At 48.1% G+C, this 144,179-nt stretch overlaps 1 protein-coding gene across 1 annotated transcript; it reads left to right on the top strand.

Annotated features, from left to right (window-relative positions):
- The first annotated feature begins 24,956 nt into the window (after positions 1 to 24,956).
- On the top strand, positions 24,957 to 84,585 carry LOC142282932 (uncharacterized). Its single transcript, XM_075333066.1, has 12 exons — positions 24,957 to 25,030; positions 30,012 to 30,070; positions 38,166 to 38,318; positions 40,879 to 40,996; positions 41,494 to 41,562; positions 60,317 to 60,394; positions 63,004 to 63,060; positions 65,005 to 65,064; positions 65,144 to 65,208; positions 70,417 to 70,501; positions 83,943 to 84,010; positions 84,293 to 84,585. Exons 2-12 carry the CDS (start codon positions 30,012 to 30,014, stop codon positions 84,510 to 84,512), a joined length of 1,032 nt encoding a protein of 343 aa, XP_075189181.1. The 5' UTR covers positions 24,957 to 25,030; the 3' UTR covers positions 84,513 to 84,585.
- The last annotated feature ends 59,594 nt before the right edge of the window (positions 84,586 to 144,179 follow it).

Below are 144,179 nucleotides of genomic sequence, written 5' to 3'. Positions count from 1 at the left end.
TGGACCTAAGCTTTATTAGGACTGACCCTTTGTCTGGATCTACCTTTTATCTGGACCTACCCTTAATCTGGACCAACCCTTTATCTGGACTGTCCCTTTATCTGAACTGACCCTTTATCTGAATTGACCCTTTATCCGGACCTACCCTTTATCTGGACTAACCTTTATCTGGACTACCCTTTATTTGAACTAACCCTTTTTCTTAACTGACCCTTTATCTGGACCGACCCTTTATCTGGACCGACCCTTTATCTGGACCGATCCTTTATCTGGACCGACCCTTCATCTGAACTAACCCTTTATCTGAACTGACCCTTTATCTGGACCGATCCTTTATCTGGACCGACCCTTTATCTGGACTGACCCTTTATCTGAACTAACCCTTTATCTGAACTGACCCTTTATCTGGACTGACCCTTTATCTGGACCAACCCTTTATCTGAGCCAACCCTTTATCTGGACCACCCTTTATCTGGATCTACCCTTTATCTGGACTACTCCTTACCTGGACATACCGTTTATCTTGACCTACACCGTTATCTGGACCTACCTTTTATCTGGACCTACATTTTATTATACATGAGCACATTCCACTGGCAATTATGCAGCCAATCCACCTGACACTAAATGCAATCCTGCAGATATAACATGCAGATGTTTGCAGAATATTTGCTGTGGTTTTCACCATAGATTTCCCTCATTTGTATTTCACAATCTCCACGTGTATAACTTTGAATAATCATAAGTATTGCTCATTTCTTCTCTTGCTCTTTGTATGTTTGTGCAGTTTTATTCGCCACTGTCTGCTGTGATACATTCATTTCCAGGATGCAGTCTCCGGCTTCAGTTTGTATAAAAATCCAATCTTATGAGCGCACTGAAAACACGGAAAGAAATTACTGCAGCAGAAAGCATTGCTCATCAAGTTTAACCAGAAATCATGGTGACAGTCCGGTGACCATAGAGTTATTGATAGTCTTCTCTGAGGGATTAAAGGTATAGAGAGCTCAGTCTGAAAAACAGTGATACTGACATTTATCTATCCACCGGCGGACACAGACAAAACAGGGCCAGTGTGCAAGATCAGAAAATGGGCCCTATTCAGTCCAATATCTCATAATAAGTCACAATTCCATCTGTTTTGGAGGTAGAAATGGGCCCCCTTACCCCTTGGACCCCTGTACAACTGCTCCAATAATATGTTTGCCCATCTATCTAATGATCTATCTATCATCTATCTATCTATTCAAGACAATTTCCTCTCTCAGATGGTAGATGAACCGACCAGAGGAGATAATTTGTTGATCTGGTCCTGTCAAATAGACCGGATACAATTTCAGATCTACTGATCCGGGAGCACTTGGGCACCAGCGATCATAATATGGTAAGCTTCAAAGTAATATTCAATAGAACATTTAAAAAGGGAAATGCTAAAACCTGGAATTTTAGGAAAGCTGATTTCAACAAATTAAGAGAAGAGCTTAAATGTGTAGATTGGGACAATGTTATGGTAACTGGGGATACCGAACATAAATGGGGTAAGTTTAAGGATATACTACTAAAGTCCTGTAAAAAACTTATACCCTCTGGTAATAAAATGTCCAGAAATAAAAAGAAACCACTATGGATAAATAAGACTGTACAAAGTATAATAAAACAAACAAAGGGTGTTGAAAATCTTGAAGGCTGAGAATACAGAAATAGCATTGCAGGAGTATAAAGATATCAATAGGAAATGCAAAAAAGAAATCAAGCAAGCAAAATTAGTTGCTGAAACGAATATCGCCAATGACATTAAAATAATTCTCAAAATATTTTAGAAATACATTAATGCCAAAAGGAAAACAAAGGATAGTATTGGCCCCTTAAAATACAATAACAAGTTAGTTATAGAGGACAAACAAAAGACTGAGATATTAAACTGGCACTGAAAAATCAAAGTTCCCCACCCAATATAATTAATTTAACGCAAGAAGAAGTACACCTGCGTCTGAGTAAATTAAACATTGACAAATCCCCCGGGCCAAATGGCATTCATACACAAATATTGTGGGAATGGAGCTCAGTAATAGACAAACCACTGTATCTCATCTTCTTATGCGGGCGTCACACGGTATGATATATCTGGCGATATGTCGTCGAGGTCACGTCGTTAGTGACGCACATCCGGCATCGTCAGAGATATCGTACCGTGTGACACCTATGAACGAGCAGAAATACCTTCTCGTTCATCGTTGACACATTGTTCATTTTCATAATCTCGTTCCTCCTTCTGTGCTCCGGTTCTCCGTCGCCCCCGTGACAGCACACATCACTCCGTGTGACACGCCGGGAGAGACTAACACAGCTTACCTGCGTCCCGCCGGCAATGCGGAAAAAGGAGGTGGGCGGGATGTTTACGTCACGCTCATCTCCGCCCCTCCACTTCTATTGGACGGCTACCGTGTGACGTCGCTGTGATGCCAAACGTCCCTCCCCCTTCAGGAAGAGGATGTTCGCCGGCCACAGAGACATCACCCGGGAGGTAAGTACGTGTGATGGGGGGTTAACGACTGTGCGCCACGGGCAACTAATTGCCCGTGACCAAAAAACGCCGGGGGCGGGTGCGATCGCTTATGCGATCGCACGATTTATCATCCCGTGTGACGCCCGCATTAGACCCGCTTGTAACAGGATTGGTACCTCAGGATTGGAGAATTGCTGATGTGGTTCCGATATTTAAGAAAGGTAAGAGGGCAACTACCGTCCAGTAAGCCTGAGATCCGTAGTATGCAAAGTATTTAAGGGGATTTTAAGGGATGACATGCAAAAATATATTGCAGAAAATAATATAATAACTGACAGACAGCATGGATTCATGAAAGATAAGTCATGTCTAACCAACCTGTTGGGGTTCTATGAGGGGTAAGTGCAAACCTGGATATTGGTAATGCAGCTGATGTGATTTATTTGGACTTTGCAACGGCATTTGATACTGTACCACATAATAGCCTTATACTAAAGCTCCAGAAGCAAGGATTAGGGGAAACTATATGCAACTAGGTAAGGAATTGGCTAAAAGATAGGAAACAAAGGGGTACTTTGCATGTTGCGACATCGCTAGCTAATGTTAGCGATGCCGAGCGCGATAGTATCTGCCCCGGTTGCACATGCGATATCTTGTGATAGCTGCCGTAGCGAACATTATCGCTACGGCAGCTTCACACGCACTTACCTGCCCTGCGATGTCGCTCTGGCCGGCGACCTGCCTCTTTCCTAAGGTGGCAGGTCATGCAGCGTCACAGTGACGTCACACGGCAGGCGGCCAATAGAAGCGGAGGGGCGCAGATGAGTGGGACGTAAACATTCCGCCCACCTCCTTCCTTCTGGATAGCCAGTGGAGGCAGGTAAGGAGATGTTCCTCGCTCCTGCGGCTTCACACACAGCGATGTGTGCTGCCGCAGGAACGAGAAGCAACATCGTATCTCCTATTGGTGCGACATTATGAAAATAACCGACGCTACACAGATCACCAATTTTCGGCGCTTTTGCGATCGTTTATCGGTGCATCTAGGCTTTACACGTTGCGATGTCGTTACCGGCGCCGGATGTGCGTCACTTTCGATTTGACCCCGACGATATCGCAGTAGCGATGTCGCAGCGTGCAAAGTACCCCAAAGAGTAGTCATAAATGGTACATTCTCTAAATGGGCTATAGTCAGCAGTGGGGTGACGCAGGGATCTGTGCTAGGACCAATTCATTTTAATCTCTTTATTAATGACCTTGTGGATGGGATTGATAGTAAAGTGTCAGTCTTTGCTGATGACACCAAACTATGTAGGATATTAAAAACTGATCTTGATAGTATAATATTACAAAAAGATCTAGATAAGATGTCAGAATGGGCAGATACTTGGCAAATGAGATTTAATGTTGATAAATGTAAAGTAATGCACCTAGGACGGAGTAATCCTATAGCTGCGTATACATTAAATGGAAGTAAACTCGGGGCTACAGAACAGGAGAAGGACTTGGGTATTCTCATTACAAATAAGCAGAGCAGCAGCACTCAATGTCAAGCAGCAGCTGCTAAAGCAAACAAGATTTTAGGGTGTATAAAAGAGAGATTAGATCCCGAGATCCCAACATATTGTTACCCCTCTATAAATCACTTGTAAGGCCACATCTGGACTATGGGATCCAGTTTTGGGCTCCACATTTTAAAAAGGACATTCAGAAGTAAGAGTCAGTTCAAAGGCGGGCAACTAGACTACTACAAGGAATGGAAGGCCTCCCATATGATGACAGGTTGAAAAAGTTAGATATGTTTAGCTTAGAAAAAAAGACGTCTCAGAGGAGATCTCATCTATATGTATAAATACATGTGTGGTCAATACAAAGGACTGGCACATGACTTATTCCTTCCAAAGACAATACTAAGGACCAGGGGGCATTCACTGCGAGTGGAAGAAAAGCGATTCCGACAGCTAAATAGGAAAGGGTTCTTTACAGTTAGAGCAGTCAGATTGTGGAATGCCCTACCACAAGAGGTAATAATGGCAGATACTATAACAGCTTTTAAAAAAAGGGCTGGATGATTTCCTCAGTACACACAACATTGTTGGTTATAAACAGGCCCGGACTGACAGGCGGGAGGGGCGGGACTTCTCCCGGTGGGCTGGCCGGTGGGGGGGGGCCGCCCACCGCCTCTCCCGCACTCAGGGCCGGCGTCAGCAGTGCACGCGGGATACCTGGGCAAATGCCGGGGCCCTGGAGAGCCGGGAGGGCCCACTCGGCCTCGTCAGTTCTGGTGCCCCTTGGCCGGGGCCCCCTTGCCTTAGTTCTGCTGCCCCTGGGCCGAGTTCCGGGGGTCCGCAGTCCTCGCCAGAAATCTGCAGCGCTGTCCCTTTAAGGCGCGCAGACTTCCTGGTTTGAACTTCATCTGTGGGCGGAGCTACCGACCGGCCTGCTCAGTCCCACAGATGAAGGAGTTGCAGTGCCAGCCAGCGACCCCCAGCACAGCTCTTCTCTCCGGCGCTGTGTGGGCCCCCTCTCCACCGTGACCTGACCGGTATGTGCCCTCCCCCCCCCCCGGTGTTGTATGTGCTGGCCCCTGGAGCTGTGTGTGGGCCCCCCAGAGCCGCGTGTGTGGGCCCCTCAGAGCCACGTGTGCGTCTGTATGTAGCAGAGCTATGTGTGTATGTATGTAGCAGAGCTATGTGTATGTATGTAGCAGATTCATGTGTGTATGTAGCAGAGCTATGTATGTATGTATGTAGCAGAGCTATGCGTGTATGTAGCAGAGCTATGTGTGCATGTATGTAGCAGAGCTATGCGTGTATGTAGCAGAGCTATGTGTGTATGTATGTAGCAGAGCTATGTATGTAACAGAGCTATGTGTGCATGTATGTAGCAGAGCTATGTATGTAACAGCTATGTGTGCATGTATGTAGCAGAGCTATGCGTGTATGTAGCAGAGCTATGTGTGTATGTATGTAGCAGAGCTATGTATGTAACAGAGCTATGTGTGCATGTATGTAGCAGAGCTATGTATGTAACAGCTATGTGTGCATGTATGTAGGAGAGCTATGCGTGTATGTAGCAGAGCTATGTGTGTATGTATGTAGCAGAGCTATGTGTATGTATGTAGCAGATTTATGTATGTATGTAGCAGAGCTATGTATGTAGCAGAGCTATGTGTGTATGTATGTAGCAGAGCTATGTATGTAGCAGAGCTATGTGTGTATGTATGTAGCAGAGCTATGTGTGTATGTATGCAGCAGAGCTATGTGTCTATGTATGTAGCAGAGCTATGTGTGTATGTATGTAGCAGAGCTATGTATGTAGCAGAGCTATGTGTGTATGTATGTAGCAGAGCTATGTGTGTATGTATGCAGCAGAGCTATGTGTGTATGTATGTAGCAGAGCTATGTGTGTATGTATGTAGCAGAGCTATGTGTGTATCTATGCAGCAGAGCTATGTGTGTATGTATGCAGCAGAGCTATGTGTGTATGTATGTAGCAGAGCTATGTGTGTATGTATGCAGCAGAGCTATGTGTGTATGTATACAGCAGAGCTATGTGTGTATGTATGCAGCAGAGCTGTGTGTATGTATGTAGCAGAGCTATGTGTGTATGTATGCAGCAGAGCTATGTGTGTATGTATGCAGCAGAGCTATGTGTGTATGTATGCAGCAGAGCTGTGTGTATGTATGTAGCAGAGCTATGTGTGTATGTATGCAGCAGAGCTATGTGTGTATGTATGTAGCAGAGCTATGTGTGTATGTATGTAGCAGAGCTATGTGTGTATGTATGTAGCAGAGCTATGTGTGTATGTATGTAGCAGAGCTATGTGTGTATGTATGCAGCAGAGCTATGTGTGTATGTATGCAGCAGAGCTATGTGTGTATGTATGCAGCAGAGCTGTGTGTGTCTGTATGTATGTATCTAGCAGAGTTGTGTTGTGTGTGTCTGTGTGCATGTATGATGTGTATCTATGTATGTCAGTGTATATGACTGTATAGATGTGTCAGTTCTATATGTATTTTTGTGAGTTTGTCTTTAAATATGTATATGTATGTGTACGTATGTGTGTGTCTGCGTGTGGATGGGGCCCACTGGGACTCTTCCGCCCGGGGCCCACAAAAACCTGGAGCTGGCCCTGCCCGCACTGCCTGCTGTTTAAAATTATTTTGTGGCTGCCGCCACCCGCCGGCCGCCACTATAGCGGCGGCGTCCGGTGAGCAGCCCCCGCCGCCAATTTTCAATGCTGCTGGCCGCCGCCGGTATTATACCTCCAGTGCGCCACCACATGTGGGCTGCTTTGGTTTGAGTTCCAGGGCTGAATTTCAGTCCCAGTCCGGCCCTGGTTATAAAAGACTTAGGGACAAAATGTAGAACTGGTGGAGGAAGGGTGAACTAGATGGACCGAGGTCTATTTTCAACCTGAGTAACTATATATCTATCTACATATCTACCTATCTACCTATCTATCTATCTATCTTTCTATCCATCCATACACTTATACTTATGGGCTACAGCTTTCAAGACTGTTTGTTGCCCATGGTAACCGATCATCTCAGCTTTCATTTCTTAAAGGAATGTATCATAAGCTTTTACTATTTAATCTGAGAGCAGAATGGGAGTGAAAAAGACCCTGATTCTAGGACACTATCACTTATTAAGCTGTGTTAATACAACCAGTGTTTGATTAGCAGGAGATTATCACTGCAGCACTAGGTGATGCGCGCATGACAGACCAGCTAATCCTACCACTGATCGGCAGCTTGCTAACGATTTACAGTTTACACAGGAAGCTGCCAATCAGGGGTGTTAGAGGGTTATACATTCAGAGCAGGGTGGCCAACTTGACTTTTTATTTTTTCCTGGACAGCTTATGAAAAAAATCACAGACAGACAATATTTTTTTTCCGGACACACTGGAAAATCATAATAAACGACTATGATTGTAAATGATCCATGTCTATAGCACAGAATTCTGATATAAAGACATCAGCTGAATTCATCGTAAACTATAGAATGATGACAATTACAGGGACAATATTCTGTAAAAGTTTCTTCAGCTTCAATTCACAGACACCTTCAATTTTTTTTACAGACAGGGCAAAAAAGTGCCCTATTTTTACAGACAGTCCTGGAATTTCTGAACGGTTGGCAACCCAAATTCTCAGCACTGTTACATCTACATCAGAGAAAACAGGGATTTTATCAAAACTGCACCAAGAAGTCCAGTAAGTGACACATGGCTGGAATCAGGCTCTCTGCCCCGACATCATGCTGTTGTGGCGCCCTGGACAAGCCAGGGGCCACAGAGAACAACACCAACACACCCCACACTCCCGGTCAGGCACACCAAAGTCAGACACAAAACCCTTGTTGCCTTCCTCCAGGGGCTGATGTCCACACCATGGGGGTGGGCCAGGCGGTTGGCCCCGCCCACCGAGAAGTTCACAGTCCTGGAGGCGGGAAAAGCAGGCAGATGAGTTGAGGAGTAGAGAGAGATTAGTTTGGAGAGGACTGGAGAGAGGAAATGAAGTGTCAGTTAAGCAGCCTGAAGTTGGTCCGGGTGTGTGGCCCGGACGGATCAGCAAGGTTGGCAGATGGTGGTGACCGTCTGCAGGAGTGGCCTATTGGAGTTTACCGTAAGGACCGTGGACGGGCGGTAGCCCGGCGGTACCGGACCGGTACACAAAGAGAAGTCAGCACCATCTGGCAGGGGCTTACGGACCTCGGCAAGGCTAGGAGTCGCCGTGAATTTGCCAAATCCGTTAGCGAAGGGAACCTCCTGGGTTTCCCAGCAGCCAAGTCCCGACAGAAGGCAACCGTCCAACTGAGAGAGGGAAACACAGTCACCGCCAAGGCTAAAGTTCCCAGGGCCAGCGCCTGCGGGCAAAAGGGGCTCCTCCAGCCCATATCCAAGCTGGGGAGCGGGTTACCGGTGGGAACCCATTGGAACCGTTTACAGTACATAGGTGCAGGGAAAGGCAGTCACCATCAACCTGCCGGGAGAACAAACACCGCAGCCGTCTGTGGGACCCGTCCATCCAGCCGTGTGTTTTACCGAGAACTGTGTCCTCATCATTGGCTGAGTGAGTACCACCGTGCCGTACGGCACAGCGCTGCCCCGGCGACCCTGCACCTCACCAGACCTCGCAACCCGCCTGCCATCCATCCCTACCCCATCACCGGGCCCCGGGACAACCAACCCCCTACCCACGGAGGGGAGAACTAATATCAAAGCTGCTCCCTGTCACCGCTCCCGGGATCCCCGTCCAGAGCAGCGGTGGTGTCACCAATATCACCACAACCGTGGGTGGCGTCACGGACAATATCAAATCCCCACAATCAATCCCACCCTTTTCACTCACAGTCGAGAAGCGCTGCTCGAGTCCCCGGGATCTGGCCCACCGCCGAGCCACCACCGAGCAGCAGCAGCAACAGCAGCCGGACCCGAGCAGTGGGAGAGCGCAGCGTCCCCTCCTCCGCCCGCAACAACTTGGCGTCACGAACAGGATCTTACCACTCTGCCGTTTGGTAGAGTCGCGCCTTGTTTCCGCTGGAGGTGTCCGGCCGGAAAATTTGAGAAGCCGCCATCTTTGGAGCGAAAGATTCCCGCTCGAGCGTCTCCTCGAGCAGTAAAGGCGCGAAGGCCAAAACCCCGCCCCTATAGAGGAGGAGCCGGAAAGAGACTAAGGGGGACAGAAACAAGATGTCTGTGCCCGACGGAGCCGCTGGAGGAGCGGCGGACGCAGTCGGGGGAGCACCCGTAGATGGGAATGGACCTGCCCAGGTCCCGGCCGCGCTGGCGGGGGGCGCCGCGGCCCCAGCTCTCGCTCAGGTGATGCCGTTCTCTTTGCCCTATGTGCCTGGAGCTGCCTGGCTACCGCAGTACGATGGGAAACCTGCCTTGCATGTTTTCCGGAAAAAATTTAGTCCGCTGGTGGAATTGTACCCCCTGACTGATAAGCAACGTGCAGCGCTAGTGCTGGGGCAGCTAACCGGCGCGGCTGAGCAAGAGGCGGAGACCTGGGCCGAGGGGGACCAGTCCTCTGTAGCCACCATCTTTGAGAAGCTGCAGACTGCATTTGAGACCCGTACCGAGGCGGAGTTGCGGATGCAGTTCTATCAATGCCGGCAACGGCCCACAGATAGCATTTGGGACTATGCCTTGCGCCTGCAAACCACACTCCGCACCCTGAAGCGGGTGGACACCATTAACAGTGCGGACAGTAACAAAATGTTAAGTGAGCAGTTTGTGCAGGGGATGAGGTCCTCAGAGGACCGTAAACAACTTCGGCTCTGGGCCCTAGAACACCACCCTGATGTGGACTTTGCCGTATTAAAGGAACGGGCCATCAAAGCTCTGCAACCCCCCGCATCTGAAACGCCTGAGCCAGCACCGTGGCCGGTTGAGACTGCCCCCGTTGTAGTGGCCCCTACCCCACCAGCACCTCCAGTGCCTGCAGCCCCAAGCGGAACAATGGAAGAACTCGCTGCTCAAGTTCGCCGCATGGATGGGGACCTCGCTAAGATCCTCGCCGCACTCCAGCCTCCGACCAGATCCCAGGCTCCGGCGAAGATGCAGCTCGCCGACAGCCCTGAAGACGTCCCCTGGATGCAGCGGAGAAGGGCCAATGACTCACGGTATGGACCCCCAATTTGTTACAGGTGCAGCAAGCCCGGCCACTACTCCTGACGGTGTCTGTTAAACGAGCAACCCCTGGGGCCACGGGCCAATCCTCAGGAGTAGAACCCCATGGCCCCCCAGACTGGCGGGACCGGTACATCGGGGCCCGGCCCATCATCCCCGTGGCTGTGGACGACATACCGGTGATGGCACTCCTGGACACTGGATCACAGGTAACCACTATACCATACACACTGTATCAACGGTATTGGGGAAAAGATGAACTGGCTCCCCCAGATGCCAGTATGACACTGATTGCTGCTGATGGACTCCCATTGACCCAAGTGGGGTACAAGCAAGTGGCCATGACTGTGGGACGAGCTGAACTGCAACATCAGGGTATGATTGTGATAATGAATGAACCCAGTGATCATAACCCGAAGGTAGTGCTAGGGACTAATGTGATGGAGCACTGTATGAGTGATGTGCTGACCCTACTGCAGCAGCTGACCGCTACGGTGGCGGGGAACCGACAGAGAGCTGTGCAGCGTGAGATCCGAGCCCTGATGTACCGTTAGCATGTGAACTCGACAGGAGGAGAGATTGGTGGGGTGAGTGTGATGGATGTTGCCCCTCTGATTGTGCCTCCCAGGAGCGAGATGATGATTTGGTGTAGGGCAGCGGTAGGGCCCCAGGGGCGTGACTACCCCGCCATGATAGAGCCCACCCCCTCTGAACACTGGCCCACAGTAATGGCCACCCGAGGGGTGGTAGACGTAAAGAAGGGGAGAGTGCCCGTGAGGGTGCTGAACTGCGGGGAGGAAGAAGTCAGGCTTCCCCGGTATGCTACCCTTCCCAAGTTGGTCACTCTGGATCCCCACACCATCCGCGAGGCCGTTCCCCCAACCTCGACACCTACTGCCAGCACTCACCCATCACCAGGGGAGATAGACGAGTGGTGCTGACAGCTACATCTAGGCACTGACGATACCCCTACACATCACAAAGAGGGGGTATGCCGGGTGGTACGGGAGTATGAGCGAGTTTTTAGCAAACATCCCCTAGACTTTGGGCAGATTAAAGGGGTCCAACACCATATCCCCACGGGTGAGCACCCCCCTATCAAAGAGAGGTACAGGCCTATTCCCCCTGCACACTACCAATGTGCCAAGGATATGTTGAGGAACATGAAGGAGGCAGGGGTTATTAGGGACAGCTGTAGTTCCTGGGCCGCCCCGTTGGTACTGGTTAAGAAGAAGGATGGCACCATGCGGATGTGTGTGGATTACCAGAAAATTAACCAGATAACGCACAAGGACGCTTACCCTCTGCCCCGTATTGAAGAATCTTTAGCTGCGCTGAGAACCGCTAACTATTTCTCCACCCTTGACCTCACCAGCGGGTACTGGCAGGTGGCTGTGGCGCCAGAGGACCGAGAGAAGACTGCCTTTGCCACTCCTATGGGACTCTGCGAATTTAACCCCTTCAGCCCCGGGGCACTTTCCGTTTTTGCGTTTTTGTTTTTTGCTCCCTTTCTTCCGAGAGCCGTAACTTTTTTATTTTTCTGTCAATCTTGCCATATGAGGGCTTGTTTTTTGCGGGACAAGTTGTACTTTTAAATGAAACCATAAGTTTTACCATATGGTGTACTGGAAAGCAGCAAAAAAATTCCAAGTTTGGAAAAATTGCAAAAAAAGTGTGATGGCACAATAGTTTTTGGGATGTTTTATTCACGGTGTTCACTATATGGTAAAACTGATGTATAGGTATGATGCCTGAGGTCGGTGCGAGTTTGTAGACACCAAACATGTATAGATTTACTTGTATCTAAGGGGTTAAAAAAAATTCACAAGTTTGTCCAATAAAAGTGGCGCACGTTTTGCGCCATTTTCCAAAACACGTAGCGTTCTTATTTTTTGGGATCTATGGCTCAGTGACGGCTTATTTTTTGCGTCTCGAGCTGATGTTTCTAATGGTAGCATTTTTGTGCAGATGCTACGTTTTGATCGCCTGTTATTGCATTTTGCGTAAAACTTGCGTTTGGAATTTTTTTGCCACTACGCCGTTTACCAATCAGATTAATTGATTTTATATTTTGATAGATCGGGCATTTCTGAACGCGGCGATACCAAATACGTGTATATTTATTTATTTTTTAACCCTTTAATTTTCAATGGGGGAAAGGGGGGTGATTTGAACTTTTAGGTTTTTTGTTTTTTTTTTTAATTTTTTAAAACTTTTTTTTTACTTTTTTTTATTTTATTTTACTAGTCCCCCTAGGGGGCTATAGCGATCAGCAATCCGATTGCTGATCGCTATCTGCTGATCACAGCTATACCGCTGTAAACAGCAGAAATAGTCACTTTCTTTCTTCCTCTGCTCCGTGCCGAGGAAGAATGAAAGTGAAACTTCATAGCAGCAGGCGTCATCACATGACCCTGTACTACGATGGCAACCACCGAATGTCACGTGATCGCTCACGTGACGTCCGGAGGGGGCGGCGGTAAGTAAAAAACATGGCCGCGCGCATATAGATCTCGCTGCCAGACTTTGGCAGCGAGATCTAAGGGGTTAATGTTCCGGGTGGAATGCGATTCCACTCGGAACATGTAGGCACACATGTCAGCTGTTGAAAACAGCTGATATGTGTGCCGATTCACGCCGCCTGCCCGCGGCAGGGGGCGGGGCTTACCGGGACACGATCCATGACGGAAAGATCCGTCCATGGTCATGAAGGGGTTAATAGTATGCCGTTCGGGCTGTGCAATGCCACTGGAACCTTCCAACGGCTGATGGAATGCTGTCTGGGGCATCTAAATTTTGAAACCGTCCTGCTGTACCTGGATGATGTGATTGTATACTCCCAGACATATGAAGCCCACCTGGAGCACCTGGCCGAGGTGTTCACGTCCCTTGCAAAATATGGGATGAAGTTGAAGCCCTCGAAGTGTCATCTGCTGAAACCCAGAGTGCAGTACCTAGGGCATGTGGTCAGTGCAGAGGGTGTCGCCCCTGACCCTGAGAAGATCTCCGCCATCCAGGACTGGCCGAGGCCGACCACGGTGAGAGAGGTGAGGCAGTTCCTAGGCCTAGTGGGGTATTACCGTCGCTTCATCAAGGGGTACACGAAGATGGCTGCCCCCATGCAAGACCTCCTCGTGGGACAGACCAAAGGTGGTAGGCCCCTAGGAGCCCCATTGGTGTGGGAAGAAAGGCATGAGGAATCTTTCCGTCAGCTGAGAGCGGCCCTGACCGGAGAAGAAATCTTAGCATACCCTGATTACAACCACCCCTTCATCCTCTACACCAATGCCAGTAATGTAGGCTTGGGGGCAGTCCTATCCCAGGTCCAAGACGGAAAAGAAAAAGTGATTGCTTATGCTAGCCGAAGGCTTCGACCGACTGAGAGGAACCCTGAGAACTACAGCTCTTTCAAGCTTGAACTCCTGGCACTGGTGTGGGCTATCACCGAGCGGTTCCGTCATTACCTGGCAGCGGCTAACTTTACCGCTTTCACGGATAATAACCCGCTGACCCACCTGGACACAGCCAAGTTGGGCGCGTTGGAACAGCGGTGGGTGGCTAGGCTAGCCAACTACGATTTCACCATCAAGTACAGGGCCGGCCGTGCCAACGTTAATGCCGATGCACTCTCTCGGATGCCTTACATGTTGGAAGAAGGGCCCGAGGATGACGACCTCGAAGAGACTGAGTTGCCCGCATTTCATCAGCCACCGACTAAGAAGGTGCATATCCATCAACAACAGGTAAACCTGGTCCCGCTGCCCAGCCAGGAGTGGCAAGAAGCCCTGGACCAGGCACCCGCTGTCCACCAGGTCAACATCTTGGTGGAGCAGGGCGCTGCTGGGATAGACCCTGCCGCCCCAGCTGAAGCCCAACGCCTGTGGCGGGAACGGACCCGGCTGTATCTGCACCAGGGAAAGTTGTACCGTGAGTTGATTAACCCGAAGACCCACGAGAAGATCCACCAGTTGGTGATTCCCCAAGCTAACGTGCCCACCGTCCTGAAAGCATACCATGATGGTGCTGGACACTTCGGATGGAAGAAACTAGAGATGCTGTTGAGAGAGCGGTTCTATTGGAGTGGAATGCGGGAATCTGTAGAGGCCTGGTGCCGAGAGTGTGGCCCTTGCACGCTGAGAAGGAAGGATGAGGCCAGCCAGAAGGCGCCCCTACACCCGATCGTTACACATCAACCGCTGGAGCTGGTTGCTCTGGACCATATAAAGCTCACCCCCAGCCGAAGTGGGTACACCTACGCTCTAACCATTGTAGACCAATATTCAAGGTTCATGGTGGTTGTCCCAGTCAAAGACCTAACTGGCCGTACCGCCGCTAGAGCGTTCCAGGCCTATTTCTGCCGACCACATGGATACCCTGAGAAGGTGCTTACTGACCAAGGCCCGGCCTTTGAAGCGGAGGTATTCCATGAATTCTGTCAGTTGTACGGCTGCAAGAAAATCCGGACCATGCCTTACCATGCCCAAACCAACGGCATGTGTGAAAAGATGAACCACCTGGTCCTGGGCTTCCTCAAGACGTTGCCGCTAGAAGAGCGGAACCTGTGGCCGGAGAAGCTACCTGACTTGGTCGATATGTAAACAATATCCCTTCCAGTTCAACGAAATGCACCCCAGCATACCTGATGAGGGCACGCCCCGGCCGATTACCGGTGGACCTGGACATGGGATTGGAAGCCCCAGAAGCACTCCCTTCGACAGCTGAATGGGACACTCGGCGGAGGGTGCAGTATCGACAAATTCAGGAGTATGTTGAGAAGAACTTGAGTCGGAGTCGGGAACAACAGGAGCAGCGCTTCAACCAGAAGGCGTCTGCTGGCCCTTTCCAGCCTGGAGATGTAGTGCTGAAGCGAAAGAGGAGGACCCACAAGCTGCATGATCAATGGGAGCAGACCCCATATGTCGTACAGCCCACAGGATGGGAAGATGGGAAGGCCTACCAGATCAGTCGTGACCAAGGGGGCACTTTGGCCACGGTTTCCCGGGACCATCTGAAGAGGTGCCCACCAGCATTGAGGGCAGCGGCTGAAGTTCTGGTTCCTAGACCAGCGGAGAAGGCAAAAGAGGTAATTCACACCATGATGGGTGATTTTCCAGCAGACTGGCCTACGCAGAATGGCACGGTGATCCTTCCAGTGATACTGTTCCCACAACCCGTAGATGAGGAAGTAATGGAAGTGGTCAACCATGAGCCAGTGCCCAGAGATGAACCTGTACCCAGTTCCCCTATTCCTCCGCCTGCCCCACACGATAGCAGGGAAGAGTAACTGATTGTTCCATCTGTCCCACTGCCTGCCCCCACTAATACCGGACCCCGGAGGTCCACTCGTCCTAACCTAGGTAGTCCCCCACTTAGGTACAGGGAAACTACTCTTTAAAAGGGGGGAATTCTGTCTGCATGTGTTAAAAGTAACCGTTTAAAAGTTGTACAAGTTATCAAAGAATGATAAGTGAATGATTAACCGAGATGTCACCTGATTGAAGCCTTGATTGAAACCGGTCGTTGCCGGCACCGTTGTCCCCATGGGGACTGTTTACAAGTTGCATAAGGAACTCCTTATGGACAAGCCTGAGAACTAGCAAGGCAACCACAAACTTAGTGGCTTGTAAATAAAAATGTTGTTTCATGGCTTCCACCGTTACCGCCTCCAGAGAGGCAGATTGGAGGAAGGGCCCGCAGTGGAGCAGGCTGGGGCCCAGCCACCACCGGAACTGGTGGCGATCCTCTGGGGGTTTCAGGGGTTCCCCATGGACGTGGGTCCCCTGAAAAGGACAGAACCCGCTCGGGCAACTTGTGCTGGACTGGGGTCAAGGGGTGCTGCCTGTTTGCTTAGGGGCAGCATCAGGGCCAGGTTGCTTGGGTGGGAGAGAGCGGAAGCAAACACCGTTAGTAACGTTTAAGTAAGAGTAACTCCCGATGTGGGAAGATGTTATTTTAATTGTAATCACTGTTTTACCGTTATCTTTTCCAGTTTGTGAAAATAAAACCGGTGATGGACGGGCAGCACGCGGACGGTCTGCATTTAACTAAGGGGGAATGTGGCGCCCTGGACAAGCCAGGGGCCACAAAGAACAACACCAACACACCCCACACTCCCGGTCAGGCACACCAAAGTCAGACACAAAACCCTTGTTGCCTTCCTCCAGGGGCTGATGTCCAGACCAGGGGGGTGGGCCAGGCGGTTGGCCCTGCCCACCGAGGAGTTCACAGTCCTGGAGGCGGGAAAAGCAGGCAGATGAGTTGAGGAGTAGAGAGAGATTAGTTTGGAGAGGAGTGGAGAGAGGAAGTGAAGTGGCAGTTAAGCAGCCTGAAGTTGGTCCGGGTGTGTGGCCCGGACGGATCAGCAAGGTTGGCAGACGGTGGTGACCGTCTGCAGGAGTGGCCTATCGGAGTTTACCGTAAGGACCGTGGACGGGCGGTGGCCCGGCGGTACCGGACCGGTACACAAAGAGAAGTCAGCACCATCTGGCAGGGGGTTACGGACCCTGGCAAGGCTAGGAGTCGCTGTGAATTTGCCAAATCCGTTAGCGAAGCGAACCTCCTGGGTTTCCCAGCAGCCAAGTCCCGACAGAAGGCAACCATCCAACCGAGAGAGGGAAATACAATCACCGCCAAGGCTAAAGTTCCCAGGGCCAGCGTCTGCAGGCAAAAGGGGCTCCTCCAGCCCATATCCAAGCTGGGGAGTGGGTTACCGGTGGGAACCCATTGGAACCGTTTACAGTACATAGGTGCAGGGAAAGTCAGTCACCATCAACCTGCCGGGAGAACCAACACCGCAGCCGTCTGTAGGACCCGTCCATCCAGCCGTGTGTTTTACCGAGAACTGTGTCCGCATCATTGGCTAAGTGAGTACCACCGTGCCGTACGGCACAGTGCTGCCCCCGCGACCCTGCACCTCACCAGATCCCGCAAGTTCCGCAACCCTCCTGCCATCCATCCCTACCCCATCACCGGGCCCCGGGACAACCAACGCCCTACCCACGGAGGGGAGAACTAACATCAAAGCTGCTCCCTGTCACCGCTCCCGGGATCCCCGTCCAGAGCAGCGGTGGTGTCACCAATATCACCACAACCGTGGGTGGCATCACGGACAATATCAAATCCCCACAATCAATCCCACCCTTTTCACTCACGGGCGAGGAGCGCCGCTCGAGTCCCTGGGATCCGGCCCACCGCTCGAGCCACCACCGAGCAGCAGCAGCAGCCGGACCCGAGCAGTGGGAGAGCGCAGCGTCCCCTCCTCCGCCCGCGACACTGTTCTCAGATTACATAGCCAAAACCTGCTAACAGATTCCTTTAAACGGCTCTGAAGAAGCCAAGCTCTCATTGGTTGCCATGGGCAACAGATAGTCTGGATACATGACATCTGTTGTTCATAGACTGTGATGTTGTTGCTCAGCCCTATTCACTTGCATTCAACTAAGCAGCACGTTGTAACTGAAATGACAAACGTGGGACAATAAAATGCCGATTTATAAAGATTTGTGGATCATTCAGCATGGGGGCTGCTGTAGAGGCCATCATACAATGAGGGTCTATTGTGGGGACCATCATACAGTATAGGAACTACTATGGGTAATTTACATTGTTTACAAGATGTGAGTAGCATCAGATAGTGTATAAGTGAGTTGTGGACCCATCATACTGTGTATAGGGGAGCTGTCAGGGCATTATACTGGGTAAAAGTGAGTTATGGGCCCATCATACTTTGTATAGGGGAGCTGTCAGGGCATTATACTGGGTATAAGTGAGTTATGGGCCCATCATACTGTGTATAGGGGAGCTGTCAGGGCATTATACTGGCTATAAGTGAGTTGTGGGCCCATCATACTGTGTATAGGGGAGCTGTCAGGACATTATACTGAGTATAAGTGAGTTGTGGGCCCATCATACTGTGTATTGAGGAGCTGTTAGGGCATTATACTGGGTATAAGTGAGTTGTGGGCCCATCATACTGTCTACAGGAGAGCTGTTAGGGCGTTATTGTAGAGCCCCGCATTACCTTCTGGTGCAGGACGCCGCAGGGTCTCCACAGGCTTGGTAATCTTCTGGTCACACGTAGGTTGCCTTCAATGGGGGATCGTGATGCCACTCTCGGTATTTGCAGTCAGGGGGGGTGACTGCCACTGCACTTTGGGGGACGCCTGGGGCTGATGTTAGATGCATTCAGATGTTGTAGCCTCCTGAGAGTGAGGCTGGCCCCAGGGCCCAGTGTAAGTGTGTAGTACCACAGGTCGCAGAAGAACTCACACACAGTCAGCAAAGTCTTTCAGGGTTTTTACTCACTTTCAGGTGGCAGGAGTGAGTTAACCCAGGCGATGCTATGGTGGACGCGGTGGAACCAGGTATCCCTTCGGCTGATGTAGGGGTGACCGCTGACTCGCCTTCCTAGCCCTTTTTGTTTTGAGGTGACCCCGACTTGAAGTCTTTCTGGGATCACCCAGGGAAGTCACATGTGCCGTTCTCCCCTTTCTGGCCCGTTTGCAGGCAGCGTGGACCAAGTAATTCTGGCTGCTTGCCTTCTGTCACTTATGGGCCCCCTCGTTGCTGCTGTAGCTGTGGACTCTGTGTAGGTTGGTGAGGCGCATAAAGTGCCCTCACCAGCAGGTTTGGCAGGCCAACTGAATGAGCCCCTGCTCTGGGGACCTGTACCCCGTGCGGGCTGAGTTTACTGACAGTCCCCGTACTCAGCCACCTCTGCACTAGGTGGTTTTCGGGCGGCACTAAACAGTAACCCTTCTCCTCACCAGCAGCCACGAATGGTGCAGTGTCTGTCAGGGCCCTGCTTCACTGCTCTGCCCTCCAGACGTGACTCTACACTTCCTGCTCCTTCGGTTGCCTCTGCACAACTCCCTTGTTCCCAGTGACACCACCCACCACTAGCTGGGAGGCGATGGCCATGCCACTTACCTGGATCTACCCAGGGGTCTCCTCTAGCTGTGCGTGTGTTCCTGGTTATTAGTGTTCCGTGTCCGCACCCTGTGTTGTACTGACCCAGCATGGGTGCAGTACTCAGTGGTGCCTGACTAGGTCAGGGGCGCCACATTATACTAAGTATAAGTAAATTATGGGTCCATCACACTGTGTATAGAGGAGCTATGTATGGGAAGATTTGGGGGACATTATTACTGTTAACGGGGAGGAATCATGGGGCAAAATTATTGTATGTGGGGGAGGAGTCCAGGGAACATTATTACTGCAAATGGGGGACAGAGAACATTATTAAATGTTAGAAGCTGTCAGATGGAAAGTTGGGAAAAATTAACGTCTCCATCAGAAAGAACACCGCCTGTAAGTCCACCACATATATACATACAGTATATATACTGCTCAAAAACATAAAGCGAACATTACAATACCATTTTGTTGTTTAAGTGTTCCCTGTATTATTTTGAGCAATACAGTTAGGTCCAGAAATATTTGGACAGTGACACAAGTTTTGTTATTTTAGCTGTTTACAAAAACATGTTCAGAAATACAATTATATATACAGTTAGGTCCAGAAATATTTGGACAGTGACACAATTTTGGCGAGTTGGGCTCTGCATGCCACCACATTGGATTTGAAATGAAACCTCTACAACAGAATTCAAGTGCAGATTGTAACGTTTAATTTGAAGGTTTGAACAAAAATATCTGATAGAAATTGTAGGAATTGTACACATTTCTTTACAAACACTCCACATTTTAGGAGGTCAAAAGTAATTGGACAAATAAACCAAACCCCAAAAAAAAATTTTTATTTTCAATATTTTGTTAGAATCCTTTGGAGGCAATCACTGCCTTAAGTCTGGAACCCATGGACATCACCAAACGCTGGGTTTCCTCCTTCCTAATGCTTTGGCAGGCCTTTACAGCTGCAGCCTTCAGGTCTTGCTTGTTTGTGGGTCTTTCCGTCTTATGTCTGGATTTGAGCAAGTGAAATGCATGCTCAATTGGGTTAAGATCTGGTGATTGACTTGGCCATTGCAGAATGTTCCACTTTTTTGCACACATGAACTCCTGGGTAGCTTTGGCTGTATGCTTGGGGTCATTGTCGGCACGGTGGCTGAGTGGTTAGCACTGCAGTCTTGCAGCGCTGGGGTCCTGGGTTCAAGTCCCACCAAGGACACCATCTGCAAGGAGTTTGTATGTTCTCCCCGTGTTTGCGTGGGTTTCCTCCGGGTACTCCGGTTTCCTCCCACACTCCAAAGACATAGAGATAGGGACTCTAGATTGTGAGCCCCAATGGGGACAGTATTGCCAATGTATGTAAAGCGCTGTGGAATTAATAGCGCTATATAAATGAATAAAATTATTAATTATTATTATTATTATTAATTATTATTAATTATTAATTATTATTGTCCATCTGTATTATGAAGCGCCGTCCGATCAACTTTGCGGCATTTGGCTGAATCTGGGCTGAAAGTATATCCCAGTACACTGCAGAATTCATCCGGCTACTCTTGTCTGCTGTTATGTCATCAATAAACACAAGTGACCCAGTGCCATTGAAAGCCATGCATGCCCATGCCATCACGTTGCCTCCACCATGTTTTACAGAGGATGTGGTGTGCCTTGGATCATGTGCCGTTCCCTTTCTTCTCCAAACTTTTTTCTTCCCATCATTCTGGTACAGGTTGATCTTGGTCTCATCCGTCCATAGAATACTTTACCAGAACTGAGCTGGCTTCATGAGGTGTTTTTCAGCAAATTTAACTCTGGCCTGTCTATTTTTGGAATTGATGAATGGTTTGCATCTAGATGTGAACCCTTTGTATTTACTTTCATGGAGTCTTCTCTTTACTGTTGACTTAGAGACAGATACACCTACTTCACTGAGAGTGTTCTGGACTTCAATTGATGTTGTGAACGGGTTCTTCTTCACCAAAGAAAGTATGCGGCGATCATCCACCACTGTTGTCATCCGTGGACGCCCAGGCCTTTTTGAGTTGCCAAGCTCACCAGTCAATTCCTTTTTTCTCAGAATGTACCCGACTGTTGATTTTGCTACTCCAAGCATGTCTGCTATCTCTCTGATGGATTTTTTCTTTTTTTTCAGCCTCAGGATGTTCTGCTTCACCTCAATTGAGAGTTCCTTAGACCGCATGTTGTCTGGTCACAGCAACAGCTTCCAAATGCAAAACCACACACCTGTAATCAACCCCAGACCTTTTAACTACTTCATTGATTACAGGTTAACGAGGGAGACGCCTTCAGAGTTAATTGCAGCCGTTAGAGTCCCTTGTCCAATTACTTTTGGTCCCTTGAAAAAGAGGAGGCTATGCATTACAGAACTATGATTCCTAAACCCTTTCTCCGATTTGGATGTGAAACCTCTCATATTGCAGCTGGGAGTGTGCACTTTCAGCCCATATTATATATAGAATTGTATTTCTGAACATGTTTTTGTAAACAGCTAAAATAACAAAACTTGTGTCACTGTCCAAAAATTTCTGGACCTAACTGTATAATATGGGCTGAAAGTGCACACTCCCAGCTGCAATATGAGAGTTTTCACATCCAAATCGGAGAAAGGGTTTAGGAATCATAGCTCTGTAATGCATAGTCTCCTCTTTTTCAAGGGACCAAAAGTAATTGGACAAGGGACTCTAAGGGCTGCAATTAACTCTGAAGGCGTCTCCCTCGTTAACCTGTAATCAATGAAGTAGTTAAAAAGTCTGGGGTTGATTACAGGTGTGTGGTTTTGCATTTGGAAGTTGTTGCTGTGACCAGACAACATGCGGTCTAAGGAACTCTCAATTGAGGTGAAGCAGAACATCCTGAGGCTGAAAAAAAAGAAAAAATCCATCAGAGAGATAGCAGACATGCTTGGAGTAGCAAAATCAACAGTCGGGTACATTCTGAGAAAAAAGGAATTGACTGGTGAGCTTGGGAACTCAAAAAGGCCTGGGCGTCCACGGATGACAACAGTGGTGAATGATCGCCGCATACTTTCTTTGGTGAAGAAGAACCCGTTCACAATATCAACTGAAGTCCAGACCACTCTCAGTGAAGTAGGTGTATCTGTCTCTAAGTCAACAGTAAAGAGAAGACTCCATGAAAGAAAATACAAAGGGTTCACATCTAGATGCAAACCATTCATCAATTCCAAAAATAGACAGGCCAGAGTTAAATTTGCTGAAAAACACCTCATGAAGCCAGCTCAGTTCTGGAAAAGTATTCTATGGACAGGTGAGTCAAAGATCAACCTGTACCAGAATGATGGGAAGAAAAAAGTTTGGAGAAGAAAGGGAACGGCACATGACACAAAGCACACCACATCCTCTGTAAAACATGGTGGAAGCAACGTGATGGCATGGGCATGCATGGCTTTCAATGGCACTTGTGTTTATTGATGACATAACAGCATACAAGAGTAGCCAGATGAATTCTGAAGTGTACCGGGATATACTTTCAGCCCAGATTCAGCCAAATGCCGCAAAGTTGATCGGACGGCGCTTCATAGTACAGATGGACAATGACCCCAAGCATACAGCCAAAGCTACCCAGGAGTTCATGAGTGCAAAAAAGTGGAACATTCTGCAATGGCCAAGTCAATCACCAGATCTTAACCCAATTGAGCATGCATTTCACTTGCTCAAATCCAGACTTAAGACGGAACGACCCACAAACAAGCAAGACCTGAAGGCTGCGGCTGTAAAGGCCTGGCAAAGCATTAAGAAGGAGGAAACCCAGCGTTTGGTGATGTCCATGGGTTCCAGACTTAAGGCAGTGATTGCCTCCAAAGGATTCGCAACAAAATATTGAAAATAAAAATATTTTGTTTGGGTTTGGTTTATTTGTCCAATTACTTTTGACCTCCTAAAATGTGGAGTGTTTGTAAAGAAATGTGTACAATTCCTACAATTTCTATCAGATATTTTTGTTCAAACCTTCAAATTAAACGTTACAATCTGCACTTGAATTCTGTTGTAGAGGTTTCATTTGAAATCCAATGTGGTGGCATGCAGAGCCCAACTCGCGAAAATTGTGTCACTGTCCAAATATTTCTGGACCTAACTGTATATATATATATATTTATATATATATATATATATATATATATATATATATATATATATATATACAGTACAGACCAAAAGTTTGGACACACCTACTCATTCACAGGGTTTTCTTTATTTTCAGGACTCTGAAAACTGTAGATTCACATTGAAGGCATCAAAACTATGAATTAAAACATGTGGAATGAAATACTTAAGTGAAACAACTGAAAATATGTCTTATATTCTAGGTTCTTAAAAGTAGCCAGCTTTTGCTTTGCTTACTGCTTTGCACACTCTTGGCATTCTCTTAATGAGCTTCAAGAGGTAGTCACTGGAAATGGTTTTCCAACAGTCTTGAACGAGTTCCCAGAGATGCTTAGCACTTATTGGCCCTTTTGCCTTCACTCTGCAGTCCAGCTCACCCCAAACCATCTCGATTGGGTTCAGGTCTGGTGACTGTGGAGACCAGGTCATCTGGCGTAGCACCCCATCACTCTCCTTCTTAGTCAAATATCCATTACACAGCCTGGAGGAGTGTTTGGGGTCATTGTCCTGTTGAAAAATAAATGATAGTCCAACTAAACGCAAACCGGATGGAATAGCATGCCGCTGCAAGATGCTGTGGTAGCCATGCTAGTTCAGTATGCCTTCAATTTTGAATAAATCCCCAACAGTGTCACCAGCAAAGCACCCCCACACCATCACACCTCCTCCTCCATGCTTCACGATGGGAACCAGCCATGTAGAGTCCATCCGTTCACCTTTTCTACAAAGACACGGTGGTTGGCTCCAAAGATCTCAAATTTGGACTCATCAGACCAAAGCACAGATTTCCACTGGTCTAATGTCCATTCCTTGTGTTCTTCAGCCCAAACAAGTCTCTTCTGCTTGTTGCCTGTCCTTAGCAGTGGTTTCCTAGCAGCTATTTTACCATGAAGGCCTGCTGCACAAAGTCTCCTCTTAACAGTTGTTCTAGAGATGAGAAGGTGTGTCCAAACTTTTGGTCTGTACTGTATATATATATATATATATATATATATATATATATATATATATATATATATATATACACAGTATATATAACTGTACAGTAAGCTTTATTTGTTTTATAGGACTGGTATCTAGCACTATATGGTCTATGGTCACCATATGGTAGTAATATCCCTGTTGGTCTGTTGTGTACAGATTTATTATCAGTAACAGGATGGTCAGCCATTGCGGTTCCCCTGTGCCCACTATTAGGGCCCACAACCGAAGTTGTACACCTGGTTAGGGGCCCCCTTGGATATTTTACCCACCCTGATCTGAACCCCTAGCTACACCTCTGGTTTGCTTGTGTAAATTGCACCAAATGCATTAGGGGGGGGCATCTTATACCAGAGCTGTGCAAAAGGGCAACAAGCTCCAAAATTTTGGACAAAATCCTTTCTGTGCCTAATTTATTAACTTTTGACAGCAGGCGGCAATACGGGGAACAAGGACATATTTACATCAAGTTTTTTGGACGTCAAAAAATCCAATGGGTTGTTCAGAAGTAATCAACTAAAGGCAACTCTACTTTTTAAGTGTTTTTCTTATGAAGGGGAGCATTTCCCAGAAAAATTGGTAGAGCTGGGGACAATAGCTGGTTGAGACAAGTAGGTGGAAATTGTGGCCAGAGAGCAGAAAACATTTTTTTGGAGACCTGGAGCACACGTCTAATAAGGGATCTATTTGGCTATTGACACAGCGAGGAATTATGGGTATGATCCCCCATGATTATACAGTGTAGGTATGTGGCATTGGCCATACATGTAACAGTCAGGAGCAGGTGCCGATGTCAACTGTCACTACTGGAAACTACAGATACCCCAGGCTGGGACGCTGAAAGATGTGAGAAACTCTACATAGTGTGGAGGGTCTCCTATACAGATTATTATAACTTGACTACCTATTGTAAAATAGTGAATCCTGCGCTCTATAATATATTGGTTGCTATGATTTGGAGCAGAGTAAATCCTGACTGGACTTCTTGGAGAGACAGTGAGGGTCCGTAACCCGCCCACACAGGATGATAGACAACTCTTCTTGTTACATGTGTGTAGGATTATCAGGACTCTCACTGCCTATGCTAGTTGTCCAGATTTATTCTGAATGTTACATAATTGTAGAGAAACAGTTAAATATTTCTTGGGTCACATAATGGGGGAAAATAGTAATTCTTTATTAGGACATTATCTCTTTTATTTTTTTATTTTCATAAATCCCACAATATTTTCTTGTGTATTCATATAATTAGTACTTTACTGTCTAAAAAGAACTGTATGGTATAGAAAGAACATATATTATATATACAGTCATGCTCAAAAATGTTAAGTTTTATTAGGCAAAGTATAACTATTCACACAAAAGGGATTAATACATAGATTATTATGCATTAGAGGTGGCTGGGTATATGCTCAATAGTCTGTGCACCCTTGAAATTGTTCCAAAAAATGAAGCATTTCTCCAAGAAAATTATTGCAATTATCCAGAAGAAAAGTGGTACAAAATCCTAGATGAGAGGTATAAGAAGCTTGTTGCTGGTTATAGGAAGCGATTGATTGCAGTTATTTATTCCAAAGTGTGTGCCAACAATTTTGTCCGGGGGGGGGGGGAGGGGGTGGCATTATGTCCAATTTTCTTTTTTTCTCAGTTTTTTTTGAGTTGCCCCAATACCCATGAATGAAATAAACATGTGTACAACAAAACATGTGTGATTTTCTAGGAGAAATACTTCATTTTCTGGGACAATTTCAAGGGTGCCAACACTTTCAAGCACATAAAATAAAGATAATGAACTGATATTAAATAGCTAAATGCTACCAGTGAGTAAATGTCCCAAAATTAATTTCTTGCAGATGTTTGCCACTCGGTAGGAAGACTTGACTCGGTCCAAATAAATTTCGACTGAATTCAAAGTGACCTGTGTGCACAATGGACCTTTATTCTTATGAGAAGGGAGTGTCAGTGCACATGCTCAACCAATGCTCCATTCATTCTTTGGGAGATGCAGGAAAGTTGACCACCACTCGGCAGAACCATGAACATGAATGAATCATTGGTTGGGCATACGCACTGCCGCTCCATTCTACTGAAGATAAAACTGCCCTTTGGGGATAAAGTGCCTCATTCTGTTGATCTCTGTGGATTTCATTTTTCAGACCCCCACCGATCTAAATTGTATCCAATGGATTGGTGCTAACAGGGTTGTCCTGTGGAGACAAGTTTTCATGTATCCATCAACTTTTTCCAGCATCCCCATAAAGAATGAATGGAGCAGTGGTTGAGCAAGACTCATTGCCACTCCACTTAATTGGGGATAAAAATCCCCCGTTGTAACGCCTGCCTGGATCAACAGACTCAGATGGGATGTAATGGACAGGCTAGAGGGAAGCCACTCACCAAGCAGGACCCCCAGAACCCCGAAACCCTTTAACCCCTATACAGGGATTTGGAATTCCACAGGGTCCTGGAGATCACTACCTCTGGAAGGCTGCAGTCCGATGAGAGTAGTCGTCAGGCAGGGTCAAACCAGGAATAGCAGAACAGGGACAGAATCGGCAGGCAAGGACGTAATCAGGAAACGTAGCAGAGGTCAAATCCAGATCAGGCAGCGAGGTACAAAAATAGCAGGCAGAAGGGTAGTCAGAAAACACGCAGAAGTCAGCACACAGGAATCACAAAACAGAATAGGGCGGACCAGGAGCCAGGAAATCAGAACTATCTCTGGCAGAGGTCAGCAGACAGGAGGGGAACTAAGAAGGGTGTGGTGTCTTCCCATTGGCTGTAGCTGAACGCTGGCAACTTCAGCTGGAAGACACATGCCACCCACAGTCAGCCAGTGGTACTGCAGATCCCAAGATAACCCAGCCCAGTGGATGATCGGAGCCTGCGCCCACCGATGCCGCTGGTATCGACTCCTCTCCCATCACCAGCACCACCCACGGCAGGAACACGGCGTCGCCTGGTGATCAGCGCAGAAGTCGCTGGAGCGAACTCTGGTGGGGACATAACACCCGTGCTGTCTATCGGAGCAGGTCCCAACAATTAGATCCACACCAATATATAAATTATCATCTATCCAATGGACAGGGGATAACATTATTACTAGAAAACCTTTTAAGCCTTTAGATATCTCATCTGGTAGATCCCTAATCCTGATGTTATGGCGGCGCCCCCTATTATCCAAATCCTCCAGGTATTTTTGATATTCACAGAGAGCATCATGTTGTGCTGCTGCAGACGAGCAACATATTTTCTTGTTTCATCATGGTCGTCTTCTAAGGTTTCTACTTTGGGCTATAGACTGAATGTCCTGTCTGACAATGGCAATTTCTGTTCTGCAGACTTCTTTGATTTCTTTCATTAAGGACTGCAAGTTCTCTTTTGTAGATAATTCGGCCATATGGTCCCTGACAAAAGTTCTGTCGCTTATCCATGTTATGTAAATAAAAGCTTATAACCTGACTTTAAATTCATCCATTGGTTTCATAAATTACTCTTTTGAAGGCTGAAACCCTCCCAAATTTGGTTTAGGTTATGAAAATAAAGCTACTGCAAAGCTGATATATTGATAATTTAATGAACAAAGAAAGGTCAGATTTTGGCAAGACAAAAGTTTTGTCTCCTTGTCATATAATGCACCCAATCCTAGTTTACATTCTCACCTGGGCTTACTAAATGATCGCTTAATTAGTGTGTGTGTATAAAAAGAAACCCAGCACCCCAGACCTTCACTTGAACTGCAACTTGACCTCTGACAACATGACAACATGACAAAAATCCACCCTGTGACCAAAGTCTTGATTATCAAGACGCTGAAGACTAGATCAACTGCAGAGGTGGCTGGCACCTTTAATGTGTCTCAGTGTCAAGGACAAAGAATTAAACAAAGATTTGAAGAGACTGGAGATGTTTTTGACAAGCAGCCAGACCCCGCAAGACAATTGCTCAGGAGGAACGTTTGTTGGTTAGAAAATCCAAAGCCAGCCCCTCTTCCACTGCAGCAGAGCTCCAAGAGGCCTGGTCACCTCAAGTCCCTGTGTCAACTAGAACAGTTTGTAGGATTCTGTCTCGAAATGGCCTCCATTGTTGAATCAGTGCCCAGAAGCCAGTACTAAACAAAAGGCAATTAAAAAACATGTAGCATTTGCCAAGTCCCACAGCCTGCTCAACAGATGGATGCTGGAAAAGTGTCAGAAGGTGGATTTCTCTGATGAATCTTCAGTTGAATTGCACCACAGCCACCGCAAATACAGCAGGGGATGTACTGGAGCCCGTATGGATCCAGAAAGCAGTTAAGTTTGGTGGTGGAAAGATCATGGTCTGGGGTTACATTCAGTATGGGGGTGTGCGAAACATTTGCAAGGTGGAAGGCAATATCAATAGCCTGAAATAACAAGAAGTATTAGCTACCTCTTACAATGCCAATCATAAAAGGGGTCAAATTCTGCAGCAGGATGGTGCTCCATCTCTACAACAAAGTTCCTCCTGGCAAAGAAGATCAAGGTGCTCAAGGACTGGTCAGCCCAGTCACCAGACATGAACATCATTGAGCATGTTTGGGGTAGGATGAAAGAGGAAGCTTGGAAGACAAAACCAAAGAATCTAGATGAACTCTGAGAGGCATGTAAGACGGCATTCTTTGCTTTTCCTGATAAATTCATCAATAAATTGCACGAATCTTTGTTGAACCGCATGGATGCAGTCCTTCAAGCTCATGGAAGTCACACAAAATATTAAATATGGCTCTAATAGCACCACAACTTCATTCACCAAAGTTACGCAACATATCTTTGTATTACAAGTTAATTATTTGTTGGACTTTCACATTACTTTCTGTGGGCGACAAAACTTTTGTCTTGCCAAAATCTGACCTTTCTGTGTTCATTAAATGATCAATATTTCAGCTTTGCAGCAACTTTATTTTCATAACATAAATCAAATTTGAGAGGGTTTCAGCTTTCAAAAGAGTAATTTATAAAACCAATGGATGAATTTAAAGTCAGGTTATAAGATTTTATTTACATAACATAGATAAGCGAAAGAACTTTTGTCAGGGACTGTATACAGTCTCCAGTCCTTCACTGATATGCCCTGAGGGTCCTCTTCTGGGAAAGGAGGGGTGTCTGATATGGAGGGGAGCAGTGGTTGTGCATACTGTGTCATGGATGGGGTAGCAGACAGGTGCAGGTCCTCCTCTGTAAGCATCTGAAACTATGATGATTCATCAGTGATTCTCTATGCTTTTGGATACTAGGGAGATGGAGAGTCAGCTCCTGAAGCCATCTGCTGTGTGTCCATGTGCCCTGCTGGGACTTGTAGGCCTTGTCCTTCTCTGCCTGCATTCCCCTTCTTCTGCCTCATCCTTTGTTCCTCCTCCCCTGCACTGCCCGGTGCCCTCGTTCACCCTGAGCAAGCGATGGGGCCATTATGTACTGGGCCTCCCTCCTGGTGTATCTCCACGGCACCATTTTCCACGGCTTCCCGCCGTGCCGCCACCATGTTACCTTCACACTGCAGCTTCACACCGGCATGGAGGAATGCGTCCAGGGGTCCCGGTGTCAGCGCGGGTAGCGTAGAGGGTGTCGTTTTGATCACTGGTCTCTGCGCAGGCCTCCGGACCATCTCCAGCTTGTCAGCAGTGAGTATAGCGGGAGCAGTGACTGCAAATGTAGCTGTAGCCGATGGGAACTCTCGTCCAGGCTTCCTACGCCATGCGCTTCCGGTCCCGCCCCCCAGGGTCTTAGATTCTTTAATATTTTCATGACCTTTCTATATTTTTATAACTTCTAATTGTTAAACATAAATAATTATTTTCTGTTATTACTAGATGGAGACCACGACTTTATTCACTTCTGACCAAGATGTGGAGTCACAAGATACAGCTTTGTAAGTCCGGCCTTGCAGATACCCTGGTGAAATGATGTGCTTAGATACAGAAGCTGAAATACGAACTACGGGTTTATGGAGTGTAAATTAAATGTAATGACCCGAAGAAAACTCAGGAATGAATTCCACCACCTACTGAATTGTTACGGTAGTTGTGCAAACAACAAAAGGAATTAAGAGGTTATGGTGTAGCCTTAGAAAAAAATAAAACAGCAGCAAATGTTATAAAAAAAAACAAACAAAATGACTGTCTTCAGTTTGCACCGGTCCAGTGCTGAAGCCTTGGTGTTTCCCAGGTCTTTGCAAGCCAATGGCTCCATAGTCATGTGCTGCTCTACTGGAAGATGATGCCTGTTACGGGGGAACCGGCAGATTAGGACCAGGGGGTATATATCCCAATCGCCAGTCGGGGCCCACCGTGCTCCAGATAACAATGGAGCTGCTGGAACCTTATGGGTTAGGCGGAGACTATAGAGCTGGACGGCTCTGAGATAACCCAGGGAACTGGTCACGTGTGTAGGGACACGTCAGACCGGACGACAACCCAGTTAGCGTTTCGGTGGAGCGGACGCTACTCCGACCACATGTGTAGGGAACACGTCAGGCCGGATGGTAACCAGTTAGCGTTGACCGAGAAGACCGCTGTGACAGCGCCCTGTCGGCCACGTGTGTAAGACACGTCAGGCCGAGCGGTCCTCCGATTAGCGTTTCTGGCCACCACTCGACTGGCCACCACTCGACTGGCCACGTGTGTAAAGGACACGTCAGACCAGGTAGTCACACCAGTAGCATTTGACTGGGAAGCTGAGGAGGATAATAGGGTTCACACACCCAATCCAGGAACACCCTGTTAACTTCACAGGGGTTCTGGGGTGCGCTGTCCGTGCACGTAGAGGGCACAACCGGACAGGTGGCGCAGCAGGTACACTGTCCGTGTGCGTAGAGGGCACTCTCGGACAGGTGACGCAACAGGTGTTCTGTCCATGTGCGTAGGAGGCACAACTGGACAGGTGACGCAGCAGCCGCAGCCCAGTGAACGCCACTGGACTGCCCTAGCACAACAGGAACGGTAGTAAGGAAGCCTGGCGCCTGACCCTCATGTGTTGAGCCACGAATCTTGGCGCGACAGGCACCGCTCGCCTAGCCCTACCTACCGCTTCCAACAAGGCTTATGCCACCATGAAATCTAAATGAAGACTGCGCACCTCCATGTTGTCTCCAGCCCCTTCTGTAACCTGGGTCCACCCCAAACCTAGGGTGGAACCACCAAGGTCCAATAGCAGAGTGCCATGTCAGCAGCGACGTCACCAGCGGCCTATCCGGAACCGCCACGTCATTGATGACCTCATGGCAGCCACTCCCCAAATACTTCACCAGTCATCGTCTGACGACCAATGGTGAGGTGCCAGATCATAGGGGCGGACCTCTACGAGTCAGTCCGGAGTGGCCACGTCATCAGGACACCTGACACCCTCTGCCCTATCAGGGCCTGCCACCTCACGGACATGCTCAGTAAGGTCCTTACCGGACCTAGCCTCTGATGCACTAAGTGCCTGAGCATGCTCAGTAGCCTGAACAACAGACTCAGAAATAAGACTATCTGCCTGAGCATGCTCAGTAGGAACATCCCAGAACTTAGACACAGCACGAAGTCCAAGTACCTGTGCAAAGAGGCTGTTAGGATTAATTGTGGGAGCATGCTCAGTAGCCTGAACTGAGGACTAAAGCGGGCTTTACACGCTACGACATCGCTAATGCGGAGTCGTTGGGGTCACGGAATTCGTGACGCACATCCGGCCGCATTAGCGATGCCGTTGCGTGTGACATCGATAAGCGATTTTGCATCGTTGCAAAAACGTGCAAAATCGCTAATCGGCGACACGGGGGTCCATTCTCAAATCTCGTTACTGCAGCAGTAACGAGATTGTTCCTCGTTCCTGCGGCAGCACACATCGCTGCGTGTGACACCGCAGGAGCGAGGAAGCTCTCCCTACCTGCCTCCCGGCCGCTATGCGGAAGGAAGGAGGTGGGCGGGATGTTACGTCCCGCTCATCTCCGCCCCTCCGCTGCTATTGGGCGGCGTTTCAGTGACGTTTCAGTGACGTCGCTGTGACGCCGCACGGACCGCCCCCTTAGAAAGGAGGCGGTTCGCCGGTCACAGCGACGTCGCCGGACAGGTAAGTATGTGTGACGGCTGTGGGCGATGTTGTGCGGCACGGGCAGCGATATGCCCGTGTCGCGCAACAGATGGGGGCGGGTACCCACACTAGCGATATCGGGACCGATATCGCAGTGTGTAAAGTAGCCTTTAGTCTCAGAAATTACACAATTAGCTGAGCATGCTCAGTAGGCAAAACACCGGGCTTAGACTCTGGCTGGGGTAAATCGGTGCACGCATGCGCACTAGCCGCCTCTCCACACTTAGACGTGGTGGAAGGAACAGCCAACTGGACGACCCGAGGCACGGCCAAGAACGGCAGCCGGCGCCTGGGCGCAACAGAAACTGCAGCAGGCTCCTTGCGGCTATGGCGGTGCCAGTTCGTAACAAGGCCCTTGTCATATGTAAGACCAGCAATGCTAAAAAAGTAAGATAAAACTCAAATATCTTTGCCTTCCACCAGCAAATAAGCCATTGAACCTTTTTTTTATTATGATACGATGGTGCTAGTTATTTGTAGAATACCGCTCGCTAACTCTCTCCCGAAAAAGGATTAGGTAACTTTTGTGTTTCAACATACACAACTGAGACTCCTAAAAGAGCAGTTTATACCTTCACTGAATAATTTCTGTACATAAGACTTTTCAGCAGTCTCATTATCATAACAGGCAGGATTCCCATAAAAGATGACTAGAGATGTGCAAATAATAAAAGATTCTAGTTTGGGATATTCGTACCGAATACCTAGAACAGTGATGGTGAACCTATGGCACTCAAGCCAGACAGGGCACACAGAGCCCTCACTGTTGGCATGCTCGCTGTCACCTCATTCAGCCTCTAGCAGTTCAAAGTTGTGTTGGAGCAGATGAGACATTTCTCCTCACTCTGATACTCCTCTCTGCAGTATTTTTGATTCTCAGCTCAGATAAAGTAGATGGCTTTTGGATGCCACCCCATCTGCTTGGCTTTACCTTGGCTGGCAATCAAAATACAGGAAGCCCATTTTTTAAAATTATTTAAAAAAAAAAAATGCGTGGGCTCCCACAATATTTTGATTGCCAGGCAGCTGGATGCTGGAATTCTCAGCGTAGTAAGACCCAAGCGTTCTGGGCCCCCACGCTAAAAACCGCAGCCAACCCTGGAAATGGCGCATTGTTTTTTTCAGGTGCTTTACCCTGCTCGTCCAGCAGCCCTGATGGTGGTGGCATGGTGGGTAATAAAGGAGTTTATACCAACTTTGTATTCTCTTGTACTAAGCCCAAAATTCATGGTATCATGCCAAATTAGACATGGCCACCATGCATTTCTAGTAAACAGTAAAAAAAAAAACACATAACATTTTTTTTTATTAGAAATAAAACAAAAAAAATTTAGAGACTACATCTTTATATTAATAAAAATCCTTTGTCTGATGTAATCCACAGGAAGAGCAATGTCAGCTCTGCTTCATCGCTCTCTACAGAGAAAGAAGCAGGCTGACACTGAGGGTATAAATCCACTTGCGTATGACTTGTGTGAGTCTCGCATCAGTATCACCTGCCACAGGCTGACACTCTCCTGTCAGGAATGCCTCAGCTGTTTAGAAATACATGCAGCCGACCCTCCTGTCAGGAGATTGTGCACCATGTCAGGTGATATCAATGCGAGACTCGCACAGTGACAGTCAAAGTTCAATCGAGTCCATGAGCCATGGACTTGGGTGAACCCTGACATCACCACGAACATGGCCGAAAACAGCTGAAGACTGCCGAGTGACGACCAATGCAGTGAATACCCCCGGAAGTTAACAAGACCTTCCATGACGTCATAGCCATGTGACTAGTCTGTAACCTAATGTTCGTACAACGTTCACACCATATTGATCACATGGCTATGATGTCATCGAAGGTCCTGTAGTCAGTGGTGGTTACCCGGGGGCACAGCAATGATCGGACGCGGAAGAAGAACTGGTCGGGAGTCTGCAGGATGCGTTACAGGACCTGTAAGTATTATCATAATGTTTTTTAATAATGTGCTTTTTTTACAGTCCCTGGACCCGAACTGTAACACGAACTTCCCAGGAAAGCTTGTGTTCGGGATCGTGTACACGAACACTATGTGTTCGGTATGGACTCTGAACATTACAGTTCGGGTCTGCCCATCACTACCTAGAGCTGGTCTGTTGCTGTCTATAGCCATGTGGCTGGTGGAAAGAACACAAAGTGTGGGTCTAATATTAGGCATAGTTGCCAATGTGATTGGCCAAGAGTTAAGATTATTTTTTAAGTATAAACATATGCAAAATTCAAAAGATAAAGTGTTCAAAAATAATTTAACATAAAAACCTGATTTTAAAGGGGTTATCTGGCTTATTTTGCTTTTTGTTTTCAATTCACTACTGGGCTTCATAGGGGTAGGTAAGTAGATAGCGACTACCTACCTGCGCTGCTGTCAGCCTCTCTTCCCCGGCTTAGAGCTGTCATGTGACCGCTCCTGCTTAGATTTTGCTGCTTCCTGTGATGTCATATTGACAGGCGCCGGACCTTGTTGACAGGCTTCACAGCCACTTCATGTAGCCGCCCTGCTGAGCAGGTACAGTGCGTCGAAGTCCCCACACCCCTTCCCCTGCACCCTCCCACACATTCCATAGTGCAGTGGTCTCAAAGACTCTGTCCGTAGGCCGCAGGTGCCCCCTGATGCCTCTTACGGGGTGCAAGCTTGTGGCCCCCTTGATGATTGCTGCCTTTGCTGGGGGCCTGTGCAGTTAGCGCTTTATATCAGATGACTGATTTCCAGGTGCTGTACAGATGCAAGCTCTGTATACAGCTGCTGAAATGATCAGCAGACAGATAATCAGAGGCAGCAGCTGATCACTGGAGAAGCTATGCAAAGAGCTCGTCCCTGCGCGGCACCAGGGAATTTGTCATCTGATATAAAGCTCTGTCAGCAGCGGCCCCTGCACCTGCAGCATTCATCAAGGGGGCTGTAGGTGGGCTACGTCTGTCAGCGGCGGCCCCATGCACTGGCAGCGTTCATCAAGGGGGCTGCGGTTGCAAGAAGCAGAACACTAAGGGAACGGAGGATAAGTGAGAAGGATTTGTCTTTGTTTTTTTTGTATGTGAAAAATGGCACAATATGGGATACTACTACCGGATGCAGCATTGCTATAAGAAGAGGACCCTGAGGAAAGGGGAGATTACTACAGGATGAGCAGCATGGGTGTGCTGCCCCTACGTCAGCAGCCAGGCTGCTTGGATCACTGGCTTGAGGGGGTGTTGGACCATGCGGCCACTCAAATTAAGGGGATATTTACAGGGGATGGTGTATTTACAGTTCGTGACACCACCCGTGTTGTGTGGTAAGGTGGAGTACCAACGCTGCAGCTGGGGAGTACCCGATGGCGATGGAGTGGGCAGCCAGGTGTTTAACCCCTCTACGGGTAGGGGGGAATGCCCCAGGACTTGGTAATGATGACAGGGATGTGCCATTGGGTAGGTAAGGGTCACTTGCGTACTCAGTCCAATAATGCTTACACCGAAAACTTAATAAACCAAAGTTCTGGACACCGCTGCCGCTGAGGGGGAGCATGTTTGGGTCCCATTTACGCTGGTGTTGCCTGATGATCTGTGACCTTTCCCTTGGCACTTTGTTTTCTTCTTAGCTGGCCCCTATAGCTTGAAACTAGTCAAGTCCCGCTCCCCAGTGTGGCTAACTGAGGGAGCTTGCTCTCAGGGTTCACGCTTGGGATTTCCTGGACCGCTTAAGTGGAAAGTCTTATCCCCCTCATTGCGCTAGTACCCTGATTTTGGAGCGGGTGGAGAGCGGATCTTGAAGGCTCCGTTCTCGTCAGGTGAACTGTCAGGTTGCCTGAAGCTACTCCCTGACCTAGGGTCCACGTACCCCATCGTGCCCTGGTCCCAGCCCGATGGTAGTACAAGGCCGCCGACTGTCCTCCACGACAATACTGTCCCCTTTGTCATGATCCCCTGCGACCAGGGGTCCAGCTCTTACCAGGCCCAGACCAACGTCTGCTACCTAGTACTTCCAAGGAGCCCAGCTCCTGACCTCCTCTCTCCTTCGCATCCAACACTACACTGTCCTACTCCTGACACTCCTGACCTCCCCCTTAACCAACCCCCAAGCGGGCAACCCTATTCCACTCAGGACGTTCACTGGTGTGTCTGGTCGGTGTGGTGCAGAGTGTTCCTAGGATTTTTATTAGCTGGTTTTGGCAACAGCATTGGTTAGGGACCCGTAACCAAGGAGGAGGTGGATATTGCACAGAAGGGCAGACTGCACAATACTCTGTGACGACCTGATAAGCCAGGGCGTCACATGGGTACAATACTACAGGATGGGGGCATTATTACAAGATGGGCACAAGGATGGGGCACATTATTACAGGAGTGGGGCATTACTATAGGATGGGCACATTACTACATTATATGTGCCCATTTTGTCCTCTGCTAGAGGTCTGTGCTGAGCAGAATACTGACAGCCAATGAGTGTGCAGAGGGCGAGGCTGAACACTGAGGCCGGGCGGTGCCAGCTCTGACTGTGAAGTTCAGCAATCGAGCACAGGAAAAAGTCAAGTTTGGCTGAGCTGCAGGTAAATAAATTGTTGGCAGACAATAAAGTGATAATTCAAGAGGAACAAAAGTCAGAAACAAAAAAAAAAAAAATAATAATGTAGGAATGTTTCAGATGACAATACAACACAGATTAGCTTAAAAAAAATATTGGAGTTTATGTCGGACAACTCCTTTAACAATGAGTCATTTTCCCTTTAAGTCTCTGGCCACCATTTCTGCCATACTTCTTTTGTCAACTCTGCCCTCTCTTCAAAAGGATTAATGCGGGCGTCACACGAGATGATATATCGTGCGATATGTTGGCAGGGTCACGTCGTAAGTGACGCACATCCGGCATCGTTTGATATATCGTAGCGTGTAACAGCTACAAGCGACGGTGAGCGAGCAAAAATACTCACCTTATCGTTGCTCGTTCACACATCGTTCATTTTCAAAAAGTCGTTCCTTCTTCTCTGCGCCGGTTGTTCATCGTACCCGGGGCAGCACACGTCGCTCTGTGTGACACCTCGGGAATGATGAACACAGCTTACCTGCGTCCCGCCGGCTATGCGGAAGGAAGGAGGTGGGCAGGATGTTTATGTCCCGCTCATCTCCGCCCCTCCGCTTCTATTGGCCGGCCGCTGTGTGACGTCGCTGTGACGCCGAACGTCCCACCCCCTTCAGGAAGTGGATGTTCGCCGCCCACAGCGATGTTGCTCAGCAGGTAAGTGCGTGTGACGGGCGTTTAACGACTTTGTGCGCAACGGGCAACTAATTGCCCGTGACGCACAAACGACAGGCGCGGGTGCGTCTCGTCTCGTGTGACGCCCACATTAGGCTATGTGCGCACATTGTGTTTTTTCATGTGTTTACACAGCGTTTTGAACTGCATGTGTTCTGCTTCCCCAGCAAAGTCTATGAGAATTTAGCAAATTCCATGCGCACGTTGCTTTTTGAAACGCAGCGTTTTGGATGCCAAACTTTTGACAAAATCGATGTGTTCTAAAAAGCAACATGTCACTTGTTTTGTGCGTTTTGGATGCTTTTCCCACTCTGTCTATGGGAGAGAAAGCATTCAGAGCTCATGAATTCTGCATCCATTCTGCATTCAAAATACATCCAAAACGCATCGTTTTGGCTACATTTTGAAATGCACATGCAGTGACAAAACGCTGCAGAATATTTGTCACGGCAGAACGCAACGTGCGCACATACCCTAACACTAGAGATTGCTCCTTAAGTTACTGATGGCTCCTGTGGACATCTCTGGGGTTCCCAGATAATGCTGGAGGATTTGCACCTCCATCTCTTGTGTTCCTCTTCATACATATCAGTGACTGCCTACATATTCACAATGACCCCTTTCTCCGATCCTGCTCTTACACAGGGAACCAACAAGCCACCAACTCAAAGAAGCATTGAAAAAGCTTAAGAGACTGAAGTCATTGTACAATTATCTGCTAGAGGACCTGGATGAAGTAGAGGCAGAAGTGCATATACTTAGGCAGGAGCAGTCATCACTACTTGAGGAGAACAAGAGGTAAGAAAGAAAAGAATCTCTTTAGAGTCGCCTTAGATAGCTCAACATGATAGGACATCTTCTAATAATCTAGGGTATTTGTAGGGTCTCCACAAATGTTTCTTTCATTTCAACAAAGTCTACTCTTACCAAGTGATTCCAAATTAGTCTTTTTATTCACATTTATAAACCAGACCCTGGCAAAGTGCGGCCCCCACCCAGGCCACAGGCAGACCTTTAGCTGTTCAATGTGGTCCGTAGACTGGGGCTGCCAAAGTGCTGAATACAGTGCCATCAAGCACCACTCAACCGCAATTCACCCGGCATCTCAATGTCAGCGGCATCAACTCCCACTTTTACCACTGAGCCTGTGCAAATGAGAGCAAAGAAATCGCAAGGGAAGTTAGATGAACACCTTTTTTTAATTGTCGGCACTTGTGGGAAACTGTGGGGACATCCTACTGCATGGACAAATGTGGGCAAATGTGTGGGGACATCCTTCTCTTGGGAGCTGTGTAAGATAAACATACTGTGTGCGTGGACATCATAATGTGTGGGTGGCTGTGTAGAAACACCACACTATGTGAGGTGTTTTGGGGGAATATCAAAATATGTTGGGGGGCTTTGTGGGGACAATATGGTGTGTGGGTACACTGTACAGCTTAGGGTGCTCTGTGGTGACATCATACTGCTTGAAGGGCTACCATTAAAGGTTGATGATAATGCACATAGAGTAGTTGGAAACTTAGCTGGCTACAATCCGCTGACTACAAAAACACAACTAGAAGTAGCAGTGAAGCGTTCCTAACCAACCTAGATGCATCATCACTGCCAGAGAACTAGCTAACCTCAAAGATGAAATGAGGAATCCTGACTTGCCTCGGAAGAGCCCCAAAGGAAAGTAAAAAGCCCCCAACATATAACGTCGGTGATGTAAGAAAAAACAACACACAGATGGTTAATTTAGAATGAGCAAAGTGAGGCCCTACTAGCTAGATATAAAAGTATAGGATAGATTACTGGTTGCAGCCAGCAAAAACCCTGAAAAATACCAATACGTGATAATCAAGAATTCCCTTAAGATCACACAATCTTCGTCCCACTATATCAGGATTTCTTGTGCAAATACATTAAAATGGAAAATGCAAATGTAAGAGAAAAGATCATAACTACAAAGAACACATGAGATACAACAGTACAAATCCTGATCAGACAGGGAGTAACAACTCTCTTTCTTGTTGGGAATAAATCGCCCTCCAAAAATGGTGCAGGAAAAGCACTTATTCACCAGCAAAAAACAAAAGATAATATTCTCAAACACAGGTTTAGGAAAAGGCATAAATTAAGCAGAAAAGCCCTTTAGTGCAAATTCAGCCCTAACCAAGCCCAGACCAAGAGAGCAAAATACTTATCAGGCATTGCTGCACACTCAGGATGACATGCGAACTGAATCGATACAAAGGAACGAAAAACTGCTGTTGAAAGCATTCCTGGAGAGTTCAAAAGAGGCTCAAAAGGAAAAACAAAAACCTAAAGAGAAAGGCAAAAAGCCCAAAGGCTGGAGGACAAGGATTCAGGAGAATCAGGACATCTTCCCATGTGGCAAAAGCAATTATCACCGGCAAAGGTTAGACAGAGACAGCTTTCCTTTATATCGCCAGCCTGGACTCAATAGGCTACCTGAAACAGCAATCATCTTCTACACCTGTCTGAGTGACAGATGCAGAATCAGACTCACTACCAGCACTAGCCACAAGAGGGAGTCCAGAAACGCTCCCAGGGAAGGCACCATCTCTGATGGAATTCACAACATACTCCCTTATATGCACAAGGAACTAAATCAAAACCCCCAAAAATGGGCCTGTGTGCATCTTGGTATAATGTGTAGGTGTACATTCACACTGTAGCCATAAAATGAGAAAACCTAAGATAAAAGCCATGAGCAAATACACGTCACAATAAACCCTATCATAACATGTAGTAGTCAACTGATTTAATAGATAAAAATTAATATATAATAATAATAAGCAGATTTATAGGGAATCTGACAGCAGGTTTTTGCTATATAGGCTGAAGCCAGTATGCTGCAAGGGTTAACATACAGAATTCAGGGATGCCCTGTGTTCTCAAAGTCCGATGTGATGTTTTTTTTTCTGTGTTTGTTGAAGCATGGCATGTGCATGGCAGTCGGACATGCCCCTTCCTCTCACTGACACCTCAATGTCAATGTACAATTTATATAGGGAGCCTGGTGGGGAAGGGGGCAGCTCTCAGCTCTGATACATGGCTAAATGTAAACATTCTGATTGTGTCAGAATGGCTGCACCCAGTAATCTAAGTGACACATCATTGGATTCAGAATCTCTTTGCCTACATAATGCTGCTCTCAGATGAGGTAGCAAAAACTTGCTGACAGATTCCCTTTAAGTTCAGCCTGTTGGTTCCACAACAGTCACCGTCTCTCAAATGGGACTCTTGGAAAAATGAATTGCTCACCTCTGTTCCAAAATTAAGTTTAGGAATCCTAGCTGTACCAATCCAGTAAATGGAAGGTATTCTCACCTAGCCATTTTGTGTGTAGTCTGCAGGAAGAGAAAGCGAAGCTACGGGATCTGTTAGAAGAGGCAGAAAGCCTGGAGCTGAGCCTAGAGACATCCAACAATTCAGAAAATACGGCACACCCAACCAAGAAGGAACCGGTATGAGTGACATCTACATGTATATAATATGTACAAATATATACCTGTTAAAGAAGAATACCACACCAGGGGCAACTTTCTTGGTGCTGATTGTAGATGTTAAGTGAACCTGCCACATTTCACATGAGGACATCATGGTATAGATTTTGAGGAGCTAAGCAGATTCATAAATAGGTGTGGGGGAATAGATTCAGTATAATTTATTTATATAAATCCCCCCTCTCTTTGTGCTTCGGTATCCAGCGGGTGGTCGCTGGCAATCACAATATAGGACCGCCTACTGGACTCCTAAACAAAGAACGGCGGATCCATGACACCTACAGATCTGCCACAGCTGCCAATGCTCCATTGAGTGTAGATATATCTACTTTGTGCTTTCTTGGTATGGAGCCGTTTTACCAGACATTCGGGGTTTTCGCTCTGGGGTTGTCATTTTTATTATATTTCATATGCTAATACAAGTTCTAACTGTAATAAATGCCTATCTCTGATACTAGGATGTTTGCTGCGAGGATAAAGAATTTCAAGAAATACTAAAGGAGGAAGAACATGAGCTTTTACATGAGGTAGGAGATCCACAAACCTGAGTTTGCACAGCATTGCCCCCTACTCTTAAGGGCCATTTACATGCTGCGACATCACTAACGATATATCGTCGAGGTCACGGTGTTTATGACGCACATCCGGTGCCGTTAGCGACATCGCAGTGTGTGACAGGCAGGTGCGTCCTTAAACGATCGCAAAAGAGATAAAAATCGTTGGTATATGAGAGATCGTTCAGTTACCAAAAATCGTTGTCTCGTACGTAGCGAGGTTGTTCCTCGTTCCTGCGGCATCACACATCGCTATGTGTGACACCGCAGGAACGACAAACATCTCCTTACCTCCGTCCACCGGCAATGAGGAAGGAAGGAGGTGGGCGGCATGTTCCGTCCGCTCATCTCCTCCCCTCCTCTGCTATTGGACGGCCGTTTTGTGATGCCGAACGCACCTCCCCCTTGAAGGAGGGATTATTCGGCGGTCACAGCGGCGTCGCAGAACAGGTATGTGAATGTGACGCTGCCGTAGCGATAATGTTCGCTATGGTAGCGATCACCACATATCGCACCAACGACGGGGGCAAGTGCTAATGCTCACGACATCGCTAGCAATCAATAGCGATATCGCAGCGTGTAAAGCACCCTTTAGGCCTCTTTCACACGTCCGTGAGAAACCACCTCACACGTTTTGCACGGACATGTAAAAGGTGCGTATGGCCCTCTGTGTGCCTTAATTTTTGGCACTTGAGTTTTCTCCGTATGCTATCTGTTATAACACACAGAGAACAGAAACTTTATGCTCACCTGTCTCTGGCGCTGCTGTCCCTGGTGCTGATGTCTTTCGACCCTGCTGACTCGTCGCTGCTGCTGCTTCCGGTCCTCAGTGCAGTGAATATGCGATGAGCATAATGAGCGGGGGTCGGAAAGCAAGTGACAGGAGCGCTGGAGAAGGTGAGTGTAGAAATTAATTTTATTTCACAGAAACGTGGTTTTCACTGGTACGTGTCACACTGATGTTACATGGAGCACATCCGTGCGGTCCGTGTGACACCTGTGCTGCCAGAGAAAAACAGACATGTCTACATGTGGAGCACTCGGACACATGGTCCATGTAAAAACACGCACGTGTGCACAGACCTATTGATTTTAATGGGTCTACGTGTGTCAGTGTCTCCGGTACGTGTGAAAATGGACGTCACACGTACCGGAGGCACGAATGTGTGAAGGGGGCCTTAAAGGGAATCTCTCTTCCTGAACATCTTTAACTATTTTGAAAAATGTTCTGTGATGATTATTTTCTCTATATAGCTTTATATAAAGAAATTGTAGCTTCATATTTGTAACACAAAGCTCCAAATCCCCAGCAGCGTAAATGTAACATCAGGTCTGTCATCAGATTTCACATTACAAACTCAGTTGTACGTTGTTGAATAGGTCTCTTTCGTCTGCTGTATTTACTTTGAAAATCCTTGCAGACTTTCTGTGTAATCCTATTATTAAGAAGAGCATTTTATGAATTCAATTAAAGAGTAAGAGATCTCATGAGTCCAAGTGTATTCAGTCATCGTCTATCTAGCCTGACTGTAAGCTGCAGCTAGTACTGAGCAGTGTGAGATCTCAGCAGGGAGGAGGGACACTGAGGAGCTGTCAGTCAGGCAAGGTGGTGTCACGGGTGACAGACAATCGTGTGATTTATGGCCATAGAAGGTCACAGCATCTGGCTGCGCAGAATGCTCCCTGACTTTCGATTGTTCCTGCTGTCAGTATTTATTGGTATAGGTAGCTTTCCTACTGAATTCATATCTCTCCCTTTTGGACCCAGCAGGAGCTCGACGTCCACCCAGGTGCTGATCATCAGCATTATCTTGGTGCTTAAATACCCCTTCCTTCCTTGGACTGGTGCTGGTGATATTTTCAGTTCATTCAAGCCCTGATTGCAAGCAGGTGGCTTGTATTCGTCTGTGGTATGGTTACTGAAAACTTTGCTAAACTTTTACCTGTGTCATATGTAGATAAGTAGTTCATGCATTTTCCCCCTGTGTGTCCTCCTTTTGTCATTATAATGTTTAATGGGGTTGACAAAGAGCTCATCCCATCCGTTCCCTATTTAGGGCCCAGCACTAGGGATACCTAGGGTCAGGTGTCCGGATCGGCGCATGGGTGAGGAACCTATCTGGGGTGGTGTGGGACCCCAGGGACCAGCAGAAAGTTTAGTCAGGTGTCACCATCTTCCCTTTCCCTAGACACAGGGTTTCCCTTCTCTTCCCTTTCACTGTTCGCTTGGTACTTTCCCGTACCTAGTGTGACAGGTGGGCAGAGATTGGGATCACATTTTCATAAAAGATTATATAGTCATTGTGATGTGGATTTTCACAAAGTACACCAGCCTCATCAGGTCTAAGAGATATATTTAATAACTAGAAGGTGGCCCGATTCTACGCATCGGGTATTCTAAAATTTACGTATTGTGTAGTTCATGTATGATTTTTGTTATATACATATATATATATAGATGTTGTTGTGTGTAGTTACCAAGTGTTTGTGTAGGGCGCTGTACATGTTCTGGGTGTTGTCTGGGTGTGGCAGGGGGTGAGAGCGGTGTTGTATGTGTGTTGCGTGTGTTGCGTTGTTTGTGGAGCGCTGTGTGTCTGTAGCGTTGTGTGTGTGTGTGTTGCGCGGTTTGTGTGGGGTGTGTGGTGTGTTTTGGGGAGAGGTATGTTTTGTGCAATGTGTGTGTTGTGCGGTATGTGCGTATATTTGTGTGTGCCGCGGTGTTTGTGTGTTGGGTGTTGTGTGTGTGCAGCATTGTCTGTGTGTGTGGGTGTCTGTGTAGGGCAGTTGTTTGTGGTTCCCAGTGTGTGTGTGGTGTGTTGTGCAGTGCGCGCGCGTGTGTGTGTGTGTGTTGGGGGGAGGTGTGCACTTCCCATCGTGCTCAATCCCCCATGCAGCGCACTCCCCATCATGCTCCATCCCCTATGCTGCGCACCCCCCATCGTGCTCCATCTCCCATGCTGCGCACTCCCAAACGTGCTCCATCCGCCATGCTGCGCACTCCCAAACGTGCTCCATCCACCATGCTGCGCACTCCCAAACGTGCTCCATCCGCCATGCTGTGCACTCCCAAACGTGCTCCATCCGCCATACTCCGCACTCCCCATCGTGCTCCATCCCCCATGCAGCGCACTCCCCATCGTGCTCCATCCCCCATGCAGCGCACTCCCCATCGTGCTCCATCCCCTATGCTGCACACCCCCCATCGTGCTCCATCTCCCATGCTTCGCACTCCCAAACGTGCACCATCCGCCATGCTGCGCACTCCCAAACGTGCTCCATCCGCCATGCTGCGCACTCCCAAACGTGGTCCATCCGCCATGCTGCGCACTCCCAAACGTGCTCCATCCGCCATACTCCGCACTCCCCATCGTGCTCCATCCGCCATGCTGCGCACTCCCAAACGTGCTCCATCCGCCATGCTGCGCACTCCCAAATGTGCTCCATCCGCCATGCTGCGCACTCCCAAACGTGCTCCATCCGCCATGCTGCGCACTCCCAAACGTGCTCCATCCGCCATGCTGCACACTCCCAAACATGCTCCATCCGCCATGCTGCACACTCCCAAACGTGCTCCATCCTCCATGCTGCGCACCCCCCATCGTGCTCCATCCCCCATGCTGCACCAGCATCAGCCTCTCTACCCGCAGCATCAGCCTCTCTGCCCGCAGCATCAGCCTCTCTCCTCCCAGCATCAGCCTCTCTACCCACAGCATCAGCCTCTCTCCTCCCAGCATCAGCCTCTCTGTCCCCAGCATCAGCCTCTCTGTCCCCAGCATCAGCCTCTCTCATCCAAGCATCAGCCTCTCTCCTCCCAGCATCAGCCTCTCTCCTCCCAGCATCAGCCTCTCTCATCCCAGCATCAGCCTCTCTCCTCCCAGCATCATCCTTTTCTGTCCCCAGCATCAGCCTCTCTCCTCCCAGCATCAGCCTTTTCTGTCCCTAGCATCAGCCTCTCTCCTCCCAGCATCAGCCTCTCTCCTCCCAGCCTACCCTAGCCTCAGCCTCCCCCAGCATCAGCCTCTCTCCTCCCAGCATCAGCCTCTCTCCTCCCAGCATCAGCCTCTCTCCTCCCAGCATCAGCCTTTTCTGTCCCCAGCATCAGCCTCTCTCCTCCCAGCCTCAGCCTCCCCCAGCCTCAGCCTCCCCCAGCATCAGCCTCCTCCCAGCATCAGCCTCTCTCTTCCCAGCATCAGCCTCTCTCCTCCCAGCCTACCCCAGCCTCAGCCTCCCCCAGCATCAGCCTCTCTCCTCCCAGCATCAGCCTCTCTCCTCCCAGCATCAGCCTCTCTCCTCCCAGCCTACCCCAGCTTCAGCCTCCCCCAGCATCAGCCTCTCTCCTCCCAGCATCAGCCTTTTCGGTCCCCAGCATCAGCCTCTCTCCTCCCAGCCTACCCCAGCCTCAGCCTCCCCCAGCATCAGCCTCTCTTCTCTCAGCCTCCCCATCCCAGCCTTCCCCAGGATCAGCCTCTCTCCTCCCAGCCTCCTCCAGCACGCCGTGCTCCTCTGCCGACACTCACAGATCCGATCGCATACACTCACACACACCCACACACACCCGATCGCATACACTCACACACACCCGATCGCATACACTCACACACACCCGATCGCATACACTCACACACACCCGATCGCATACACTCACGCACACACACATTAACGATATTGCACATATGCGCTCACACTCACAACATCCGGAGATACCACATGCTTCTGGCCATGTGATCCTCCGGCAGGTCCTGGAAGCTCACAGCACAGTATCGCCGCCGAGAAGCAAGCGATATCCCAGGATGTTGTGAGTGTGTGGATGCGATGTGATGTGTGTGTGAGGTGTGTGTGAGAGTGAGTGTGATCTGATGTGTGTGTGTGTGTGTGTGTGCTGTTATGTGTGTGCGTGTGTGTATGTTCCGCCGCTGCAGGACCTTGATGCGCTGGTAACTATGCTACCATGGTTACCAGCGTATCTCGTCCCCCGCTCGCACGGGAGCCCACACCAGCATACGCCGGCCAGCCCCAGCAATGCGAGGGTATGTGTCGGCTGGTTTGGCGGCGTACGCTGATGTGGGCTCCCGGGGGTACAGTACTCACCTGTGAGTCGTGGCTCCATGACCGTGTCGGTTCGGGGAATGCGTGGGGGGGTGGGGCCAGAGCTAGCGTGCATTGCGTGAGGGGGGCGGGGCGTCGCCGAGTTGCCAATGCCTGCAGGGTGCCGGGGCGAGAGGCCAATCTGTGGGGGGGCGCAGCCTGGGCGAGCGGCCAATCCGTGCGGGGGGGCGGGGCCATGGCGAGCCCAGCGGCCAATCAGCTTTGTGTCACCGTAAGGACACAATTTTGGAGCAAGACAGACAGACAGACAGACAGACAGATAGACAGACAGACAGACAGACAGATAGACAGAATAAGGCAATTATATATATAGATATATTCAATATGTAATGTGAAATCTGATGACAGATCAGTTGCAACTAAAACAACCTGGCCAACTGAATCTGATTGTAAGTGGAGCTTATTGTCTGTTGCTCAACCCCAATGTTTCTCTGCTTTCTGATGTTGATCGAGGTGCCGGTTCTGTGTCCGCTCTCTCATCATGATGCACACTGTACCTGTGGATCATCTAGGCTTTGTGTAATGCAGTTCTTGATAAGCAAGTACGTTGTGGTGGCTTAGAGGGAACATGTCAGGTCCAATATGCACCCAGAGCCACGAGCAGTTCTGGATGCATATTGCTAATCCCTGCCTGTCCCTGCATCTAGTAGCATAGATAAAGCGATTAGAAAAAGTATTTCTAAAGATCTTTTATCATATGCTAATGTGACGCCCTGGCCTATCAGGTCGTCACAGGGTATTGTGCAATCTGCCCTTCTGTGCAATATCCACCTCCTCCTTGGTTTTGAGTCCCCAACTAACAGTGTTGCCAACAACAGTCAATCAAAGTCCTAGGTACTCTCTGCACCACACCCACCAGACACACCAGTAAACGGCCTGAGTGGAATAGGGTCGCCCACTTGGGGGGTTGGGTAAGGGGAGGTCAGAAGTGTCAGGAGCAGTTCAGTGGAGTTGGAGTTAGGGAGTTGAAGGAGGAGGTTGAAGTCAGGAGCCAGGCTCCTTGGAAGTAACTAGGTGACAGACTGTGGTATGGACCTAGTAGGAGCTGGATCCCCGGTCGCAGGGGATCGTGGCAAGTGGACGAGAAAATCGGGGTACTAGTGCAAAGAGGGGGATAGGACTTTCCACAAATACGGTCCAGAAAATCCCAAGCGTGAACCCTGAGAGCAAGCTCCCACAGTTAGCCATACTGGGGAGCGGGACCCGGCTAGTTCCACACTACCAGGACCGACAAAGAAGTAACTTAGTGCCAGGAGGCAGGTCACGGATCACCAGGCAACACCATCGGGGACGGGACTTGAATTAGCTCCCCTCGGCGGCAGCGGTGTCCAGAACTTTGGTTTATCCAGTTGTCGGTGTCAGCTTTATGGACTGAGTGAGTATGGAAGTGGCCCCTGCACTCCCCACGGCACCCCCCAACGCCATCACCGAGTCCTGGGGCATTCCCCCCACCCATGGAGGGTCCTAAAACCTGGCTGCCCCATTCCATCGCCCCCAGGTACTCCCAACTGCAGCGGTGGTACTCCCAAAATTACCACAAACCACAGGTGGTGTCACAAACTCTAACACATACCCTATAAATAATCCCCCTTCGTTTGAGTGGCCGCACGACCCTCGCGTCCGGAGACCCCTCGAGCCACCGCAGATCCGGATCTGAGCAGATCGGCTGCTGGCACGGGGGCGGCACACTAATGAGCGCGGGAACTAGTTTCAAGAGTGTTACATCCCCCGACTAGCCGCCCTCTTAGCATGATAGCACGCCCACAGGGGTGTACTTACATGCTATTCAATGCAGCATCACCAGCGGTGGCGCGCGTACCTGCATTTGCTGTGACCAATTTGCTTCATGTTCGGCAGTTCGAGTTACATTCGATAACGGTTCGATCACCAAAAGCGTAGCTAGTTACTAGCTGGCTTTTCACTGTACTACTGTCAGTCACTGTTAATAATGATATTATCAAAATTTAGCGTATAGTGCGCGGGGAGGCGGGGTTTAGTTCAGTGCTGCTGAGTGCTGAAAGAATGGCGACCGCCATTTTTTTTTCTTAACCGCGCGTACAGTGGGCCATGCCAAGCTGTCAGCCAATCACAGAAACACACGCAGAAAAGTGGGTTTTTGCCAGACAAGTAAGGGCACGTGTCATAGGCTGTGCATGTCACATGTCCTTGCCCTATAAGACCTGGACATTTTCCCCATCACTGCCATTATCTCTCTGCTGCGCGGGTGTGTGACAGTCACCGCTCCCGCTGCTTCTGATTTGTGCACTATAGACTTATACAGTGCAATCTACACATTGGTTTAGGGATTAGGGACTACTTGCAATTTCAGCCCTTTCCAGGGCTATATTACAGCACTTCATAGCCATTTTTGCTAGGCAGGTCTCTGGCAATGCTGTGCAAGGGTTTATCACAGCGTCTGTCTAAATCAGCTCAAGCAATTCCTTGGGGCATAGTTTTATTGTCTGGGATAGTACGTGAGAGTTCCTCTGCTGACAAACAAGCTACACCACCTCTGTATTGTACACCACCTGTCCATTTTTGCTGCGCGATTTTAATTGCAAAAAGTGCTGCCAGTTTTAGGGGCATAGTTTCATTGTCTGGGATAGTACGTGAGGGTTCCTCTGCTTACAAGCAAGCTACACCACCTCTGCATTGTACACCACCTGTCCATTTTTGCTACGCAATTTTAATTCTAAAAACGTGCTGCCAGTTTTATGGGCATAGTTTCATTGTCTGGGATAGTACGTGAGGGTTCCTCTGCTGACAAGCAAGCTACACCACCTCTGCATTGTACACCACTTGTCCATGTTTGCTACGCAATTTTAATTGCAAAAAAGTGCTGCCAGTTGTAGGGGCATAGTGTCATTGTCTGGGATAGTCAGTGTTGGTTCTTCAGCTATCAATAAAGATAGACCACCTCTGCAATCTACACCACCTCTCAATTTTTGCAACGACATTTTAAGTGTCCAATTTGGTCACAAACAAAATGAGTGGTAAAAGGACAGATGCTGATGGAAAGGGGAACAGGCGTGTTGGAAAGGGAAAAAAAGTTTGTGTCCGTGGGGTAGGTGGTAAAGCAACAGTAACATCTGCTGAAGAAAGGACATCTTACAGCAAAAGTAAGATGTCTACTACTTTCCGTGGACAATCTGATGTGATCCCTTTTTTACATAAACGACCAACTCTACCAAAGGTAGATGATGCACAAAAAAAGCACATGCTTGAATGGATCTCAAGTGCTCCATCAAGTGACCTCTCCTCCACCTCAACTTCAACATCCCAAAGACTCCAGTCCACTGAGTTGTCACCCCAATCGCACTTGCTTTCTACCAGCTCTCAAGTCTCCACCCGCCCTGCCGAGTATGGGGTAACAGAGATGGTTGAGTCTGCAGAGCTGTTCAGTCACACTATAGCCTGGGAATCAGAGGTCTGCTCCAAAGCTACAGTGAGTCCAGACCAGGAAATGATCTACAGTGATGCCCAGAAGCTTTGTGAGTCAGATTCAGGCCCTGATGAAGAAGTTTCTGAGCATAATGTAGACGCTCATTCCCAAACTGAAACTCCTCTTGGTGGAGACAATGAGGAACATGCTGATGACGATGAGACTCAGATACCTGATTGGAACGACAACTTAACTATTCGGTCAGGGCAGGATGAGGTTAACTCTGAGATTGAGGGGAGTGCAAACACACAGGGTGATGATGAGGTTGTAGATCCCACTTACTGTCAACCCACAGTCAGTCACTCTATGAGGTCAGCAGAGGCAGTGGAGGAGCCTGCGACTGACGACGAGGTTAGCTTGCACCTTCCTGGACACAGACGGAGTACTGGAAGCATGTCAACAGCTGCATCCTCAGCCATAACTCTGCCTCTAAGCACAAGTCGGGGTGGCTCTGCAGGTCGCATTGGCTCTAAGCCTTGCCTAGCCTGGTCCTTTTTTGACATCACAAAGGTTCTCCCAACTCATGTCATCTGTAATATTTGTCGCCAATCTCTAAGTAGAGGCCAAAACCTCACTAGTTTGACTACTTCGTCCACGAACTGTCACATGGATATGAAACATAAGTCCCAGTGGGAAGCTCACTGTGCTACAATGCGGCCTAGCGGAGTGGGCCAACCACCGTCTGCCCCTTCAAGTGCATCTGCGCGCTCTTCATCCTCTATGACTGTGGGGACAGCAGTCACACATGCTTTGCGACGCAGTCCTTCCACCTCTTTAACCACAACAGGCACTATGATTGGCAGGTCGTCAGTTGTTTTGAAAGTGGAAACAGCTGCTGGTGTTGAGCTTTCTCAGACATCGAGAGCACCAACTTTGGATGAAGTCAACATTATGTCTCTGCTTGCATTTTCCTCATAAACCAGCAGTTTTCCAGGGAGAACCTACTCAACGCCATCTCAGCACAGCAGCCAGCCCTCGGTCCCTCAGATGTGGACAATTAAAAGACCATTTCCTCCTAGCCATGACAGAGCTAAGTGGTTGACTTTCACCCTCTGCAAGCTGTTGACTACAGAAATGTTGCCTTTCCACCTGGTGGACACAAAGGATTTTCGAGACCTTATGTCCGTCGCAGTGCCCTAGTACCAGATGCCCAGTCACCACTACTTCTCCAAGAAAGGTGTGCCTGTGCTACACCAGCATGTCGCACACAACCGCTTCCTTGAGAAAGTCTGTGTGTGACAGGGTGCATTTCACCACTGATACTTGGACCAGTAAGCATGGACAGGGGCATTACATGTTGCTGACTGGGCACTGGTTAACTATGGTGAGAGATGGAGAAGGGTCTGCTGTACAAGTCTTGCCATCGCCACGAGTTGTGCGTCAATCCTCTGTATGTAGAAGTTCCTCCACTGCTTCTGCCTCCTCAACCTTCTCTCGGTCCTCCACCTCCGCCCAAAGCCTGTCTGGTCAGGCCACCCACGTTGTAACTGCGCACACGGAATCCCGCACACCTCCTTACTATTGTTACGTCCGGGTGGTGGAAACTCTGGACCGTACACCGGTTTCCCCTGAGGAGGCAGCCAGGCCGGTTACCCCGCCAGGGGGTCTGGATGCACGGCAGCCGAAGCACTGTTGGTAATCAGACAGTCCGTAGGAGAGCTGGAAAGGTGGATGTCGTGGAACAAACGGAGTTCTGGACGGTAGTTCGGGTGACGAGGCTCAGGGTCCGAGGCTGGGTAGTAGGGTCAGGAGTGATCCGGAACCTGCTGAGCGATGGGACTGGTCACCAAACGGAGCCAGGGACTGGAGACTGGCGGAGCTGCAGAGGTGGTGGAACATCCGCCGAAGTCACCGTCAGGGTACTGTAGTGGACGTGGTTCGGAGCGGCTGGCGTGGCAGAACAGGCTCTACGAGACAGGACAGGGTTAAGACAGAGCAAGCAATACGGGGACCTGAACTCCTAGTCTATCAAACACGTAGAACAGGCCCCGCCCACCAGGAAAGTGAATCTTAATATACCCTGTACCTGTCTATGCAATTTCCTGTTTCTAGGTGCTGGCCCTTTAAGAAAGGGTCAATGACCGCGCGCGCGCCCTAATGCGCATGCGCGAGGCCCGAGTACCAGAAGCCAGTCCAGGGAGCGGTGCAGAGGAAGCAGGGGTGCCCGGCTGGGTGTCCCACGTTGCAGAGGAGCGCCGGGAGCGGGGAGCTGGACGCATGGAGGCCGCAGGCGGGGAAGAGGAGGCCGGGACCGGAGTGGTGAGCAGGGGACGCCGCCGGGGAGCGGGGAGCGGGCCACGGGGACCGGAGAGCGGGGCCAGGGGACCGGGAAGCGTGACAGTACCCCCTCCCCCACGCCCCCCTCCCCGCAACCGGGACAGGAAGGCACGAATCAGAGGAGTGCCAACATTCTCCTGGGGCTCCCAGGACCTATCCTCGGGACCATAACCCGCCCAGTCTACCAGGAAGTATTGCCGACCTTGCACGGTCTTCATGGCCACGATATCCCTTACCGCATAGATGTCATCGTCAGCAATAGGAGGAGGAGCAGTACCGGCATCAGCGGAGAAGGGACCAAGGACAACAGGCTTGAGCAAGGAGACATGGAAGGAGTTGGGTATCCGCATCGTGGCCGGGAGCTGCAGCTTGTAGGAGACTGCATTGATCTTGCTGATGACCTTAAACGGCCCGATGTAGCGAGGACCCAACTTGTACGAGGGTAACTTCAATCGGACATATCTGGATGCAAGCCAGACCAGATCACCTGGGGAGAAACACGGGGGATCCAGGCGCCTCTTGTCCGCATGTCTCTTCATCCGCAAATAAGCACATTCTAGGGAAGACTTGACAAAGTTCCATATAGCTGAGAAGTCCCGAACCAGAGCATCTGCTGCGGGGACATCGGAAGCCGAGGATACTGGCAATGGGACAGAAGGCTGCAGTCCGTAAACGACCTGAAAGGGAGAGCTGGAGGTGGACTCACTGATGTGCTGGTTATGGGAGAATTCAGCCCAAGGTAGGAGCGTGGACCAATCGTCATGATGGATGTTGACGTAGTGGCGCAGGAAGGAGGTCAGGATCTGATTGACCCGTTCCACTTGGCCATTCGACTGAGGATGGTAGGCCGAAGAAAAGTCCAAGGACACTCCCAGATGTTTGCAGAGAGCCCTCCAGAAGCGCGAGGTAAACTGAGTTCCTCTGTCGGACACAATGTGTGCGGGGAAGCCATGCAATCAGAATATGTGCTGTATGAAGGAGTCAGCTAGCTCCTGGGCAGAGGGCAGCCCTGCCATGGGAACGAAGTGAGCCATATTTGAGAAGCGATCCACCACAACCCATATGACCGTATGTCCGGAGGATAAGGGTAAGTCCGTAATGAAGTCCATTGCGATATGTTGCCACGGAACAGAAGGAATGGGCAAAGGCAGAAGATGTCCATATGGTAGGTGCTTGGGTGTCTTGTTCCGGGCACAGGATGGACAGGCTGAGACGAAGGTTGCGACGTCTTTACGGAGGGACGGCCACCAGTAGTGACGGACAATCGTACTCCAAGTCTTCTTCTGACCAGCATGGCCGGCGATCTTCGAGGCATGGCCCCAGTGCAGGACTCTCTGTCTGTCAGTATCTGAGACATAGGTTTTCCCAGGGGGTATCTGAGTTAGAGCGACAGGATTCACCGGAATGACTTTACTGGGGTTGATGATGGGCTGGAACGTCTCCTCCTCCAACTCCACGGGCACGAAGGACCTGGACAAAGCGTCTGCCTGCACGTTCTTATCCGCAGGCCGAAAATGGAGTTGGAAATCAAATCGAGCAAAAAACAAGGACCAGCGAGCTTGTCGTGGGTTCAGTCTTTGGGCAGACCGCAGGTACTCCAGATTCTTGTGGTCCGTGTATATGATCACAGGGTATACTGCTCCCTCCAAGAGGTAGCGCCATTCCTCCAAGGCCAGCTTCACGGCCAGTAGTTCCCGATCCCCGATGGTGTAGTTGCGTTCGGGTGCCGAGAAGCTCTTGGAGAAGAATCCACAAGTGACCATTTTTCCAGAGGGGGAGTTCTGCATCAACACTGCCCCGGCTCCTGAGGAGGAGGCATCCACCTCTAAGGTGAACTGTCGGTTCAATTCAGGGCGATGGAGAACCGGGGAAGAAGCAAACGCCTGTTTCAAGGAGCAGAACGCGGCATCGGCCGCCGGGGGCCAGTCCTTAGGATTAGCTCCTTTCTTAGTCAAGGCAGAGAGAGGCGCAGTCAAGGCAGAGAAATGCGGGATGAATTGACGATAATAGTTCGCAAAGCCGAGAAAGCGTTGGATAGCCTTCAGTCCGGAAGGAGGAGGCCAGTTGATGATGGCAGACACTTTCTCTGGGTCCATCTGCAGGCCAGTGTCCGAGATTACATAACCCAGGAAGGGAAGAGACGACTTTTCAAAGATGCATTTCTCGTACTTGGCGTACAGACGGTTCTCTCTAAGCCTCTGGAGAACTAGCTGCACGTTCTCTCTGTGGGTCTGTAGATCCGGAGAGAAGACCAGGATGTCATCCAGATATACCACGACACAGACATAGAGGAGATCTCTGAACACGTCGTTCACCAATTCTTGGAAGACTGCCGGAGCATTACACAGACCAAAGGGCATGACACAATACTCGTAGTGCCCATCCCAAGTGTTGAATGCGGTTTTCCATTCGTCTCCAGAGCTAATGTGAACCAGGTTATAGGCCCCACGGAGGTCCAACTTGGTGAATACACGGGCTCCTCGGAGCCGATCGAATAGTTCGGGGATAAGCGGCAGAGGGTATTTGTTTTTTACGGTGATCTGGTTTAATCCCCGGTAGTCAATGCAAGGGCGCAGATCACCTTCCTTCTTCTTGACGAAGAAAAAACCTGCTCCGGCAGGGGACGAGGACCTCCGAATGAACCCCTTAGCCAGGCTCTCGGTGATATAGGCAGACATAGCTCGTGTTTCAGCAGGGGACAAGGGGTATATCCTTCCTCTAGGAGGCGTAGTTCCTGGCAGTAAATCGATGGCACAGTCATAGGGACGATGAGGCGGTAGTACCTCTGACTCTTTTTTATCAAAAACGTCCGAGAAGGACCAGTAGGCAGAAGGCAGTCCTGGTAGAGACTCTGGAACCGGAGGGCGTCGGACGGGCTGGATGAATTTCAGACATCTCTCGTGACACGAGGAGCTCCATCGGGTGATTTCACCTGTACTCCAGCTGACCGACGGTTCGTGTGTCCGTAACCATGGGAGTCCCAGCAGGATCTGATGAGACATGCGCGGGAGGACGTAGAAGGTGATCTTCTCGGTGTGCAGAGCACCGATCCGTACTTCCACAGGCTTGGTGATCAGTGAGACGGTGTCAGAGAGGGGCCTCCCATCTACAGAGGCGATCACCAGCGGTTTCTCTAGAGGGAGGACAGGCACCTGGTACTTATCCACCGTGGCCTGCTGGATGAAGTTGCCTGCTGCTCCGGAATCGAGATACGCCTCTGCCGTGAACCGGGTCTCTTCTGTAGTGACTTGAATAGTCCAGGTAACGGAGTCTGAGAGAGTCCCAGCACCTAGGGTGGCCTCTCCTACCAAGCCTAGGCTTTGGAGTTTCCCGGCTTCTCGGGACAAGAGCGTAGCAGGTGTGTGCCATCACCGCAGTAGAAGCAGAGACCCTTTGCTAGTCGTTCTGCTCGGCGTTGCTCCGACTGCCTCAGGCGGTCAATCTGCATGGGCTCGTAGGTAGACGCGCCAGGTGACGCCAACTGGGGAGCGATGGACTTCTGTGATGGGGAGGAGTGCCGTATCGGACGCCTCTTGTGGGACACCTCTTTGGATCGTTCCTGAAAGCGAAGATCCACTCGAGTCGCTAGAGCAATCAGGGTATCCAGGGTGGAAGGCACGTCATGACCAGCCAGCTCATCTTTAATACGACCCGAGAGTCCTTCCCAGAAGGTGGCGGTTAGGGCCTCATTGTTCCACCCGAGTTCCGAGGCCAAGGTGCAAAAACGAATAGCATATTGGCCCACCGTCAGAGTCCCCTGATGTAGCCGGAGGAGGGATGAGGCAGACGCGGAGGCGCGTCCGGGCTCGTCAAAGGTGCTACAAAATGCCTGCAGGAACTCCTGGATGTTGGTGGTTACCGGATCCTCCTTCTCCCACAAGGGGTTCATCCAGGCCAGTGCATCTCCCTCTAGATGGGACATCATGAACGCGACATTGGCTTGGTCAGAGACAAAAAGGTGCGGCAGCAGCTTGAAATGGAGGGAGCATTGATTTATGAATCCCCTGCAGGTCTTGGGATCTCCGGCGTACCGGGGTGGTGAGGCCAAACGAAGCTTGGAAGCATCCAAGGAGGCTGCCACGGGAGCTGCGGCCGTGGATTGTGCAGTGGAAACCTGAGAAGCCAAGGACGTGGCCGTTGCTTGCAGCGTGTTCAGGCGGGTATCCACAGAAGACATGAAAGACAGCATGCGGGTCTGGGTCTCGCGCTGTCGTATGAGTTCCTGCTGCAGGGCCGCTAGTGCTTCGGCGGGATCCATGGCCTGTTCTGGCTGTTACGTCCAGGTGGTGGAAACTCTGGACCGTACACCGGTTTCCCCTGAGGAGGCAGCCAGGCCGGTTACCCCGCCAGGGGGTCTGGATGCACGGCAGCCGAAGCACTGTTGGTAGTCAGACAGTCCGTAGGAGAGCTGGAAAGGTGGATGTCGTGGAACAAACGGAGTTCTGGACGGTAGTCCGGGTGACGAGGCTCAGGGTCCGAGGCCGGGTAGTAGGGTCAGGCGGGATCCGGAACCTGCTGAGCGATGGGACGGGTCACCAAACGGAGCCAGGGACTGGAGACTGGCGGAACTGCAGAGGTGGTGGAACATCCGCCGAAGTCACCGTCAGGGTACTGTAGTGGACGTGGTTCGGAGCGGCTGGCGTGGCAGAACAGGCTCTACGAGACTTGACAGGGTTAAGACAGAGCAAGCAATACGGGGACCTGAACTCCTAGTCTATCAAACACGTAGAACAGGCCCCGCCCACCAGGAAAGTGAATCTTAATATACCCTGTACCTGTCTATGCAATTTCCTGTTTCTAGGTGCTGGCCCTTTAAGAAAGGGTCAATGACCGCGCGCGCGCCCTAATGCGCATGCGCGAAGCCTGAGTACCAGAAGCCAGTCCAGGGAGCGGTGCAGAGGAAGCAGGGGTGCCCGGCTGGGTGTCCCGCGTCGCAGAGGAGCGCCGGGAGCGGGGAGCTGGACGCATGGAGGCCGCAGGCGGGGAAGAGGAGGCTGGGACCGGAGTGGTGAGCAGGGGGCGCCGCCAGGGAGTGGGCCACGGGGACCGGAGAGTGGGGCCAGGGGACCGGGAAGCGTGACAACTATGCTGGCAGCAGAGCTCAATGGCATCAGGCGGTCTTTATGTTCAAATGTCTGGGAAATAAGAGTCCCACAGATGAGGAGTTGTGGTCAGCTTTGGAGACCGAGTTTTGCAAATGGTTGTCTCCACCCAACCTGCAGCCAGGGAAGGCCGTGTGTGACAATGCTGCAAACCTGGGTGCGGACCTTCGCCGGGGCAAGGTGACACACATGCGTTGTATGACTCACGTGTTGAACCTTGTTGTCCAGCAATTTTTAACCCATTAACCCAGCCTAGATGGGCTTCTACCCAGGGCACGGTTACTATGTGCTCACTTCCGCCGTTCACACGGCGCAGCTGACCAACTTGCATTGCTCCAGAAGTCTTTCGGCCTGCCGGTTCACCGCCTGAAATGCGATGTCTCGACACGCTGGAATTCGATTCTCCATATGTTGCAGTGACTGTGGCAGCACCGCAGAGCCCTGGTGCAATACGTTATGACGTATAACCTGGATAACCTGGGCCAACGAGATGCAGATGTGGGGAAGATCACGCTGATGGAGTGGTCTCAAATTAAGGACCTATGGACCCTTCTGCACAGTTTCGACATGGCGACGAAGATGTTTAGCGCTGACAATGCCATTATCAGCATGACAATTCCAGTCATTTACATGCTGGAGCACACTCTAAACAGTATTCAGAGTCTGGTGGTGGGACAAGAGGAAGAGGAGGAAGTACAGGAAGATTCATATGCGGAAGGGATACCAAGATCTACAAGGTCCAGACGGTCAGCATCACCAAGGCGGCAGGCATGGGATGGTGGGGAAGAGGGATTAACAAGGGCGCATGGTAGCAGCCAAACTGTTGAGGAAGGTGCAGGAGCCGAGGAAGAAATGGATGACGAACTGGCGATGAGCATGGAAGACTCAGCAGATGAGGGAGACCTTGATCACATTTCTGTTGCTCGAGGTTGGGGGGAGAGGACAGAGGAAGGAATCATGATTCTCATCTTGCCGCCAACAACACAGCAAGGACTTGGTCCTCCTGGATGCGCAAGACACATGAGCGCCTGCTTGCTGCACTACTTACAACATGACCCTCGGATTGTCCGAATTCGAAGTAATGCTGACTACTGGGTTGCCACACTCTTAGATCCCCGATACAAGTCAAAATTTGCCGAAATAATTCCAGCCATAGAAAGGGACGCACGTATGCAGGAGTATCAGCAGAAGCTGTTATGCAATCTTAGCTCGGCTTTTCCACTAAACACCAGTGGTGCACAGAGTGAATCTCACAGTTCTAACTTGCCAAGCATGCGACTGTCGAGTCATCATCAGTCAAACCGTACCAGCAACACCGTATCTGTTGGTAACAGCAATTTTATGGAATCGTTTCATGATTATTTTAGACCATCCTTTGCAAGGCCACAAGAGACAAGAAGCTGACACATAGTCAACGGCTGGAGAGGATGATACAGGAGTATCTCCGAGTGAATATAGATGCCATGACTCTGCAAATGGAGCCTTGCTTATTTTGGGCTTCCATTCTGGAAAAATGGCCAGAGCTCTCCACTTACGCCTTGGAGATCTTGTCGTGTCCCGCAGCCAGCGTCGTCTCGGAACGTGTCTTCAGTGCTGCTGGGTGTGTGCTGACAGATAAGCGCACACATCTGTCCAGTGACAATGTGGACAGATTAACGTTCATCAAAATGAACAAGTCATGGATCCGCAAGGACTTTTCTACCCCTGTGTCATCCTGGGGACAGTAAATGCTTGTGGATTTGGATTGTACTTAATGCAAATCAACATGTCAAGTTTGCAACTAGGGGACAACTGATGGCAGTTAAGTGGTGTCTGTGGCCCAATTTTTGGAAAAAAGGGAGACTCTGATTGGAGTCCCCATGCTGTGTTTTACATGATTTTAGAAGGAAATGACATGCCTATATCTGTGTCTCCTCCTCCTTTTACTCGTCCAGCTCTTTTGTTTCACATGAGTATATGTACTTGTCACTTTCCATGTATTTGTGGTGTCGTGTGAGTTGTTTGTCACCTTTTGGACACCTTAGAAGGTGTTTTCTATGTGTTTGTATGTGTTTGTGTTTGCCTGCCATTGTTTTCAATGGCGTTCGAAGGTGTTCGACGAACTTTCCCGCCGTTTGATGAACCGAACCGAACTCGGACATTAGGGGGGGGCTCAACACTACTCATTAGTATAAGATAAAAGATCTTTAGAAATACTTTTTTTAAATATCTCTTTAGCTATGGTACTAGATACAGGGACGGTTAGGCAGGGATTAGCAATATGCACCCAGAACTGCTCGTGGCTCTGGGTGCATATTGCACCTGACAGACAGTTTCTCTTTAAGCTGTTAAAAAATACCACAACCAACAGCAAAATGTTTTTTCTAAATGTAGTGGTTTGGAGCTCTTTATTAAAAAAAATTGAGTTCTATGCGTTGTAAAGAAGTAATAATAAATTAATCAACCAAATTATTGGACCTAAAAGAGAAATTAAGGTAAATGATAGACTAATGTATTAAAAATTTACAGTATATAATGTATGATAGCCACCTAATATACCTGTGACTGGTGCCTTATGCAAACCCCATCTGTGTGCATATCTAATACCAGCAACCACCCCCTCCATTGTAGGTTGTGAGTGGTTGTCTCATAGATATTCTGCACCTGTGTTTCCCCCTCCTTTATCATAAGGGGCAACTCCATCCTGGTAGTGCATTTGCTGTTTGACCCTTGTTGGCTAATGCCTGTTTCTGGTGAGTTTTTTTGACCACCTAATATTCTGGTATTAATGCATTTCTGTATATACTTCATTATTTCTTAGATCTGCATCTCTGAATTGGAAAACAAATCATTACGAGAGGATGTCACCATTTTGGAGCAAGAGGTGTTGGAACTAGAGGTATGTTTAATGGTGAAGGCCTCAAGTACTTGTCAAAAGTGAAGATATTTTAAAGGTTTGATTGTGGTCAACAAGTCTACCCCATTTATGTAGATTTGTGGCAGCTCGTAGGAACCAAGAGATCCAACAGCAATGATGTTTGAGACCTTGCGCTCCTCCACCTTTTATCTTGGTCTCAACAGACCACAGGACATGGTTCTAGTAAACCATGTCCTTTGTCTGCTTTTCTTCAGGAAATGGTTTGTGGGCTGTCTTTGTACATCATCTTTGGAAGAGGCTTCCTTCTGGGATGACAGCCATGCAGAGTATTGTGATACAGTGTGTGGTTTATACTCTTAGCACTGACAGGCTGACCCCCCGTTTAGCCTCTGCAGCAATGCTGGCATCAATCATACGTCTATTCTGAAGAGACAACCTCTGGAATGGCACTGAGCACGTGCACGCAACTTCTGTGGTCGACCATTTCAAGGCCTATTCTGAGTGGATCCTGTCTTGTTAAACCGCTGTATGGTCTTGGCCGCCATGCCAAAGCTCAGCTTCAGGGTGGTGGCAATCTTCTTATAGCCTCGGCCATCTTTATATAGAGCTACAATTCTATTTTTCAGATCCTCAGGGAATTCTTTACCATGAGGAGCCATATTGAACTTCCAGTGACCAGTATGAGAGAGTGTGTGAGCGATAACACCAAATGTAATACACACCTGTTCCTCATTCACACCTGAGACCTTGTAACACAAATGAGTCACATGACACCGAGGAGGTTGTCTATTTGGCACAATTTGGCCACTTTCACTTAGGGATGTACTCACTTTTGTTGCAAGTGGTTTTGACATTATGTGTTGAGTTATTTAGAGGACACCAAATTTACACAGTTATACAAGCTGTACACTGACTACTGTACATTGTGTCAGATCTTCAGTGTTGTCCCATGAAAAGATATAATAAAATATTTACAAAAATTTGAGGGGTGTGCCTACTTTTGTGACATACTATATTTAACCTCTTCACGACACATGACATACTGGGTACGTCATGGATTGTGTCCGATTAATCCCTGCCAGCTGCCACGGGCAGCTGTCAGCGATCTCTGCACATTTCAGCAGATTTGAACAGCTGACATGTGTGGCTATCAGTTATGAGTGGATTCGCTACCCACTCGTGCCTGTTAACCCCTTAGAGCGCACTGTGAAAATATCACAGCGCGCCATACATGCCGGCCGCGGTAAAAATTCACTTACCCGGCGCCATCAGAAGTCACATGATGTGATCACGTGGATCCGATGGTTGTCATGGTAGCACAGGGTCATGTGATGACTCCTGTAGCTATCATGAGTCAGTTCCTCTTACAGCCAGCAGACTGTGTGTGAGAGAAAAGCAGCATTTCTGCAAATCAGAGCAATGCTGCTCTGATCTACAGAAAAGAATGAGCGATCAGACTGCTAATCCTTATAGTCCCCCAGGGAAGTAGTAAAATAAAAAAAGTAAAAAAAAAACCCTAAAAGTTCAAATCACCCCCTTTTTCATTGAACAATAAAGGATTAAAAAAAATAAAAATATACAGATCAAAATATAAAATTAATCTGATCTGTAAACGGCATAATGGTAAAAAAAAATCAAACCATTTTGCACAAGAAGCGATAACAGGCGATCAAAATGTAGCATCTGCGCAAACATGGTACCGTTAAAAACGCCAGCTCGAGATGCAAAAAATAAGCTATCGGTGAGCCATAGATCCCGAAAAATCAGAACGCTGCGGATCACGGAAAATGGCGCAAAAAGTGAGCCATTGTTTTGGACAAGCTTGTGAATTTTTTTCAACCTATATATATAAAAGTAGACCTATATATGTTAGGCATCTACGAAATCATACCGACTTGAGGCATCTCACCAACACATTAGTTTTACCATATAGTGAACCTGGTGAATAAAATATCCTAAAAACAATGAAGCACTCACATTTTTTTCTGCAATTTATTCGCACTTGGAATTTTTTTGCCGTTTTCCAGTACATTATATGTTAGAATTAATGGTTTTATTCAAAAGTACAACTCGTCCCACAAAAAAATAAGCACTCATATGGCAAGATTAACAGAAAAATAAAGTTTCGGCTCTCGAAAGAAGGGGAGGAAAAAAAAACGGAAAAAAAACGGAAAATCACCTGGGGGTGAAGGGGTTAAGATGCTGTAGCTCACAAATGGCTAGTTCTATTATAGACCTGCTTCAAAGAGTACATTGGTGAGTATTGAATATAGTTCACCTTCACTTTGCGCTATAAGTTATAGGGAAAAGTGTGACCCGGAAGGAGTTTGCCGCCATGACACCGCCTGGGTGAGTACACCGCGCGTGCTCCTACACCCCTATCCCTTCCACCAATGTTTATAATCACCGGATTCTGGTCCCCATTGTCTTATATGTGCACCGGATTCCGGAGTGGATCAGACTTTTTTTTTAATTCTGCCGGTGATCTGCCGGTCCCGGTTTTTGGCCAGTTCGATCAGCTCTAGCTATAACATTCCCTATGTATTTAGAGTGCAGTGATTGTAGTGAGGCGCTCCGTGATACAATTTTTCAGCTTCATCAGCTCCATAGTATGTTGATTTTTTCCACAGTGCAATTTGAATGCAAAGACTCTGGAGCTTAGAGAAATGGACAACAACAATCAAGAGGTCAGTGAGCCATTGGGTGTTTAGTTTCTTCTTCCATCTTTAAAGGGAACCTGTCACCGTTTTTCGGCATATAAGCTGCGGCCACCACCACTGGGCTCTTATACACAGCATTCTAACATGTTGTATATGAGAGGCCAGGCCGCTGTGTAGTACATAAAAAACACTTTATAATACTCACCTAAATGGTCATGTGACGTCCTGGCAAAACTAGGTAGTCACATAAGTGAACCATCCTTCTTGGGAGACCCACACAAAACCCACATCCAGGTATAACACACAGGCAGTAAAGCCTAGCCACCCCCCATGACAATAGGGACACACCAGTGGGTGGGACCAGGCGGATGAGAATGCCCACCTAGGGGTCCTGAGGTGTTCTGGGAGGGAACAAGACAGTTGAAGTTAAGTTGAAGTTTAGTTGATTGGAAGTCGGAGTTGACAGTGGAGGAGTGTGGACGTGTAGTGGAGTCAGGGGTAGGGGCCCCTGGACTACCGGGCTAGGTGGCAGATGGCAAACAGGACCATAGGCGCCGGAGATCCGGTCGCGGGAGACCTTAAGTGGACCGGGGCAGGGTTGTAGCCCGCTTGTGCCGACAGCGGGAATTCGGTCCGGAGGCCGTGCACAGATGGGGTACCTGGACCATAGGATGAGGAAGGTTGCAAGCCTCTTGTTAATTGACCAGCCAGGGACAAGGTTTCAGGCCGTGTTCCACAAGAAGCCCAGAGAGCGAAATGGAATCCCAACGCGGGGGATAGGGTGTCCGTCAGAACCCACAGAAATCCCAAGGGTCAGATTTCGTGGGCCACAGCTTCCAAACAAGCACAATACCAGGAGTGGACTTCCTCGTTCCAAGTGGAGTTGTTCCAAAACAAACACAGACACGAAGTGCAGGAGGAAGGAACCCCTGTTTGCTACACCCGGGTGTGGGACCCGAATGCACCCGCCAGAGGCGACCAGTCACTTGGAATTTGGTTTACCACTGGACTTTGTGTGTGATCTTTGAACTGTGAGTACGCCAATTATCCCCGATCCAACTCGGCGCGTCCCCTCCGGCAGCCATTACCCACGGGTGGCATCACAGACAAATCAATCCCCTGTAAATACCCACTTCCGACGGTTGTGAGGACGGACGGCCGTACGAGCCTGGAATCCGGTCACCACTCGAGCCGCAGTAAAGAACCCGGATCCGAGCGGCCGCTGCAGCGGCATGGCCTCCCCGTCCGCAACAGTCACGCTGCGGTGGATTTGAGTCAGATGGGCGTCTCCATTCTCCGGTAAAGGTGACACCTTTTTTGGCCATCTTCATCCTCCTTCTTCTGTAGCCGGGGTGCATGACGCATCTACGTCATCCACACTCGCCGGCATTGAGGTCCTGCACAGGCGCACTTTGATCTGCCCTGAGCAGGGCAGATCAAAGCATTGTAGTGCGCATGCGCGGGACCGACTAATGTGTATTACGTAGGATGCGTCATGCACACAGGCTTCAGAAGGAGGACGAAGATGGCTGAAAGAGGAGGCGCCGACACCAGACAATGGGGACGCCCATATGGCCCAACTCCACTGCAGCACGACCGTTAGGTGAGTATTATAAAGTGTTTTTTATGCTCTACACAGTGGCCTGGGCTCTTATATACAGCACGTTAGAATGCTGTGTATAAGAGCCCACTGGTGGTGGCCACCGCTTATATGCCGAAAAACCGGTGACAGGTTCCCTTTAATGGGAGACCCTTTAGTCTAAAATCATGGTTATTCTTTATACTAATTGATGTCATACTATAATAAATAGATCTTAGTAACCATTAATTGTTTCTAAAGCTCCCTCCAAGTGAGGATTTCCTCTGCTGAACCCCAGTATTGTGTCAGAGCGTTGGCCACCAGAATCCAGGGACAGTTTGGTAAACATCGACGTCTTATATTCTAGTATATTAATTTTATATCTATTCTAGAGCGAATCCGTCATAAAAGAGATGACTGTGACACTCAACGATTACATATCCACTAAAGAGGTAAAATACATCACTTTATTACTGCTTTGCTCAGTCCCCAATCTTTATTAAACTATTTTTTTAATCAATATTTCTCCAGGATCTAAAGAATACAATCCAAGAATTAGAATGCCAGCTGGAAGAATCTCTGGAGGAACTTGCAATGTCAGTAATTACTGTGTGTCTCATTCCTGTATTACATATTTCTATAAGGTTAAATGATGTTTAGTAAACCCTAAGTAATTTCCAGATTCCAGAAATTGGGAACAATTTGTATTTACTATTTAAAGGTCTTATGGTCAGCGGGGTCCTCTCTCTCCTGTATAGTGTAAGTTCTTATGGTCAACAGAGTCCTCTTTGCCTTCTGTAGAGTCTAAGCTCTTATTGTCAGCAGGGTCCTCTCTCTTCTGTAGAGTGTAAGTTATCTTGGTCAGCGGGGTCCTTTCTCTCTCTCCCCTGTATAGTATAAGTTCTTATGGTCAGCAGGGTCCTCTCTCTTTCATGTAGAATCTAAGCTCTTATGGTCAGCAGAGTCCTCTCTGTCTTCTGTAGAGTCTAAGCTTTTATGGCCAGCGGGATCCTCTCTCTCTCTCATAGAGTGTAAGCTTTTATGGTTAGGTGAGTCCTCTCTTTCTCCTGTAGCGTGTAATCTCTTATGGTCAGTGAGTTCCTCTCTCTCTCCTGTAGAGTTTAAGCTCTTATGGTCAGTGGGTTCCTCTCTCACCTGTAGAGTGTAAGCTGTTTTGGTCAGCGTGTTCCTCTCTTTCTTTCCTGTAGTGTCTAAGCTCTTATGGTCAGCAGAGTCCTCTCTGTCTTCTGTAGATACTAAGCTCTTATTGCCTGTGGGGTCCTCTCTCTCTCTCTCTCTCTCTCCTGTAGATACAAAGCTCTTATGGACAGGTGGGTCCTCTTTCTCTCCTGTAGAATGTAAACTTTTATGGTTAGTGGGTTCCTCTCTCTCTCCTGTAGAGTGTAAGCTCTTATGGTCAGTAGGGTCCTCTCTCTCTTGTAGAGTGTAAGCTGTTTTGGTCAGCGGGTTCCTCTCTTTCTTTCCTGTAGTATCTAAGCTCTTATGGTCAGCAGAGTCCTCTCTGTCTTCTGTAGATACTAAGCTCTTATGGCATGTGGGGTCCTCTCTCTCGCTCGCTCTCCTGTAGATACAAAGCTCTTATGGACAGGTGGGTCCTCTTTCTCTCCTGTAGAATGTGTATAAGCTGTGGACAAAGAAGCGCAATAGGGTATTACCCCAATAAAATGGGGTGAGGGGGGAGAGTATATACTCACCAGATGGAGTTGTGCAAGTCACAACCCCTTAAACAGCATGTAGATTAACGATCCAGGCAGCAGCCACCCGATGGCAGATAACAGAGAGTGGTGGATATAGGTGATAATGCCGCGCCACAGATCACTTCAGGAACAGTAAGATTAACGTATCTTTATTGGCATAGGTCTACGCGTAGACCTATGCCAATAAAGATACGTTAATCTTACTGTTCCTGAAGTGATCTGTGGCGCGGCATTATCACCTATATCCACCACTCTCTGTCTCCTGTAGAATGTAAACTTTTATGGTGCATGCAATTACAAGCCTTCCGGCTTAGAAAATACATACAGGGGAGAGGAGAAAGGACTCTGCTAACCATAAGAGCTTACAGTCTACAGAACAGAGAGAGAGAGGACCCTGCTTACCATAAGAGCTTACACTCTACAGGAAAGAGACTTACTCAGTGATCATGGAGATGGAAAACAACTCTGCCATACAAACTGTGCTCTACTGGGAACCGCTAATCTGTGATAGCTCCAATACTGACCACCACTGTACAAGGTGTGATAATCATGGCTGCAGAGATCATTATGGAGATTTCTGTGACATTAGCCCACTCACTGATTCTTCAGCAATGTGGGAAATGGTGGGAGATGGTGACTAATTTTTTGGGAACCGTGAATCAAACCTTACAATGCTTAAATTTTGGGGAAGCACGATTTTTAGGAAATTTGACTTGACCTCAATCCTCCGTGGATTGATCCATTCATCTCTTCTGCTGATAGTAGATAAGACAGCTGGAGAACGCATAAAAACAGCAAAGAAGCACAATAAGTGGCAGAATGACAGAAATACCAAAACCTGCATTGGAGCATGGACTTGTTACATTATCTATTATAGTACACATATTTATTTTATCTATTGGCTCTAAACCACTTATTTTATGTTATCTTTTGATAAATAACTGGAGAACTAAAGACTTTCTTACAGGTACCTGTGATTATCAATAGAAAGAAATGGAGTCAATTTCCATAATTTGAAAAAGTAAAAATAGGTTTTATTTTACAATCACTATTAAAATGTAAATTCAAACACAATACATAACGGGAAGAAACAAGTGCAGAGAGAAGGAAGAGCGCATACCAAGGGACATAGTAAAGGATTGGTATAAAAGCATGGATCAAAAAATATGAATGTATAAGGAAATTGCACTATGCCCATGTATTCTAGTAGTACCCTAGTGATGCCAAAAGATGTTGTTTGAATGGAAATTAATGTGAAATTGCACTAAGGCCATATACCTGAATAAAAAATCTCTTGGCTCCGTATGTCACACAATTTCGTATATAGCATTTGGGACAAAGCCCAGGACACCGGGCTTAAGGGTGACAAAAAAATGTAAATGGGTAAATGTACCGCCCCACTCTCAGCAGCTGAGCTGCTCGGATCCGGCCCTTCTGTGGGTGGCTCCAGGGTCTCCGGACCACTTCAAATGAAAAGGGGGCTAGTCATGGTATGGTGGATGTGGGACGTAAATGTACGGGCTGAGCCGTACGGAGTTCGTGACGCCACCCACAGTGTGTGGTGATTTTGGGCACCACCACTGCAGTTACGGGGCACCCGGGGGAGATGTTGTGCAGCAAGTTGTTAACCCCTCGTTGGCAGGGATGGTGGCCCTGGGACCCGTTGGAGGTTTGGCGATGCAGGGAGATGGGCAACCGCAGGGTGCTGATGTACTCACTATTAGAAAACACACGAGTCGCTGGTAAACCAAGGTGATGGTGGTCGGTGCCCGCAGCTGGCTGCGTTCGGGTTCCCCCACCCGGCTGGTGGTCTCTGTCTTTCTCCTGCACCCGTGTAAGATGGTGGACTGCCTGTGCTTGCAACTTCAGGAGTCCGCTCTGGCTTGTGGTTGCCTAAGGAGCCCTTTGTCCACCGACGCTGGCCCGTGGGATCTTTGAGCCGTGGCGGTGGCCTTCTATCCCCCTCGGTGGGCTGTTGCCTTCAGTCGGGACTTTGGGTGGGACAGGACCTCTAGTCCTGGCCGCACTCAGTTAATTAGCTACACCCCAGTTGCTCCTGGACCTAGCTTCAGGGTCTGAGTACCCCCCTTTGTACTCCGTTTTCTGAGTCGGTTCCCCGGGTCGGCACCGGCGGGACACTACCCTGTCCCGGTCCATCTCGGTTCCACCGAGCTGTATTCCTGGCTCTTGCAGATGGAAGACCACCATCTGCCTCCTAGCCAAAGGCACCAGGGCTCCTACCCTGGTACCTGTCAGTTTGTTTCAGGCCTCAGACACAGGCCTGACCTCCACTCTCACTGAACTCTCAAACTGCTCTGTCTGACGTTTCTGACTTTTGCCCGCCCCGGGCTGTCTAGGACTCTTCGGTGGGTGTCTTCCAACCTCCTGGTTCCGCCCCCTGATGTGTCTAACAAGCCCTGAGGGGGGTGACTAGGGTTTTGTGCTTGACTGTGTGTTACCTGTGGGGGAAGGTGTAATGCGGGGCCCTATTTGTGACTACCTGGCCCGGCTAGGGTGTCACATAAACACGCTACAGTAATGAATAATTTTAAATGACAACTAATCCATCAGATGTCCATGATGGCGAAACGCGCGTCGGGGCCCCTAGGATTGCGTTTACCTTTGTGACGGGACAATATGGGTACGCTGGATCATTGCTATTTTGCGTTCTTACATTGCCTGACTTAGATTGTTTTCTAGTGGTTGTTTCCATTATTGCTGACCTGAACTTTCATGCCTGGTTTGTTTTTTATGAACATCTGATGGATTAGTTGTCATTTTAAAGTAATCATTACTATAGTGTTTTTATCCGTTTACATTTTTTGTCACCCTTTAGCCCGGTGTCCTAGGCTTTGTTCCAAATGTTACATGCTATATACGAAATTGTGTGACACACGGAGCCAAATGGATTTTCTATTCAGGTATATGGCCTTAGTGCAATTTCAGATTAATTTCCATTCAAACAACATCTTTAGGCATCACTAGGATACTACTAGAATACATTGGCATCGTGCAATTTCCTTATATATCTATATTTTTTGATCCATGCTTTTATACCAATCTTTTACTATGTCCCTTGGTATGCGCTCTTCCTTCTCTCTGCACTTGTTTTTTCCCCTTATGTATTGTGTCTGAATTTACATTTTAATAGTGATTGTACAATAAAATAATTTTTACTTTTTCAAATTATGGAAATTGACTCCCTTTCTTTCTATTGATAGTACAGTGGAACCTCGGTTTACGAGTAACTTGGTGTGCGAGTATTTCGCTATACGAGCAAAGCTTGCTGTAAATTTGTAACTCAGTTTACGAGTAATATTTACTCTACGAGCAAATACTCACTGCACACACTTTCGGTTCCGTACGTTCACCGCGCTCTGACCCGCTCTTGCAGTCCGCACAAACACGCACAAACACACACAAACACACACGCACACACATATATTATGCTCACCTTACCTTCCGTTCCCTTGCCGGCCCCCTGGTTCTTGTAGTCCGCAGGTACAGTATGTGTATCGGATAACCATCGCAACAATGCAGGAGCTTCCGCTGTCAGCGCTTCTCAAAGGCAGGGCGCTGACCAATCAGAGGCAAGCGGCTCATGTCTTTGATGTCAACGCACTGGCCAATCAGAGCAAGCGGCTCCTGCGTATGACGTTGACCTCTACAGCGGAAGCTCCTGCATGGTCGCAATGGTTACCTGATACACATACTGTACCTGCGGACTACAAGAACCAGTTGGCCGGCGAGGGAATGGTGGATAAGGTGAGCACAATATGTGTGTGTGTGTGTGTTTGTGTGTGTGTGGAATGGCACAATAGGGGACACTGCACAAGTTGTGGATCGAATTGTCTGAGCTTCCATTATTTCCTATGGGAATTTTTGCCTTGCTAGACAAGTAACTTGGTTTACAAGCACACTCCAAGAACGGATTGTTCTCGTAAACCAAGGTTCCACTGTACTTATTTAGGAGTTTTCCTTATAACTGGTTCTTGAACCATAATGGTTTCTCAGATGATATTGATTTCAGGTACCTGTGATTGTGATGAAACTTCATAGATTGTATAACTGACCTCTCTCTTTAAGGAGGAAAGAAATCGAGGAAAGGGCTTTTATGGAGAACAGAAGAGCCAGCGACACAATAATGTGTGAGATAATACAGATCGATCTGGTGAGTGGAGACTAGAGATGAGCCACCCCCCTAGTGTTCGAGTTCGGTTCGTCGAACACCTTTGAACCCCATTGAAAACAATGGCAGGCAAACACATACAAACACATTATACATGTACACATACAGTTAATAAACATTGCCATTATATTTACAGGTCCCCGCTATGCGTCCTGCAGACTCTGTCTCCCGCCGCTTCTCCTTCCGATCATCGCTGCGCCCTCCCAGTAACCAGCACTGATGATAGCACCTTCCGTGACGTCGCCATAGCATGTGACCAGTCACGTGTGTATTATCTCATTGGCTACAGACTGGTCACATGGCTAGACGTCATGCTAGTTCCTGTCAGTGCATCTCTCCGGTACATGGTGCTTGTTTGAGCATCTCCGTGTACCGGCGAGATGCTTGGGCACATGCTTGGCTCACCCTTCCTGCATGTTGGCGCTCTTTACAGAGTCAGCCCACATGCAAGGACTGGATGCCACAGCCGGTGAATAGCGGCACCGGGAATCAGGTGATCGGAGATCACCGTTGCTATAGTAACCCGCCTGTCAGATTACTATTTCAACGGTAGCAGCGGTGCCATCACCGCTTACATCCCGCAGCCTCTACTCACTCACTGAGTGATTAGACTGCATGGGAGCAGCAGAGTCTTCCTCCCATGCAGTGTTGTCTGATGTAGCAGAGCTGCATGGGTTGAAGGAGAAATAAGACAGAAGATCAGGATCGTGGAGGGTTGAGAGGGAGTAATAAACATGGAGTCTCTAAGTGTGTCTGTGTATTTATTTCTATTAAAGTATTTTTTCTGTGTGGTGTCTTTTTTTTAACCCTTTATTGGAGATTCTTAATGGCCGTGTCAAACTTGCCTGACATTAAGAATCTCTGGCTTAATACTAGCTAGTAAAATGAAGCAAGTATTAACCCTTTACTACCCAGCAATCCACCCGGCATCAGGGCTGCTGGAAAAGTTTGATACAGCGCCAGATGTTGGCGCTTCTATGAAACCGCCATTTTCTGGGGTGGCTGCGGACTGCAATTCGCAGCAGAGGGGCCCAGAAAGCTCGGGCCAACCTGTGCTGCGGATTCCAATCCCCAGCTGCCTAGTTGTACCTGGCTGAACACAAAAATGGGGCGAAGCTCATGTCGTTTTTTTTTTTTAATTATTTCATGAAATTCATGAAATAATTAAAAAAAGGGCTTCCCTGTATTTTTAGTTCCCAGCCGGGTACAAATAGGCAGCTGGGGGTTGTGGGCAGCCATACCTGCCTGTTGTACCTGGATAGCATACAAAAATATGGCGAAGCCCACGTCATTTTTTTTGGTGGGCAAAAAACTCCTGCATACAGTCCTTGATGGAGTATGCTGAGCCTTGTAGTTCTGCAGCTCCTGTCTGCTCTCCTGCATACACTAGTGAATGGAGCATGCTGAGCCTTGTAGTTCTGCTCCCCCTGTCTCTCCCTCCAGCATACAGTCCTGGATGCAGCATGCTGAGCCTTGTAGTTCTGCAGCTGCTGTCTGCTCTCCTCCATACAGACCTACAGCAGACAGCAGTTGCAGAACTACAAGGCTCAGCATTCTCCATTCACTAGTGTATGCAGGAGAGTTTTTTGCCCCCCAAAAAAATTACGTGGGCTTCGCCATATTTATGTATGCTAGCCAGGTACAGCAGGCAGATACAGACTGCCCCCAACCCCCAGCTGCCTATTTGTACCCGACTGGGAACCAAAATATAGGGAACCCCTTTGTTTTTTTAATTATTTCACGAATTTCATGAAATAATTAAAAAAAAAATGACGCAGGCTTCGCCCAATTTTTGTGTCCAGCCAGGTACAACTAGGCAGCTTTGGATTGGAATCCGCAATGCAGGGTGCCAAGCTTTCTGGGCACCCCTGCTGTGAATTGCAGTCCACAGTCGCCCCAGAAAACGGCGCTTTCATAGAAGCGCCATCTTCTGGCGCTGTAACCAACTCTTCCAGGAGCCCTGGTGACGTGTGGCTCGCTGGGTAATAATGGGGTTAGGGCTAGCTGTATATTATCAACTGGCCCTAAGCCCAAAATTCATGGCGTCATGCCAATATTAGGCATGGCCACCATGAATTTCTAGTACAGATAAAAAAAACAACACACAGAAAAATATTTTTGATTAGAAATAAAACACAATACAATTAGTGGCTCCATCTTTATTGAAATAAAGAACCCCCCTCCACAGTAATCCTGGGTCAAGTGTTGTGAATGTCAGTTATGCTTTTGCTGCTGTGAGGCTCCCTCTTGTGGCCAGGAATGGTTTGGACAGAGACCAGGTGTGTTGAGCAATGGGCGTTTCCATTGCTAACTCTCTGCCTATTTAAACCCTGGTCTGCTAGCAGGCTATGCCGGATGTCAGTTCTTTGTTCACCAGCCTGCTTCATCCTGCTCCAGACCACATCTACCCCAGATAAGTGCTTGGCTCTTTATTTGTTGTTTGGTTCTTTTTGCTCTTATCTGAGTTTGTCATTTGCTGTGGTTGTTTTCAGTTTATTGGCATGCAGGGATCTTCCCTCTCAGTTGCTTAGCTGGGAAACTCCCTGCAGCTATGTTTGGAGTATTGCTCCTATAAGTCCATGTGTTTGTTTCTTCTTGAATTTGTAATGGTTCCTGCTTTCTGTTCATTGGTATGACAAGAGCGCCTGGTATAGGACGGAGTTCAGATCTAGTGATCTGAGGGCTTTTTGTACTATCAGGTTTTTTGGAATTTTGTAGGGATTTTCTCTGGCCACCATCAGTCCCTTTCCTATCCTGTCCTATTTAGTCAGTAGGGCCCCACCTTTTGCTAATCCTATCATCTATCTGTGTATTGTGTTTACCTATATCACCGCAGTCTTTGAATGTGGGGTGCTTGCTATTCTTTATCTATTTTCTGAGGCAGAGAGTTATTCATCTTTCCTTCCTTTAGGATAGCTAGTTCTCCTGCTGGGTTCGTGGTGCACAGGATGTTAGTTCACCCCTCGGCTACTTCTAGTGTTGATGGCGGCGGCCATATTAGTTGCCAATGCTCTTGTCACCTTTTACCAATGATTTATGGTGGTCTTCCATGGTTCTGGATCATAACAGTCAAGGGTCCCGCGCTGTCCAATCTGGATACAATATCATCTGATCGGTTGATCAGGTTCAAGGGCCTGAATCCCATGACACAGCAGCTGATTGTATAAACGGCTTTTATACAATCAGCTGATGCATCAGTGCAACAAAAAAACAAACTACACACTTCTGTGCAGATTTCTGTCCGACAGCATCAGCTGATAGTTTATCCGACCAGGCGGTAAAAAGCCGGCCTCACCGCTTGACTTATAGTGTCAGCTGATTACGTCAAGTGACCGCATCAGCTAATCATCGCCAGGTCTGAGAGAGAGAGAGTGAAGAGAGAGAGAAGAGAGATAGAGAGAAAAGAGAGAGAGGAGAGAGAAGAGAGGAGAGAGAGAGAGAGAGAGAGAGGAGAGAGAGGAGAGGACGATTCCCTTTATGGCTCAGTATATACAAGAGGACGCTATCACACCAGGCACACATACAGAACAGCAACCCCAGCTCCTACCATCATAAAGCCCTGCTAAGCCAGAGTCCAGAGCAAGCCAGGAACCCCAGCAACCAGTACAGCCAAAGTCAGCAACACACCCTGACAAAAGCCCAAATAAAAGAGATCTCAGAGAGCTGCAAGATGGAGTAAACCAAGGTGATGGTGGCTGGTGCCGCGGCAGGTTGCGTTCTGGTCCCCCACCCAGCTGGTGGTCTCTATCCTTTTCCTGCACTGCTGTATGTAAGATGGACTTTCCTAGTGTGAAACTCAGGAGTCCGCTCCCGGCTGGATGTGGCCTAAGGAGCCGTGGGATCTATGGGCCCTGGCGGTGACCTAATCGGTGGGCTGTTGTCTTCTATGAGGGACTTTGGGTGGGACAGGACCTCTAGTCCTGGCCTCAATCGGTTAATTAACCAGCTCCAGTTGGTTCTGGTCCTGGCTTCAGGGTCCGAGTACCCCCTTTGTGCTACGGTTTCCGGGTCGGTTCCCCGTGTCGGTACCTGCGGGCTACAACCCTGTCCCGGTCCACCTCGGTTCCACCGAACCGTCTTCCCGTCTCCTGCTGACGGAGACCACCGTCTGCCTCCTAGCCAATGGCACCAGGGCTCCTACCCTGGTACCGTTCAACTTGGACCTCACTGCTGGAGCTACCCCTAGCTCCAGCCCACACTCCTCTCCAAACTGAACTCTAAAGCTTAATTGATCTGCTGCTTTTCCTCCCCGGGCTATCTGGATCCCTTGGTGGGCGTGTGTTACGGGGGGACCGGCAGATTAGGACCAGGAGGTATATATCCTAATCGCCAGTCGGGGCCCACCGTGCTCCAGATGACAAAGGAGCTGCTGGCACCTGAGGGTTAGGCGGAGACTATAGAGCTGGATGGCTCTGAGATAACCCAGGAATTCTGGGAACCGGTCACGTGTGTTGGGACACGTCAGACCGGACGACAACCCGATTAGCGTTTTGGTTTACCTAGCGCTACACCAACCACATGTGCAGGAAACACGTCAGGCCGGGTGGTAACCAGGTAGCGTTGACCGGAAGACCGCCACGAAAGTGCCCTGTCGGCCACATGTGTAGGACACGTCAGGCCGAGCGGTCCTCCGATTAGCGTTTCTGGCCACCTCTCGACTGGCCACGTGTGTGTAGGACACGTCAGGCCAGATGGGTACACCAGTAGCGTTGACCGGGAAGCCGAGGAGGATAAGGAACACCCTGTTAACTCCACAGGGGTCCTGGGGTACACTGTCCGTGCGCGTAGGGGGCACAACCGGACAGGTGACGCAGCAGGTGCGTTGTCCGTGTGCGTAGGGGGCACAATTGGACAGGTGGCACAGCAGGTGCGTTGTCCGTGTGCGTAGGGGGCACAATTGGACAGGTGGCACAGCAGGTGCGTTGTCCGTGTGCGTAGGGAGCACAATCGGACAGATGGCGCAGCAGGTGCGTTGTCTGTGTGCGTAGGGAGCACAATCGGACAGGAAGCACAGCAGCCGCAGCCCAGTTAACGCCACTGGGCTGCTATAGCAAGACTGGAACGGCAGGAGAGAAGCACGGCGCCTGACCCTGATGTGCCGAGCCACGAATCTTGGCGTGACAGGCACCGTTCGCCTAACCCTACCTACCGCTTCCCAACATAGGCTTATGCCGCAATGAGGCTCTAACATGGAGGTGTGCTCTGACTGAGCAAAAGTGAAGACTGCGCACCTCCATGTTGTCTCCAGCCCCTTTTATAACCTGGGTCCGCCCCAAACTCAGGGTGGAACCACCAAGGTCCAATAGCAGAGTGCCATGTCATCAGTGACGTCACATGCGACCTATCCGGAACCGCCACGTCATTGATGACCTCATGGCAACCACGCCCCAAACACTTCACCAGTCATCGTCTGACGACCAATACTGAGGTGCCAGATCATAGGGGCGGGCCTCTGCGAGCCAGTCCGGAGTTGCCACGTCATCAGGACACCTGACACCCTCTGCCCTATCAGGGCCTGCCACCTCACGGACATGCTCAGTGAGGTCCTTACCGGACCTAGCCTCTGGTGCACTAAGTGCCTGAGCATGCCCAGTAGCCTGAGCAACAGGCTCAGACAGCAGTCTATCAGTTTGAGCGTGCTCAGTAGGCACATCCCAGCACTTAGACACAGCACGAAGTCCAAGTACCTGTGCAAAGAGGCTGTTGGGGTTAATTGTGGGAGCATGCTCAGTAGCCTGAACTGAGGACTTAGTCTCAGACATAACACAATCAGGCTGAGCATGCTCACTAGGCAAAACACCGGGCTTAAACTCTGGCTGGGGTAAATCGGCGCACGCATGCGCACTAGCCGCCTCTCCACACTTAGACGTGGTGGAAGGAACAGCCAACTGGACGACCCGAGGCACGGCCAAGAACGGCAGCCGGTGCCTGGGCGCAACAGGAACCGCAGCAGGCTGCTTGCGGCTATGGCGGCGCCGGTTCGTAACAGTACCCCCCCCTCTAGCGGCCCTCCCACTCGAATGGTCTATAGTCGCCACAGATACCACTGAGCGACGGACGGAAGATGGAGACATGCAGTGGGAGCTACAAGACTTGCTCCACCGCGTAATCATCCCAAACGACCAGTCGATATGTGGGGAATGTTGCTTTAACCAAGGAATACCCAGCAGAATATCATCTGCACCCTTAGGGAGAACCAGAAATGAAATGATCTCCCTATGCCCAGATGACATGGCAAGGGTAATGGGCACTGTCCGCTGGTGAATTACCTTGGGCAACAAGGACCCATCCAATACACGGACTCTCACTGGCCTTGGCATTTGCACCAGTGGGATGGCATGCCGCCGGGCAAAAGAGGAGGAGATGAAACTATCCCCAGCACCTGTGTCAACACTTGCCCTTGTGGACCATGTTGACCCCTTAAAGGAAATGGACGCGGGAAACATCACCCTAATGGATGACGCAGAGTCCAGTCTACCTTCAGCTATGGTCACCAATCGCAGTCGCTTACCCTGACGCTTTGGGCAACGGTTGGCATAATGACCATACTGCCCACAAGCGAAACAGGAAATGCCCTTGCGACTCGAAGACCTAGCAACACCAACCCTAGCGATGTCCATAGGGACAGAGATGTCCTCTAAGGGAGGTGCAGTAGGAGAGACCACTACAGTGGCTGAACGACCCTCTGACCTGCGCTCCAGCTGACGTTCGGAGGTCCGCAGGGCAATGCGGGTAGCCAGAGTCATGAGGCCCTCAAGGGTAGTTGGTACCTCACGCGAAGCTAATGCGTCCTTCACGTGCGAGGCTAATCCCCTCCAGAACAGTGGAATGAGAGTCCTCTCTGACCACCCCAGTTCTGCAGCAAGTGTCCTGAAACTCACAGCATATTGACTTGAGGAGGTACGCCCCTGCTCCAAAGTCAGTAGCTGTAGGGCCGAGTCGTGAGTGACCTGAGGCCCCAGGAACACTTGTCGCAAGGACTCCAAAAACTCCTTAGAGTCCTGTACTACGGGGTCATTCCTCTCCCACAATAGTCTAGCCCACTCCAGTGCTCTATCAGAGAGCAAGGAGATGATAAACCCCACCTTCGACCTCTCTGTAGGAAACCGTGCAGCCAACAGCTCTAGATGGACTGAGCACTGGTTCACGAATTCCCTACATGCCTTGCTGTTCCCCGTAAACTTGTTGGGCAGCGAGAGGTGAGGGAGGGTTGGAGTAGGCTTGGTGACTGACACCATTGCAGCCGCTTGAGCCACCACATCATCCATATCAGCAGCAAGAGCAGACTTCTCCAGAGACCTCACTCTGGCATCAAGCTGCAGCATGAACTGATGTAGCTGCTCCATCTCCGCCATGCCAGCCAGACCCTGGCGCAGTCTTACTGTTACGGGGGGACCGGCAGATTAGGACCAGGAGGTATATATCCTAATCGCCAGTCGGGGCCCACCGTGCTCCAGATGACAAAGGAGCTGCTGGCACCTGAGGGTTAGGCGGAGACTATAGAGCTGGATGGCTCTGAGATAACCCAGGAATTCTGGGAACCGGTCACGTGTGTTGGGACACGTCAGACCGGACGACAACCCGATTAGCGTTTTGGTTTACCTAGCGCTACACCAACCACATGTGCAGGAAACACGTCAGGCCGGGTGGTAACCAGGTAGCGTTGACCGGAAGACCGCCACGGAAGTGCCCTGTCGGCCACATGTGTAGGACACGTCAGGCCGAGCGGTCCTCCGATTAGCGTTTCTGGCCACCTCTCGACTGGCCACGTGTGTGTAGGACACGTCAGGCCAGATGGGTACACCAGTAGCGTTGACCGGGAAGCCGAGGAGGATAAGGAACACCCTGTTAACTCCACAGGGGTCCTGGGGTACACTGTCCGTGCGCGTAGGGGGCACAACCGGACAGGTGACGCAGCAGGTGCGTTGTCCGTGTGCGTAGGGGGCACAATTGGACAGGTGGCACAGCAGGTGCGTTGTCCGTGTGCGTAGGGGGCACAATTGGACAGGTGGCACAGCAGGTGCGTTGTCCGTGTGCGTAGGGAGCACAATCGGACAGATGGCGCAGCAGGTGCGTTGTCTGTGTGCGTAGGGAGCACAATCGGACAGGAAGCACAGCAGCCGCAGCCCAGTTAACGCCACTGGGCTGCTATAGCAAGACTGGAACGGCAGGAGAGAAGCACGGCGCCTGACCCTGATGTGCCGAGCCACGAATCTTGGCGTGACAGGCACCGTTCGCCTAACCCTACCTACCGCTTCCCAACATAGGCTTATGCCGCAATGAGGCTCTAACATGGAGGTGTGCTCTGACTGAGCAAAAGTGAAGACTGCGCACCTCCATGTTGTCTCCAGCCCCTTTTATAACCTGGGTCCGCCCCAAACTCAGGGTGGAACCACCAAGGTCCAATAGCAGAGTGCCATGTCATCAGTGACGTCACATGCGACCTATCCGGAACCGCCACGTCATTGATGACCTCATGGCAACCACGCCCCAAACACTTCACCAGTCATCGTCTGACGACCAATACTGAGGTGCCAGATCATAGGGGCGGGCCTCTGCGAGCCAGTCCGGAGTTGCCACGTCATCAGGACACCTGACACCCTCTGCCCTATCAGGGCCTGCCACCTCATGGACATGCTCAGTGAGGTCCTTACCGGACCTAGCCTCTGGTGCACTAAGTGCCTGAGCATGCCCAGTAGCCTGAGCAACAGGCTCAGACAGCAGTCTATCAGTTTGAGCGTGCTCAGTAGGCACATCCCAGCACTTAGACACAGCACGAAGTCCAAGTACCTGTGCAAAGAGGCTGTTGGGGTTAATTGTGGGAGCATGCTCAGTAGCCTGAACTGAGGACTTAGTCTCAGACATAACACAATCAGGCTGAGCATGCTCACTAGGCAAAACACCGGGCTTAAACTCTGGCTGGGGTAAATCGGCGCACGCATGCGCACTAGTCGCCTCTCCACACTTAGACGTGGTGGAAGGAACAGCCAACTGGACGATCCGAGGCACGGCCAAGAACGGCAGCCGGTGCCTGGGCGCAACAGGAACCGCAGCAGGCTGCTTGCGGCTATGGCGGCGCCGGTTCGTAACAGCGTGTCCCAACCACCTGGTCACGCCCACTGGTGTGTCTATCTTTCCCTAAGGGGGGTAACTAGGGTTTTCTGGTTGGCTGTGTGTTTCCTAATGAGGGAAGGTGTTATGCAGGGGCCTAACTGTGACTACCTGGTTTTGCCAGGGCGTCGCAGATGCATAATGATGATTTCTATGATTCCCCATAAACTAACCTGCATTGTAATTAACAGTGACCCAATGATTAAAGTTGAATTATGTTAAGATAATAAAATAACCATTAGTTTTTTCTTAAGATTCTGCTTCTCCAGCACCATCACTAATATGGTCCCTGTAGATTTGGAAGCTCTGTATAAAAAAGCTTGTAAGCGCTTTGCTTCTCTCTTATAAGATCACTGCTGATAGAGAACTGCAGTGGCCAGAAACCTAAGCAATGGGCAGTAAAGTGCAAATTTAAAAATCCATTCATTCTTGAGAACTAAGAGGTTTTTTAATAAGAGGTAAATAGCAACGATGCTTGTATTTGAAAGCACTTAGAAATTGTCACAATTTATAATGATGAGAAAATCCCTTGAAATCATGGACGTGCCATTATTGCTGTTGTAACAGTGAGGATCACCTAAAGTTGGTGATTAAGTGTTAAGAAAAGATCAATATGGCATGGTTATTTTAATGTGTTGACACATACAGTATATCACAAAAATGAGTACACCCCTCACATTTTTGTGAATATTTTATTATTATATCTTTTTATGGGACAACACTGAAGATATGACACTTTAATACAATATAAAGTAGTCAGTGTGCAGCTTGTATAAAGGTGTAAATGTGTTGTGCGCGGTAAATTAATCTACACACAGCCATTAATGTCAAAACTGCTGGAAAACAAAAGTGAGTACACCCCTAAGTGTCAATACTTTTTGTGGGCATCATTATTTTCAAGCACTGCCTTAACTATCTTGGAATGGAGTTCACTAGAGCTTCACAGGAGCCGCCGGATCCTCTTCCATCTTCAATGACAACATCATGGAGCTGGTGCATGTTCGAGATCTTGCACTCTTCCACCTTCCATTTGAGGAGGCCCAACAGATGATCAATAGGGTTTTGGTCTGGAGACATGCTCGGCCCCTCCAGCACCCTTACCCTCAGTTTTCATCTTGGAGGTGTGTTTAGTGTTGGAATAATGCCCTGCAGTACTGTTTCCGAAGAGAGGAGTTCATGCCTTGCTTTAGTATGTCCCAGTTCATGTTGGCATTCATGGCTCCCTTAGCTCCCAACAGCCATCAGCACAATGACACTCCCACCATCATGCCTGACTGCAGGCAAGACACACTTGTCTTTTTACTCCTCCCCTGGTTGCCGCCACACTCATTTGATATAATCTGAACCAAATAATCTTATCATGGTATCATCAGACCACAAGACATGGTTCCACTAATCCATGTCCTTGGTCTGCTTGTCTTCAGCAAACTGTTTATTATTGCCTAGGCAACAATTCTGTTTTTCAGCTTAAAAAATCCTGTGCCATAAGGATCCATGTTAAACTTCCAGTGACCGATATGAATCAGAGTAAAAAGGGGGTTAATGCCGCGCATCAGCCAAAATGAAGATGTAGCACGTTGATGTTATAAACGTATTCTTTTATTCCATCGGTCCGATGACCGATGGAATAAAAGAATATGTTTATAACATCAACGTGCTACATCTTCATTTTGGCTGATGCGCGGCATTAACCCCCTTTTTACTCTGATTTGTATGCACATCCACGTGGGGCTGCAGCAGACGCCATCATCCTATGCTCTATCAGTGGTTGTGACTATCACAACCATTTCAGGTGAGTGTATTTTTCCTGATCTACCTCACTGATCTGTTGGTATTACACTATCAGCGCTCCTTATTTTTCAGCAGTGACCGATATGAGAGAGTGTGTGAGAGATAACACCAAATGTAACACACCTGCTCCCCATTCACACATAAGACCTTGTAACACTAATGAGTCACATGACACTGGGGAGGGAAAAATGGTTAATTGGGCACAATTTGGCCATTTTTACTTTGGAGTGTACTCACTTTTATTGCCAGTGGTTTTGACATTAATGGTGTGTGCTGTGTTACCTGGAAGGCACACGAAATTGACACTGTTATACAAGCCGTACACTGACTACTGTACATTGTATCACAGTGTCAGATCTTCAGTCTTGTCCTATGAAAAGATATAATAAATGATTTACAAACTGTGAGGGGGTGTACTCATTTTTGTGATATACTGTACACAGCTCGTAGTCATTTTTAAAAAAAATCAAGATAACCCTTTAAGGTAAGTAAGTGTGGGTGAAGGGACTGCATCATCAAAATCAGGGTCACGGTAATGAAGCATTGAATTAGTTTTTGACGTGTTATAGACGCTATTTAGCACTGTGTCCGGTAAGGTTCCTGCTTTTCTAACCCCCTTCTGATGTTTTAATCCAGAGTCACTCAGTTCATGCTCAGGTGATTACAGGGCGGTTTATACACTTATCAGAAAGTCTTTGGGTTCATGCACTACTATAATTGTGCACGAGCTTTGTGCTTCTTTTACTTGGTTTGGATGATTGGTAGGAAACCATTACTCAATCAGGGCTACGACATATCATTAAAGGGGTTATCCGGCTTCTTTGAGTTTTTTTTTTTATTTCCCTATTGGGCTACATTGGGGCAGGTAAGTAGATAGAGACCACTTACCTGCCCTGCTGTCAGCCCCTCTCCACCGGCTCAGAGCGGTCATGTGACCGCTCCTGCCGCGATTTTGCTGCTTCCGGTCATTTCATGTCAACATGGGCAGGGTCATGTTGACATGCAAATGTGGAAACAGCATGTCGCCTCCCTGCTGGGCTGTACAGTGCGAGGAGTCACCGCCCCCGTCCCTGCACCCTCCCACACATTTCCCGGCACCTCTTTTACTCTCCAGTAACCTCCCCCTGCACTGCAGTGGGATCCGTGACCTGGGGGAGGGGCCTGGCGGCGGCTGCCGTGGTGTCAGCGCCAGCACCGGGCCCCCTGCTCAGGATCACACATTCAAATATAGCGGCATCACAGATCACAGATGCCGGTACATTTGAAAGTGCTGATGAGAAGCAGCGCAGCACTGCTTCTCATCACTTTCCCTCCCGCTGTCTGTGCTCTCTTCAGCACAGCAGTGACATCACTACTGTGCTGATATGTCCAGAGCACAGACAGCTGGCGAATGTGCAGGAGCAGCGGGGACCGAGGACGGGTGAGTATGTACTCCCTACATGTGTTCCCGATGTACTCCCTATGTGTTCCCTAGGGGAGGGGGAGGGGGAGGGGACGGGAGGGGACGGAAGGGAGGGAAGAGGGGGGAGGGGGGGGCAGGCGGGCGGCAGTGCAGAGCCATATGTGTGCTTGTGCAGAGCCATATGTGTGCGTGTGCTTGTGCAGAGCCATATGTGTGCTTGTGCAGAGTCATATGTGTGCGTGTGCTTGTGCAGAGCCATATGTGTGCTTGTGCAGAGCCATATGTGTGCGTGTGAGCCATATGTGTGCGGGGGGGGGGCGGTGCAGAGCCATATGTGTGCGTGTGCAGAGCCATATGTGTGCGTGTGCAGAGCCATATGTGTGCGTGTGCGGTACAGAGCCATATGTGTGCGTGTGCAGAGCCATATGTGTGCATGTGCAGTACACAGCCATATGTGTGCGTGTGCGGTACAGAGCCATGCGTGTGCGGTGCAGAGCCATATGTGTGCGTGTGCGGTGCAGAGCCCGATGTGGGGCTGTTATTTGCAATGCTGTAGTGATAACAGGTCAGGTGCTGGGGAAGAATATACTGACAGGGAATGTGTGTGCAGAGGGCGAGGCTGGACACTGGGGTGGGGCTGGACACTGAGGCTGGGTGGTGACAGCTCTGACTGGGAGGTTTAGCAGGAAGTGGTCATGTTTACTGGATCTGAATGTAAACAAGAGCTGCAGAGAATAAAGGGATAATTCAAGAGGAACAAAAGTTAGAAAACAAAAAATAACAATGTAGGTGTGATTTATATGACAATACAGCACAGATAAACTCAAACATTTTTGTTAAGCTAATGTCGGACAACTCCTTTAATATTTTAAGATTTGTTATTCTTCAATAGTAACATTGGCCAGACTTAGCAGCATGATGCATTCTTACTGCTGCTATAACTTTGCTTCTAGCAAACAAGGGGACAGTGGATGTCACAGTGGTCAGATCTTTTTATCATGGATAGTTCTGGTATATTAATGGATGTCTGATGTCTAGTGGAGACCCAAGCGCTGTGACACGAACCATTCCCATAATGCTGATTTATTAGCCATTCATAACTTCCATTATGTCTTCCAGGAGAAGCAGCTAGTACAGGCACAAATGAAGAAGCAGCAGGGTCAGGGCATTCAGGGTGTATTTTGCAGGTAAGATAGTTTGGCCAACAGCGATCTCTCCTGACTCCTCCGGCCGATTGCTCCTGTGTTCTCTATGAGAGCACGGCAATAAATCTCCTCTCTCTCGGAGACAGAAAGGAACGTTTCTTAAAATTTAGCAGGTCATATCCTTCTCTCCTCTGAAATCATCTGTCTGGGAAAGTCGGGAAGCCTCCATACACATTAGACTGTTAGCCGATCCCGCCATCATCAGTGGATTCGGCTGACAATAGTCTAATGTATATGGGAGCCTTAACGCTCTGTCTTTTTCAGGTTCTTATACAACATGGCGCTGGAGTTTCTGTGGAATTCTTTTAGTGTTGGCATCTTCTTCCTGCTCTCCTTCTTTTTCTTGCAAGTCTTCCATACAATATACCCGGACTACCTGCTACTGGACTTACGCTGCCTCTTCTCTGACCAAACCGTTGAGGTACTACAGAACATTCTGTATCCCTTTATGAAGCTGAAAGTACTCGGGCCGGTGCCAACATAAAGAAATTCAGAACTAAGTTGTTTTACATATATACATTTTACAGGAGAAAAGTATAAAGAGGAGATAAAATTCTGATCTTTGGGTGACATAAATGTGTGTATTTTTTTCTGAAATATATTTTTACAATAGGGTTATATTTAGGGATGAGCGAACCCGAACTGTAAAGTTCAGGGTTTATACCGAACACTGTGTGTTTCAGACCCGAACACATACTTTTTCCTGTAAGTCCGGTTCCTATTTGGGTTTGTCATCCGAATAAAGCTTAATGAGAGACTGCAGAGGAGCCAATCAGTGAGCTTTTCCGGTGTAGGCACTACCGGCCTCATCACAGCCATGTCAAATATTGGCATGGCTGTGATTGGCAGAAGCACCACCAAAAAAAAAATTATGTTGGCTCCCCTCCCTATTTTTGATAAACAGCAGCTACAGGCTGCAACCCCCAGCTATCTGTTTTATTGTGGTTGGTTATCAAAAATAGAGGAGATCGCACGACGTTTTAAAAATTATTTAAATTAATCATTTAAAAAAATGGCATAGGGTCTCCCTCATTTTTGATAACCAGCCAGAATAAAGCTGACAGCTGGTGGTTGGTATTATCAGAGCCAATATTATTGGTCGTCCCAGCCTAAAAATACTAGCCCACAGCCTCCCCATAAGTGGCCCATCCATTACCTAGCTTATCCCGATTGCCCTGGTAATATTTGTCAAAAATCACAGCTGCCATCAAGCCCTAGATTAGTAATGGGGAGGTGTCTAATCCATAACTATCCCTCCTCCAGCAGCTCTCCCTACACTAATTGTAGCTAGGAATGGTATCATTCTCTGGAACATTAGTTCAGGATGGCATGTTAGATCATCTGCTATTATGTCTGCAATGAAGAGAGTTGTTTTGGAGTTAAGGGTCTGGCTAACCTATATGTTGCCATAAATTCAGGGGGGCGCTGTGGGGAGAGATTGAAAGAGATTGATTTGATGACCAGGTGGGAGGGAGAGGGGTGGACATAAACAGGGACATGCTATGGAGTGACGCGGCTGGCAAACAAATTTTAAGCTGGAGAGAGGCACTGTTGTTAAATCTAACCTTATTTTTTTAATTTGTGTTAATCTATTCAGTTAGGCTGTTTAACTGTTTCTTTTTTGGAAAATTAAAATGGTTTTTACCTTTGCAGAATATTACAACACTTAAATTTCTGTTATAAGTGTATACACATCATGCAATGTCTATTGTTGTTTGCTCTGCACCAATTACTTATGTTTAATAGAAATCATCTGATTTAAAAAAGGAATGGTATTACTAGGGAATATAATAAATCAGACTTAGCCCTGAAAAGGACTTTTGGTTTAACTTAGCAGCAGCAAGGTCTGTGAGGCTTGAATCCCTGTCTATATGTTTCTAATACACTGTCCCTTCTCCTGAGCTTGTCCTACACTATTTGCAGCTAAGAGCAGTATTATTAGAGAATAGAATATGTTTGAATTAGCCCTGAAAAGGACTTTTGGGTTCAAATAGCAGCAGCAAGGAATGTAAGGCAATGACCACTGCCTAGATGCCTTTAATACACTGGCTGTTTTCCACCAGCTCGCCTTACACTAATTTCAGCTAAGAGTGGTATTATTAGAGAATAGAATATATTTGAATAAGGTGAGAAAAAGAATTTTGGAATGTAAGGCGAGAATCACTGCCTAGATCCCTTCAATACACTATCCCTTCTCCACAAGCTTTCCCTACACAAATTGCAACTAAGAGCAGTATTACTAGAGAATAGAATAAATTTGAATTAGCCCTGAAAAGGACTTTTGGGTTAACGTAGCAGCAGCAAGGTCTGTTAAGCTAGAATCACTGCCTACATGCCTCTAAAACACTATCCCTTCACCAGCAGCTTGCCCTATACTAAATGCAGCTAAGATTGGTATTATTAGAGAATAGAATAGATTTGGATTAGCCCTAAAAAGGACTTTTTGGTTTATTGTAGCAGCAGCAAAGGAATGTAAGTCAATAATCACTGCCTAGATGCCTCTAATACACTAATCCTTCTCCACCAGCTCTCCCTACAATAATTGCAGCTAATAGTGATATTGGTAGAGAATAGATTAAACTTAGCTCTGAAAAGGAGTTTTGGATTATTGTAGCAGCAACAAGGTCTGTAAGTCCAGAATCCCTGCATACATGCCTCTAATACACTATCCCTTCCCCAGCAGTTTGTCCTACATGTAATGCAGATAAGATCAGTATTATTATAGAATAGATTTTTATATTGTAGCGGCAAGGCCTGTATATTGTGAATGTCAGTTATGCTTTCGCTGCTGTGAGGCTCCCTCTTGTGGCCAGGAATGGTTTGGACAGAGACCAGGTGTGCTGAAGCAAAGGGCGTTTCCATTGCTAAATCTTTGCCTATTTAAACCTTGGTCTGCTAGCAGTCTGAGGCGGTTGTCATTTTTTCTTTGGTTTACTAGCCTTCTCATCCTGCTCCAGACCACATCTACCCCAGATAAGTGCTTGTTCTTTCTTATGTTGTTTTGTTCTTTTTGTTCTTATCTGAGTTTGTCATTTACTGTGGATATTGTCAGTTGATTTGCATGCAGAAATGTTCCCTCTCTGTTGCTTAGCTGGGAAGCTCCCTGCAGCTATCTTTGGAGTATTGGTCCTATAGTCCATGTGTTTGTTGCTTCTTGAATTTGTAATTGTTCCTGTTTTCTGTTCATTGTTTTGACAAGAGTGCCTGATATAGGTCTGAGTTCAGATCATGCGATCTGAGGACTTTTAGTACTATCAGGTATTTGGATTTTTGTAGGGTTTTTCTCTGGCCACCATCAGCCCCTTTCCTATCCTTTTCTATTTAGTCAATGAGGCCTCACCTTTGCTAATCCTATCATCCATTTGTGTATTGTGTTTTCCTATATCAACGTAGTCTTCCAATGTGGGGGGCTTGCTATACCTTTGCAGTCTATTTCTGAGGCAGAGAGCTATTCATCCTTCCTTCCTTTAGGAGAGCTAGTTCTCCGGCTGGGTTTGCAGTGCATAGCATGTTAGTTCACCCCTCAGCTACTTCTAGTGTTGATGGTTAGTAAGGGGATGGCGGCCAGATTAGTTGCCAATGCTCTTGTCACCTTTTTGCCAATGATCTATTGTGATCTTCCATGGTTCCGGATCATAACAGTACAACCGGCCTAAAATTTAAAGGGTACTCTTAAGAAGGAAAAAAGACAAAAAAAAAAGTCTGCTGTTTTATTTTATTTTTTCCTCCTTTTCTTTGGGTTCCGTGGAAGATTTTTTTTTTCTAGCATGGATGAATTGGGTGAGCGTGTTGCTCATCTTGATGCTAAGGTTCGTCGTATGGAGTCTTATCTTGCACAGACTCCCCTTGCAGAGCCTAAGATTCCCGTTCCTGAATTTTTTTCGGGAGATAGGTCGAGATTTTTGAGCTTCAAAAATAATTGTAAATTATTTTTTGACCTGCGCCCTAAGTCCTCGGGGAATCTCGTACAGCAGGTCAAGATTGTCATCTCCTTACTACGTGCTGACCCTCAGGACTGGGCCTTCTCTTTGGCGTCTGATGATCCGATTCTCAGTGATGTGGACTCCTTTTTTCAGGCCTTGGCATTATTATATGACGAACCCAATAGTGTGGACCAAGCAGAAAAGACCTTGTTGTCTTTAACTCAGGGTCTGGATTCTGCAGAAACTTTTTGTCAGAAATTTCGAAAGTGGGCGGTCCTTACCAAATGGAATGATGACGCGCTTGCGGCTCTTTTTCCGAAGGGTATTGCTGATAATGTGAAGGATGTAATGGTGGGATTCCCCATCCCTTCTGGTCTTGATGCCTCTATGACCTTAGCCATTCAGATCGATAGGCGGTTACATGAGCGCAGGAAGATACCTACTGATTTTGTGCCTGTGGAACAGCCTTTGGAGCCTATGGAGTGTGATAGGGTCCTCTCTAATGCTGGTCGGCAGGGGTTCAAATGGAAGAATAGACTGTGCTTCTATTGTGGAGACGCTTCTCATAATATCTCTGTCTGCATTAAACGTGAAAGGAGATTGGCTAGTTCTGTTACTGTGGGTTCTTTGCAACCAAACTTTCTTTTGTCTGTCACATTGATTTGCTTATTATCTTCATTTTCTGCACTGGCCTTTGTGGACTCAGAGGCAGCGCTCAATTTGATGGATTTTGGGTTTGCTAGGGATTGTGGTTTCCCCATGGTTCCTTTGCAAACTCCTATTCCTTTAAGGGGCATTGATGCTACCTCTTTGGCAGAAAATAAACCCCAATTTTGGACTCAGGTGACTATGAGAGTAGCACCAGCGCATCAGGAAACTTGTAAATTTTTAGTATTGCATAATTTACATGATACTTTGGTACTAGGATTTCTGTGGTTGCAGACCCATAATCCAGTTCTTGACTGGAGATCCTTGTCGTTAGCCAGTTGGGGTTGTCAAGGTATGCATCAGGACTTTTCTGTGTCATCCACATCTGCTCAGACAGTTGATGTTCCGGCTTTCTTGTCTGATTTCTGTGATGTATTTAATGACTATGAATCTGATTCTGTGCCCCCACACTGGGACTACGACTGTTCCATTGAGTTGGTGCCCGGTTGTAAATTTCCCAAGGGGCGGATTTTCAAATTGTCTGTGCCCGAACATGATGCCATGCGGTCATACATCAGGGAATCATTGGAGAAGGGGCACATTCGGCCCTCATCTTCTCCTTTGGGTGCTGGCTTTTTCTTTGTTGCTAAGAAAGATGGGTCGTTGAGACCTTGTATTGATTACCGCCTTCTAAATAAAATCACGATCAAATATCAGTACCTTTTGCCTCTGATGTCTGATCTTTTCTCTAGAGTGAAGAGTGCCAAATGGTTTACAAAACTGGATCTTAAGGGTGCGTATAATCTCATCCGTATTAAGGAGGGTGATGAATGGAAGACGGCTTTTAATACTCCTGAGAGGCATTTTGAGTACCTAGTGATGCCTTTTTGGCTCACTAATGCCCCCTCCGTCTTCCAGGCCTTTATGAATGATATTTTTCGGGACCTTATTGGTAAATTTTTCATTGTCTATTTGGATGACATCTTGATTTTTTCTGATGATTAGGACTCTCATGTTGGGCAAGGAAAATGCACTGTACGTTAAGGGGTCAAAGTGCCTCTTTGGGGTGCAAAGGATATCCTTTTTGGGGTTCATTTTGTCTCCCTCCGCTATCAAAATGGACCCAGTTAAGGTCCAGGCTATTTAAGACTGGGTGCAACCAACTTCTCTAAAATCCCTGCAGCAGTTTTGGGGTTTGCAAATTTTTACCGTAAATGTATAGCCAATTTTTCTGCCATTGTCAAACCTCTGACAGATTTGACCAAGAAGGGAGCTGATGCTGAAAATTGGACCCCGGAGGCAATTGTGGCCTTCCAGGAGCTTTAAAGGCGGTTCACTTCTGCCCCAGTCCTGCAGCAACCTGATGTGTCTCGCCCATTTCAAGTTGAGATCGATGCCTCAGAGATCGGAGCGGGAGCTGTTCTGTCTCAATGAGACTCTATTTCGGGTAAACTTAAGCCCTGTGCCTTTTTCTCTTGGAAGTTTGCTCCTTCTGATGGGAATTATGATGTGGGCAACTGGTAAGTATTGGCTATGAAGTGGGCATTTGAAGAATGGAGACATTGGTTGGAAGGGGCTAGACATCAAGTTGTGATGCTTACGGACCTCAAGAATCTTACCTATCTGGAATCTGCCAAGAGGTTGAATCCTTGGCAGGCCAGGTGGGCTTTGTTTTTTACCCGGTTTAATTTTGTGGTTTCTTTTTTGCCAGGCACCAAGAATGTTAAGGCCGATGCCCTTTCCAGGAGTTTCTGTGCTGACTCTTTGGAGGTTGCCGAGCCGTCTACTATCCTGAATGATGGTGTAGTTCTCGGCCATTTCGCCTGATCTATGGTTGGCACTGGTGGGATTTCAGGGGGATAAACCTGAGAGATGTCCTGCGGTGAAACTGTTTGTCCCGGACCAATGGAGAAACCGAGTTGTCTCTGAGGTTCATTGCTCTGTTTTGGCGGGTCATCCTGGCATTTTTGGTACTCGGGATCTTGTGAGACGCTTTTTCTGGTGGCCTTCCCTGTCCCGGGATGTCCATAGTTTTGTGCAGTCGTGTGGAGTTTGTTCTAGGTCCAAGCCCTGTTGTTCACGTTCTAGTGGGCTATTATTGCCTTTGCCGGTACCTAAGAGACCTTGGACGCACATCTCTATGGATTTTATTTCAGAGCTTCCCGTCACTCACTCAGAAAATGACTGTGATTTGGGTGATCTGTGATAGATTCTCCAAGATGATCCACTTGGTTCCCCTATCTAAGTTGCCGTCTTCATCAGAGTTGGTGCCTTTGTTTTTCCAACATGGTGTTCGTTTGCATGTTATTCCTGAAAACATTGTTTCTGACAGAGGAGTGCAGTTCGTATCCAGATTTTAGAGCATTTTTTGTTCCAAATTGGGTGTTCAGCTGTCTTTCTCCTCGGTGTTTCATCCTCAGATCAACGGTCAGACTGAAAGGGCTAACCAAACCCTGGAGACCTATTTACGGTGTTTTGTTTCTGCGGATCAGGATGATTGGGTTTCGTTTTTGCCTTTGGCTGAACTTGCCCTTAACAATAGAGCTAGCTCTATCACATTGGTGTCCCCATTTTTCTGCAATTTTGGGTATCACCCCAGGTTCCTCTCGGGGCAGCTTGAGGCGTCTGACTGTCCGGGGGTGGATTCTGTGGTAAAAAGAATGCAGCAGATTTGGGGGCAGGTAGTGGATAAATTGTTTCAATCCCAAGAAACTGCCCAAAAGTTTGCCAACCGGCGTCGAACTGTGGGTCCCCGGTTTAAAGTGGGGGACATGGTGTGGTTGTCCTCTAAAAATATTCCTATGAGAGTTCCATCTCCTAAATTTAAACCCAGATTTATTAGACCTTATAAAATTTCGGAGATTAGCAACCCTGTATCTTTTCGGTTGGCTCTGCCTGCGTCATTTAAGATTCACAATGTTGAAGAGCCATGTGGAACCAACAGTTCCTGCAGCAGCGCCTCCTGACACTGTTTTGGTACAAGGGGATCTGGAGTATGAAGTTGAAAAAATTCTGGATTCCCGTCTCTGTAGGCGGAAGCTTCAGTACCTTGTGAAATGGAAGGGTTATGGACAGGAGGATAACTCTTGGGTTGTGGCTTCTGACATTCATACGGACAGGTTGGTTCGCACCTTCCATCATGCTCATCCTGAGCGACCCGGTCGCATTGGTGAGGGTTTGGTGACCCCTCCTCAAGGGGGGGGGTATTGTTGTTAATGTCAGTTATGCTTTCGCTGCTGTGAGGCTCCCTCTTGTGGCCAGGAATGGTTTGGACAGAGACCAGGTGTGCTGAAGCAAAGGGCGTTTCCATTGCTAAATCTTTGCCTATTTAAACCTTGGTCTGCTAGCAGTCTGAGGCGGTTGTCATTTTTTCTTTGGTTTACTAGCCTTCTCATCCTGCTCCAGACCACATCTACCCCAGATAAGTGCTTGTTCTTTCTTATGTTGTTTTGTTCTTTTTTTTCTTATCTGGGTTTGTCATTTACTGTGGATATTGTCAGTTCATTTGCATGCAGGAATGTTCCCTCTCTGTTGCTTAGCTGGGAAGCTCCCTGCAGCTATCTTTGGAGTATTGGTCCTATAGTCCATGTGTTTGTTGCTTCTTGAATTTGTAATTGTTCCTGTTTTCTGTTCATTGTTTTGACAAGAGTGCCTGATATAGGTCTGAGTTCAGATCATGCGATCTGAGGACTTTCCTATCCTTTTCTATTTAGTCAATGAGGCCTCACCTTTGCTAATCCTATCATCCATTTGTGTATTGTGTTTTCCTATATCACCGTAGTCTTTCAATGTGGGGGGCTTGCTATACCTTTGCAGTCTATTTCTGAGGTAGAGAGCTATTCATCCTTCCTTCTTTTAGGATAGCTAGTTCTCCGGCTGGGTTCGCGGTGCATAGGATGTTAGTTCACCAGAATCCCTGCATACATGCCTCTAATACACTATCCCTTCCCCAGCAGTTTGTCCTACATGTAATGCAGATAAGATCAGTATTATTATAGAATAGATTTTTATATTGTAGCGGCAAGGCCTGTATATTGTGAATGTCAGTTATGCTTTCGCTGCTGTGAGGCTCCCTCTTGTGGCCAGGAATGGTTTGGACAGAGACCAGGTGTGCTGAAGCAAAGGGCGTTTCCATTGCTAAATCTTTGCCTATTTAAACCTTGGTCTGCTAGCAGTCTGAGGCGGTTGTCATTTTTTCTTTGGTTTACTAGCCTTCTCATCCTGCTCCAGACCACATCTACCCCAGATAAGTGCTTGTTCTTTCTTATGTTGTTTTGTTCTTTTTGTTCTTATCTGAGTTTGTCATTTACTGTGGATATTGTCAGTTGATTTGCATGCAGAAATGTTCCCTCTCTGTTGCTTAGCTGGGAAGCTCCCTGCAGCTATGTTTGGAGTATTGCTCCTATAGTCCATGTGTTTGTTGCTTCTTGAATTTGTAATTGTTCCTGTTTTCTGTTCATTGGTTTGACAACAGCGCGTGATATAGGACGGAGTTCCAATTGTGCGATCTGAGGACTTTTAGTACTATCAGTTATTTGGATTTTTGTAGGGTTTTTCTCTGGCCACCATCAGCCCCTTTCCTATCCTTTCCTATTTAGTCAATGGGGCCTCACCTTTGCTAATCCTATCATCCATCTGTGTATTGTGTTTTCCTATATCACCGTAGTCTTTCAATGTGGGGGGCTTGCTATACCTTTGCAGTCTATTTCTGAGGTAGAGAGCTATTCATCCTTCCTTCTTTTAGGATAGCTAGTTCTCCGGCTGGGTTCGCGGTGCATAGGATGTTAGTTCACCTCTCAGCTACTTCTAGTGTTGATGGTTAGTAAGGGGATGGCGGCCAGATTAGTTGCCAATGCTCTTGTCACCTTTTTGCCAATGATCTATTGTGATCTTCCATGGTTCCGAATCATAACACCTGTAAGCCTAGAATCCCTGCTGACATATCTATAATACACTAGCCCTTCTCCAGCTTTCCCTAAACTAAATGCAGCAAAGAGCGGTATTATTAGAGAATGCAATATATTTTTTACGTTGCAGCAGCAAGTACTATAAGGCTAGACTCACTCCAAACCAGTATCCCTTTTCCAGCAGCAATCTCTGCACTTTTTATGGGGTTCAGTGAGCCGAAGCACACAGAAGACCCAGAGGGGCTTGACTACGGAACCACACCTGGTTTTCCTCAGAGCCTCTAATGGTAAGGGTGTTGTGCTGCAGGTGTGAGACAGGGTGCCACTCAAAAAGACTGATGCTGCGACAGCTGGCCCCAGGGGTACGAAAACTGACAGTCTCTGGTTAAAGTAACAGTAGCACAGCTGGAGTCGTGGATTTGTCTGGGATGGATGGATGAATGTGGTAGCAGCAGCCGATGTGGATACTTGCGACAGCAGGTATCGTGGTAGATTGCCGGTGTGGATGCTTGCAGCAGTGTCAGCAGATATTATAGTAGCTGGATTGCATGGATAGTTGCAGTAGCAGACTTGTACTACACTGAAACACAGATAAGAATCAGCAGCAGAATACAGCAGAAAGACAGCAGCACAATAGGACCTGAGTACTAGCATCCTTATGAATGTGTTGCCCAGGCACCTCCCTTAAGGAGACGGTTCCTTAAATATCTGCAGTCTCCAAGTTGAGCAGAGAGGTCACTTCAGGGTCAGGGCGTGCTAGCTGTTTAAGAAAAGGGGCGTTTCCATGGGCATTCTCAGGAGGCCTGTGCGGCGTGCGCAGGCCTTGAAAGACAGCAGCATGCACCAGGAACAGGACGGCCGGGAAGGTGATAGGGCCAGTCTCCTCGCCGAAGGAGGGCTAGGACGTCGGATGGGTGTTACATTGGGGAAGCAAAGAGGCTATGTATAGAAATGCTCTTGTGGAAGAGGAACCATATGAAAAGGTATGTACCTGCTGTCTACTGTACATAGTTGTTGTCCACTGGGGGTTCAACAAAACACTGTTTTCAAAGAAATGGTGGTCTCCCTCACTGAGTTGTACAACTTCTGGTGTTGGCCAGCCAAAGCCTCCAGCATCATGCGGCCTGCAAGGGCGTAATGCCCACATAGTAGAAATTTGCACACCCAGCAAGGGCCCTCAACGTCATGTAACGTTCCGGGGTGTAAGAGACGACCACCTTGCCCATAGCTATTGCCTTGCACCACTTTAGAATAGCATCATTAGAATATTGGTGACGCATTCAATACTTATTTCACCCACTGTATGTGTAGATCTCATGTAGTATTAGAACAAATTTATGCAGAAATATGGAAACTTCTAAAGGTTTCACAAACTATCAAGCACCACTGTATTATATAGGAAAATGTAACATAGACAGATTTTTCTACACAAGGATTTATGCTGGTCGTACTTACACAGATCAAACTCAACTGGATAACAATGTAAGAAAATTATAGCACTATGCACACTATAATACCACAACAATAATACATATTAACCTTTATCTACATAGAAAGACATGTGCAGCCCTTTATTATTTCCCATTGTCATCAGAATAGGCTATATTTGTACAGGAGGTTTTTTTTTCCCTTTTTCCATTCTGCACTGGTAATCATGTCATCTTCCGGTATACTGGCTTTCAAATAAAGTGTGGGCCTCCCTGTGGGCAGCCGCGTGCATTGTAGAATGCTACATCCCCGGAGTTTTATTGTTGACCATTTTGGCTCTCCTGTCTTCATGTTCAGTGGTGTGAACGATTTCACTTTCTATTACTATACAATTTTCTCTTCCTCTCAGCCGGCTCGCTGTGTGTTTAATGGTACATGCTGAGGTGCAGCTTTTTTTTCAAGCTTGGATGCAGTTTCTCCAGGAACTAGTAAAGGACACGTCTGCTGACATATTACATTGTAACTTCATTTTTCACATGGGCGACACACATTGTTGAGTTATTATTTTTTTTTTTCATAACTAAAATTTAGGAACTGTGTTATTGGGGTTACTCGACTTTGTATTGCTTAATATTACATAATATGAGTAATCCACGAAAACAGAAGAAGCAGCACAACCCACGATGTAGCCAGAAAATCTTGTTTATTTCAAAGTGTGTGATAAAACTGCGGGAGAGGAGCCGGTTGCAGGCCCTCTACAGATGACGTCCGTTTCACGCCTGCTTGTGCTTCTACAGGTCCAACTAGAACCCATAGAAGCGCAAGCAGGTGCAAAACAGCCGTCGTCGGCTACATCGTGGGTTGTGCTGCTCCTGCTTTCGTGGATTACTCATTAGACACTTAGGGGTACTTTGCACGCTGCGACATCGCAGGCCGATGCTGCGATGCCGAGCGCGATAGTACCCGCCCCCGTCGCAGCAGCGATATCCTTGTGATAGCTGCCGTAGCGAACATTATCGCTACGGCAGCTTCACATGGACTCACCTGTCCTGCGACCGTCGCTCTGGCCGGCGACCCGCCTCCTTGTTAAGGGGGCGGGTCGTGCGGCGTCACTGCGACGTCACAAGGCAGGCAGCCAATAGTAGCGGAGGGGCGGAGATGAGCAGGATGTAAACATCCCGCCCACCTCCTTCCTTCCGCATATCCTACGGAAGCCGCAGTGACGCCGGTAGGAGATGTTCCTCGCTCCTGCGGCTTCACACACAGCGATGTGTGCTGCCGCAGGAGCGAGGAACAACATCGAACTGTCGCATCAGCGTAATTATGGATTACGCCGACGCTGCACCGATGATACGATTACGACGCTTTTGCGCTCGTTAATCGTATCATCGAGCCTTTACACACTACGATGTCGCATGCGATGCCAGAAGTGCGTCATTTTCAATTTGACCCCACCGACATCGCACCTGCGATGTCGTAGTGTGCAAAGCCCGCCTTACTCTTGTTACAAGATGAGCACCTCCTGCCAGCACTTTATTTGGAGTACCTGAGCGGACTCTCTCCTCAACAGCACCTTTTAAGGTATTGTGCGGTGGTGCAGGACCATACTTTCTTGTCTTTTCCTTAATATTATATCATGTTTATACACAAACAGAAAAGGACCCTGTGCAAGAACAATATATGGGCCTTTCCAGTCCAATAGTTCACCATAATGCACAATTCCACATGCTTTGGAGGTGGCAGTAGGCCCCCACTTCTCCTTGGGCCCCAGTGCCGTTGCACCAGAGGAATGTTCACCCTTGCTTTTAAGAACCTTTATGTGTTACATATATGCAATGGGGGGGTCAATACTTTTCATAGCCTTGTATGCATGTTTTAATCTAAATGTAGTATTCTGTCCTCACCTTTATAAGGTAATATGATTTTGCAGTGGGATGGCTTTTACACTTTTTTCTTAAAATGGTGTTAATTAAGTACCCTATGTTATTTATTTATTGATTTACTTACAACAGGTTATTTGCTCATTTTGTTTTTATCTCAGTTTTTTTTTCTAGAAGATACCATTTTTAAGAGACTTCTTGAAAGCTGACTTAATGAGTTTGTCCACTACTTTAACATTGATGGCTTAGTCTTAGGATAGGTCATCAAGGTCTGATCGGCAGTGGTCCACCACCCGACATCCCCACCAATCAGCTATACTCAGTTCCGGCAGTGGCAGCAGGCGGCCGTAAATGCTGAGTTCCGGAGCTGTTCGGTCAACTGATAAAGTCGGCGACTAGGTACTTGTTAGGGCCTGGTGGACGGGCAGACCCAGGAGGTGGATCCACTGGGCCGAACTCCTTGATGAAGGTAAGGGGTCCGGTAGCTGGAGCACTACGGATAGCAGGACAGTCCGTGCACCAGAGTAGAATGGAGAAGTCCCTGGGACCACGGAGTCACTGATGGTAGTCCGGGTGACGGAGCTCAGGTTCGGAAGCCGAGATGTTGTCAGGCGGAGTCCGGAACCGATGGAGCGAGAGGACGGGTCACCACAGGGATCAGAGATGGAACGGACTGTCAGGATGGCAGATAGTCAGCGGTCGGGGTTCGGGATTCGGCAGGACCGGATGGCGAGGCAGGATCGGCTCTAGAAGAGAGAGAGGTGAGTATATCACAGGAACACAAGGAGACCTGACTCCTAGCTTGGGAAACATGAAGAACAGGCCCCGCCCACTTGGACACTAACCCCCTTTATACCCTGTACCTGTGTGCTCAATTTCCTGTCAGTGGACGCTGGCCCTTTAAGAAAGGGTCAATGACCGCGCGCGCGCCCTAATGCGCATGCGCGAGGCCCGGGTGCCAGAAGCCAGGGCAGGGAGCGGTGAGGAGGAAGCAGGAGAGCCGGGCTGGGGCTGAGTAGCCGACGGGCGCCGGGAGCGGGGACCAGGACGCCTGGGAACCGCAGGCAATGGAGGCTGGAGACCGGGAGGCGGCGGACGCCGGACAGAGGAACCGGGGAGCGACGCAGGGAAGCCGGAGAGCGTGGCAGGTGAGCCGGGGAGCAGAGCAGGGGACCCGGGGAGCGTGACAGTACTGCACATTCGCCTCCCATTGATTTGACTGATAGCAGCCGATATCAGTTGACATGGCAGCTCTGGAACTGAGCATTTCCAGCTGTCTGCTCCCGATACCAGCCCCAAGAACAGCTGATCGGCAGGGGTGCTGGGTGTCAGACCCTGGACTATCAGACATTGATGACCTTCCTAAGGGGTACTTTGCACACTACGACATCGCAGCTGCGATGTCGGTGGGGTCAAATTAAAAGTGACGCACTTCCGGCATCGCATGCGACATCGTAGTGTGTAAAGGCTCGATGATACGATTAACGAGCGCAAAAGCGTCGTAATCGCATCATCGCTGCAGTGTCGGCGTAATCCATAATTACGCTGACGCGACAGTCCGATATTGTTCCTCGCTCCTGTGGCAGCACACATCGCTGTGTGTGAAGCCGCAGGAGCGAAGAACATCTCCTTCCGGCGTCACTGCGGCTTCCGTAGGATATGCGGAAGGAAGGAGATGGGCAGGATGTTTACATCCCACTTATCTCCGCCCCTCCACTCTGATTGGCCGCCTGCCGTGTGACACCGCACGACCCGCCCCCTTAATAAGGAGGCAGTTCGCCGGCCAGAGCGACGGTCGCAGGACAGGTGAGTCCATGTGAAGCTGCCGTAGCGATAATGTTCGCTACGGCAGCTATCACAAGGATATTGCTGCTGCGACGGGGGCGGGGACTATCGCGCTCGGCATCGCAGCATCGGCCTGCGATGTCGCAGCGTGCAAAGTACCCCTTAGGATAGACAATCAATGTAAAAGTAGTGGCCAACCTCTTTAATTTTTCAATGCAAAAGGTATGTTCACACATTGCATTTTGCTCAGAATGGTGACGTAAAACTGCAGCATGTGATACTTATGTTGAGCCATGTTTTTGCTGCATTTTATGCTCATTTTTGCAGCATTTTTAGCTGTGTAGAAAGAATTGACATGCTCTGGATTTAAAAAAGGATAAAAAATACCAGGAAAAAATGTAGCGCATACATTTTTGAAATATCATTTACTTTGCTGCTACTGTAAATCACAGCATTTTTGCAGCAGAATAAAACCAACAACATGTTAGGAGGTGCCCATCAGGAGTTTTTCCAAGCATTAAAAGTTATGACCTATTGAGAGACTATGTGACAAGTTGAGAATCCCTGGGGGTGCGAACACTGGGACCCCAACTAAGAAAGAGGCTTTGGAATGAACGTAGCAGTGTCTGTGCGTGTAATATATCGCCAAGCTCTAAACTTTGCATTGACCATTTTCAAGGGCCCAACACTAAGGCCCCAATAACACATTGTCTTTTGGATAGGTCATAACCTTTAATGTAGGAAATAACAATTTAATGTAAAAATGTACAAATGTTCTTGAAAATAATATGGATGAACTAAAAACGTACACGTAGTACTTTAATTATAAAAAGTTTCACGCTAATGAAAAAAGCCTGGTCCTAACGGTATATGGAAGTCATGGTGCACTCCCTGCTACTAGCCAAAATAGAAAGCTGTTCTGGCAAACCCAACCAATCACGCATCCATACAAGTCATCTATATATATAATTGCCTTATTCTGTCTGTCTGTCTGTCTGTCTATCTATCTGTCTGTCTGTCTGTCTTGCTCCAAAATTGTGTCCTTACGGTGACAAACAGCGGATTGGCCGCTGGGCTCGCCATGGCCCCGCCCCCCCCGCACGGATTGGCCGCTCGCCTCGGCTCCGCCCCCTCACACGGATTGGCCGCTCGCCTCGGCTCCGCCCCCCCTGCATGGATTGGCCATGTCCTTACGGTGACAAACAGCGGATTGGCCGCTGGGCTCACCATGGCCCCGCCCCCCGCACGGATTGGACGCTTGGCCTCACGGATTGGCCGCTCACCTCGGCTCCTCCCCCCGCACGGATTGGCCGCTCGCCTCGCCTCGGCTCCGCCCCCCGCACGGATTGGCCGCTCGCCCAGGCTCCGCCCCCGACACGGAATGGCCTCTCGCCCCGAGGTGAGCGCATCAAGGTCCTGCAGTGGCGGAACACACACACACACACATAAGAACAGGCACACACACACATAAGAACAGACACACACACACACACACATCAGATCACACTCACTCTCACACACACCTCACACACACATCAGATCGCATCCACAGACGCAGCGGCGGAACACACGCACACACGCACACACATAAGAACAGACACACACACACACACATCAGATCACACTCACTCTCACACACACCTCACACACACATCAGATCGCATCCACACACGCAGCGGCGGAACACACACACACACGCACACACATAAGAACAGACACACACACACACACATCAGATCACACTCACTCTCACACACACCTCACACACACATCAGATCGCATCCACACACGCAGCGGCGGAACACACACACACACGCACACACATAAGAACAGACACACACACACACACATCAGATCACACTCACTCTCACACACACCTCACACACACATCAGATTGCATCCACACACTCACAACTTCCAGTGATATCGCTTGCTTCTCGGCAGCGATCCTGTGCGTGCAGTGACCTTCCAGGACCTGCCGGAGGATCACATGGCCGGAAGCATGTGGTATCTCCGGATGTTGTGATTGTGTGAGCGCGTATGTGCGATATCGTCAGTGTGTGTGTGCGTGTATGCGATCGGATGTGTGTGAGTGTGTTCTGATGTGTGTGTGTGTGAGTGTATGCATTCGGATCTGTGAGTGTCGGCAGAGGAGCACGGCGTGCAGCACAGCTGCTGGGACCGCCCACCGGAGGGCACAGGGAGAAGTGGGGTGTGTGTGTGAGTGTATGCGATCAGATGTGTGAATGTATACTGTCTGATGTGTGACTGTGGAGCACGATGCGGGGTGCACAACATGGGGGATGGAGCACGATGGGGAGTGCGCAGCATGGGGGATGGAGCACGATGGGGAGTGCACAGCATGGGGGATGGAGCACAATGGGGAGTGCGCAGCATGGGGGATGGAGCATGATGGGGGGTGCGCAGCATGGGGAATGGAGCACGATGTGGAGTGCGCAGCATGGGGGATGGAGCACGATGGGGGGTGCGCAGCATGGGGGATGGAGCACGATGGAGAGTGCGCAGCATTGGGGATGGAGCACGATGGGGAGTGCGCAGCATGGGGGATAGATCACGATGGGGAGTGCGCAGCATGGGGGATGGAGCACGATCGGGAATGCGCAGCATGGGGGATGGAGCACGATGGGGAGTGTGCAGCATGGGGGATGGAGCACAATGGGGAGTGCGCAGCATGGGGGATGGAGCACGATGGGGGGTGCGCTGCATGGGGGATGGAGGACAATGGGGGGTGTGCAGCATGGGGGATGGAGCATGTTTGGGAGTGCGCAGCATGGGGGATGGAACACGATGGGGGTGCGCAGCATGAGGGATGGAGCACGTTTGGGAGCGCGCAGCATGGGGGATAGAGCACGATGGGGAGTGCACAGCATGGGGGATGGAGCATGATGGGGAGTGCGCAGCATGGGGGATGGAGCACGTTTGGGAGTGCGCAGCATGGGGGATGGAGCACGATGGGGAATGCGCAGCATGGGGGATGGAGCACGATGGGGGGTGCGCAGCATGGGGGATGGAGCACGATGGGGGGTGCGAGCATGGGGGGGATGGAGCACGATGGGGGGTGCACACCTCCCCCCAAAACAAACACACACACACACCGCCACACACGCACTGCACAACACACCACACACACTGGGAACCACAAACACTGCCCTACACAGACACCCACACACACAGACAACGCCGCACACACACAACACCCAACACACAAACACCGCGGCACACACAAATATACGCACATACCGCACAACACACACATTGCACAAAACATATCTCCCCCAAAACACACACACACCCCACACCCACACAAACTGCGCAACACACACACACAACGCTACAGACACACAGCACTCTACAAACAACGCAACACACACAACGCAACACACAAACAACACCGCTCTCACCCCCCGCCACACCCAGACAACACCCAGAACATGTACAGCCCCTACACAAACACTTGGTAACTACACACAACAACATCTATATATATATAACAAAAATCATACATTAACTACACAATACGTAAATTCTAGAATACCCGATGCGTAGAATCAGGCCACCTTCTAGTTTAGGTATAAATGTGGAATGATATGTGGGCTGATCATCGAGCATAACTATCATGGGACGCTGCAGTAACAGGTCAACTATATGTCACTGGTATGTCACGGGTGACAGACAGTCATGTAATATCTGGCCATAAAAGTTTACAGTGTCTGGCTGCGCAGAATGCTCCCTGACTTTCCATTGTTCCTGCTGCTGCTATTCATTGTAATAGGTAGCTTTCCCGCTGGATTCATCTCTCCCCCTTTTGGACCCTTTTAGACCGAGCAGGAGCTCGCCTTCCACCCAGCTGCTGATCATCAGCATTATCTTGGTGCTTAAATATCCCTTCCTGGTGCTGGTGATATTTTTCAGTTCATTCAAACCTTGGTTGCAAGCAGGTGGCTTTTACTCCTCTGTGGTATCGTCCTGAAAAGTTTTCTGAACTCCTACTTGTGTTATCTGTGGATACGTAGTTCATGCATTTTCCTCTCCGTGTGTCCTCCTTGTGTTGTCTATAGTGTTTAGTGGGGTTGACAAAAAGCTCATCCCATCCATTCCCTATTTAGGTCCCAGCACTAGGGATAGCTAGGGTCAGGTATCTGGCTCGGCGCATAGAAGTGGAATCTATCTAGGGTGGTAAGGGACCCCAGGGACCAGCAGACGGTTTGGTCAGGGGTCACCATCTTCCCTTTCCCTAGACACAAAGTCTCCCTTCCCTTTCTTGTTGCCGTTTGCTTGGTTCTTCCTCATACCTAGTGTGACACTAGCTTTCTGTCCCACTTTGCAGGGGAGTGCTAGTGTCACGTCAGGTATGGGGAAGTACCTAGCGAATGGCAAAAGGGAAGGGAGTCCCTGTTTCTAGGGAAAGGGAAGATAATCCATTATGAAAACTTGATCGCAATCTCTGCCCACCTCTCACACTAGGTACGAGGAAGTACCAAGCGAACGGCTAAAGGGAAGAGAATGTAAACACTTTGTCTTGGGAAAGGGAAGATGGTGACCCCTGACCAAATCTACTGCTGGACCCTGGGGTCCCTCATCACCCAAGATAGGTTCCACAGGTATGCACTTAGCCAGATACCTGACCCTAGGTATGCCTAGTACTGGGCCCTAAATAGGGAACAGATGGGATGGGCTCTTTGTCAACCCCACTAAACACTATAGACGACACAAGGAGGACACACGGGGAAACGTGCATGAACTACTTAACTTCTACTTTGTCATCTGTAAATAAGAAAGCTTTTCAACAATGATACCACAGAGGAGTGCAAGCCACCTACTTGCAACCAAGGCTTGAGTGAACTAAAAAAATATCACCAGCACCAGTCCAAGGGAGGAAGAGGTATTTAAGCACCAAGATAATGCTGATGATCAGGAGCTGGGTGGAAGCTGAGCTCCTGCTGGGTCCAAAAGGGGAAGAGATGAATCCAGCAGGAAAGCTAACTATACTAATGAATACTGACAGCAGGAACAATGGAAAGTCAGGGACCAGTCTACACAGCCAGACGCTATGACCTTCTACGCCCAGAAACCACATGGCTGTCTGTCACCCGTGAAACTATAGTGGTGCATTGGGAGATTCAGACAAAAAAATGCAAGAAGATTATGAGGAATTGTAAGGAACGATATTTATTTTTGGAAGTTTTGTTTTAATAAATTGGGCAGAATTATAATTCTTCAACCACATAAACCTTATTAATTAAAATGATTTTTTTCTCCATAATACTAATACATAATATAATGCTTCTACCATTAAAACATATGAAATTAATCACTGTAATTTTACTTATTACAGCGCAGCTAATTATTCTATTTAGATAATATGTTTCATGCAGCGGTTTTATATCAGAACCATTCACATCATGTCATGATAAGCCAAGGGAATCAATTATTTTTTTTTTTTACTTAATACATTTCATTTCTCATTAAGCCGAGTCAATTAATTGTTTCATTTAGCGAGTGACTCAACTCTGCCATAGGAAATATAATCTCTAAAGTGACCGAAAAAAAAAGTTTCCTTCGACCGAATAAGTTACGTTTTTCGCGGAAGTTTCTACATCGCAGTTTGTCACAACCCGTTTGTTACAGACAGTTATGGTATAAACATTTCATTTCCCTTTCAACTTTCTTAAAGTGTCTTATGTTTTAGAAAGATCGCTCGAAGATATGGGAAAAACAAGGACAGACAGGCATGAGTGTTTGGATTGCCACCCGTCGCGTCATATAAAGATGTCTTCATTTCACCTTATTATCACCTCTTCTTTTCTGCCACCACATTATAAATATTCTGATTTTGTAGGAACTGCTCAGATTGCAGTGAAAAGACGTAAAGAATAGGGATGATCGAATACCTCAAATATTCGGCTTCGCGAATATTTTCCGAATAGGTCGCCGCTATGCGAATATTCGATGCGCAGTGTAAGTCTATGGGAAGCCCGAATAGTTCTGAATAGTTGTTATTCGGGGTTTCCCATAGACTTACATTGCGCATCGAATATTCGCGAATAGTCAAGTAGCTGCGATTTATTCGGCAAATATTCGCGAAGCCCAATATTTGAGGTATTCGATCATCCCTAGTAAATAACTTTTTTTTTGGTGAAAGCCCAAGCCTGAACAATTTCTAGTTTCCAGTATATCTTCATAAGGGGTAGCATTCTATTTTTCTGATACATAGGTCATAATTAGTGTTGAGCGAGTAGTTGACTGTTCGTACACGCTATGCTGTTAGCGAGTACTATCCACTACTCACATATTCCTTACGAGTACTGGGCGTAATATAAGTCAATGAGAAATACTCGCTAAGTAGCGAATAACCCGAAAGCTGTAGTTTTCGTGCGAGTAGCGAATAGTACGGCTTTCGGGTTACTCACTACTTAGCGAGTATTTCCTATTGACTTACATTGCGCCCGCTACTCGTAATGAATATGCGAGTAGTGGACAGTACTCGCTAACAGCATAGCGAGTATGAATAGTTAACTCGCTCAACACTAGTCATAATCTTCTGTTTTACCATGGATAGATAACATTTTGACCACCCAAAGCATAGAGGCATATGACTTGCTTCTAATTCAAAATAAGGAGAAAGGTATAAGACACAGTTGAATTCAGGTTTTCCATTCAGTCCCATTACCACACGTGTATAACATCCATGCCCTTGCTGTGCAGTCTGTAATAGGAGCCACAAAAGCAACAAGTCAGTTCATGACATTTCTTCTCTCCTAAATGTTCCACCATCACCTGTGAGGAACACACTGACAAGCAATAGGGTAACAATATTTTGAACTCTTACCTTTCAGCCTTCATATCTCACCATCCACCTCAGCTTTGAGTATGAGACTACCTTCATTTTATAGACAATGATCTTGACTATCTCATATTGTATATAAATTTGACATGCAATTATTTAGCATATGATTAGTTATGCAGATTCTTGTCATGTCACAGCATTGTTACTGTCTTGCTCCCTCTTCTTCCTGTATACTACAGATTACAACCTGTTCTCACATTCCCTAATAGCTCAGTGTGTTATTAGGATTATTCCCAAGCAAAACAAACATCACTGGTTTGAATTGAGGAGCAGCCATGAGGAATATTTCCCAAGAAAAGAGAAACAGCATTATCCAGCTCATCAATAGTGATCACTTGGCCAAAAAAACTGCCAAACTGCATCATGTGAGTGCCATGACCGCTGTAAGACTATGAAATGAAGTCCGTCCATTCATTCAAAAGCCAAGAGGTTGATGTCCAGGCAAAATATCGGTGTCAACAAGTCTATCAGTTCTAGGGCGATAAACACAGCAGTGGATGCTTTGTAATAGTGACATCACAGATGTCCATGCAAGTACCATGTGACGCACGTTACACAAGTCTGGAATGGTGGCCCGAGAAAAGATGAAGAAGCCTCGACTCTAAAAATTGTCATAAGAAGTGTTGTCTCAAGTTTGCAAAAAAGTTCGAAACGTTAACAGTAGAAAATTGGAAACGGGTGATTTGGACCAATGAGATGAAAGTCAACAGATGGTTCTGATGTGCGCAAATGGGTCTGGATGAAACAAGGGAAAAAGGGGCTAATGCAGTGAGAAATTGAAGAGACTTTAAGTTTGGTGAAGGAACCTACTGATATGGGTTTGTTTCATAGGCAAAGGTGTAAAATACAATGCTGAGATACATGTGAGTATCTTACAAGAGGAGTTACTACATACACTCGAGTTCTATTGGTATTTCATGGAGTACATAGTGTTCCAGCAGGAGAAAAACCAGAAGAAGAACCATGATAGATGGGGGCCTTGTAGGAAATTTTGCATTGAGGCCCATGAACTTCAAGTTACGTCACTCCGACGATCACCTGTAATGAACAGATTGTGAGCCTTGCTCGTCTTGTCCAATATCAATGTCTGATCTCACAAATGGATAACTGGGCAAATTTGTTTTACAAACACCTCCAAAATCTTGTAGAAAGTCTTCCCAGAAGGCCTAAGCCACACGGCGAGAAAAACAGTGCGAGTGGAGTGCGATAAAACATCGCATTCCCCTCGGACCAATTCTAGCCTGTGTGTCAGCACACATGAGCGATTATTTTCTCAGCCCTAATCGGACCGAGAAACAATCACAGCATGCTGCGATTGTAATGCGAGACTCTTTCTCTCGCACCCATTCAAGTGAATGGGGCGAGAGAATAATCGCACTTCACTCGCGGTACACCGGTGTACTGCTAGTGCAGTGCGAGAATGGCAATAGCCGGCTACGCAGGAGAGAGGGAGATAAATCCCTCCCTCCCCTCCTCAGTGCCGGCCCGCCCCCCGCAGCTGAGGTCTGCTCGCACGAACGGACCTCAGTAGCAAGGACACATGCATGACACTCGGCTCTGCTGTACTGCCAGCACGAGCCGAGTGTCATGCAAGTGGATCGCAGTAGTCCCTGTGTGGCCCCAGCCGAAAAGTGGAAACTGATATAGCTGTAAATAGAGCAAGTCCTGTAGGTGTGATGTGTAGTGTCCCAATACTTTTGCCCATGTAATATACATATATTAGTATACTACAAACTTACTTCTCCTGGGCTTAGGGCTATATATTGAAAGAGCAAATAAAATAGAGATTTAATTAAAAAACAGACTTGGCCAGTTTGTTTTTTTTGCATGTAAGTTTTGTATGATAGTCAAGCTGCCATTTCCATAAAGGTGAATGAAAGATATATGTGGTCGCATATGTTCATCCTATCCCATAGATAGGTGATAACTGATTTCACTGTTGAAAGGTGAAACCCTTTAAGTATTATGTGTCAGCGCTACTTTGGTACTGCCCATCATATTATCTTTGGAGTATATTGTGGCATTAGCACTTTATAATTTAGATAAAACTTGGCTGTTGTGCCATATCTTGCTGGTATATGGGCACTATAATGTATGGCACCTATTAGGCAATGTTACTGTCATAGTTATGTCATGGGTGACAGACAGTCATGTGGTGTACGGCAATAAAAGGTCACAGTGTTTGACTGCACAAAATGCTCTCTGACTTTCTATTATTCCTGCTGTCAGTATTCAATGTACTAGGTATCTCCTCTGCTGGGTTTTTATCCTTTTCCCTTTAACCTCTTCACGACACATGAGGTACTGGGTACGTCATGTATCGTGTCAGGATAATGCCTGCTGGCTGCACATGTGATCACTGCACATGTCAGCTGATTTGAACAGCTGACATGTGCGGCTATTGTGACACCCTGGACTAGTCAGGTCGTCCGGGGTAGTCCCACGCACACACACCTCCTCCTTAAAGAGGTGACAGCAGCCAAACTTCAAAACCCTTGTCACCTCCCTCCAGGTTTGATGTCCACACCAGGGGGTGGAGCCAGGCAGTTGGCTCCGCCCACCGAGGAGTTCACAGGCCTGGAGGCGGGAAAAACAGTAGTTCTAAGTAGATTAGCTTTGACAGTGGACTGGAGTAGTCGAGTTCAAGGGCAGACCTGTGACCAGGCCTGCCATAGTCTACCAGGTGTCTGGGTTGGAGCCCAGTCACCTCTGGCAAGGAGGCAGACAGTGGTGGCCGCCTGCAGGAGCTGGAATTACAGCCGGTGGAACCGTAGGGACCGGGGTCGGGCGGTGGCCCGCCGGTACCGAACCGGGGAAACGATTGGAAACCGGAGCACCAGGAGGGGTACTCAGACCCAGTATGAGGCCCAGAAACAACTAGGCTAAGTCAAATTAACTGATTGAGGACTGGACTTTAGGACCTATCCCACCTAAGACCCGACTGAAGACAACAGTCCAACCATTAGGGTAAAGCTACCGCCAAGGCATAGAGACCCAAAAGGCCAGCGTCTGCGGGCAAGCAGGGCTCTCCCGACACACAGCAAGCCGGGGAGCGGACTACCGTTGCTTAGGCATAGAAGTCATAATGTCTACACTAAAGAGGTGCAGGAGAAAGGAGGAAACCACCAACCTGTTAAGGGGAAGCTGCAGCCGGCTGCGGGCACCGTTCATCATCCCGTTTGGTTTACCAGACACTCCAGTGTGTTGTATCATAGTGAGTACACTAGTGCCTTCGGGCCGCGCACCGCGCCGCACCGCACCGACACGCCAGCACCATCCATTCCCCGCCTCAGCACCTCCCTCAGGCCCCTGGGACCATCACTCCCCTACCCACAGAGGGGGTCAACACCAAGCTGCGCAACACCATACCCAGGAGGCCTAGTCAATGGCAGCGGTGGTGTCCATCCATTCACCACAACCCGTGGGTGGCGTCACGAACTTAAATCTCCTACAAACCACCGTGGCTCTGGCCGTGGATCTCCCCACCAAAGTCCCTGCGTGTAGCGCCAAAACCCCCTTTCAGAGCGACGTGACCCCCGGGTCCGTGGAGAGCTCGAGCCACCCACCAACGAGCACGGATCCGAGCGGCTCGGCAGCCGGCCTAGCCCGCGGGGCGGTACACTATCAGATGCGAGTGGATTCACTATCCACTCATGCCTGTTAACCCCTTACAGTGCACTGTGAAAATGTCACAATGCAATGTAACAGCCGGCCATGGTAAGAATTCACTTATCCAGCTCCATTGGAAGTCACGTGATGTGTTCACGTGGATCTGATGGTTGTCATGGTAGCACAGGGTCATGTGATGACTCCTGTAGCTATCATGAGTCAGTTCCTCTTACAGCCGGCAGAGGGCCGTGTGTGAGAGAACTGCTTTTCTGCAGATCAGAGCAATGCTGCTCTGATCTACAAAAAAGAATGAGTGATCAGACTGCTGATCCTTATAGTCCCCTAGGGGGACTAATAAAATAAAAAAAAAGTTAAAGTTTTAAAAAATAAAAAAAATACCTAAAAGTTCAATACACCACCCAATCACCCCATTGAAAATTAAAGGGTTAAAAAAATAAAAAATATACACACATTTGGTATCACTGCGTTCAGAAATTCCCGCTCTATCAAAATATAAAACCAATTAATCTGATCTGTAATCGGCGTATCGGCAAAAAAAAATTCCAAACGACAAAATTACGTTTTTTCGTCACCACGAATTTTGCACAAAATGTGATAACAGGCGATGAAAACAGTGATTCCATGAAAACATGTTACCGTTAAAAACGTCAGCTCAAGCCACAAAAAATAAGCTGTCACTGAGCTATAGATCCCGAAAAAAGAGAACGCTACAGATCAAAAAGTGCGCCATTTCTTTTGGGACAAACTTCTGAATTTTTTTTAACTCCTCATAACTTGATTTTGTTAACCCCTCATAACACCTCAAAACATCAGTTTTACCATATAGTGAACACTGTGAATAAACTATCCCAAAACCAATCAATGCAATCGCACTTTTTTTTTTTGCAATTTTTTTTTTTGCACTTGTATTTTTTTGTCGTTTTCCAGTACACTATATGGTAAAACCTATGGTTTCATTTAATAGTAGAACTTGTTCCACAAAAAATAGGGCCTCATATGGCAAGATTGACAGAAAAATAAAAAAAGTTACAGCTTTCAGAAGAAGAGGAGCGAAAATAAAAGGAAAAATGGAAAATCGACTGAGGGTGAGGGGTTAAGACCCAGCAGAACTCCTCTTTCCCTACAGATGCTAATCATCTGTATTTCCCCTTGTGTTGAATTACTCTAATTTTCCCTGGACTTGTGCTGGTGATGTTTAGCTTATTCAAGCTCTGGATGCAAGCAGATGGCTTGCACTCATCTGTGGTATTGTTGCTGAAAATTTTCTGAACTTCTACCTCAGTCATCTGTGGATAAATAGTTCATGCACTTTTTCTCTGTGTGTGTTCCTTATGTTTTCTTTAGTGTTTAGTGGGGTTGACAAAGAGCTCATTCCGCCCATTCCCTAATTAGGGCCCAGCACTAGGGATATCTAGGGTTTGGTATCCGGCTCGGCACATAGGTGTGTAATCTATCTAAACTGTTGAGGGACCAAAGGGACCAGTGGTAGGTTTGGTCAGGGGTCACCATCTTCCTCTTCTCTAGATGCAGGGTTTCCCTTCCCTTTCGCCGTTCGCTTGGTACTTCCCCGTACGTTGCGTGATAGTTACAGGTAGTAACAAAAATGTACCATTTTCATAGGGCACCATTCAATTTAAGGCCGCTTCCGGCCACGAGCATGGGAAATTCTATACATCCTGGATAAAGTCAATGGAGCATTTCCGAAGACAAGAATCATCTCATGATGAACCATCGAAAATCATAAATCTTTATTACAAGGGACCCAAAGTGTGTGAGTGTTGGGGAGAAGGGGTTCCCCGAGGCCAAACATTAGCTCTGCTCTTTCCTGGAGCTAAACATATAGTGATATAATGAAGCTCATGCTAATCACTGGAGTGTTCATATTTGATCATCTCGCAGAAGTTAGATGTGGTACTTAGAAAAGATTTATATACATTGTCCTCAAAACTACTGCAGAATCAATATTCGTAAATGAATTCCTTATGTTCGGGGTGATTTATATGAGCTGCACAACCAGTAAAGGCATCTAATCATTAATCCACTGGACAGATAATAATCTGATGATGCTTTATGATATCCAGCAGTCGTGAAGAACAACATTTACTCAGTAATGAGTTTGTTTAACATGTTTGTGACAATCTATAATTTATCTAAATGGTTCAATAAAATAAAAAAATATGCAGCGTTTTATAGAATTATATTTTCTGTGCCTTATACAAGATTTCCATATTAAAGAGGCTTGTATTGATGGTCTAATCCTTAGGATAAGTGATTGGTGGGGATCTGAACACTCGGGGCACCTACCATTCAGCAGAAAAAGGGTCAGTGGTGGGGCATTTACTTTGTATTGATGACTAGGGGGAGTCTCTTTGACCTGATCTCCACCAATTACACATTGACGGGCCAATTCATTTGTAAACCGTGAATCTAAAATCCAGGAATATGTATAATTATTGATTCTTACATAACTAATCTGTGTCTTATGGGGATGATACCGAGGTGAGGTCAGGCATTATCATGCTTTGTAAGGCTGCTTTCACACATCAGTTTTTTGCCATCAGGCACAATCCGGCAAAAACATGAAAAACAGATCAGGCGTCTGTTGCTGCCGGATCCGTTTTTCCCCCATAGACTTCTAATAGCGCCGGATTGTGCTTTGCGTTCCATCCAGCTTTTGCCGGATCCGGCAAAATTTGCTTGTCTGGTGGCCAGATGGAACGCTGAGGGGAACGTATTTTGTCTCCGTCAAAAAAAACTGCATAGCGCCGGATCCGTGTTTTATGGAAGCCTATGGATGCCACATCCGGCGTAATGCGGCAAAAAAAAAGGATACTTTTTTTGAACTGAACATGCTCAGTAACACAATGGATCCGTCAAAAAACTGAAGGAACTGATGGAAAAAACTGATGCAACTGATCCGTTTTTTTTGCTGGATCCGTCACATTAGTTTTTTCGCCTGATCGTGCCTTATGCCAAAAAACTGATGTGTGAAAGCTGCCTAAGCTGATGAGACAACTTTGCAAAGATAGAGACATGGACAAAGAATATTGGGATTGTTTTTTAATTCAGAAAATGGCCATGCGCAATAATGTAACACCATCTCCAAGCTAGAGGATCAGTCATTTTGACATTACAGCAAACAAGATACAAAATCAAAAAGTAACAAAGTCTGCCTAGGTGATTCTATACAATGCATCACCACGCTGACTCATTAGGCTATGTTCACACATTGCATCTTTAACTATGTCTTTGGTGTATCATTTGACGTCACAGAGATGCCCCTAAATGCCTGCATTTCCTTCCCCCAGCAAAGTCTATGAGATTTCTATTTTGCTGTCCACACTGGGCATCTTTTTTTGGCTGCATTTTGGCTCTGTTTTTGAAGATGCAGCATGTCAATTCTTTTTGCGTTTTTGCCAGCGTTTTTGAGCCCTTCCAGTCAATAGATTTGACTTAAAAAAACGCACTGGGCAAAACACGGTACAAACGCATCATAAATGAAAGCGTTTTTTGGATACGTTTTTGCAGTGAGTGGGTTTTTTGGGGCCAAAAACGTTGCATCTTTGTGGCTAAAAAAAGATGCAGCATGGGCAAATAGCCTTAAGTGGGCTTTACACGCTATGACATCGCTAATGCGAAGTCGTTGGGGTCACGGATTTTGTGACGCACATCCGGCCGCATTAGCGATGCCGTTGCGTGTGACACCTATGAGCGATTTTGCATCGTCGCAAAAACGTGCAAAATCGCTCATTGGTGACATGGGGGTCCATTCTCAAATATCGTTACTGCAGCAGTAACGAAGTTGTTCCTCGTTCCTGCGGCAGCACACATCGGTACGTGTGACACTGCAGGAACGAGGAACCTCACCTTACCTGCCTCCCGGCCACAATGCGGAAGGAAGGAGGTGGGCGGGATGTTACGTCCCGCTCATCTCTGCCCCTCCGCTTCTATTGGGCGGCGGTTCAGTGATGCTGCTGTGACGTCGCTGTGACGCTGAACAAACCGCCCCCTTAAAAAGGAGGCAGTTCGCCGGTCACAGCAACGTCGCAGGGAAGGTAAGTCCGTGTGATGGGTTCGGGCGATGTTGTGCAACACAGGCAGCGATTTGCCCGTGTCGCACAACCGATGGGGGCGGGTACGCATGCTGGCGATATCGGTACTGATATCGCAGTGTGTAAAGTAGCTTTTAGGGCCTACTCTTTAGTTCCAGGTCTTCATCAGCTGCTTCTAAAATTGTGGCAAGTGGTTGTCAAAACTGAACAACCTCAGTTCCAACTTCAGGTCTCCAATCCAGTCAGTAGCCATAGCAGAAGATCAGATCCTTTGGCAAATCAGAGCAGTGCGCAGTCCTGGCAAAAACAATTTGAGGTGAGTACAAATCTTGAAGTACGTTCCCACAATCAGGACTCATTGCGTCCTTGACGCGGCAGGTCCTGACCTATGGGGTCGCGAGTCTCCTCTGCAGGAGACCACAGCTGCTCGTACCTACGATCAGTGTTTGAGGCGCTGCGGTCTCTCGCTTTTGTTCTCACTACAGAGGACGCATGCAACTCCGCAGCAAACAATTGACATGCTGCGGCCTCGGAAAGCGCGCCAAAGGACAGTTTTCACTGCAAGCCAGAGACACACAGTGAGCATGAAATTTCTAGAAATCCCGTCCACTGTGCTTTTACTGTACATTGTAGTGTTTTGGAAACAGCAAAAACATGCTACATCCAAAACGCTGCAAACACTGATCATGGGCACGCAGCCTTGCTGTTCAGAAACTTTGTTGCCTCAGTTTTTATAGTGGCAATTTGTATTTACTCAAAACTGTTATGAAGAGTGATCGGCTAAATTGAAATTGTAAGTCAACCATTTATTGGATCACCAAGAACTTCAAAAGAGAGGTTTAAATGTTGTGAAAAAAAGCTTCTTAATGCCCAAGAAATTTAGCAAGTGCCAGAACTGTCTTCTAACTATTATATAGGCTTAACACTAATGCAGAGCTTGCTCACTAATGGCAGCAGGCAGGTGTCGGGTCATGATGAGGGGACAGCGTTTGTGGGCTGGCCTGGAATCAAGTAGGGCAGTAAAAGAGTTACTTGATTCCAAGAAAATGTCAAGGGCAGACTAATATTCTGCAGGAAGTACAGGTATTAAACTGCAGAGAACTAAAGCAAAGCGGTTTTATCTGATGAAGCCCAATTCAGACTGCTTGGGTCATCTAGAAAAATTATTGTCCAGAGTTGATAAGGTAAATGCTACAATAAGTCCTGTGTCATGTGAACAGCATCCTGAAACTATTCATACATGGGACTGCTTATGATGCAAGAGAGAGGGTTCATTCACAATTTTGCCTAAGAATCCTGCCATTTGCTTAATTAGAGTCCAATAGGTCCCAGTATAAAATTTGGAGCTTCCCCTCCTTCATGCTGATCAGATGTATGGACCTTTGTAATGTTCTAAATCCTATAAAGACATATATGTTGCCCCCTTTTCCATTTCATTAAGTAGTAATGCCTCCCATCTTGTACTAATATCACCCCATCCTGGGCCCCTTCCAGGTACAGTACAGACCAAATGTTTGGACACACCTTCTCATTCAAAGAGTTTTCTTTATTTTCAGGACTCTGGAAATTGTAGATTGTACATTGAAGGCATCAAAACTATGAATTAAAACATGTGGAATGAAATACTTAAAAAAGTGTGAAACAACTGAAAATATGTCTTATATTCTAGGTTCTTCAGAGTGGCCACCTTATGCTTTGATTACTGCTTTGCACACTCTTGGCATTCTCTTGATGAGCTTCAAGAGGTAGTCACCGGAAATGGTTTTCCAACAGTCTTGAAGTAGTTCCCAGAGATGCTTAGCACTTGTTGGCCCTTTTGCCTTCACTCTGCGGTCCAGCTCACCCCAAATCATCTCGATTGGGTTCAGGTCTGGTGACTGTGGAGACCAGGACATCTGGCGTAGCACCCCATCACTCTCCTTCTTAGTCAAATAGCCCTTACACAGCCTGGAGGTGTGTTTGGGGTCATTGTCCTGTTGAAAAATAAATGATGGTCCAACTAAACGCAAACTGGATGGAATAGTATGCTGCTGCAAGATGCTATGGTAGGCATGCTGGTTCTGTATGCCTTCAATTTTGAATAAATCCTCAACAGTGTCACCAGCAAAGCACCCCCACACCATCACAGCTCCTCCTCCATGCTTCACGGTGGGAACCAGCCATGTAGAGTCTGACTCGCCCACCCCAGGGCTGTGGGACACCCGGTGCCGGGCCGGACTAGTCCGGTGGTAGTCAGTGGTGGCTGGGCCCGGCTCCGTGGCCCTGGTGGGTGTCAGTAGAATATGTGGCTGATGACTTTAATGTTTGTGTTCGTGACGCCACCTGTGGTATGCGGCTATTAAGCCGCCGCTGCGGTATGAGGCCTCCGGGATAGTGTTATGGCAGCAATGGTGGTACTGCTCCCCACAGGTGGAGCAATGCCCGGGGCACAGTTGGTGTTTGTGGAAGTCTATGGTGCTGCGTGACTAACACGGTGCAGGGCCGACAAGCAATGAAAGAAACAGGCACAAACAGTAGTCTCTTTACCTTCTCCTCTTTTACTCGGCAGAAACTTAGTCCAGGGAGACCGTCACAGATGGTAAAGATGATCCGGCCGGCCTGGAAGTGCCTGGGGTGATCTTTGGCCAGTTGAGTATGAGGCCTACTCCTTAATCTTTCTCTGCTGTTTTAGGACACTGCACTTTGGGTTTGCAATTGCCCTCTTGCTGCTGGGACTTGTTGTTCGTCCCCTTTTCTGTGTGGTAGACTGCGCAGGCCCTCTCTGGTGCTTCTCTGCTGGAGCCCACACCAGGCCCTTGGGATGCAGTTGTACCTTCAGATTGCTTCTGGGACAGGGGGCTTGCAGCTCTCCTGCCCTCCGGATTCAGCTACCAGGGATGGATTTTATGCCCTGGCAACTACAGACTCCGATGTCCGAGTCCCTGCTGTGCCTCTCTGCTCCCCTTGCTTCACTGGGCCAAGCTATCCCAGCTCTAGGCCCCAGTTTACAAGGCAGCACTACTCTGCGTCTGCACTCTTTCACTCCTGTCTCCAGACTAACTACCACTTCCTCCTTCCAGCCAGACTTAAGGAATGCTCCCTGAAGTTCCAGGTTCAGAGCTCCCCCTGCTGGCCGGAGGGAGAACTGTGTTGAGTGTTAACTTACTGGCCAATAGATCTCCCAATTACCTCCAGGCTCAGCATTAACCCTTTTGGGAGGGCAATGCTGTTGTGGCGACCAGGTCCTGGGGCGCCACACTCCCCCTTAGTTAAATTCAGTACTCCCGGACTGTAGAAACAAACATGACATGTTAGAACATTTCATCCCATTATGGGAGGCGCAAATACTTTAACGTTACAACCTTAAACATTACTATAAGAGTCCAGTGTGGCTCCCTGCCGGGTGTCCATTACACTGCTCCATGGGGGACCCGCCGCGTTCAAACCCCCAACGTAGGCTCTGGGCGTGCGTCAGAGCATTGATGACCCCACTCTATGCACGCCGGACGGGTTTTTCTTCAGGGGTGTTGAGCACACTGGTGCTAACTATGAACAATTTAGGTGTTGGCCACCCATAGTCCAGTGGCCCAATTGTCCATTTTCGCAATCAAAGAAAAAGAAAACATTTTGTACACAACATGACAGACATTTTGCATAACTATTTACATTCTAATAAGTACTCTTTCCCTTATACAGTTGACTCCCTATACCTTAGAGGGGGTTGTCCCCGAGTGCTGCGCTGGGACCTACGTAGCTCTGGTGTTTGCCCCTGACTACGTGGTGCGTCTTCTATCTCAGCACTACAGGTGGGCCTAACCCCCATAAGTAAGCGTGATGGTTGCCTTTGTGATCTAAGAGTCGCCAAGGGTATGACAGGTTCACCACTGACAGGGGGTTGATCCTCCTGTTCCACTGCTGGCGTGTCATCTCGTGCTGGAGCGGACGATTCTTTAGGTGGATCCGGAACCTTTTCCGTTTCTGGCTCGACCAACTGCGGAAACGTCAAAACTGGTACCACTATGGCATTGTTTATTCGGGTCCAAGTTTTGGGGAACTTTCCAAGGATGGTTTGAATCATCTCCCCTTCTTTCTCTTGACTTTGGGGACTTCCTTGTACTCCTTCCATTTCTCTTTGGATTCTGCACCGTTCAGGGCACGCTTTCAGGCGGTCTCGGGAAATTGCTTGATAGGTCTTGCCTTCATCTTTGCTTATGAGGCATACCTTACTATTGTCAAAGTTGGAGGGGATAATGGTGTAGGGCTCGTTTTCCCACTGATCATCCAATTTATGCGCCTTCCGCTTCTTCTTGAGGACTTGTTCTCCAGGTGCTAAGGGAGTTGCTGGGGCTGTTTGATTGTAATGCTGTTCTTGTCTCGTTCTTGCTTGAGACAGGCTCCTCTCTACGCACTCCTGGACCTTACGGTACCGCTGCTGCCGTTCTGTATCCCAATCCTCTATTTCTTGAACCGCCTCAGGCGACACAGTCCCCATCTCAAAGTCTACAGGCAACTTGCCTGGTCTGGCTCGCATCAGGTAAGCGGGGCTGCAGTTGGTCGAATTCACTGGGATGTGGTTGTACAGGTCTACCAGATCTGGCAACTTTTCTGGCCATTGGTTCCTTTCCTCCAGCGGTAAAGTCTTCAGCATATCAATAACCACATGGTTCATTTTCTCGCACAGTCCATTGGTTTGGGGGTGGTACGGTGTGGTTCGGATTTTCTTACAACCGTACATGTTACAGAACTCTTGGAACACTTCAGCCTCGAATGCAGGACCCTGATCAGTCAGTACCCTTTCCGGATAGCCGTGAGGTCGGCAAAAGGATGCCTGGAACGCTCTAGCTGCTGTCCTGGCTGTCTGGTCCTTCACAGGCACTACTACCAGGAAACGAGAGTAATGGTCCACAATGGTGAGGGCGTACACATAGCCTGACCGGCTTGGTGTTAACTTCACGTGGTCCAGGGCCACCAACTCCAGGGGCTGCTTTGTGACAATTGGCTGCAAGGGAGACCTTTGGCTGGCATCGTCTTTCCGCCTCAGGTTACACGGGCCACAGTCTCGGCACCACTTCTCGATCATCTTTCTCATGTGCACCCAATAGAACCGATCACGGAGTAGGGCCTCCAACTTCTTCCACCCGAAGTGTCCTGCGTTATCATGATACGCTGCTAGGACCATTGGAGCATCTCTCTGCGGAACCACTATCTGCCAGACAAGTTCATTTGTTCGATAGTTGACATATCTCTTGCAGAGCTTGCCTTGGTAGGTGAACAGTCGTCCCCTCTCCTTCCACAACTGCTGGGCTTCCTCTGGAGCGTCTGGGCCAAGATGGGTCTCAGCTTGCGCTAGCTTCTCTTTGACCAATCGCACGGCCGGGTCACCGTTCTGTGTTTCTTCCCAATTATGGTGGAGTAAGGGGTTGACCGAGACCCCGTGCTGGCTTGAGCGCTTCACTCCCACAGCATGCTCACACTGGGACACACCTTGGTGATGGAAAGCCGGTAACTCTATCTCTTCGAGTTCATCCATGTCTTCTCCAGACTCGGGCAAGTGAGGCATTCTGGACAGCGCATCAGCATTGTTATTCTTCTTGCCAGCCCGATACTTGATGGTAAAGTCAAAGTTAGACAGCCGGGCCATCCATCGCTGTTCCATCGCACCTAACTTGGCTGTTGCGAGGTGTGTCAACGGATTGTTGTCCGTGAAGATGGTGAACTTGGCCGATGCCAGATAGTGCTTGAAGCGTTCAGTCACTGCCCAAACAATAGCGAGGAACTCCAGCTTGAAGGAACTGTAGTTTTCTGGATTCCTTTCTGTGGGCCGAAGCTTCCTACTGGCGTACGCTATCACCCTCTCTCTGCCTCCCTGTACCTGGGACAGAACTGCTCCCAGTCCCACGTTGCTGGCGTCTGTATACAGTACAAACGGTTGGCTGTAGTCAGGGTAGGCCAGAATTTCTTCTCCCGTGAGAGCCCCTTTCAGCCGGACAAAGGATGTTTCCAGTTGGCTGCTCCATTCAAATGGAGGGCTCTGCTTCTTAGCCTGCTTTGGCTGGCCCACCAGGAGATCTTGAAGGGGCGCTGCTATCTTGGTGAAACCATCAATGAACCTTCGGTAGTAGCCCACCAGTCCAAGGAACTGCCGCACCTCCTTCACTGTGGTGGGTCTTGGCCAGTCCTTGATTACAGTGACTTTCTCCGGATCAGGTGCCACACCTTCTGCGCTGACCACATGACCCAGGTACTGTACCTTTGGCTTCAAGAGGTGACATTTGGACGGCTTGATCTTCAGGCCATATTTCGACAAGGATTCAAACACTTCTGCTAAGTGCTTCAGGTGGTCCTCATAAGTCTTGGAGTAGACTATTACGTCATCCAGGTACAACAGCACGGTTTCAAAGTTATGGTGGCCCAAGCAGCACTCCATCAACCTTTGGAATGTCCCTGGGGCGTTGCAGAGCCCGAATGGCATACAATTGAACTCACAGAGGCCCATTGGTGTCGTGAATGCAGTCTTCTCCTTGTCCGCCTCTGCCACGGGAACCTGCCAATACCCACTGGTGAGATCCAAGGTGGAGAAATAGTTAGCTGACTTTAAGGCTGTTAGTGACTCCTCTATTCTGGGCAGTGGATAAGCATCTTTATGTGTAATGCGGTTAATTTGCCTGTAATCTACACACATTCTCATTGTACCATCTTTTTTCTTTACGAGCACTAGTGGAGCTGCCCAGGGGCTACAACTATCTCTGATAACCCCAGCCTCCTTCATTTCCCGTAACATTTCCTTGGCACACTGATACTGTGCGGGGGGTACAGGGCGGTATCTCTCTTTAATGGGATGATGATCACCCGTGGGGATTTGATGTTTAACCCCTTTCACCTGCCCAAAATCTAGGGGGTGTTTACTGAAGACCCGCTCGTACTCCTGTACCACCCGGTAAACCCCATGCTTTTGGTGCGAGGGGGTGGAGTCGGTGCCTACATGTAATTTTTGGCACCAGTCTTCCGGCTGCCCCTTGGAGCCATTGTCTTCCGCCTGGTCGGACGGGATCAAGGGTTCCACTGCTTTAATGGTATTGTTACTGACAGTGTACAGTTTTGCTACAGTGGCGTACCGGGGCAATTTGGCCTCCTCCTCCCCACAATTCAGGACACGGACGGGCACTCTCCCCTTGCGGACGTCCGCTACCCCTCTGGCTATCAGGACTCCAGGCCTACTGTCTGAATACACTGGTTCTACCAAGGCATGGTAATCCTGACCCTTGAGGCCTATTGCTGCCCGACACCATATCAACATTTCACTTCTTGGGGGTATTACAATGGGGAGGGGGTCACTTACCCTCACACTGCCAATTTCTCCTCCGGCTAGCTCTACTTGCTGCCTCCTCATCAGGGCTCTGATCTCCCTCTGTAGGACACGCTGCTGCCCGGAGCTGGCAGTTTCAGACGCCTGTTGCAACAAAATTATCACTTCGGCAATACAATTTTCTATCACATTTGTACCAAGGGTTAGCAGTGGGTCAGATTCTTTGCGATCTATATCTACAATTATCATCCCCTGACATGGCAATTCCACCCGCCCCACTTTAATGGTTACTTCTTTGTACCCAATTTGAGGTAAGGGCTGACCATTACTGGCCACAATCGTTAAATCATCATCTGGGCCATGGTCAATGTCTGAATCAGCCCAATATCTTTTGTACAGTTTGTGGGGGATGGTTGTTACCTGGGACCCCGTATCCAGGAGGGCATTCAAAGGGATCCCATCCAGCACAATGGGAAGGACCGGTCGTCCTCCCACATACTTGCTGCGGCTGGGGTTTGAGCCGGGCTTCCTCACACCTGGGGGTTGGCTCCTGGCCCCAGGCTCAGCCCGTTTAAAGGACAGCGTCGTGCAATGTGGCCCGCCTGGTTGCAGTGGCGGCAGATCGGTTGTCCTGTTGAATCATACCGGTCTGTGTCTCTGCCTCGGGTCGGCGGAATCCTCCTCTGTCGCATCCATGGGACGTCTTCTGGGCTGGAGGCCAACTCGATTTTTGCAGGCGAGGGGGTCATTTGTAGAGACTGCACGGTCTTGGCAAGGGCAGCCACAGTCTTGGTCAGCTCCTGGAACTGCTGTCTGAGCTCTGCAGTGGGATCCTTATCCAGGGACTGCGCCTCAGCCCCTGCAGTGGCTCGTGTTGCAGGCACCACCCCGGGGTACGTGATAGCAAGAGGCCGGAGGGGTACTGGGTCATTCGGTGTAGATTCTCTCAGTACCCTGATGGCCTGGTCCTTAAACTTGGCAAAGTCCAGAGCAGGGTTCTGCAGGACCAGGATACGCAGCTGGGTCCTGTGGGCATCTGACAGGAGCCCCTCTATGAACTGCTCAGTTAGGAGTTTGTCTTCTTCACGTACACTCTCTGGGTCCACCTGTTTAACTGCTTTCAGGGCCTCCTGCAAGTTTAAGGCATAGTCCCTTATGCTGTCTGTGGCCCGTTGCTTGCACCCAAAGAATCTCATCTTTATCTCTGCTGCGGTGCGGGTGTCAAAAGTACTCTTTAGCTTGGCCAGTATCTGGGCTGCTGTCCCTTTATCTGTATCAGGCCAGGACTTCGCTTCACGCTGGGCTGCGCCGGCTAGCTGTCCCATTACTATGCCCACCTTCTGGCTCTCAGTCAGAGGATACACCCGGAACAAGCTGTGCAGGCTTTCTCTGAAGTCACTCAAGGTATGGGACTCCCCGGAGTACTGCGGCAGCCATTCTGCTCCTGGTATGTACGGCATGGTGATCGGCATTACCGGCGCTACAGTGGGGGCTGGGGCGACGGCGACTGGGACTACTTCGGCCGGTGCTGCGGCGCCCTGGGCGATGGCAGCCACCTGCTCTCCCTCGGAGTCGGACATCTTCCTCCCCCTTAGTGAACCTTACCAGGCTCCGTTCACTTTTCAAATTTTCTTCCGGGTCGCGCGGGGTTAACAGCGCTCTGCTCTGATGGCGCGCTCCCTTCGCGCTCTTTGTCAGGCACGCCCCCCTTCTTCCTGCGCTCGGCGCGGCTAATGGCGGCGGCAATTTACAACCAGTACACAGTCTTTTACACAGTTCTTCAGGCGCACAGTACCCGGTGTGACCGGGCACGAAATCCTGTTCGTGACGCCAAAAGTTGACTCGCCCACCCCAGGGCTGTGGGACACCCGGTGCCGGGCCGGACTAGTCCGGTGGTAGTCAGTGGTGGCTGGGCCCGGCTCTGTGGCCCTGGTGGGTGTCAGTAGAATATGTGGCTGATGACTTTAATGTTTGTGTTCGTGACGCCACCTGTGGTATGCGGCTATTAAGCCGCCGCTGCGGTATGAGGCCTCCGGGATAGTGTTATGGCAGCAATGGTGGTACTGCTCCCCACAGGTGGAGCAATGCCCGGGGCACAGTTGGTGTTTGTGGAAGTCTATGGTGCTGCGTGACTAACACGGTGCAGGGCCGACAAGCAATGAAAGAAACAGGCACAAACAGTAGTCTCTTTACCTTCTCCTCTTTTACTCGGCAGAAACTTAGTCCAGGGAGACCGTCACAGATGGTAAAGATGATCCGGCCGGCCTGGAAGTGCCTGGGGTGATCTTTGGCCAGTTGAGTATGAGGCCTACTCCTTAATCTTTCTCTGCTGTTTTAGGACACTGCACTTTGGGTTTGCAATTGCCCTCTTGCTGCTGGGACTTGTTGTTCGTCCCCTTTTCTGTGTGGTAGACTGCGCAGGCCCTCTCTGGTGCTTCTCTGCTGGAGCCCACACCAGGCCCTTGGGATGCAGTTGTACCTTCAGATTGCTTCTGGGACAGGGGGCTTGCAGCTCTCCTGCCCTCCGGATTCAGCTACCAGGGATGGATTTTATGCCCTGGCAACTACAGACTCCGATGTCCGAGTCCCTGCTGTGCCTCTCTGCTCCCCTTGCTTCACTGGGCCAAGCTATCCCAGCTCTAGGCCCCAGTTTACAAGGCAGCACTACTCTGCGTCTGCACTCTTTCACTCCTGTCTCCAGACTAACTACCACTTCCTCCTTCCAGCCAGACTTAAGGAATGCTCCCTGAAGTTCCAGGTTCAGAGCTCCCCCTGCTGGCCGGAGGGAGAACTGTGTTGAGTGTTAACTTACTGGCCAATAGATCTCCCAATTACCTCCAGGCTCAGCATTAACCCTTTTGGGAGGGCAATGCTGTTGTGGCGACCAGGTCCTGGGGCGCCACAAGTCCATCCGTTCACCTTTTCTACAAAGACACGGTGGTTGGATCCAAAGATCTCAAATTTGGACTCATCAGACCAAAGCACAGATTCCTACTGGTCTAATGTCCATTCCTTGTGTTCTTTAGCCTAAACAAGTCTCTTCTGCTTGTTGCCTTTTAACAGTTGTTCTAGAGATGAGAAGGTGTGTCCAAACTTTTGGTCAGTACTGTATATATGCCCCCATCCTGTTATATGTTTCCCATTCTGGTGTATATATATCCCCATCCTGAGCACCTTCCTGTTATATATGTCCCCCAACTTGAGCCCCTTCCTTATATATATATATATATATATATATATATATATATATATATATATATATATATGTGTCCCCTATCCTGATCTCCTTCCTAGTATATATGTTCCATATTTTGACATTGTTCTCTAATGCATAAAAAAATGCATACAAAAATTTAAACATTGTTTCAACCTTCTACTCCTCCCACAATGAGCGGTGTTGTCTTCTGTAGCTGACGCAGAGGCTGGCAGCTTACATTGGCGTGCCTGATATGTCAATGCATGACATCACTGCCATGTAACGTCAATGCCTGACACACCAACGTCACCTGCTGGCCTCTAATTGGCCTTTGGTGTGTATTGCACTGCGGGGAACCATCGGGTCTGGCGCTGGGGTCAGCCGCCCCCGTTCGAGCCCGGGTCCAGCCGCGGTCACACCCTCTGAACTAATATCTAAACATCCTCCAAAGATCTATTGGCAATGTAGTGATGAAAAAAGCTTTTTCCAGCATGATGGAGACCATGTCACATGGCAAACGTGATAACTAAATGACTCAGTGAACAAAACATTGAAATTTTGGGTCCATGCCGGTAAAGTCCCCTGTACCATTCAGCATGGTAATGCACAGTGGTAAGAGCTGACTCTTAAATCAGGTCCATTATGGGTTCACACCACTGCTCTCTCGCAAGTGTACCCTCATAGCAGTCAATGCCAACTCCTCACCCTGTATGGGTGGGGGGAAGTGATCTCATCCAGTTATAAAGCAGATAATATTTCAAGACAGGTAACAGTGACCTACCTTAAAATGGGCAGGGCCCCACCACCACTAACAGCTCTAGCCATAACATACTGCAGAGTAAAATGTATGAACACATATTTTTAGGTAACGACGAGAAGAATAGCGAGATTCTAATGTAGAAACCCTTTCACATCTCAATGACCAAAGAAATCATAAATTGTAAATTACAGATATCTCTAAACTTCATTTTTAAGCTACTACACTGGGTTACAATTTAGCTACTTCCAGGAAGCACAATTGATATGTGCGTAACTTGTCTCATGAACATCAAATGATCAGAGCATGCTGGGTTAATGATGACATAAACACAAGAATATTATAGCAGATTGGGAACAGACTAGACTCCCAAGCAAATTCAGACAAGTGATAAGAATTCAAAATTAATTCAGACCCTAAACAACAAAATAAATTCAGATCCCAGACCAGACCCAAACATTATCTCCATATCAACCCCAAAAGTTATTGAAGCCTCAGAGCAGATCCAAAATATATTTAGACCAGACTAAAATTGATAGAGTTAACCAGAGTTAACCCAAAAATTAATTCATACAAAATAAGATTCCAAATTAAATTTAGACCACAGCGTAAACCCCCAAATATTTTCAGTACGCAGATCAAACAAGTAGAGATGAGCGATGTTCGAGATTCGCCAATTTCTTGTTCGACTGATTTTGGGGGCTGTTCGAGTCGTTCGATGAACTCGAACGATTTGCTAAACATTCCGCAGTTCGAGTTGCGTTCGAGCACCAAAAGCGTGGCTTTTCACAGTAAATATGTGCGCACCTTTCGTATCTGCATGCGTCCTGCGTCCCCAGCACAATCCCTCTCTCTTTCCTACTCACCGATCACGGGCGTCTCACTGCAGGGGAGGAGCCGGACATCAGCTGGGAGCCGCGGGACACACCTCTAAAATCGGAGCAGTTCACGGAATGAGGCTGCATTGCTCTCTCTCTCTCTTTCTCTCTCTCTCTCTTTCTCTCTCTCTCCTCTCTCTCTTTTTCTCTCTTTCTCTCTCGCTTTTTCTCTCTCTCTCTTTTTTTCTCTCTTTCTCTCTCTCTTTTTCTCTCTTTTTCTCTCTCGCTCCATCTCTTTCTTTTTCTCTCTTTTTCTCTCTCTCTTTTTCTCAGTCTCTCTTTTTCCTCTCTCTCTTTTCTCTCTCTCTCCCTCTCTCTCTCTTTTTCTCTCTTTCTCCTTTCTCTCTCTCTCTCTCCTTTCTCTCTTCTCTCTCTTCTATTTTCTCTCTCTCTTTTCTCTCTCTTTTCTCTATCTTCTCTCTCTCTTCTTTCTCTCTCTCTCTCTCAGACCTGGCGATGATCAGCTGATGCGGTCACCTGACGGAATCAGCTGACACTATAAGTCGAGCGGTGAGGCCGGCTTTTTACCACCCGCCAGCTATACTATCTGCTAACGCTGTCGGACAGGTGTCTGCACAGAAGTGTGTAGTTTTTTGTTTGTTTTTTTTGCACTGATGCATCAGCTGATTGTATAAAAGCCGTTTATACAATCAGCTGCTGTGTCGTGATTCAGGCCCTTGAACTTTACACATCATCGGATCGCTTTGCCTTCCAGCAAACCGATCAGATGATATTGGATCCGGATTGGACGGCGCGGGACCCTTGACCCAGGATTACTGAGGAGGGGGGTTCTTTATTTCAAAAAAGATGGAGTCACTAATTGTGTTGTTTTTTATCTAATATATAAAGATGAATGTGTGTGTGTGTGTGTATATGTGTGTATGTCCGAGATTGGCATCCGCACCGTCGCAGCTACAGCCACAAAATTTTGCACACTCATACTTCTGGACCCCGAGAGCGTCATAGGCTATGTTTTGAGGGGAAATTTTAACCCCGCTCTTTACAGTTATTCGCCAAAAAACCTGCCTCCATTAAAGTGAATGGAGCTCGGAGCCACAGTGCAGCCAGAACTTCAGAAGAATGCGCAGCCACGCCCTTATATGGAATGTTGGCGTGTCACAATGCAGCCAGGGAAAGAGACAGACACAGACAGGAAAGAGGCAGACACAGACAGGGTAAGAAACAGACATAGACAAGGTAAGAGACAGACACAAAGAGATAGACACAGAGAAAGAGACAGACTGACAGGGAAAGAGACATACACAGACAAAGTGACAGAGACAGACACAGGGAAACAGACAGGGAAAGAAAGGGAAAGAGACACACAGGGTAAGAGACAAGCAAAGACAGGTAAAGAGACAGACAAGGAGACAGACACAGGGAAAGAGACAGAGGGAAAGAGACAGACAGGGAAAGAGAGGGAAAGAGACAGACAGGGAAAGAGAGGGAAAGAGACAGACAAGGAAAGAGACAGACAGGGAAAGTGACAGAGATAGATAGACAGACAGGGAAAGAGATAGATAGACAGACAGGGAAAGAGATTGAGACAGACGGAGAAAGAGACAGAGACAGTCAGAGACAGACAGGGAAAGAGACAGACAGACAAAGAGATAGAGAGAGAAACAGAGAGATATATATAAAGGGGGAGACAGACAGAGAATGGGAGAGAAACAGAGAGACAGTTACTATCCCGGGCGTTAATACATTCTATTTATACATTCTATCCCGGGAATGTTAGTACATTCTATTTTGTTAACAACAGTTATTAACCCGGGCGAAGCCGGGTAGTACAGCTAGTTTCTAATAAAAATATTTTTCTGTGTTGTGTTTTTTTTATCTGTACTAGAAATTCATGGTGGCCATGTCTAATATTGGCGTGACACCATGAATTTTGGGCTTAGGGCCAGTTGATAATATACAGCTAGCCATAACCCCATTATTTTCAGCGAGCCACCTGTCACCAGGGCAGCTGGAGGAGTTGGATACAGCGCCAGAAGATGGCGTTTCTTTGAAAGCGACATTTTCTGGGGCGGCTGCGGACTGAAATTTTCCGCAGGGGTGCCCAGAAAGCTTGGGCACCCTGAGCTGTGGATTCCAATCCCCAGCTGCCTAGTTGTACCTGGCTGGACACAAAAATTGGGCGAAGCACACATCATTTTTTTTTTTTTTTAAATTATTTCATGAAATTCATGAAATAATTAAAAAAAAAGGGCTTCCTTATATTTTTGGCTTTGGAGTATTCTGAGCCTTGTAGTTCTGCAGCTGCTGTCTGTCTGTATGTAGGAGAGCAGACAACAGCTGCAGAACTACAAGGCTCAGCATGCTCCATTCACTAGTGTATGCAGGAGAGCAGACAGCAGCTGAAGAACTACAAGGTTCAGCACACTCCATCCAGGACTGTATGTAGGAGTTTTTTGCCCCCCCCCCAAAATGACGTGGGCTTCGCCATATTTTTGTATGCTAGCCAGGTACAGCAGCCAGGTACGGCTGCCCACAACCCCCAGCTACCTATTTATACCCAGCTGGGAACTAACAAAATAGGGAAGTCCTTTTTTTAATTATTTCATGAATTTCATGAAATAATTAAAAAAAAATCGACATAGGCTTCGCCCCATTTTTGTGACCAGCCAGGTAGAACTAGGCAGCTGTGGATTGGAATCCGCAGCACAGGTTGGCCCGAGCTTTCTGGGCGCCTCTGCTGTGAATTGTAGTCCGCAGCTACCCCAGAAAATGGCGCTTTCATAGAAGCACCATCATCTGGCGCTGTATCCAACGCTTCCAGCAGCCCTGAAGCCGGGTGGCTTGCTGGGTAATAATGAGTTAATACTAGCTTTGTTTTACTAGCTACTATTAAGCCAGAGATTCTTAATATCAGGCAAGTTTGACCCGGCCATTAAGAATCTCCAATAAAGGGTTAAAAAAAAGACACCACATAGAGAAAAAATACTGTAATAGAAATAAATACACAGACACATTAGAGACTCCATGTTTATTACTCCCTCTCATCCCTCCACGATCCATGGTCTTCTGTCTTCTTTCTCCTTCAACCCATGCAGCTCTGCTACATCAGACAGCACAGCATGAGAGGAAGACGCTGCTTTCCTCTGGAGTCTATTCACTCAGTGAGTGAGCAGAAGCTGCGGGCTGTAAGCGGTGCTGTCACCGCTGACAGGTGGGTTGCTATAGCAATGGTGATCTCCGTTATTCACCTGCTCTGGCAACCAGTCCTTGTATGTGGACTGACTCTGTAAAGAGCGCACACATGCAGGAACGGGGAAGCCGACCATGTGCCAGAGCATTTCGCCGGTACACGGAGATGCTGGAATGATCACCGCGTACCGGAGAGATGCACTGACAGGACCTAGCATGACGTCTAGCCATGTGACCAGTCTGTAGCCAATGAGATAATAGACACGTGATTGGTCACATGTTATTCTCGGGGAAACATGGTTGGGGAAAGTTTACCCCCCCCAAAATGCAGATCCCCCTTCCCAGGATCATCATATTTAACAGACCCCGGGCATCTGAGTGGCTCCCAGGTCCTCCTGCGATCCTCAGCGGGCACTCCCAGCAGGTATGCTCCACGACATCCTCCCCCGCTTCTGGTCAACACTCAGACATCAGATCGCACACACACTCATACACACACTCACATGAGATCGCACATACAATCGCGCGCGCACACACCACATCTGGTGATACCTCTTGCTTTCAGCTAGCAGGGGACTTTGACCCTTGTTTCTATGATGCGTTCCAACACTGGGTCCTCCATGCATCTGTTCTCTTGTCTCTATGATGTGTTCCAGCGCTAGGTCCTCCAAGCATTCCACCTTCAGGTCCTGCCACTCCACTACACAGCATCCCAGGTCCTTATGCCTGCAGAAGTGATCTGGTGCCTGTGTGATCTGATGTGTGTGTGATATAATGTTTGTGGGTGTGCATTATGCTGCAGGTCCTTGATGCGTTCCACTGCTCACAGTCGGCATCTGGTTAGTATGATTGCGGGTTCTTCTCTCTTCTTTCTTTTGGGGGTGTCTGCTTTCTATATTGAAGTGTAACTTTTTTAGCTGCTTGGACACTTCATTATTGACCCATGACTAGGGCTTATTTTCCAGGTAGGTCTTATATTTAAGCCTTGCAGAAAGCTCCTGCTAGGCCTTATTTTCAGGGTGGGGCTTATTTTCGGGGAAACATGGTAGAATGATCTAAACTGGCTGGCATTCTGAAATTGCCATGATTCCTCTGTGCAGAGCATCTTGCACATTAGAAGATGCTCTGCTCTGTTTCCTGGGCTTCTGGCTGGCAGGTTGATTGACAGTGCAGGATTCCATGTTGGTTCTGGGAGGTGGTGATTACTCAGTTGTTCCGTCTTCTTGGTAACTGCTCTGCTTCATTACTGAACATGCACTCTCAAAACCCTGCCAGTCGTACATTCTGGTTCTGCTGTTGTACTGTTGGCCTGAGTACCTGCCTGTGTTCTGATCTTGGTTTCCTGACCACAAACTGTTGTTTGACTCATTTCTGCCTGCTCCCTATTCCTGTCATGACCTCCCGGTTTTTGACCTCAGACCATTACCTGACCACTTCTTAGTTTGCTCCATGAATCCATAACATGCCTTCCCGGACTTCAGACCCTTAGATTGTGACCTGACTACGCCTCTGTGTACTCCCTGTGTCCATATGTGTCCTCCTGTTACCAGACCTCGACTTTCCTGACTACTCTACTGTTTGTACTACCTGTAAGTAGTGAATAGCATCACAGAAATATCACGCATTGCTCCACCTAATGTATGCCTGGTCCCGTTTTTATTTATTCTATAGATGATCTGGCTACATAGAAGATCTATCATTGATGACACCTTTATGATTCTGTACAAGTCTGAATGCTTTTAATTCTAAGGGGTACTTTGCACGCTGCGACATTGCTAGCCGCTTGTAGCGATGCTGAGCGCGATACTCCCCACCCCCATTGCAGATGTGATATCTTGTGATAGCTGCCGTAGTGAACATTATTGCTACGGCAGCTTCACACGCACTTAACTGCCCTGCGACGTCGCTCTGGCCGGCGACCCGCCTCCTTCCTAAGGGGGCGGGTCATGCGGCATCACAGCGACGTCACACGGCAGGCAGCCAATAGAAGTGGAGGGGCGGAGATGAGCAGGACGCAAACATCCCGCCCACCTTGTTCCTTCCTCATTGCAGGCGGGATGCAGGTAAGGAGATGTTCCTCGCTCCTGCGGCTTCATACACAGAGATGTGTGCTGCCGCAGGAACGAGGAACAACATCGTACCTGTCGCTGGAGCGAAATTATGGAAATCACCGACACTACACAGATCACCGATTTTTAATGCCTTTGCGATCTTTTATCGTGCTTCTAGGCTTTACACGTTGCAACGTCGTTACCTGTGCCGGATGTGCGTCACTTTCGATTTGACCCCGACGATATCACAGTAGCGATGTCGCAACGTGCAAAGTACTCCTAAGTCTTGATTCCTGATTAGACTTCTTTAATCGAACCCTGCAACAACCATCCGATCTTCATATATTATCATTACTTGAGCTTAACTCGAGTCAGCAGTAGTGTGTTTGCTCCATTTGTATTTTAATTTCTGCCTATTAATATCCATAAAGTAGAGTGAAATGGAAAGTCTTGGAATATGTCATCACACTCGCTCCGCTCTGGGCTGCACGCTTTGCATATTGCTGACACATGTAAATACCTGCACCTTAATGGCGCTCTTTAGATCTAATGAGATACATTATGAATCATTTGACATCAACCTCTTCTGTACGCTGTACCTACTTTACAGATTGCAGGAAAATGACAAATGATTTCTAGAGAGCCGTCTGTAGTGGAACACGTTCCCATGAGATCCGGAGTGACCAGCACAAATCTAAGGATGTCAAGATATTGGACGGTGCCAGGAATAACATTGATTGCAGAAACCCCCCATAGAACTGCCATGCTCTCCTATAATTCACCCTCGGCTATATTTGCAGTGTGTATATAAAAGCTTTCTATGTGCTTTGTCTGAAGGAAGCAAAACCTCAATTCCCATTGGTAAAAATGATTACTTTTTGGAAGTTTGTCGCCGAAACATCAGAGAGATGCATAAAGTGACTCATGCGTTTGGGAATTAATTAAGTAAATGAAGAAACCGCACTGTTTCCACATTTGCATGCCCCCTTATGTATATGTCTGATGAAACAAGCCACTGGGAAGAAATACAACTAAAACCTGTAATCTTGCAAACTATTCCTTCCTCAACCCCAATTTTCCTATGTAGAACAAATATGTAGATACAAACAGATCAAAATGTCTAACGTTACCAATGGACATTTCATCTCCTGTAACCAGAAAGGTGAAAGCCCCCCGTAACAAAATAAAGAGACCCATGACCTTCCTTATAATGAGACCTAAGCGTTTAGGGGATACTGATTTCTGTCCTCCTGGAAAAGAGCTAATTTGCATCCTTATTTCTCAGGCTTTTACTTTTTGCTCTAGGAGGGTTAATTTACATACTTATTCCCCAAGCATTGCCTGGCCTAAATGTCCTCTGGGAAAAGAGCTAATTTGCATCCATATTTCTCAGGCTTCTATTTTTTTTCTAGGAGAGCTAATTTGCATACTTATTCTCCAGGGAGCATTGCCTGGTCTAGATGTCCTCTGGGAAAAGAGCTAATTTACATCCTTATTATCCAGGCTTTTACTTTTTCATTAAGGAAAGATAAATTGTATCTACATTCCCTATCAGGCATTGCCTGGCCTTTAATTCCTCCTGGAGGAGAGCTTATTTGCATCTTTATTTCCCATAGAGCATTGCCAAGCATTTTCTTCCTCTTGGAGGAGAGCTAATTTTCATATTGGTAGCTACAATCTAAGGGGCACTTTGCACACAACGGCATCGCAAGCCGATGGTAGCGATGCCGAGTGCGATAGTCCCCGCCCCCGTCGCAGCAGCGATATCTTGTGATAGCAGCCGTAGCGAAAATTATCGCTACGGCAGCTTCACATGCACTTACCTGCCCTGCGACGTCGCTCTGGCCGGCGATCCGCCTCCTTCCTAAGGGGGCGGGTCATGCGGCGTCACAGAGACGTCACACGGCAGGCGGCCAATAGAAGCGGAGGGGCGGAGATGAGTGGGACGTAAACATCCAGCCCACCTCTGTCCTTCCGCATTGCCGGCGTGAGCTGCAGGACGCAGGTAGGAGATGTTCCTTGCTCCTGCGCCTTCAAACACAGCGATGTGTGCTGCCGCGGGAACGAGGAACAACATCGTACCAGTCGCAGTCGCATAATTATGGAATTTCCCAGACACTACACCGATGATACGATTACGACGATTTTGCGCTCGTTAATCGTATCATCTAGGATTTACACACTACGATGTTGAGTGCGACGCTGGAAGTGCGTCACTTTCGACATCACCCCTCCGACATCGCACCTGCGATGTCGTAGTGTGCAAAGTGCCCCTTAGGCTATGTGCGCACGTTGCGTAACTGCATGCGTCCTGCGTCCCCTCCATAATCTATGAAGATTATGCAGGAGCCGTGCGCATGTGGCGTCTTAGAGCGCAGCGCTTCGGCTGCTGCCCGAAGCGCGCATTCTAAGAAGTGACATGTTACTTCTTTCCTGCGCTCTGCCTGCAGCCCCCTCTCTGTCTATGGGAGGGGCTGCACTCAGAGCGCATGGAATCGGCTTTTTTTTTTCATTACGGACTGTTTCTGCAGCGATTTGAAGCGCACGTGTGCTATTCAAATCGCTGCAGAAATTTCTGCAGGGACACGACGCTACGTGCACACATAGCCTTACCATTACATTGGTAATAACTGTCAGTACAGAATACCTGCTCAAACCAGGTACAGGGACTCGGTGCATCATGGAGGCCAAACAGTTAAGTGCACCCTCCCACATGGTTGTTTTCTCTCTATCTCTGTGTCACAGGCCATAGAAGGTCACAGTGTTTGGCGAATGTTCCCTGACTTTCCATTGTTCCCGCTGTCCGTAATCATTGTACTCTTCCCCTTTTGGACCAAGCAGGATCTTGCCTTCCACCCAGCTGCTGATCATCACTATTCTCTTGGTGTTCAAATACCCCTTCCTTCCTTGGACTGGTGCTGATGATATGATTCAGTACATGTAAGCCTTGGTTGCAAGCAGGTGGCTTGTACTCCTCTGTGGTATCGTTGCTGAACTTCTGCTTGAGTCATCTAATGATAAGTAATTCATGCTTTTCCCCCTGTGTGTCCTCCTTGTGTTTGCGATAGTGTTTAGTGGGGTTGATGAAGAGCTCATCCCAACCGTTCCCTATTTAGGGTCCAGCACTAAGGATATCTACACTCAGGAATCCAGCTCGGCGCATAGGTGCAGAACCTATCTAGGGTGGTCACGGGCCAGCGATAGGTTTGGTTGTGGATCAACGTCTACCTCTTCCCTAGACACAGGGATTCCCTTCCATTCCCTTTTGCCGTTCACTTGGTACTTCCCTGTATCTACTGTAACACTCTACTCTTCTTTGGCCTTATGAAGCCACAGTTGTCAATCAAAGAAGAGGGAGGGGTGGAGCTAGAGGTAATACAAGAAAGTGGGAAGGTGCACTTTAATAATTGGCCCCGCCATGATGCATTGAGTTCCTGTACTTGTTATGAACAGTCATCCTGTGCTGACAGATTCCATTTAATCTAAGGAAACAACTGTTTCACCAGCAAAACTGCACTGGCATTACCCTCAGGTGTGGAGTTTTGCAGGTGATACTGTTGTTGTTCGCTTTCAAAGTTAGGTGATTGTCCAAAGAAACAGTGGAAAGACCTCAGCGGCACAATGGTGTTGCAGCATGACCGCTATGTGTAATCACAGCCTTATGGACAAAAATAAACCTATTTAAACCCATCTTAAAAGGAATCTGTCAGTAGGCACTCACACCTCAAACTATTTATATGTGCATGTAGCTCTTTCAAACAGGTCCATCAATACCTTGAAATAGCTAGTTCATTCCTCTGTTGCTTAGAAATCAATCTTTGAGTTGATATACAAATAAGGCTGAAGAGCTATTGTGGCGCCCCTGACGTGGTCAGGCACCACAGAGTATTGGACCCATGCTGGGGCAGTGCTTCCAGGTAATCTCCAAAGGCCAGGATGAGGTGTGCACACACGAACACATAGTGACCAGGTATCCCACACCTTTAGAAGGGACCCTTGGGTAGCCAGAAGGAGTTAACTTTCAATTCTCATCAAGGGGTGTGTCCAGAGGCTGGTTGCTAGAAAGCAGGGCAGACAGGAAGAGAAGGAGGAGCAAGGAGTCTGGAGCAGAGTGTTGAGGAGTGTGGAAGGGAGCAGAGGGTCTCTCATGCTAGCCAGGCCCTGCGGAGTGCAGTAGCTGAAAACGGGGGAGAACGGGTACCTGTGGGTCAGCCTGAAAGACACCCAGAGAAAGGTGGCCGAGTAAGGGGATCACTAGTATTCCAGCACGCAAGGGGAAACAGGTCCGCAGAGCAAACAGCAAATCATCCAGAGCTGCTCAACCTTCAAGTCGGGGTACTGCACGCCTTCACCACCACCACACAGAGTCCGAGCCCAAGCAACAACCAGGAGGCCCATAAGGGGATAGGCCAGAAGCCATCCCACCAAGGTCTACGCTGCCGGCAGACGGGCCAGAGAGAAGAGCGGGGGGTCAGAAACAGCTTCCCTGGAGGAATCCTACCATACTTCATGTAAGGAGTCCTCCCAAAAAAAAGGAGTGCAAGGAGCGCGAGTGGACAGCTACCCTCAGAACGGCCTTCTGGGATTCCTGGTTCCACCTGGTTATCACAGTGTCACCCGGGCATCTCACCGGAACCACCAAACAGTGAGTAAACACGTTAAAAGATTCCCTGGATTGTGTTTGAGTCATTCTGTGCCTTGTGGTTCTACTCACTCAAAACGGGCCCTAGGGCCAGCCCTACTCTCGGGGGGCCACACCATCTAACTGCACTTACCAACAACCCCAGGCGTCCCTTAACCTGCAGTGGCGATCCTCTGACCGCAATACCGAGAGTGGCGTCACGAAAATCCTAAAGAGAAGGTTCCCTATCTGTGACCAGACCATCCCATGTGGAGTCCCTGAAGGTAATGCACCGACACAACACCTGTGGGGCTTCACACTATTTGTAGATCTGAAGACTCTGTCACTCCAGCTCTATTCCCTGCCCAGCTCCACCTAGTTCTGCTTGACTGACAGCCTCTATGGCCTCTATGTTGTGTGACTTCATGCAAAGAATTTACCAGTGAAGCGGAAGAAAGTGGTGCTGGGCTGGGTGAATACTGTAGAGCGGTAGTGACAGAGGTTTCAGATCTATAATTAGTTATTTAGCCTCATTTACATATAAATTAAATCTCTGATTTCTCAGCAGTGGTCATGTAAAGGTATTGCAGGTTTTGCCTTTGAAAGTGGTACATTCACATATAAATAGTTTGGATGGCGGTGTGGGAGGACAAATCATGCTGACAAATTCACTTCAAACCCCAACACTTTAGAGGGTTGTTCTGAATATTGAAGATAATCACCTGTCCACATGATAGGTTGATAACTACAGCAGGGAACGCTACAGTCGACTCTCTCTGGCAACTACATAAACAATGAATTATGCTTGCTGGGTTAGCAGATATGTTTATTGAGCCTCCTGGCCACAGTACACAGGAAACACAGAGGGGTTTGACTACGAACCTGCGCCTGGTCTTCTCCAGAGCCCCTAATGGTGAGGGTGTTACGCTGCAGGTATGAGTCCGGGTGGCACTTAGGAAGACTGGTGCTGGGACAGCTGGCCCCAGGGGTACGGGAGTGGCTGTCTCTGGCAATGGGTTGCAGCAGTAGGAGGTTCCGGATTCCCTCCGGGATGGGTGGACGGATGGATGGTATAGCAGATGTGACCAGCATGGACACTTGCAGAGGCAGGTATCATGTATGTGTCGCGGGTGGAGGAGGGGACGCCGCGCTCTCTCTTCTGCTCGGGTCCGGCTGGCACTGCGGCCTGCTGCTGCCGCTGCTCGGTGGCTCGAGCGATGGGCCGGATCCCGGGGACTCGAGCGGCGCTCCTCGCCCGTGAGTGAAAAGGGGGTTGTTTGGGTGTGGGGATTGTTTATTGTCCGTGACGCCACCCACGGTTGTGGTGATTTGTTGACACCACCGCTGCTCTGTATGGGGATCCCGGGAAGGATGGTATGGAGCAGCCAGTTGTTGTGTTGCCCCTCCGTGGGTAGGGGTTGGTGATCCCGGGGCCCAGTGATGAGGTGGGTGATGCAGGGCTTGGTGGGGTGCAGGGACGCGGGGGCAGCGCTGTGCCTTGCGGCACTGTGGTACTCACTCAGCCTGAGACGTTGACACAGTTTTTCGGTAAACCACATGGCTGGAAAGACGGTTCCCACGGACGGCTGCACTTGCTCTCCCAGTAGGTGACGGTGATGTCCCTTTGTCCTGCACCTAATGTTTCTGTGTTGGTAGCGATGGGTTCCCACCGGTAACCCGCTCCCCGGCTTGGATATGGGCCGGAGGAGCCCTACTTTGCCCGCAGGCGCTGGCCCTGAGAAACTGGTGCCCTGGCGGTGGCGGTGTCTCTCTGTAACGGTCGGACTGTTGCCTTCAATCGGGACTTGGTTGTTTGGAGACAGACGTCCCCTTCACTGACGGATTTGGCAAATTTACGGCGACTCCTAGCCTTGCCAGGGTCCGAGAGGCCCCTGCCCTGGTGCTGACTGTTCTTTGTATACTGCTCCAGACCGCCGGGCCACTACCCGTCCACGGTCCTTCCAGCAACCTCTGAGCAGTCCCCCTCCAGACGGTCACCGCCGTTGCTGACCTTGCTGACTCTGTCCTGCACACAGCTGGACCAACTTCAGGCTTTACTACTCTTTTCTTCTCACTGAAAACTCAAAATTATTCCATGAACCAATGTAAAATAAATATATTTTATTGATTAAAACTATATACCAGTGTTAAAAAGACACACATAGAGGACATACAATAGAGGGAAGGCATAAGTATATGGCCAAGGGAACCAAATTTAAAGTGCTGTTATACAACCAATTCATCAATTTTTATGTAAACGGTGATTACATATACAATAAAGTCAGAATATGCAGTTGATGGAATATAGTATTGATACATTCATATACAATTAATGGACCAAAATATCAAAAATTTCAATGAACACTATGTACATGTAGGCATTCGATATGTATCCTGTAAGTACATTATATAGATATAGCCAACAAGTCAGAATGCAAGCTCTTAAAGACTGCATGTATGTGTAGGCATTTTAAATGTGAAAACCTATTCACAAACTTGTACAAAGAGATTCACCAGATCCATAATGACAGAGATTGAGATATTGTGCAGATCTCCTCGTCCAAGATCACATAAGATGCATAAACATCATATATTAGTTATAAAGTAAGAGAAAAATAGCACCTTTAAATGCAAGCTAAAGACGTAACATTAGAAATCCACTCATTCAAAAAAGATGTAACATTATTATCATCTGTCATATAGTATCACAAGGTGAGAGGTTCAGGGATCTCTAGCAAAAACCCATCCACTGACATAAAGTGCAAGATAAAGACAATAATTGTACTATTAAATGTAATCACCTAACAGCATCCGTTATAACCAATATCATGGTATGAATACCGAGGCTACATCAAGGCCAAGAAAGAAGTTATTAGCCCACCCTCACCAAACACTCCAACGATCGTTTCGCAAACCGCTTCGTCAGGGAGTGAGGTGGTTGGGCTCGTGGAGGTCTTAAATACCTGTATGGCAGCTGTATGTAATAAAAATCCGGAAGACACCATAATTATCGGGCGGCGCGGTTCGCGCATGCGCAAAGCCGCATCTCCGTGCCCGGACGTCCGCCTACGTCTACCAAGGGCGACGAAGTCGCCGTTGATGACGCAAGCAGGACATCCACACACAGACCGCGGCCCGCGCATGCGCGCCACGCCGCACAGTGTCCACCGCCGCCATCTTGAAAAAGGTATATTAAACATATCGCGGCCAAACATATAACACAGGAGGGGAGAATGAAATCACAACATTTAAAGTGATATTTATTTTAGCGATGTAGCTGTCAGATATCCACCCTGCTCCGATAATACAATTGTGAGATAATCCAAGAAAAATATATATAGGTCGTGATCATGCATGCACAGATATTCTGTTTGGATTCATATGTAGATTCACATATTTAGCAACATCAAGTATCCACATTTATTTCAGATGTTAAAAATAAGTGACAATCACTCATAAGTCTATAACCATGTATATGCTAATGAATATGTGATGATTTTCCAACCATAATACAGACCAGAGACCATCAAGGGATCTACATAACACATAAAATAACCAATAAAGGTATATCAATATAGTCGTGCATATACAGATACTACAACAGAATGTTGTATATCTCAAATCCTATCTATGTCAATGTCGAATATCCGCATTCCTGCAAAGAATGATTAATGTCCACCCCTAACCTTAACCATATGTATGTTATTAGACCCCTAAGATCAAATTAGATAAACAAAAATCGACTCACATATATCAAATCGAAATCCCCTCTTAGGGTCATCTCACTGACCGAAAATCTCCACACCCACAAACCCTACCAAACCTACAAGCAAAGAAGCTCTATGACGGTGGAAACAAGAACAAGAAAAACTAAGCAATAAAATTACTACAATGAAATAGATGGTAAAGATGGCGTGATGAGAGAGACAAACTTTCTAATAATTATGCATATCAGTAGACAAACCGATCTCATAAGAAGCTCGAGAAACCCCACTGGTCATTAAGACCCCTTGGTTTCATGCATTTCAGGAGTGTAATCCATCTACATTCTAATTGACTGAGTTTTTTGAAAAGATCTCCTCTCCTGTTACCTGGATAGATCCGATCTATCCCACTAAATCTCAATAAGTGTGACTGCCCTGGATGGAAATCTCTGAAGTGTCGAGCAAGGGGTTTGAGTTTTGCAATCGTAAAAACCTGGTCTGCTGGAACCTTTTCTGCTGCCCTTATATCTCTGATATGTTCCTGTACGCGGACACGAAGTTCTCTTGTTGTCATACCTACATATTGTAGGTTGCATGGACATTTCGCCACATATATGACCATTGATGTTTTACAATTAATGAAATGCAATATTTTGTAGTTGCGTTCTTTGTTTGAATCTGAGAATGTATCAGTCTTAGAGATATAATGGCAAGCAGTACAGCTTCCACAAGGCCAGCAACCCCATTTCGGGCCCTTAGATCCAAATAAATAATTGGATGAGGACGGTACATGATGACTATGGACCAACAAGTCCCTAAGGGTTTTGCCCCGTTTAGCAACAAAAAAGGGTTTTTCTGTGACAAACTCCGATAATGATGGATCTTCCCTTAAGATAGGCCATGACTTGGTTATTGCACTTGTAAGTTCTCGCCACCTAGATTGATAATTAGAGATAAAACGAGTAATGTCCTTCGATTCTTTTTGCTTCTTAGAGTATAATAATGAATGTCTTCCAATATTTTTTGAAACTTGATAGGCACTGTCAATGTTGTCCATATGGTAGCCACGTTGTGAAAATCTTTTCCTCAGTTCATCAGCTTGGAGTTCAAAATCCTCATCCCTATCACAAATCCGCCTTGCGCGGATAAATTGTCCCTTAGGGATAGCTCGAATGACATGGGAAGGGTGAGCAGATCGCGCATGCAAAAGAGAATTCACACTAGTATCTTTACGAAACACGGTAGTATGCAGGTGACCTTCCATGTCAGTTGTGATATGTAGATCCAAAAAATCGATGGCTGTTTGACTGACGTGATGTGATAACTTGATGTTCCAAGAATTCGTGTTTAGATGGTGAAGAAATTGGTCCAGGAGAGATCTCGTACCCTGCCAAATAAATAGCACGTCATCAATGTAACGAATCCATAGTACCACCGATGCACAAAAATCATCATTATTTTGGATGAATTCTCTTTCCCATAGACCCAGAAAGAGATTGGCGTAGCATGGGGCGCACGCCGCCCCCATTGCCACGCCCCTCTTCTGTAAGTAAAACCTATCCTTGAACACAAAATAATTGTGTGATAAAACGAAATTCATCAGGGATAGGAGAAATTCCACCATTTTGGAGTCTAAATCACGACCATGAAGAAAGAACTCCAACGCTGACAAGCCTAAGTTGTGATTAATGCATGTGTATAAAGATTCCACATCACAGGTGACTAAAAACATATTGGGAGTCATATGTATTCCCTCCAATCGTTGAAGAACTTCTTCTTCTTTTCTTCTCACTGTTTACTCCTTCTCAGACTCTAGTCTGGCTTCAACTTCCACTTCTTTCCACTTCCTCCTCCTTTCTCTATCTTGCTTCCTCTCACTTTCACTTCCCTCACTAGACTGCCTGGTTCTTCCCGCCTCCAGGGCTGTGTACTCCTCGGTGGGCGGAGCCAACCGCCTGGCCCACCCCCTGGTGTGAACATCAGCCCCTGGAGGAAGGCAACAAGGATTTTAGTAGCCTTGGTGTTCCTAACTGGGATGTAGGGTGTGGTGGTGTGATGACCTGTGACCCCTGGCTTGCCCAGGGTGTCACATATGCCGGTCAGCGTGGCTGGTAGTGACAGCAGTAGAACAGCAAGGTAGCACAGCAGCAGCAGACAGCACAGTATCAGCAGTAGCAGTGCTAAGGGACCTGACAACTAGTAATGACTAAACTCATTGCTCAGGTACCTCCCAAAAGGCAAAGGTGCCTTAAGTACCTGCAGCCTCACAGCTGACCTGGAATGCACTTGCGGATTAGAAGGAAGCTGGCCCTTTAAGAAAAGGGGCATGCCCTATGGGCAGAGGCCAGAAGCCTGCAAGGTGTACAGATGCTCCGGGAGGCATGGGACGTGGACAGGACAGCTGCCGTAGGACGCCTGGACAGGTGAGGAAACCAACGTCCCCGCCGGGGGAGGGGGGCAGGAGAGTGTGAGGACACCGGTATGGGCGTTACAGATTGGACTAGTTGCAAACACTCTATTCTGGTAGGGCATTTAATAACTGCATTGTCAAGATAATGGAGGTCCCAGTGATTGGACCCTTCAAGGGGTAAATTATCACTAATATGGATAAATCATAACTTTCAATTTTGGAAAATACCCATAAAACTTATAATGATCACTTTAAGGTCTTTATCTCTCCACCCTACTGACAAATCAGTGTCTTCTTGACATATTGAACTAGTTTGTTGGCCAACTGCTTTAGTTCTGGTCCTAATGGGTATTGTGCCCCGCACATGTTTTGTTGACAGAATCATTGTTATATTCTCTTTCTATATTTAAGTAATAAGCTGAACACATTTGGTTCTAAATATTTCTCCCATTACAGACCATTATATAGTATTCAATGAATATTAGCAATCATCCAATACTCTAATTAACGAAGACTTTGGGTATGGTAATCACTAATGAGTGAACTAGTTGTTTTTTCAGTTTTTATTGCTCATTGTTTATAATTCTGCATAGAGAGTCGTATATTAATGCAAGCATTACCCTAAAAATTGAAGCAGAAAATTAAGTTCTGAATGAAGTCAGCTTTACATTCCCAGTTTAATAGGTTTAAAGAACAGTTTTGTGGACCATTAATTAACTCCTTTGAAAAAAGGTCAAACATGGGGATAGGTCTACAGTCGGTCTGCGGAAAGAGAATCATATTTAACTATAATGAAAAGCTTTTTTATCTAAATCCCTGCAAAGTGGGAAAACAGGCGCAGCATTCTCCTGAGATAAAGCAATTATGCAGACGAGCTAACCAATTAAATGTATGTAGAATAATGGCATTTAAAGCTACAGTAGAAGTGCAATTAATTACGTTCAGGAAAGAGAGGTTTCACCCGGGCTTCATTGTGCACCCAAGACCAATTGACAAAGTCATTTTCGCGAACAAAATAAAGGGACATTTCATTTTACAAAATGAACTGGTGGACAGATAACAATTAAAGAAGCCGTGTGTTCACCTCCCTTTTGATTTTTACCATTAGAAAACATAATAACATCAAAACATTAACCATGACATACAAAGCCATCTACAACCGGTCTCCTCCATACATCTGTGACCTAGTCTCCTGGTATTTACCTGCATGCAGCCTCAGATCCTCACAAGATCTCCTTTTCTCCTGCCCTCTTATCTCCTCCTCCCACAATCGCATACTAGATTTCTCTCGTGCCTCCCCCATACTCTGGAATGCTATACCACAGCATATCAAACTCTCTCCTACTGTGGAAAGCTTCAATAGGAACCTGAAGACCCATCTCTTCCGACAAGCCTACAATCTACAATAACCCTCAGTCCAGTAAACCACTGCGCAACCACCTCTACCCTCACCTATTGTACCCTCACCCATTCCCTGTAGACTGTGAGCTCTTGCTGGCAGAGTCCTCTCTCCTCATGTACCAGTCTGTTTTTCTATTGTTCATGATGGTTGTGTGCCGCCCCCACGTCAGCAGTCAGGCTGCTCGGATCCAGATCCACAGTGGCTCGTGGGGTTTCAGAACACTCAAAAATAAAAAGGGGCGATATGTATACGGGAATTGTTGTAGATACTTTGTGACGCCACCAACGGTGTGTGGTAAGAGGGAATACCACCGCTGCTGTTGGGGAACGCCCGTGGGTGATGGAGTGGCAGCTGGATGTTAACCCCTCTGTGGGTAGGGGTGGATGCCCCAGGGCTCAGTGTCCATAATACAGGAGGTGATGGCTGTTGGTAGTGATTCGCCGGGCTGGACCGGGAGATGTTGGTGTACTCATAACTGAAGAAATGCACACAACTCTGCTGGTAAACCAAGGTGTCAGTGGCCGGCTGCCGCGTTTGGGTGTACTCGGTTCCCACACCCGGCTGGTGTACCAATGTCCCTTCCTCCGGCACTCTGTATTTTCTTTCTGTTTTTAGACAACCTCGTATGGAACGGGGAAGTCCAGTCCCGGTTTGATTTTGGTTGGGAGACATGCCCGCGAAAACTGACCCTTGGGATCTCAGTGGGTGTTTGCAGATACCCTATCCCCCGTGGTCGGATGCCGTTTTGCTCTATCTGGGCTAATACTTTGGAACAACGTCTGGAACCTTGCTCCCGGCCTGGTGAATTAGAGAAGGGGCTTGCAACCGTCTTCTAACTAGGGTCCAGGTACCCTGCCTTTGCACGGTTTCCGGACCGAATCTCCGCGGTCGGTGGCGGCGGACTCCAACCCTGTCCCGGTCCACTCTGGATTTTCCGCGACTGGACTCCCGTCGCCTTTGGACACGGTCCACTGCTTGCACCTAGCCAGTGGACAAGGGCAACTACCCTGACTACTCTGCACTAGGCTCAGGCTTGACTTGCACTGTCACTTGGACTTCAGCTTCAGACTGCACTGAACTGCACTTCAACTCGACTCCCACTTCTCATCTCAAAACTTGAACTGACTGGTTCCCTCCCATGGATCCTCAAGACCCCTAGGTGGGCGTTCCCAATCCACCTTGTCCCGCCCATGGTGTGTCCTTCTTACCCTGAGGGGGGTGGCTAGGATTTTGTGGCTGATGGAACCCGGTGTAGGATGGTGTTGTGTGAGGGTGTATGTTTTTCTGTGACCACCTGGCGGTGCCAGGGCGTCACAGTTGTACCTGTTTTTATGTATAGCCTTTTCACTTGTAAAGTGCCAAGGAATAAATGGCGCTATAATAATAAATAATAATAATATAAGAGGTATGAGGTCCCTGCTCAAAAGAGCTATAGAAGTAGGTGTGAAACCTCCACATTGCTCCAGATTTTTATAATACATAATGTAGGTGCATAATCCTTCACCTCCTTGTGTACAGAAGGAAGTGCCCGGAGTTCATAATGTGTGGGGGAAATGGTGAAGGAACCAGAAACTGA

This window comes from Anomaloglossus baeobatrachus, chromosome 2, assembly GCF_048569485.1.
Source record: "Anomaloglossus baeobatrachus isolate aAnoBae1 chromosome 2, aAnoBae1.hap1, whole genome shotgun sequence".
In the NCBI taxonomy this organism is placed as follows: domain Eukaryota; kingdom Metazoa; phylum Chordata; class Amphibia; order Anura; family Aromobatidae; genus Anomaloglossus; species Anomaloglossus baeobatrachus.
The sequence above is the reverse complement of the archived record's forward strand: the minus strand, read 5'-3'. Positions and strand labels throughout refer to the sequence as shown.

Excerpts from the sequence above, each read along its gene's own strand:
- LOC142282932 (XM_075333066.1), top strand. The coding sequence starts at position 30,012 with ATGGAGACCACGACTTTATTCACTTCTGACCAAGATGTGGAGTCACAA. Across the intron at positions 38,319-40,878 it reads CTACTTGAGGAGAACAAGAG|TCTGCAGGAAGAGAAAGCGA; the intron begins GTAAGAAAGAAA and ends TTTTGTGTGTAG. Across the intron at positions 40,997-41,493 it reads ACCCAACCAAGAAGGAACCG|GATGTTTGCTGCGAGGATAA; the intron begins GTATGAGTGACA and ends CTCTGATACTAG.